Consider the following 144179-nt stretch of genomic DNA (forward strand, 5'->3'; position numbering starts at 1 on the left):
TAACCCTCCTCAGAACACTGTCCAGAAGGGTGACAGCCTCGAACGTGCCGTCCCATTGCAGGAAGCCAAACTGCATCGAAGGGAGCTCCAACACATCAGACCACCGAGACGCCAGAATTCGATGGAAAATCCTGAGGATAATTGAAGATATATTAATAGGACGAAAGTCAGAGGGGGATGACAAGTCCCCGGGGTGCTTGGGCACCAAAGTAATACGAGAGTGCTTTAGGGGGGAGGGAAGTCCTCCCAAACATAGGATGATATTAAAATAAGCCGCCAGAAACGAGGGGTCCATACGGCGAATCTGTTCCACACTGATACGATCCGGACCTGCCGCAGCTCCCGACACTCCTCCAATCGCAGTGGATACATCCGTCGGTTCAACAGGCCGCATCAGATCCCAGTTAACCGGACAAACCCTCCGTACCGGGCGGTTGTCAGAAACTCCCTCCGCCGAAAGGATTGTCGACCAGTAAGCAAACGTACCCGGCGGGAGAGCGCGTTCTTGTAAATGTGCATTCCGCCAGGTCCCTGTAATAACTGTCTGGGCGGCGTCCTTGCGGCGAGTGTGGTAAAGCCTCTGAATATGGGCGTATTGGGCGCGTCGCTCCGCCTTACGCCCCGGCTCCCCCGCCGTTCCAAGATTCACCCGACGGGGGGCTGTCGGCCTCCAACAGATCGGAAAATGGAGACGAGCATGTTCTTCTCTTGACTTAGCGAACCTGTTCCTTTTATCCCCCTGCTGGGGTATCGCCTGTCCTTCAAACTTCAAACAGTTCAGGTTCAAAGCAAACGGTCTGACAATACTCAGAACTGTTCTCCTTTTCGTTAATCTCTCTCGTCTCTCATATTAGCATTTTGAAAGTTTCCCCATTGTCTCTCTCTTATCTCTCTTATCAGCATCAATCTTCTGATAACTTGGTCTTTTGTCACACCCCTATCCTTCAAAGGATTTTTACCGGGATAAAAATTATATGCATGAATACATTATTAGATACACACTAATATACAGGGTCATCAGCTATTTGGCTAATACAGAGAACTTTAAGTTGTCAACACCTTGACAGACAGTCAGCAATCACATTTTCCGTTCCTTTTATATGTTTAATTTTTATATCAAATTTCTGTAGCACCAGGCTCCAACTGAGCAATCTTTTGTTTTTATCTTTCATAGTGGCCAAAAACACTAATGGGTTGTGATCAGTGTAAATTACCAGTGGTTTCCGTGACGGGCAAATATAAAGCTCAAAATGTTGTAATGCCAGTATGATGGCCAGTAGCTCCTTTTCCACAGTGGAATAATTTCTCTGATGGATATTAAATTGCTTAGAAAAGTAAGCGGCTGGGTGCTCAACCCCCTCTTTGTCTGTCTGCAACAGCACCGCCCCGGATGCTTCATCACTAGCATCTGTTGCTAGGGAGAAGGGTTTTGAAAAATCAGGCGCATTCAGCACAGGATGGTGACACAAAATCGCCTTCAGACTCTCGAAGGCTTGTTGACAAAGGTCATTCCACACAAACTTCGCATTCTTTGGTAAGAGCTCAGTAAGAGGGAGGGTAATATCCGCAAAGTTTTTGCAAAACTTCCTATAGTACCCCACCATCCCCAAGAACCTTCTCAGGGCTCTCTTGTCTGTCGGGGTGGGGACTTCCGAGATAGCCCGCACCTTAGCCTGCATCGGAGCCAGCTGCCCCTGTCCTACCACATACCCCAGATAAGTGACCTTCGCGTGGCCGAACTCACTTTTTGCGAGGTTCACTGTCAGGTTGGCTTCAGACAGCCGTTTAAACAGCTCCTCTACCACCACAATGTGCTCCTCCCACGTGTCACTCCAGACCACTAAATCATCAATATACGCTTCTGTGTTCCTTAATCCCTTTATCACGGAATTAATCATCCTCTGGAAGGTCCCTGGGGCATTTTTCATGCCAAAAGGTAAAACATTATACTCGTATAAACCGGGGTGACAAATGCTGAGATTTCTCCAGCCCGGTTGGTTAAAGGAACACGCCAGTCCCCTTTCAGCAAATCGATCTTTGTGATGTACTTAGCTCTCCCCACTTTATCGATGCAATCGTCTACACTTGGGATGGGGTAAGCATCAGTTTTTGTGATGGCGTTCACCTTTCTGTAATCTGTACAGAATCGGATGCTCCCATTGACTTTTGGGACAACCACACAGGGATTTGGATGGTCTAATAATACCTGTGGCTAGCATGTGTTCAATTTCTTTCTCCACTAGCTTGCCTTTCTCCAAGTTCACCCTATAGGGGTGTTGCTTAATAGGCTGATCTGATGTGACAACAACATCATGCACCGTCCCCTTGCATCGCCTCGGGACATCCGGACATACATCTGCATGCCGGTTAATTAGCTTTATCAACGGCCCACTTTGTTGAGGGGGTTAGGTGAGAGATTTTATCAGCAAAATTAGCCAAAACAATAGAGTTCTCCAATCTGGTCGACACCACATTTATCTTTTCAAGATGGGTTTTCCCCGTATCATTTGACACCCCAGTCTCATTAATTTTCGTGATAACACCAACTAGATCTGCTTTCTGATTGTGGTAAGCTTTTAACATGTTAATGTGTACCAACTGTGTGTGTTTACGCCTGTCCGGCATTTCGATAACATAATTCAAAGGGTCTATCTTTTTAATTACCTTGTACGGACCGTGGAATCTTGCCTGGATTGGTTGGTTACCACTGGAAACAGAACTAAGACCCTATTGCCCACATGAAACACTTGTTCGCGGGCACACCTATCATACCACTGTTTCATTTTAGTTTGGGAGTGTCGTAGATTTTCTTTGGCAAGGTCACAGATCCTTTTAAGCCTCTCACGAAATTTTAAAACATAATCAATCACATTAACTTGGACTGCCGGACTGGACCATTTCTCTTTCAGTAAGGTCAGGGGTCCTCTGGGCCGATGACCAAAGACGAGCTCAAATGGGCTGAACCCCAATGGCTCCTGAACCGTGTCCCTTACGGCAAATAACAGAAGAGGCAAGGCATAATCCCAGCCCCTAGCGTTCTCTTGACAGTAATTTTTAATCATAGTCTTTAATGTTGCGTGGAATTGTTCCAATGCCCCTTGGGACTCTGGGTGGTACGCGGAGGCCAAAATCTGCTTTGCTCCCACCTCATCCAACACCCGTCGGAATGTGTGAGATGTGAAGACAAACCTCTGATCTGACTGGATTTCCCTGGGGCTCACCGTAGTGAACAATTTCAGAAGTGCCTTTACCACTGCGGGAGCCTTGACATCTGCCAGGTGCACAATCTCCGGAAACCTGGTGGCGGCGCACATCATAGTCATCACATACTCTCGCCCACTTACAGTTCTGGGCAGGGGACCGACAAAATCCAAAATTATTTGGGAAAAAGTTTCCCAGAAAGTGGGTATCGGTCGAAGGGGCACTTTTGGCAGGACCTGATTTGGCTTTCCTACCACCTGACAGGAATGACACCGTCTACAACATTCAATAATACCCTTCCTCATGTTCGGCCAGTAAAACTCTTTCATAATTCTGTCGACTGTCTTCCTCACCCCAAAATGTCCACCGAGGGGTACCTTGTGGGCCAGGTTAAAAATCTCGCCCCTATAAATTTTCGGCACTACCACCTGGTGTGCAACTCCCCATTCCTCATCTGTGGGCACGGTACGTGGTCTCCATTTCCTCATTAGTACTCCCTCCTTTACATAATAGCCCACTGGCTCCCTTCTTAATTCTGCTTCAGAGAGAGCTGTCTCCGCCAAAACCATCAGCTCCTCGTCTCGCTCCTATGCCTGTACAAATTCCTTCCTCGCTAATGATAAATCTACCTTAATTTCCATTTCACTACGCTGCTCCTCACTTTCTAACCCCTTCTGATACAAGGCTGGTAAAAACGTCTCAGCCAAAGCTATATTTACTTCGGCAGCCTTTCTGGACATGCCCCGAGTCACTGCGCAAACGGGATAAACCTGTGAGTCCATGGGCGGGGCCTCAATGCTGGCAGGCTGGCTTGTCAGTCTTACTGCTGGGTACACCTCTCCGCCGGCGAGGTCATTACCGAGTAAGACCTCCACGTCTTTCATCGGTAGTTCGGGCCTCACCCCGATCGTGACCAGTCCAGAGACCAAGTCACTTTTTAGGTGTATCTGGTGCAAAGGTACTGCTTCAGTCCCTTTCCCAATGCCTTTTATGACCCTGACCTCCCCAGTCTCGGTCTCTGAACTAAAGTCTAAAACACTCTTTAATATCAATGACTGACAAGCTCCCGTGTCTCTCCAGATCCGCACTGGAACTGGGTCTAACCCCTCCTTCACCGACATCAATCCGGCCGAGATAAACCTCTCGCGCCCTTCCTGAACTGTGTCAGAGCTCTTCTCCCCTAGCGGTTTGTTTGCCAGCTCAATACAGCCAGTCGGAACCGTCGTTTTCCCTTTTCCCGTCTCCTTCTTTGGGGCAAAGCACCTGGACGCAAAGTGACCGGCTTTCCCACAATTATAACATACGACCCCAGGAGACTTCCTACCAAACTGCTCCCGGTCTACCTTATCCTTCTCACTAGTCCCCGACTTACTTTCTGACTTTTCTGGCGGACTCTCCCCACCCTCTTGACTACCCTTCTGGTAGCCTTTGCTCGGGGTAAACTTGGTTTTATGTGTCAACGCGTACTCATCCGCTAACTTAGCAGTTGTGGCTAAAGTATCAGCGTCTTTCTCATCTAGATAGGGTGTCATACCTTCAGAGACACAACCTTTAATCAGCTCAATCAGGATCAGCTGTAGCACTCTGTCATAATCCCCATTGACCCCTTTCGAGGCGTACCAACGCTCACAATATGTCTGCATCTCATGGGCAAACTCTAAATACATGTGGTCCCACCGTTTCCACACATTCCGGAACCTCTGCCGGTATGCTTCCGGGACCAACTCATAAATCCTGAGTATGGTCTCTTTCACCACCTCATACCTCTGGGCATCTTCTGCGGACAAGGCCGAGTAAGCTTGTTGGGCTTTTCCTTTAAGTACACTCTGAAGCAAAACAGCCCACTTATCCCTCGGCCAGTCCTGACTTGCAGCAACTTTTTCAAAATGGAGAAAGTACTGATCAACATCGGTCTCGTCAAATGGGGGAACCAGCCTAACCTCCTGGGTCGCCCTGAACCCTCCACCTTGGTTCGGCATGGGCCCTGCGCTGCCGTCATCTTTAACTTCTCCAGCTCAAATTCCCTATCCTCTGTTTCTTCAACTGCCTCTCTTCTCGCTCCAACTGCCTCTCTCTCTCTTGCCATTCTAATTGTTTCTCTTCTTGTTCTAGCTGCCTTACCTGGAACTCGTGCTTGAGTCTCAATTTTTCAATCTGCACCTGTACTGCGTCTCCACCAAGTTTTCCAATAGATATCACCTCCAACTCCCCTTGGGGAAACACACCTTTAGACACATAATGCTCTATGATAGCTCTGTGCACCTCAGCTCTCCTCATTGTCGAATTCCCCTTAACAAGATTCAACCATTTGGCCACAGCTGCCAATTCCGCTTTCCTGGCATCCTCTAATGCCTCCAAGGTCAGCGCCTTTCGAAATTCCTCAATCTCCATTTCTGGTGTTTGCCTTTTCTTTCTTTCGGGAATTTTAACCCAATCAATTTACCCCATCCCAAATTTAGCGTTCAAAATCCCGGACGAGAACCCCACTTATGTTACGTACCCCATAACTGGGTTGCCAAACCAGCAGAAGTGGACCACTTAGTTGGAGTCTGGATTACTGGAACTAAGAAAGTTTTATTAAAGAAATAAGTAACACTGTACTCTAATAGTAAGGATATAAATGCAACAGGTTAGCAATGGTAAAACACACATGTACACAGAACTAGGATAATAGGAATCAATCAAGCTCTATCGCAGTCTAGGGGTAAAATGATCAGTCTCAAGTGACGCAGAGTTCAGTTCAGTTTAGTATAGTTCACAGTAATCACTGTTGTGCTGTTGGGGAGAGAGCGAGAGAGCAAATGATGATATTCAAATCGGATTCAAACAGACCTTTGATATTCCTCGCAGTTAGCTTTCGGGCGAGCCCTTTGTAATGTCTTCTGAGGTCACCGACTGTGACCCCTCCGTTCCGGATACGATCGTTCTTCTGCAGTGAACCAGCACCCAGGCAAGGGGGGACACACACACCAGGTTCCCGCCGATCGTACCTTTTCACCCTGTGCGTCTATGGTTGGTCCCACGATCAGACCTCCAGAACTCCCACCAACTTGTGGGGGGGGACACCGCACTTCCAGGGTCTCGTTATCTCGTGGTGTCATGGTGTCCCTCTTGACTTAGCGAACCTGTTCCTTTTATCCCCCTGCTGGGGTATCGCCTGTCCATCAAACTTCAAACAGTTCAGGTTCAAAGCAACCGGTCTGACAATACTCGGAACTGTGTCTCTTTTCGTTAATCTCTCTCGTCTCTCATATTAGCATCTTGAATGTCTCCCCATTGTCTCTCTCTTATCTCTCTTATCAGCATCAATCTTCTGATAACTTGGTCTTTTCTCACAACTATCAATTACTCCAAACGACTGGAAGTAGAGTAAATACTGAAAGGCTTTTATTAACAGTAAATGGCCTAACATCCATGCTGGGCATCTGCCCCGGACTGAGGGAGGAGCAGTGACACAATCACCTTTATTCAGGGGTCTGTGGGAGGAGCTACAGGAGCAGTCAGCAGAGGGGCCTGTCCAGACAGGTAACCCAGTTACAACATATATACATGGTTCACCACACTCACCACCATTCAGAGCCCTAAGCAGTTCTTTTAGGTGAGGCAGCACGATCTGCAGTCTGGAAATCTACTATTTCCGGTACTCCTGATGTGGCCTCCTCTACATCGGTGAAATCCAACATAGATTGAGGTACACTGTGTCGAGCATCTTTGCTCCAATTGTAACAAGCAGGATTTCCCAGTGGCCAACCATTTTAATTCCAAAACCTATTCCCATTCCGACATGTTGGTCCATGGCCTCTTCTACTGCAACGATGGGGCTACTCTCGGGTTGGAGGAGCAACGCCTCATATTCCGTCTGGGTGGCCTTCACCTTGATGGCATGCACATTGATTTCTGTATCTTCTCTCCCCTTCCCTCTTCTTCCATTGCCCACTCTAACTGTCTCTTACCCCTTCCGTTCTTACCCGACTATCACCTCCCTCTGATACTCCTCCTTCTTCCCTTTCTCCCAAGGTTCACTCTCCTCTCCTATCAGATTTCTCCTTCTTCATGCCTTTACTTGTTCCACCTATCAGCTCCCAGCTTCTGACTTCATGCTCCCTCCACCCTCCACACTCACCTACCTTCCCCCTCATCTGGCTTTACCTATCACCATCGAGCTTGTCCTCCTTTCCCTCCTCCATATTTTTATCCTGGCTTTTCCCCCTTCCTTTCCAGTCCTGTTGAACTGTCTCAGCCAGAAACACTGACTGTTTATTCCTTTCCATAAATGCTACCTGACCTACTGAGTTCCTCCAGCATTTTGTATCTGTTACTCGAGATTTCCAGCACAATCTCTTGTGTTTTTGATTTGTGCGAGTCAAGACTCTGGAGGGGCTTTGAATTTGACCCGAGGAATGTTGTCCACTGTGCCACAATTCAAATGGAGGGGCCTCAGTAAGAAGAGATAGGTCATCCCTACTTTGTGCAGTTTCTGGTGATCTCTTTTGTATCAGGGTGTGCAGGTGTCCCCAGTCTGGATTAAGTTAACAGGGAGTAATCCTATTCTAGGTGCTCTAATTTTATGGAGCCAATTAGTATTCTTGGGCTTAGTTATTAGGCTGAATTTGGGGAGTAAGTGTTGTTTTTAGGCCTAGTTCGTAGGCTTCGTTTAGACTGTTAAAGCCCTTTTGGCCCACAGCGTTGTACTGATCCAATGAAATGGTCAATTAAGCCAGTCTCCTCTGCCGACCCAATGTCCATATCCCTCTATTTTCCTCGCAGTCAGGGGCCTATCTAAACATCTCCAAAAACATCCCAAACGTTTCTGCCTCTACCAGCACCCGAGGCAGTGCATTCCAGGGACCCACCACCCTCTATGTGGGGAAAAATAAACTTGCCCTCACATCCCCTTTGAAGCTACCCACTCTTACTTTAAGTGCATGCCCTTTGGTATTAGTCGTTTCAACCCTGGGATAATGATACTGTCTGTCTACACTCTCCATGCCTCTCATAATCTTATACATCTCTATCAGATCTCCCCCGCACCTCTGAAGTTAGTTTTCTCTAACTTCCAGTAATTTTTCCCCTCCCCCTTACCTCTTCTTCAATTCTTCACTCTGGCATCTTTTCTCCACTTCACCTGCCTATCATCTTCCCCTGGTTTCCCTCTTCCTTCTTTTTCTCCCATGGCCCTCTCGCCTCTCCTATCAGATTCCTTCTTCAGCCCTTTACCTTTCCCACCTATCACCTCCCAGCTCGTTATTTCATCCTCCGTCCCCCCCCCGCCACACACATACACACACACACACACACACACACACACACACACACCTGGCTTCACCTATCACCTTCCAGCTTGTACTCTTTCCCCTCCACACCTTCTTACCCCCCACTTTCCTTTCCAGACCTGATGAAGGGGCCTCGGCCCAAAACGTCGACTGTTCAATCCTCTCCACAGATGCTGCCTGACCTGCTGAGCTCCTCCAGGATTTTGTGTGCACTGCTCTGGATTTCCAGCGTCAGCAGGATCTCTTGTGTTAAAGTTAGTGGGGGACCGCAGCACCCGTTATAACGGGAGATTTTGCGTTCATGTGAATAGGGAGCTCAGTGTGTATTCTGTGGCTCACAACTGTTTAGGCTGACCAAATAAACCCGTCCCCATGCTCAATTGGGTGATTCATCCGGGGGAACGATGGGAGCATCTATGTTGGGAAATAAAGAGTTGCCACTTCCGGCCGAGACCCTTTGTCAGGACTGGAAAGGAAGGGAGAAGAGGCCAGGATAAGAAGGAGGGGGAGGTGGGGGGAAGGAGGACAAGCTGGGACAGATCTTCCCCGGCTGGAGAAGGAAACAGGGGCAAGAATTTCACAGAATTTGTCCCAGAAGATGGGTTGGAAGGTTGCATGATCCTCATTCGCCAAAGTTCTTGCCTCTTCTCCTGAGCCTTCACTTGGAGATGAATGCCAAGACCCCTGAGTTGGTGCGCAGGAGATTTGTTCGAGGGCTTCAGCTGCAGGGAGAGAGACTGGGGAAGCTGTTGCATTGAGCGACGGAGGAGTAAACAAGGTTATTCCATAAGATTTTACTGTAAACATCTGAAAACGTTGCCACAGTGCCAGGGAAGGGAGCCATTTCAGCGTGAGGGCTACAAAGTCTGGCCATAGTAATCTCTGCGGCATTCACTAAATGCTAGAGGAATTCAGCACGTCAGGCAGCATCTCTGCCGGCTGGTGGTGTAGTGGCATCCGCACCGGACTTCGAGCCGAGTGGCGGTTCGAGTCCGGCTGGCTCCTTGCACGCCTTCCATCCGTGCTGGGTTGAGCGTCAAGCTAGCGACTCGGCCTGGTAAAAAACAGACAGATGTGAACGAAACGGCAAGGTTACCGCCCAATCCGCCATGAGCCGCGGAGAGGAACAACTAAAACAGTCGACGTTTCGGGCCGAGGGCCTTCATCAGGACTGGAAATGAGATGAGAAGTCAGAGGTGGGGGGAGGAGAAGAAGAAGTACAAGGTGGCAGGTGAACGGTGATAGAAGGGGTGGGGGTGAAGTAAAGAGCTGGGAGGTCGATTGGTGAAAGAGATAAAGGGCTGGAGAAGGGGGAATCTGATAGGAGAGGACAGAAGGCTGTGGAAGAAAGGGAAGGGAGAGGAGCACCTGAGGGAGGTAAGGAGATGAGGTGAGAGTCAGAAATGGGGATGGGAAACGGGGAAGGGTGGTGGGGGGCGGGAAATTCGCAGAAGTTCGAGAAATCAATGTTCATTCTATCAGGTTGGAGGCTACCCAGACGGAATATAAGGTGTTGCTCCTCCAACCTGAGGGTGGCCACATCGTGGCAGTAGAGGAGGCCGTGACTGACGTGTCTGAATGGAAATGGGAAATAGAATTGAAACTGGTAGCCACCGGGAGATCCCACTTTTTCAGGCAGACGGAGTGTTTATTGCTCGGCGAAGAGGTCTCCCAGTCCACATTGGGTCTCACCGATATACAGGAGGCCACACCCGGAGCAACAGGTAGTCGACCCCAACAGACTCACAAGTGACGTGTCGCCTCACCTGGAAGGACTGTTTGGGCCCTGAATGGTAGTGATGGAGAGTGTGGGGCAAGTGTGGCACTTGTTCCGCTTGCAGGGGTAAGTGCCAGGAGGGAGATCAGTGGGGAGGGACAAATGGACAAGAGAGTCGTGTGGGATTCGATACCTACTGAAAGCGGAAAGTGGGGAGAAGGAAAAGATGTGCTTGGTGGTGGGATCCCGTTGAAGATGGCGGAAGCTGCAGAGAATTATGTGCTGGACGCGGAGGCTGGTGGGGTGGTAGGTGAGGACAAGAGGAAATCTCTCCCTGCAGGGGCGGCGTAAGGATGGGGTGAGAGCAGACATTCGTGAAATGGAAGAGAGGTGAGGGCAGCATTGATGTTGGAGGAAGAGAAGCTCCTTTCATTGAAGAAGGAGGACATCTGGAATGAAAAGCCTCATTCTGAGAGCTGATACGGCAGAGCCAGAGGAACTGAGAGAAGGGGATGTCATTTTTACAAGTGACAGGCTGGGAAGAGGTATAGTTCAGGTAGCTGTGAAAATGAGTAGGTTTATAAAAAATATCAGTAGATAAACTTTCTGCAGAGATAGAGACAGAGAGATCAAGAAAGAGAAGGGAAGTGTTGGAAATGGACCAGGTAAATTTGAGGGCAGCGTGGAAGTTGTAGGCAAAGTTGATGAAGTGGACGAGTTCAGCACTGGTGCAGGAAGCAGCACTAATGCAGTTATCGATGTAGTGTAGGAAGAGTTGGGGCATGATACCAGTGTAGGCTTGGAACATAGACTGTTCCACGTAGCCGATGGAAAAGCAGGCATAGCTGGGACCCCCGCGAGTGCTCGTGGCTTCACCTTTTAGTTTGAAGGAAGTGGGAGGAGCCAGAGGAGAATTTGTTGAGGGTGAGGAACAGTTCCGCCAGAGGGAGGAGAGTGGTGGTGGAGGGGAACAGGTTGGGTCTGGTGTCCAGAAAGAAGCAGAGAGCTTTAAGGCTGATGGGGGCTGGAGGTGTGTAGGGACTGGACATCCGTAGTGAAAATGAGACGACCAGGGCTAGGGAACTTGAAGTCATTGAAAAGATGAAGAGCGAGTGATGGGTCTACCTGGACAAGTAGGTTTGTGGATCTTGGGTAGGAGGTAGAAATGGGAGGTGCAGGTTGAGGGAACAATGAGGTTGGTGGGGGTGGGTTGGAGATCCCCAGAGTCAATATGGTTGGTGATGGTGTCGGGGACAATGGCCTGGTGCTCCTTAGTGGGGTCCTGTTCCAGGGGTAAGTAAGAGGAGGTGTCTGAGAGCTGGCGCTGGGGCTCAGCAAGGTAGAGGTCAGTTCACCAGACTACTACAGCACCTCCCTAATCTGCGGGTTTGATGGTGAGGTTAGGATTAGTGCGGAGGCAGTGCAGGGCGCAGTGTTGAGAAGGAGTGAGGTTGGAATTGGAGAGGAATGTTGAAGTCGAGACGGTTGATGTCCCATCGGCAGTTGGCAATGGAAAGGTCCAGAGCAGGCAAAAGACCAGGGTGGGGTGTCCAGGAGGAGGAGGAGGGTTAAAGATGGGAGAAGGGGTCACTGGTGTGGGGTGGGCGTCCTTGCCTAAGAAATAGGCTCGGAGACGGAGATGGCGGAGGAAGAGCTCGGCATCATGGTGGGCGCGGAACTCACTGAGGTGTGGGTGCGGGGGGACCGAGGACAGAACGGTCTGCCTCAGAGAGGGAGGTTGGAAGGAATTGTGAAGAGCCAGCACGGATGAGAGCTGGGATTGGAGTGGGGGAGGGGGTTGGTAGTGTCTGAGGAGAGGGGAGGATTGAGGTGTTCAGGGAAGGTGATAGATGGGTGAATAGGAGAGAACTTGTAGCGGGGGAGCCAAGGTGGAATATATTGTGTGTGTTGCTCTGAATTTATAGTATCTGTTGAACCTCTTGTGTTTAATCTCTGGTGTGTTTCTGGTTTCTAATTGTGAGGAGAGTTAATTTGCTCCAAAAACAATAATTCAACCTCAGGGATAGAAGAGCTTCAGGAGTCTATTCAGCAGTGGTGGGAATTGAACCCGGGTCGCCGGTACAGTAAAGCGTTGTGTGGACCGCTACGCTACCGGGCCGCCCCACGGTTCACTTGGAATCCAGCACTGTGTATGGAGTGTATGATGGACGGGATTGTGTTAAAAACAAATCCAGTGCACCCCTTGGCTGGCGGGGTGGAGATACGTCTCTACCAAAGGAGGTGTGAAGCGCTCTTTCCCTCCGCCAGCCTGCAGGTCACCCTTGGGCAAGGTGTAGTACCTGCCACCTGCCTAGCCCCCCAGTTTGGGTTATGTGAGGCTAAGGGAGCAGGTGGTGGATGGTTGTATGAGCAGCCAGTGCAGATCACAAGTCCAGGTTATGCCACCACTGAAGAGTATTGATAATGGCTGGGGGGTCAGACGTCTTGTAAAGACACTGCCCAGAAGGCGGCAGTGACAAACCACTTCTGTAGAAAACTTTGCCAAAAACAATCATGGTCATGGAAAGACTGTGATTGCCCACATCACACGACACGGTGCATAATGGTGACGTCATATGACACGGCACATAATGATGAAGCAGCTTAATTTCCAACTGACAAATGCTGGAAATCCAGAGTAACACAAGCAAAATGGAGCAACTCAGGAGATTAGAGAGCTGGATAAAGAGCCAACATTACGGGAGGTCCACAGCCTTGTTGTGGTTTGAAGGCTTGCATACCTCAACGACCCAGAGAGCTATGCTGGCTGGGGTCGGCGCTTTGTGCTTTGGCTCTTGGTAGGATCGCCCACGCCGAACAGGTCAAAGGGTAAAGGTCAAACTAACAGTGGTCCAGCAGTCCTCGGGATCTGGGGGTTCAGCTCAGAATTGTTACGTAAACAGTAATGACGATTCCTTCTACGTCTGAGTGCTGACGATACTCCTGAGTCTCCACCCGGGGCTTGCAAGGCTGACATTAGTGAAAACGGAGAGAAGCCACCGACGTGATGAAGGGAGTCCTGAAGATCGTCAGAGACGGAGGACCTTCATTGCAGAAGATAAAGTAAGTTTCAGACCGAGACCCTTCATTAGGACTCACTAATACTTTGTGATTGGTGAAACCGACCATTGTGTGTGGGACATTCTGACTCTGCCCAGCTGAAACTACATAGAGAGAAGGCATCAGATCAGTATCGGCACTTTGTGAAAGATATATCCCTGCCTCTTAAGGCCTAGTTCAGGACACTTAAACCTCTGTGTAGTTGTATATTCAGGGTGCCATGCCTCTACCCTGTAACAGAAAGGGACGTGCTACCATTGTAATTATGTGATTCTGTCAATCTGCCTGACTCTATTCAAAATGTTCACATTAAGTAGGTGATTAGTTAATCAATCATGGTGTCGACGAAGTCAAAGTCAAAGTAAAATTTATTATCAAAGTAGGTATGCGTTTCCATCTACAACCCTGAGATTCATTTTCAATAAATCTATGAAATAAAAACCTTAACAGAATCAATGAAAGACGGCGACAACTTGGGGGTCAGCCAGAGTGCAAAAGGCAACAAGCTGTGCAAATCCGAAAAGAAAGAAACAATAAACAATAAATAAGCAATAAATATCGAGAACATGAGATGAAGAGTCCTTGAAAGTGAATCCACAAGTTGTGGGAACATTTCAGTGATGGAGCAAGTGAAGTTGAGTGAAGTTAACCCCTTTGGTTCAAGAGCCTGTACCTCCTTCCTGATGGTTGAGGGGTAATAACTGTTCCTGAACCTGGTGGTGTGGGTCCTGAGGCTCCTGTACCTCCTTCCTGATGGTTGAGGGGTAATAACTGTTTCTGAACCTGGTGGTGTGAGTCCTGAGGCTCCTGTACCTCCTTCCTGATGGTTGAGGGGTAATAACCATTCCTGAACCTGGTGGTGTGGGTCCTGAAGCTCCTGTACCTTCTTCTTGATGGTTGAGGGGTAATAACCATTCTTGAACCTGGTGGTGTGAGTCCTGAGGCTCCTGTACCTTCTTCCTGATGGTTGAGGGGTAATAACTGTTCCTGAACCTGGTGGTGTGGGTCCTGAGGCTTCTCTACCTCCTTCCTGATGGTTGAGGGGTAATAACCATTCCTGAACCTGGTGGTGTGGGTCCTGAGGCTTCTATACCTCCTTCCTGTTGGCAGCAATGAGGGACGGAGTCGGATGATGGATGCTAATTTCCTGTGACAATATTTCACGTAGATGTGCTTTACCTGTGATGGACTGGGCAGCATCCACAGGTTTTTGTAGGATTTTCCGTTCAAGGGCATTGGTGTTTCCCTACCAGGCTGTGGTGCAGCCTGTCAATATACTCTCCACCACACATCTATAGAAGTTTGTCAAAGTTTTAGAGGTCACGCTGAATCTCCACAGGCTCTCAAGGAAGTAGAGGCGCTGCCATGCTTTCTACAATGGAATTTACAATAAAAACTCCACGTAAACACAGATTGCCAAACAACCAATGTGCAAAAGAATGCAAGTTGTGTATTAAAGAAAAGCAGGGAACTTGAGTTGTAAAATGTCCTTGAAATGTGAGTTTGCAGTTTGCAGGAAATCTGAAAAATAGTGTCTGGAGAGTAAGAATCTCTCGGATTCACCTGCACCCTACATGAGGATGGAAAAGGGTTCTCGGCTTGAAACGTCGACTGTGTATTCAATACCTTAGATGCTGCCTGACTTGCTGTGTTCCTCCGACAGTTTGCATGAGTTGTTCTGGGTTTCCAGCTTCTGCAGACCCTCTCGTGTTTATGAAGACCCTCCCCATTCCTTCATTTGTTGCTCCGGTGTTGCTCCATTCTCCAGTCCCCCACCTTCCTTTCTTCCTCCCTCCTGCGACGGCGGCAATCTATGGGTCTCCAGTCTACAATCACAGACTGAACTGGCATTGTTTCTTTCACAGTTCGCCGTGCAGCCGCACTCCTTGGGTTGAAAGAGGTCGGCGAAGAGGAGCAATGGATATTGTACTGGTCGGACACTTTCGTGTCACGGGATAAAGCCCTGTCGCTAAAGCGGTACCAGGTAATTGACCCACGGAAGAGCCAATGAGAAGCTCCCATTCCGCCCCCACCCCCAGAACCTGCACCATTGTGAAACTCCACTCAGCTTTTAAATTTCCTGATGTTGATGCTGTAGTTACAAGGCATCCCTTCCCTCCGCTAGCCTGCATGTCAGCCTTGGGCAAGGTGTAGCACCTGGTTAGACCCCCCCCCCACTGATCAGGGTCACGCGAAGCCATGGGGGCAGCTGCTGGATGGCCATATGAGCAACCAGTCCTGGTGATATAACCACTGACGCCAGGCAGACAATCTCTGAAGAGTATTGACGATGGTTTGGTGGGGCGGGGGGGTGGGTTAACCATAGAACATAGAATAATACAGCACAGTACAGGCCCTTCAGCCCACAATATTGTGCCGACCCTTAAACCCTGCCTCCCATATAACCCCCCACCTTAAATTCCTCCAAATACCTGTCTAGTAGTCTCTAAAATTTCACCAGTGTATCTGCCTTCACTACTGACTCAGGCAGTGCATTCCACGCACCAACCACTCTCTGAGTAAAAAACCTTCCTCTAATATCCCCCTTGAACTTCCCACCCCTTACCTTAAAACCATGTCCTCTTGTACTGAGCAGTGGTGCCCTGGGGAAGAGGTGCTGGCTATCCACTCTATCTATTCCTCTTAATATCTTGTATGCCTCTATCGTGTCTCCTGTCATCTTCCTTCTCTCCAAAGAGTAAAGCCCTATCTCCCTTAATCTCTGATCATAATCCATACTCCCTAAACCAGGCCCCATCCTGTTAAATCTCCTCTATACCCTTTCCAATGCTTCCACATCCTTCTTAAAGTGAGGCGACCAGAACTGGACACGGTACTCCAAGTGTGGCCTAACCAGAGTTTTATAGAGCTGCATCATTACCTCGCAACTCTTAAACTCTGTCCCTCGACTTATGAAAGCTAACACCCCATAAGCTTTCTTAACTACCCTATCTACCTGTGAGGCAACTCATATTGTCCCCACCTTCATCAAGTTCCCTCTCATTGGTGATTACCGAAGAGAAGTATTCATTGAGGACCTCGCTCACTTCCACAACCTCCAGGCACATCTTCCCACCTTTATCTCTAATCGGTCCTACCTTCATTCCTGTCATCATTTTGATCTTCACATAATTGAAGAATGCCTGGGTTTTCCTTAACCCTACTCGCCAAAGCCTTCTCATGTTCCCTTCTTGCTCTCCTCAGCCCCTTCTTAAGCTCCTTTCTTGCTACCCTATATTCCTCAGTAGACCCATCTGATCCTTGCTACCTAGACCATGTATGCTGCCTTCTTCCACCTGACTAGATATTCCACCTCACTTGTCACCCATGGTTCCTTCAGCCAATCATTCTTTATCTTCCTCACCGGGACAAATTTATCCCTAACATCCAGCAAGAGATCCCTAAACATCGACCACATGTCCATAATACATTTCCCTGCAAAAACATCATCCCAATTCACACCTGCAAGTTCTAGCCTTATAGCCTCATAATTTGCTCTTCCCCAATTAAAATTTTTCCTGTCCTCTCTGATTCTATCCTTTTCCATGATAATGTCAAAGGCCTGGGAGCGGTGGCCACTGTCCTCCAGATGCTCACCCACTGAGAGATCTGTGACCTGACCTGGTTCGTTACCTAATACTAGATCTAGTATGGCATTCCCCCTAGTCGGCCTGTCAACATACTGTGACAGGAATCCATGCTGGACATACCTAACAAATTCTGCCCCATCTAAACCATTGGAACTAATCAGGTGCCGATCAATATTAGGGAAGTTAAAGTCACCCATGACAACAACCCTGTTATTTTTGCACCTTTCCAAAATCTGCCTCCCAATCTGCTCCTCTGTATCTCTGCTGCTACCAGGGGGCCTATAGAATACTCCCAATAGAGTAACTACTCCCTTCCTGTTCCTGACTTCTACCCATACTGACTCAAAAGAGGATCCTGCTACATTACACACCCTTTCTGTAGCTGTAATAGTATCCCTGACCAGTAATGCCACCCCTCCTCCCCTGTCCCCCCCTCTCTATCCCTTTTAAAGCACTGAAATCCAGGAATATTGAGAATCCATCCCTACCATCGTGTAAAGACAACACCCAGAAGAAGCCGATGGCAAACCACTTCTGTAGATAACATTTGCTGAGAACAATCACGGTCAGGAGACCGTGATTGCCCACGCCATATGACATAATGGTTATGATGTGCCTAAGACTTTTGCACACAGTACAGTATTTGTCATCGTGGAGCAGAGAGCGAGTTTGTAACTCTGGCGGGAACAAAGGATTTTGGGAATGGCGAGGGTGGAGCACCCCAGGAGGGGTGTGGGACAGGTGGCAGAGAAGGAGTGGCCAGGGGTGGGGGGGTGCAGACACACCCAGCCCTGAGACACCAGGCAAGGTCACTTGATTCCAAAAATTGGTTTATTAATCATTACAGAATGTCTCTCTGGTGCCTCCCCCTCCCTTTCCCTTTTCCCAACCATGATTCATTCCCCTCCCCCTGCCCCACTTCCCACTCAGTCTGCAATAGACACCCATATCAGAATCAGGTTTATCATCACTCACACATGTCATGAAATTAGATTTTTTTTGTGGCAGCAGTACAGTGCAATACATAAAATCACTACAGTACTGTGCACCCTTGATATTTAGATGTGCTCCTAAATACCTACCTCATTATGATCTTGCATTTTGTCATTTACCTGTGCTGCATTTTCTGGGTAGCTTTTACACTTTATTCTGTACTTTGATTATTTTACCCTGTTCTGTCTCATTGTACTGATCTGTGTGAACAGTCGGCAAGACAAGCTTTTCACTGATTCTTGGTATGTGCATGAAAATCGCAGGAGGTTAGCAGTTTCTGACATACTCAAACCACCCTGTCTGTCACCGGCAATCATTCCACGGTCAAAGTCACTTAGATCACAAATTCTTCCCCCTCTATTCTGATGTTTGGTCTGAACAATGATCGAACTTCTTGACCATGTCTGCATGTTTTTATTAATTGAGTTTCTGCCACATGGTTGGCTGATGAGATATTTTATATTAAGGAGCAGGAGCACCTAGTAAAATGGTCACTGAACGTATGCCACGTCATACTGGTATACCGTCTGCATGGATTGATAATTCTTTTCCTCGCACAGAAAATGAATTACTTTCTTGGGATGAACGAAATCTGTATGAAGGATTTGCTGGTCATGAACTTAAATCGCATGCTAAGGCAATACCCAGAAGATTACAACATCTTCCCAAAAAGCTGGCGTTTACCATCTGAGTAAGTTTAAAGACCACCTCGAAATGGAGTGGGGCTCTGTTCATGCGTGTGTGTGTTTCGAACTTTCAAAGTACATTTACTATCAAAGAATGTGTAAATTATACAACCCTGAGATCTCCTTGCTTGTCAGCAGTTGCAAAGGGTGAAATCCAAAAGAACCCAATTAAAACTAAAGGCCAACACCCGATGCGCAGAGAAAGGGAAAAAGCACAAATCATGCAAACAGTAGAAGCAAGCAAAATCTGTATGGTCTCTCTGAACCATAAAGTGTGTGTGTGTGTGTGTGTGTGTATAAGTTATGAAAAGATTAAAGATTAGCCATACTTGTCACATGTACAGTACATCGAAACATACAGTGATATGTGGTCTCAGGCACAGAGCCGAGAGAGCATCGAACCAGCAGAGCCCGCGTCCCGAGAGCAAGGAACGACCTGAGATTTGGACGATTTAAGTGCCGGGCCAGATTGAAAAGGTCAGGAGGTGATGAACGGGCTGGTATTCAGCTCGCTGCTCGGCAAGGTTTACTGAGCAGTGCGCTGAACTGAGGCCGTGGCCTGCAACGAACAGGCTCCTGGACTGGCTGCAGTGACGACTGGCTTCGTGTCAGTGCACTCACTTCTGTCAACTTCAGTTCTGAAAATTATTTGCTTACTTTTATTGTTGGCACGATTTAATTTTGTTTCTGCCCATTGGTGTCTGGCAGTCTTCACTTTTTTAATGGGTTCTTTTATGTTTCGTTGTTCTGTGGCTGCCTGTAAGGAGACGATTCTCAGGATTGGATGTCGTATACCTGCTTTGATAATAAATGTACTTTGAACTGCGTCAATGACACTTAGCACCACTTTCCCATCTTTATTACATCAAAGGTTAAAGTTCAAAGTAAATCTATTATCAAGGTACGTATATGATATGACCTTGAAATTTGTTTTCTTGCAAGTACAATAGAATTTGTGGAAGACTATAAATAACAAAGACTGACAAACAACCAATGCGCAAAAGAAGACGGATTGTGCCAAGTTGCAGAGTTCTTGAAAAAGAGTCCATAGGGTTGTAGAATGAGTTGAGGGTGGAGGTGAGTGAAGGTATCCATGCTGATGGTTGAGGGGTAATTACTGTTCCTGAACCTGATGGTGTGGGACCCCAGTCTGCTTGGACCTCTTTGTCCAATGAGCAGAGAGCATGGATGTGGATGTTGGATGCTGTTTTCTTGTGGCAGTTAAGTGTACTCAATGGTGGGGAGGATTTTGCCTGGTATGGACTTTCTATAAACTCTTCCATTAATGCACATTTGTCTGAAGTTGAGATACGTTTTAAAACAAACCTCAACATACCTCATCTTAGCAATCTTTGTTGGACATACACCCAAGTTGCAAGGGTCCATTAAGTTAACATCTAATGGAAAGAGATATTAAATGACCATTACCAGTCTCTCCTCCCGTGTACCCACCCTCACCTCCTCCCACTCTCCCTGTCACTTCCTCTGTTGCTTCCTCTTCCCACTCATACCCACTCTCTCCCAATACTCCCCCCACTCCCCTGCCACTCTGCTCTTGCACTCGCCCACTCCCAATCCCCCATGCATGCCCTCCAACACACACCTCCCAATCCCCGCTTTCACTCCCCCCAACACCCCTCCCAGTCCCCCTTCTGAGTCCTCTCTCCCACTCCTCCCTCCACTGCCACCTCCCCTCCCCTCTCACATCTGTATCATACAGCTCTCCAGTGATGTGGATGCAGCATATAAGATATTGCTGACCAATCTCCCATCATTGCCCAAAGGCAAAAGTACCCAAATGATTGTTATAATGACTGCATCCCTCACCTGCTTAAAAAATTATGGTGTCAAAGGCAAGTGCTCATTCAATAGTCAACAAACTAGGAAAAGAGATGGCAAGGTGGGACTTGTGAGGCAAAGAGATGGCATGGTGGGACTTGTGAGGCAAAGAGATGGTGCGGTGGGACTTGTTAGGCAAAGAGATGGGGTGGTGGGGCTTGTGAGGCAAAGAGATGGTGTGGTGGGACTTGTTAGGCAAAGAGATGGGGTGGTGGGACTTGTTAGGAAAAAAGATGGTGTGGTGGGGCTTGTTAGGAAAAGAGATAGGGTGGTGGGACTTGTTAGGCAAAGGGATGGCATGGTGGGACTTGTTAGGCAAAGGGATGGTGTGGTAGGACTTTTTAGGCAAAGGAATTGAGCAATGAGGAAGGGTTAATTAGCAAGCTTGTCGTGAGAGGCCCCTTGGGTAAGAGTGACCATAATATGGTGGAATTCTTCATTAAGATGGAGAGTGACATAGTTAATTCAGAAACAAAGGTTCTGAACTTAAAGAAGGGTAACTTTGAAGGTATGAGACGTGAATTAGCTAAGATAGACTGGTAAATGACACTTAAATGGTTGACGATGGATATGCAATGGCAAGCATTTAAAGATCGCATGGATGAACTACAATAATTGTTCATCCCAGTTTGGCAAAAGAATAAATCAAGGAAAGTAGTGCACCCATGGCTGACAAGGGAAATTAGGGATAGTATCAATTCCAAAGAAGAAACATACAAATTAGCCAGAAAAAGTGGCTCACCTGAGGACTGGGAGAAATTCAGAGTTCAGCAGAGGAGGACAAAGGGCTTAATTAGGAAGGGGAAAAGAGATTATGAGAGAAAACTGGCAGGGAACATAAAAACTGACTGTAAAAGCTTTTATAGACATGTGAAAAGAAAAAGATTGGTTAAGACAAATGTAGGTCCCCTACAGACAGAAACAGGTGAATTGATTATGGGGAGCAAGGACATGGCAGGCCAACTGAATAATTACTTTGGTTCTGTCTTCACTAAGGAGGACATAAATAATCTTCCGGAAATAGTAGGGGACAGAGGGTCCAGTGAGATGGAGGAACTGAGTGAAATACATGTTAGTAGGGAAGTGGTGTTAGGTAAATTGAAGGGATTAAAGGCAGATAAATCCCCAGGGCCAGATGGTCTGCATCCCAGAGTGCTTAAGGAAGTAGCCCAAGAAATAGTGGATGCATTAGTGATAATTTTTCAAAACTCTTTAGATTCTGGACTAGTTCCTGAGGATTGGAGGGTGGCTAATGTAACCCCACTTTTTAAAAAAGGAGGGAGAGAGATACCGGGGAATTATAGACCGGTTAGCCTAACATCGGTGGTGGGGAAACTGCTAGAGTCAGTTATCAAAGATGTGATAACAGCACATTTGGAAAGCGGTGAAATCATTGGACAAAGTCAGCATGGATTTGTGAAAGGAAAATCATGTCTGACGAATCTCATAGAATTTTTTGAGGATGTAACTAGTAGAGTGGATAGGGGAGAACCAGTGGATGTGGTATATTTGGATTTTCAAAAGGCTTTTGACAAGGTCCCACACAGGAGATTAGTGTGCAAACTTAAAGCACACGGTATTGGGGGTAAGGTATTCATGTGGATGGAGAATTGGTTAGCAGACAGGAAGCAAAGAGTGGGAATAAACGGGACCTTTTCAGAATGGCAGGCGGTGACTAGTGGGGTACTGCAAGGCTCAGTGCTGGGACCCCAGTTGTTTACAATATATATTAATGACTTGGATGAGGGAATTAAATGCAGCATCTCCAAGTTTGCGGATGATACGAAGCTGGGCGGCAGTGTTAGCTGTGAGGAGGATGCTAAGAGGATGCAGGGTGACTTGGATAGGTTGGGTGAGTGGGCAAATTCATGGCAGATGCAATTTAATGTGGATAAATGTGAAGTTATCCACTCTGGTGGCAAAAACAGGAAAACAGATTATTATCTGAATGGTGGCGGATTAGGAAAAGGGGAGGTGCAACGAGACCTGGGTGTCATTATACACCAGTCATTGAAAGTGGGCATGCAGGTACAGCAGGCAGTGAAAAAGGCGAATGGTATGCTGGCATTCATAGCAAGAGGATTCGAGTACAGGAGCAGGAAGGTACTACTGCAGTTGTACAAGGCCTTGGTGAGACCACACCTGGAGTATTGTGTGCAGTTTTGGTCCCCTAATCTGAGGAAAGACATTCTTACCATAGAGGGAGTACAAAGAAGGTTCACTAGATTGATTCCTGGGATGGCAGGGCTTTCATATGATGAAAGACTGGATGAGCTAGGCTTATACTTGTTGAAATTTATAAGATTGCGGGGGGATCTGCTTGAAACGTATAAAATCCTAAAGGGATTAGACAGACTAGATGCAGGAAGATTGTTCCCGATGTTGGAGAAGTCCAGAACGAGGGGTCACAGTGTGAGGATAAAGGGGAAGCCTTTTAGGACCTTGATTAGGAAAAACTTCTTCACACAGAGAGTGGTGAATCTGTGGAATTCTCTGCCACAGGAAACAGTTGAGGCCAGTTCATTGGCTATATTTAAGAGGGAGTTAGATATGGCCTTTGTGGCTAAAGGGATCGGGGGTATGGAGGGAAGGCTGGTGCAGGGTTCTGAGTTGGATGATCAGCCATGATCATACTGAATGGCGGTGCAGGCTCGAAGGGCCGAATGGCCTACTCCTGCACCTATTTTCTATGTTTCTATGGAATGGCGTGGTGGGACTTGTTAGGCAAAGAGATGGCATGGTGGGACTTCTTAGGCAAAGAGATGGCGTGGTGGGACTTGTTAGGCAAAGAGATGGCGTGGTGGGACTTGTTAGGCAAAGAGATGGCGTGGTGGGACTTGTTAGGCAAAGGGATGGTGTGGTGGGACTTGTTAGGCAAAGGGATGGTGTGGTGGGACTTGTTAGGCAAAGGGAAGGGGTGGTGGGATTTGTTAGGCAAAGGGATGGCGTGGTGAGACTTGTTGGGCAAAGAGATGGCCCGGTGGGACTTGTGGCCTCCAGTTAAATTGACAGCAACAAAAGAGAGTTAATTTAAAATAAGTCTCTGCAATCAGCAGCAAATATAATTCAGCCATGTCTCCTGACTAAAAGCAGTGAGTGAAGGAGAGCTGAACAAGGTACAGAGGGAATGGATCTTTGATGTAGAAGGGAAAGCTAGGGGTCCAAGTTCATAACTCCCTGCAAATGGCCATGCAGATAGGTAGGGTGGTCAAGAGGGTGTACAGGTCTTTGCCTTCTTGGTTGTACACTCCGTACCCAAGTAAAGACGACATTTCACAGCTGTATAAAGCTTCAGTCAGCCTCCATTTGGAGGGTTGTTGCAGTCTGGTCACCCTATTGCAGGAAGGATATGGAGGCTAAGACTGCAGGAGCATAAGACACAGGTGCAGAATTAGGCCATTTGGCTCATCGAGTCCGCTCCGCATTCCATCATGGCTGATCGATTATCCCTCCCAAACCCACTCCCCAGCCTTCTCCTGAAAACCTTTGACGCTCTGACTAATCAAGAACTTATCAGCCTCCACCAGTGGTTTGTCCTCCACAGTCATCTGTGGCAATGAATTCCACATGTTCACCACCTTCTGGCTAAAGAAATTCCTCCTCATCCCTGTTCTAAGGGGACGTCCTTGTACTCTGAGGTCTTGAACTCTCCCACGATTCTCCTCTCGGGGAGAAAGTGGTCCAGGGACTGACTGACACAGGCGTGGGGACATTTGATTGGATTTTGAGGACGGGTAACTAGACCACAGACAGGGGCTTGGCCTCCACAGCTGTCTGTGGCAACAAACTCCGCTGATTCACCACTCCAGCTGTAGCTCGGGAGTTACCAACCTGTTTTATGCCATTGACCCCTACCGTTAACCAAGGGATCCGTCGACCACAGAATGGGAATCCCTACAAGACTAGCTGAGAAATTCTTTCTCGTATCCGTTGAAAATGGACGTCTCTCTATTTTGAGGCTGTGCCCTTTGGTCTGAGACTCACTTGAGAGAGGATGCAGAAAAGGTTGGCCAGGATGCTGCCTGACTGAGAGAGTATAAATCTCTTTTGTCTCTACATTGAGGTTGGGCAAGATTGGGAATTTTTTCTTGGGAGTGCAGGAGGCCGAGGGAAGTTTATAAACGTTGGACAAGACTAGATTATGAGGACACTCAGTCCACATTTATTGTCATTTAGAAATGATTCAATGTTCCTCCAGTAGAATATCACAGAAACACAGCCAAGACTAAAAGGAACACAAACCACATAATTATAACATAAAGTTACAACAGTGTAAAGGAATACCGTAATTTGACAAAGAGCAGACCATGAGCATGGTTAAAAAAAAAGTCTCAAAGTCCCAATAGCCCCAACATCTCACGCAGACGGTAGAAGGGAGAGACTCTCCCTACCATGAGCCTCCAGCGTTGCAAACTTGCCGAAGCAGCATCTTGGATGCACCCGACCACAGCCGACTCTGAGTCCATCCGAAAACTTCGAGCCTCTGACCAGCCCTCCGGCACTGAGCACCATCTCTGCCGAGCGCTTCGACCCCGCCCTGGCCGCCGAGCAACGCGCAAAGCCGAGGATTCGGGGCCTTCTCCTCCGGAGATTTCGGATCACACAGTAGCAGAGGCAGCGAAGCAGGCATTTCAGAAGTTTCACCAGATGTTCCACCGTGCTCTCACGTCTGCCTCCATCAAATCAGAATTGTGCACGGCACCCTACTTGACAGATAACAGATATTCATCACCGGAGTGGCCGCTGTGCGCTGTGTCGCGCCGTCATCTTCTCCTCTGCAATTGGGTTATTTTATCTGGAGTGCAGGAGGATGAGGAAAGTTTATAAAGGTTGGACAAGTTTGGGTTCTTAAAGGAGAGTTTAACCTGTCAAATCTCACTCAGTTTTGCCAGAATGTGTGTCGATATTTGTCCCTGCTCATCCTTTGTTTTGCCAATGCAAATGACACATCTCACTGTATGTTTTGACGTACCTGTGACGTATCCATGAATCTGAACTTTTAACAGTGAAATCAGCAAATCTGGTTGATGGAGGGTTTACAGAAACGTAAACCACAGTGGACAGTAGTGATGGCTGGAGTTGAGTAGTGTGGAAGAGAACAGGGGTGCAGCGGGCGTGCTGGAATCCGTGCTGGTCTGGGGTGGCTGGTTGCTCCTGTCGGTGCTGTCCTCCAGTGTCCACTCCATGGAATACAAGCTTGATTGCTTGCGGCGGACCCAGCACGAGACAAGCTCATTTGTCCTCGCCTGCTGAACCGGGGCAAGTTGAGGGACTGCTGCGTACTTATTCCTGACTCTAGGCCAACATCCCAAGCACCCCATCAAACTTCAGGCCTGTGCTATAATTTTTGGTGACTGTATGTCCTATCATAACTGTATGTACTATGTGTGTCTTTGTGTGCTTGTGCTTTGCAACTTTGGCCCCTTTCATTTGGCAGCATACATGTGTACGGTTGGATGAGAATTAACTTTGAGCTCAACCTCGAACTTAAAGACCTTATGACCTTCTTCTCTCAGTACTAATGAGTGCTTCTCGCTGCAGATATTTTGATTTTGCGGCCTACTATAAAGCCGGGAAACCCAAGACCTTCATCTGCAAGCCAAATCCTGACTATGACTGGCGCGGCATCTTTTTGACCCAGGACATCAGAGATATGCAGTGCGGGGAGGACGTGATCTGCCAGGTCTACATTCCGAAGGTACTTTACTGCACTCTTGACTCTCTGCCTAGAACGTAAACTCTTTATCTGCATTCTGGTTTCCCTCTGACCCCTTCTCTTCTCCTCCTCCTTCCCTCTCTCCCACGGTCCACTGTCCCCTTCTATCAGATTCCTCCTTCTTCAGCACCTTGCCTCTTCCACCTATCACCTCCCAGCTTCTTACTTCATCCCCTATCCCCACCCACCTTTCTCCTCACCTGGTCTCACCAATTGAGCTTGTGGCAGGTTCCCCTTGCACCCCTTCTCTTCTCCTCCCCTCCCTCTGGAGCCCCTTCTTCCCTTTCTTCCGTAACCAACGGGAGTTGTTATCTTGTTATTTCATCTTCTCATTATTTATTGCTATTGATTTATATTTGCATTTCCACAGTTTGTTGTCTTCTGCACTCTAGTTGACCTTTCACTGATCCTGTTATAGTTACTCTTCGATAGATTTGCTGAAAATTAATCTCAGGGTTGTACATGGTGACGTACACGTACTTTGATAATAAAATTTACTTTGAACTTTGAACATAGACCACTCTCCTCTCTTATTATATTCCTCCTTCAGCCCTTTCCATTTTGCACCTAACTCCTTTTGGCCTCTGATCATCCACACCCACCTACCTTCCCCCCGCCCCACCTCACCGGGCTTCACCTTGCACCTGCCACGTTCTCCTCCCCCTCCCAACCCACCTTCTTATTCTGGCTTCTTGCCCCCTTTCTTTCCTGTCCTGGTGAAGGGCCTCAGATCAAAACATCACCTATTTATTCCTTTCCTTCGATGCTGCCCGACCTGCTGAGTTGCTCCAGCATTGTGTGTGTGTCTGAATTTCCAGCATCTGCTGAACCTCTTGTGTTTATGATTTACTGCACTCTTTCCTGCTGAGTATAGGCTGTCATAGAGGTGGATCCTAAAATAGACTTTGCTTTATTCGTTATGTTCTGCGTCATATGACGTGGACAATAGTCATAGTCATACTTTATTGATCCCGGGGGAAATTGGTTTTCGTTACAGTTGCACCATAAATAATTAAATAGTAATATCTAAATTATGCCAGTAAATAAGTCCAGGACCAGCCTATTGGCTCAGGGTGTCTGACCCTCCAAGGGAGGAGTTGTAAAGTTTGATGGCCACAGGCAGGAATGACTTCCTGTGACGCTCTGTGTTGCATCTCGGTGGAATGAGTCTCTGGCTGAATGTACTCCTGTGTCCACCCAGTACATTATGTAGTGGATGGGAGACATTGTCCAAGATGGCATGCAACTTGGACAGCATCCTCTTTTCAGACACACCCATCAGAGAGTCCAGTTCCATCCCAACAACATCACTGGCATTATGAATGAGTTTGTTGATTCTGTTGGTGTCTGCTACCCTCAGCCTGCTGCCCCAGCACACAACAGCAAACATGATCGCACTGACCACCACAGAATCGTAGAACAGTCCTCAGCATCGTCCGGCAGATGTTAAAGGACCTCAGTCTCCTCAGAAAGTAGAGACGGCTCTGATCCTTCTTGTAGACAGCCTCAGTGTTCTTTGACCAGTCCAGTTTATTGTCAATTCGTATCCCCAGGTATTTGTAATCCTCCACCATGTCGACACTGACCCCCTGGATGGAAACAGGGGTCACCGGTACCTTAGCTCTCCTCAGGTCTACCACCAGCTCCTTAGTCTTTTTCACATTAAGCTGCAGATAATTCTGCTCACACCATGTGACAAAGTTTCCTACCGTAGCCCTGTACTCAGCCTCATCTCCCTTGCTGATGCATCCAACTATGGCAGAGTCATCCGAAAACTTCTGAAGATGACAAGACTCTGTGCAGTAGTTGAAGTCCAAGGTGTAAATGGCGAAGAGAAAGGGAGACAAGACAGTCCCTTATGGAGCCCCAGTGCTGCTGATCACTCTGTCGGACACACAGTGTTGCAAGCACACGTACTGTGGTCTGCCAGTCAGGTAATCAAGAATCCATGATACCAGGAAAGCATCCACCTGCATTGCTGTCAGCTTCTCCCCCAGCAGAGCAGGGCGGATGGTGTTGAACACACTGGAGAAGTCAAAAAACATGACCCTCACGGTGCTCGCTGGCTTGTCCAGGTGGGCGTAGACACGGTTCAGCAGGTAGACGATGGCATCCTCAACTCCTAGTCGGGGCTGGTAGGCGAACTGGAGGGGATCTAAGTGTGGCCTGGCCATAGGCAGGAGCAGCTCCAGAACAAGTCTCTCCAGGGTCTTCATGATGTGGGAGGTCAATGCCACCGGTCTGTAGTCATTGAGGCCGCTGGGGCGCGGCGTCTTCGGCACAGGGACGAGGCAGGACGTCTTCCACAGCACAGGAACCCTCTGGAGCCTCAGGCTCAGGTTGAAGACATGGCGAAGTACTCCACATAGCTGAGGGGCACAGGCTTTGAGCACCCAGGTACAGACATCATCCGGTCCTGCAGCCTTGCTTGGGTTGAGACGTTTCAGCTGTCTTCTCACCTGTTCAGCTGTGAAGCCCACCGTGGTGGTTTCGTGTGGGGAAGGGGTATAGTCATGAGAGCAGGGTAGGGGGCTATGAGGAGGGGTAGGAGGGGAGAGTGGAATATGTGTTGGTTGGGGGCCAACAACAGATGAATCATGTGGGGGGATGGGCAGGGGCCACAATGTCAAATCTGTTAAAGAACAGGTTAAGTTCATTGGCCCTGTCCACACTGCCTTCAGCTCCTCTGTTGCTAGTTTGCCGGAACCCAGTGATGGTCCTCATCCCCCTCCAGACCTCTCTTATGTTGTTCTGCTGGAGTTTCCACTCAAGCTTCCTCCTATACCTGTCTTTAGCCTCCCTGATCCTGGCTTTCAGGTCCCTCTGTATTGCCCTCAGCTCCTCCCTATATCCATCACTAAACACCCTCTTTTTAGCGTTCAGGATGTCCTTAATGTCCTTTGTCACCCATGGCTTGTTATTTGAATAACAAAGGACAGTTCTTGTCGGAACATTGCAGTCCTTCCATGACCATGATTGTTCTTGGCCAATTTTTCCACAGAAGTGGTTTGCCATCGCCCTGTTCTGGGTAGGGGTGGGTGACCCCCAGCCATTATCAATACTATTCGGAGATTGTCTGCCTGGCACCAGTGATCGCATAACCAGGACTTGTGAGCTGCACCGGCTGCTCATACGACCATCCACCCCACTGCTTCCACGGCTTCACGTGACCCTGATCCAGGAGCTAAGCAGGTGATACACCTTGCCCAAGGGTGACCTGCAGACCTTACATCTCCTTTGGTGGAGACCCATCCCACCCCATTCCTCAACCAAGATAATGGAAATTTTATTACTGCTCTGGTGGTAATTTTGTGCTTGGACTGAGTATCCACAGCATTCTGTCACTGTGAATGATAGGCTGGTGGGAATGGTGGAAATTTGGGTAAGAAGTTAATCGGGGGATTTGAAGATGTGTGGTTTGAGTGGGATAGTGGGGGGCATAATTCATGAATGGAATAAGGACTTGAGGGATAGGCTGGGCAGGAATTTCCATTAGCAAATCCCTTTTGTGATTGTCGAGCCAACTTCACATGCTAAAGTGATTACGCATTGGAAAACCATAGAAAACCATAGAAAACTACAGCACAGAAACAGGCCTTTTGACCCTTCTTGGCTATGCCGAACCATTTTCTGCCTAGTCCCACTGACCTGCACACGGACCATATCCCTCCATACACCTCCCATCCATGTATCTGTCCAATTTATTCTTAAATGTTAAAAAAGAACCCGCATTTACCACCTCATCTGGCAGCTCATTCCATACTCCCACCACTCTCTGTGTGAAGAAGCCCCCCCTAATGTTCCCTTTAAACTTTTCCCCCCTCACCCTTAACCCATGTCCTCTGGTTTCTTTCTCCCCTTGCCTCAGTGGAAAAAGCCTGCTTGCATTCACTCTATCTATACCCATCATAATTTTATATACCTCTATCAAATCTCCCCTCATTCTTCTACGCTTCAGGGAATAAAGCCCTAACCTATTCAACCTTTCTCTGTAACTGAGTTTCTCAAGTCCTGGCAACATCCTTGTAAACCTTCTCTGCACTCTTTCAACCTTATTAATATCCTTCCTGTAATTTGGTGACCAAAACTGAACACAATACTCCAGATTCGGCCTCACCAATGCCTTATACAACCTCATCATAACATTCCAGCTCTTATACTCAATACTTTGATTAATAAAGGCCAATGTACCAAAAGCTCTCTTTACGACCCTATCTACCTGTGATGCCACTTTTAGGGAATTTTGTATCTGTATTCCCAGATCCCTCTGTTCTACTGTACTCCTCAGTGCCTTACCATTAACCCTGTATGTTCTACCTTGGTTTGTCCTTCCAACGTGCAATACCTCACACTTGTCTGTATTAAACTCCATCTGCCATTTTTCAGGCCATTTTTCCAGCTGGTCCAAGTCCCGCTGCAGGCTCTGAAAACCTTCCTCACTGTCTACTCCACCTCCAATCTTTGTATCATCAGCAAATTTGCTGATCCAATTTACCACATTATCATCCAGATAACTGATATAGATGACAAATAACAATGGACCCAGCACTGATCCCTGTGGCACACCACTAGTCACAGGCCTCCACTCGGAGAAGCAATTCTCTACTACCACTCTTTGGCTTCTTCCACTGAGCCAATGTCTAATCCAATTTACCGCCTCTCCATGTATACCTAGCGACTGAATTTTCCTAACTAACCTCCCATGTGGGACCTTGTCAAAGGCCTTACTGAAGTCCATGTAGACAATATCCACTGCCTTCTCTTTATCCACTCTCCTGGTAACCTCCTCGAAAAACTCCAGTAGATTGGTTAAACATGACCTACCACGCACAAAGTCATGTTGACTCTCCCTAATAAGTCCCTGTCTATCCAAATGCTTGTAGATTCTGTCTTTTAGTACTTTCTCCAATAACTTACCTACTACCGACGTTAAACTTACCGGCCTGTAATTTCCCGGATTACTTTTCGATCCTTTTTTAAACAACGGAACAACATGAGCCACTCTCCAATCCTCCGGCACCTCACCCGTAGACAGTGACATTTTAAATATTTCTGCCAGGGCCCCCGCAATTTCAACACTAGTCTCCTTCAAGGTCCGCGGGAACACCCTGTCAGGTCCCGGGGATTTATCCACTTTAATTTTCCTCAAGACAGCAAGCACCTCCTCCCTTTCAATCTGTACAGTTTCCATGATCTCAGTACTTGATTCCCTTAGTTCCATAGACTTTATGCCAGTTTCCTTAGTAATACAGACGCAAAAAACCTATTTAAGATCTCCCCCATTTCCTTTTGCTCCGCATGTAGCTGACCACTCTGATCTTCAAGAGGACCAATTTTATCCCTTACAATCCTTTTGCTCTTAATATACCTGTAAAAGCTCTTTGGATTATCCTTCACTTTGACTGCCAAGGCAACCTCATGTCTTCTTTTAGCCCTCCTGATTACTTTCTTAAGTATTTTCTTGCACTTCTTATACTCCTCAAGCACCTGATTTACTCCCTGTTTCCTATACATTTCATACAACTCCCTCTTCTTCTTTATCAGAGTTGCAATATCCCTTGAGAACCAAGGTTCCTTAGTCCTATTCACTTTGCCTTTAATCCTGACAGGAACATACAAATTCTGCAATCTCAAAATTTCTCCTTTGAAGGCCTCCCACCTACCGATCACATCTTTACCAGAGAACAACCGGTCCCAATCCATGCTTTTTAGATCCCTTCTCATTTCTTCAAATTTGGCCTTCTTCCAGTTCAGAACCTCAACCCTAGGACCAGATCTATCCTTGTCCATGATCAAATTGAAACTAGTGGTGTTATGATCACTGGAACCAAAGTGCTCCCCTACACAGACTTCCGTCACTTGTCCTAACTCGTTTCCTAACAGGAGATCCAATATTGCATCCCCTCTAGTTGGTCTCTCTATATATTGATTTAGAAAACTTTCCTGAACACATTTTAAACCATCTAAACCATCTAGACCCCTAACAGTATGGGTGTCCCAATCAATAAATGGAACATTAAAATCCCCTACCACCACAACTTTATGTTTCCTGCAGTTGCCTGCTATCCCTCTGCAGATTTGCTCTTCCAAGTCTCGTTGACTATTTGGTGGTCTGAGTGGGATTGATCAGAGAGAATTTTGAGCGTTTTTGCGTCGAGGGCTGGAGTAGGGGTAAGTCCAAAGGAAAGAACCAGGTGCAGAGAAACACAAGAGTTTCTGCAGGTGCTGAAAATGCAGAGTAACATATCCAAAATGCTGGGGGAAGTTAGCAGGTCAGGCAGCATCTGTGCAGAGGAAAAAAGAGTCGACGTTTCAGCCCAAGACACCTTCATCTGGAATGCAGACACACATTTCAAAAATTAGTTACCGATGCGGATGGCGACCGAGGGTTCAGCACCAGATGCCTGCGTTCTGATCACTGATGGGATCCCTCTGCCTCCAGGGAAGGAGCCTGTGGCAGCCTGTCGCTGTGTGGCGGCTCAGGTGGCCAGAGGGTCGGCCTCTACAGTGTCTCTTTCTCTCTTGACAATGGATTTTATATTCTGGGTTTTTCCCCATTCTTTCCTGTTTTTTATTTGAGTGGGCAGAAGGTGGGGGGATTTGGGGGTTGATGTTCTGTGTTTTGTGCAGGGGAAGGGGAATTTGGGGGGGTTGATGATTGTGTTGCTGTTCTTTTTTCTATGTGGGGGGTGGGTGCATGGGTTTGATGTTTCTCTCAACGACCTCCATATTTTTTCCTTTGTTCGGTGGCTATCTGGAGAAAATGAATCTCAGAGTTGTACACTGCATACATACTTTGATAATAAGTGACAACTTTGAACCTCACAGTGTGTTAACTCTTCCTCTACTTGTGCAGCCCTTCACTTTGGATGGTTTCAAGTTTAACCTCAGGCTCTACGTCTTGGTTACTTCCTGTGACCCTCTGCGGATATACCTCTACAATGAGGGCCTGGTCTGCTTTGCCACTAAAAAGTATTCCGAACCGACCGAAAATAATTTAGTAAGTGACACATTGACTTATCTTTAAGACATACAGTTAATTCTCTGAAAGTACGATCCTACTCTGATAAGAGGTTAATTCTTGCCTAGCTCACTGTTGTATGGAAGTAATCGACTCGGGTGGGATCTTGCTGTTACGTTCCCAACCCCAGCCAAAAGCTGACTACTGTCTGGGGGGGCGGGGAGTGGGAGGTTGGTGTGGTTACAGAAGCATCTCCTAACGAGTCTAGTTCGCAAAGTTTACAAGACAAGGTCAGGAAAAGCCCTCCCCACCATTGAGCACATCTACAATGAGCGCTGCCATAACAAAGCAGCAACTATCATCAGGGAGACCCACCATCCAGACCATGCTCTCTTCTCATCAGGAAGAAGGCACAAGAGCCGTAGATCTGTCACCATACGTTTCAGGAACAGTTATCACCCTACAACCATCAGGCTCCTGAACCAGTGTGGATAACTTCACTCAGTTCAACACTGAACTGGTTCCACAACCTATGGACTAACTTTCAAGGGCTCTACAACTCATGTCCTCAATGATTCTGTCTGTCTTTATGTATTTGTGCAGTTGGTCTTCTCTTGTACGTCGGTTATTTGGCCGTGTCTGTGTGTTGTTTTTCATCAGTTCTATTGTATAAGACCATATGAGATAGGAGCAGAATGGGCCATTCAGCTCATCGAGTCTGTCACCATATCATCATGGCTGATCCACTTTCCCTCTCAACCCCAATCTCCTGCCTTCTCCTGGTAACCTTTCACACCCTGAGTAATGAACAATCTGTCACCTCTGCCTTCAGTATACCCAATGACCTGGCCTCCACAGCCCTCCATCTGCATAATTAATTCCACAGATTCACAACTCTCTGGATAAAGAAATTCTCTTCATCTCCATTCTAAATGAACGTCCTTCTATTCTAAGGCTGTGCCCTCTGGTGCTGGAGTCCCCCACCATAGGAAACATCCTCCTCACATCCAATCTGCCTACGCCTTTCAGCATTCAATAGGTTTCAATGAGATCGCCTCTTAGTCTTCTAAATTCTCATGCGTACAGGTCCAGAACCATCAAGCGCTCCTCCTGTAGTCATTCTGGTGAACCGCCTCTGAACCCTCTCCAATGTCCGCTCATCCTTTCTTAGATAAGGGCTGACGATACTCCAAGTGAGGCCTCACCACTCAACATTAACTCCTTGTTTTGATATTCTAGTCCTCTCGAGATGAATGCAACATTGCATTTGCCATCATCACCACAGACTCAACCTGCAAATTAACCTTTAGGGAATCCTGCATGAAGGCTCTCTCGTCCCTTGCACCTCAGATTTTTGGATTTTCCGCCTGCTTAGAAAATAGTCTACCCTTTTGTTCCTTCTGCCAAAGTGTATGACCATAAACTTCCTGACACTGTAACTGTTATACTCTGCTCTGCGTCTGCCACTTTGCGTATTCTCCTTATCTGTCCAAGTCCTTCTGCAGGCTCCCTGCTTCCTCAACACTACCTGCCCCTCCACCTAGCTTCATATCATCCGCCAGTCGGCCACAAAACCAACAATTCTGTCTTCATAGACAATACAGAAAGTAGCAGTTACTCCCCGTCCCCAACACTGATTCCTGTGGGACGCCTGTGGGTGCTGTGAACGCCTGCACGAAAATGAATCTCAGGCTAGTATATGGTGATATAGTCGTACTTCGATAATCAATTTACTTTGAAATTTGAACTTTGAAGATTTTATAAGATAAGTTTGTCACATGTACATCGAAACATCAAAACTGGGCTGAGAAGTGGCAGATGTAGTTCAACCCAGATAAGTGTGAGGTGGTTCATTTTGGTAGGTCAAATATGATGGCAGAATATAGCTAATGGTAAGACTCTTGGCAGTGTGGAGGACCAGCGGGATCTTGGGGTCCAAAGCCATAGGACGCTCAAAGCAACTGCGCAGGTGACTCTGTGGTTGAGAAGGCATACAGCGTATTGGCCTTCATCAATCGTGGAATTGAATTTAGGAGCCGAGAGGTAATGTTGCAGCTATATAAGACCCTGGTCAGACCCCACTTGGAGTACTGTGCTCAGTTCTGATCGCCTCACTACAGGAAAGATGTGGAAACCATAGAAAGGGTGCAGAGGAGATTTACAATGATGTTGCCTGGATTGAGGAGCATGCCTGATGAAAACAGGTTGAGTGAACTCGTCCTTTTCTCCTTGGAGCAACGGAAGATGAGAGGTGCCCTGATAGAGGTGTATAAGATGATGATCGTGTGGATAGTCAGAGACGTTTTCCTAGTGCTGAAATGGTTGCCACAAGGGGACACAGGTTTAAAGTGCTGGGGAGTAGGTACAGAGGAGATGTCAGGGGTAAGTTTTTTACTCAAAGTGGTGAGTCCGTGGAATGGGCTGCCAGAAACAGTGGTGGAGGCGGATAGGATAGTGTCTTTTAAGAGACTTTTGGATAGGTACATGGAGCTTAGAAAAACAGAGGGCTATGGGGAAGTCTAGTAATTTCTAAGGTAGGGACATGTTCAGCACAACTTTGTGGGCCGAGGAGCCTGTGTTGCGCTGTAGGTTTCCTTTGTTTCTATCCATGTGGCAATCTAAGAGTTTCTTAAATGCCTCTCATGTATCTGCCTCTACCAGTGCCACTGGCAGTGCATTCCACGCACCCATCGCTCTCTGTGTAAAAAGATTACCTCTGACCTCCCCCTCCCCCATACTTTCCTCCGATCCCCTCTTGCTTTAGCATTTCCCTGGCTATCCACTCCATCTATGCCTCTGATCAGTTTCTACACCTCTATCGAGTCACCTCTCATCCTCCTTCACTCCAGGGAGAAAAACCATAGCTTTCTCAACCTATCTCAACTCTGTGGTTAAGAAGGCATACGGTGCATTGGCCTTCACCAATCGTGGGATTGAGTTTAAGAGCCAGAGGTAATGTTACAGCTATATTGGACCCTGGTCAGACCCCACTTGGAGTACTGTGCTCAATTCTGGTCGCCTCACTACAGGAAGGATGTCGAAACCATAGAAAGGGTGCAGAGGAGATCTACAAGGATGTTGGGGAGCATGCCTTATGAGAATAGGTGAACTCGGCCTTTTCTCCTTGGAGCGACGGAGGATGAGAGGTGACCTTATAGAGGTCTTTAAGATGATGAGTGGCATTGATTGTGTGGACAGTCAGAGGCTTTTTCCCAGGGCTGAAATGGCTAGCACGAGAGGGCATAGCTTTAATGTGCTTGGAAGTAGGTACAGAGGAGATGTCAGGGGTAATTTATTTACTCAGAGAGTGGTGAGTGAGTGGAATGGGCTGCCAGCGGTGGTGGTGGAGGCGGAAATGACAGGGGTCCCCACCTTTTTTGCACCGCGGACCGGTTTAAGATTGACAATATTCTTGCAGACCGGCCAATGGTGGGGGGCTGGGGGGACGTGTTCAAGTTCGACAGTGTGTGACGGGGAATGAGGAAAGGTGCAGCTGACTCATATCGTTTCATATCGCCAAATCATATCGTTTCCTCGTGGCCCAGTAGCACATGCTTTGCGGCCTGGTACCTTTCCGCGGCCCGGTGGTTGGGGACCACTGTTTTAAGAGACTCCTGGATGGATACATGGAGCTTGGAAAAATACAGGGCTATGGATAAGCCTAGGTAATTCTAAGGTAAGGACATGTTTGGCACAGCTTTGTGGGCCGGAGGCCTGTGTTGTGCTGTAGGTTTTCTGTGTTTCTATCCTCATAATCCAATCCAGGCAGCATCCTGGTAATCCTCCTAAATATTGAGGAAAATTGATGATTCCATCGTAAGACAGATTGAAAATGAGAAGTTGTGTGATATAACATTCAAGGATATATCTAGCCAGGGTTATTGGCCCTGCATCTTGCCCGGAGTTAATCTGCCTTGATTTCAAGAAAAAGTGATAGAATCATAGAAAAGTACAACACAGAAACAGGCTTTTTGGCCCGTCTAGTTGGTGCCAAACCATTTAATCTGCCAAATCCCATCATCCTGCACCCAGACCATAGCTCTCCATACCCCTCCCATCCAAACTTCTCTTAACTCTTGATATCAAAATCATATTCACATGAGGTTACGCATTGTATCGGAGGGATAGGAAGGTAGGCAGAGGGGGTGGTGTAGCTCTGCTGGTAAAGAATAGCATCAATTCAGCAGAAGGGTGTGGCCTAGAATCAGAAGATGTTGAATCCTTGTGAGTTCAGATAAGAAACTGCAAGGGTAATGGCAGTTGTATACAGGCCTCCCAACAGTAGCTGATACATGGAGCACAGATTACAACAGGAAATGGAAAAAGGTGTTTCAAAAGGGTAACGTTATGGTAGTCATGGGAGATTTTATCATGCAGCTCGATTGGGAAAATTAGCTTGGTAATGGATTTCAAGAGAGTGAGTTTGTTGAATGCCTAAGAGATGGCTTTTTAGAGCAGTTTGTCATTGAGCCTGCTAGGGGATCACCTACACTGGATTGGGTGTTTTGTAATGAACTGGAGGCGATTAGGAAACTTAAGGTAAAGGAACCCTTAGGAGTCAGTGAAGACAATATGATTCAGATAGGGAGAAAGTAGAGTCTGATGTAGCGATATTTCAGTGGAGAAAAGGAAATTTGAAAGGAAAGTAAAGGTATGAGAGAGGAGTTGGGCAAAGTAAGTTGGGAGGAGATGCTGGCAGGGAAGACAGCAGAGCAGCGATGGCACAAGTTTCTGGGAAAATATGGGGAAGGTGTAGGATGAATGTATTCCAAAAACAAAGAAATACTTGAATGGCAAAATGCTACAACCGTAGCTGACAAGGGAAGTCAAAACTAATGTAAAAGCAAAAGACAGGGTATACAGCAGAGCAAAAATTAGTGGGAAGATAGAAGGTTGGGAAGCTTTTAAAACCCCAGAGAGAGCAACTAAAAAAATCATTAGGAGGGAAAAGATGAAATATGAAAGCAAGCTAGCAAATAATATCAAAGTTGATAGAAAAAGCATTTTCAAGTATATAAAAAATAAAGGAGAAATGAGAGTGGATATAGGACCGCTAGAAACTGAGGCCAGAGAAATAATAATGGGGGACAAGAGGTGGCAAATGAACTAAATGAGTATTTTGCACCAGTCCTCACTGTTGAAGACACTAGCAGTGTGCCAGGTTTGAAGAGTGTGAGGGAAGAGAAGTGAGTGCAGTTTATATTCCAAGGTTGAAGGTGCTCAAAAAGCTGAAAGACCAAAAGGTACTTTTTTCACCTGGACCAGATGAACTGCAAACTGGGGTTTTGAAAGAGGTAGTGGTAGAGAGTGTTGAAGCATTTGTAATGATCTTTCAAAAATCATTGGACTCTGGCATGAAAATTCCAAATGTCACTTCACTCTTTAAGAAAGGAGGGAGGCAGCAGAAAGGAAATTATAGACCGGTCAGCCTGACCTCAGTGGTTGGGAATATGTGGGAGTTGATTGTTAAGGATGAGGCTATAGAGTACTTGGTGACACAGGACAAGATAGGACAAAGTCAACATGGTTTTCTTAAGGGAAAATACTGTCTGACGGACCTGTTGGAATTCTTTGAGGAGATTACAAGTAGGATAGATAAAGGGGACGCAGTGGAGGTTGTATATTTGGGCTTTCAGAAGGTGCCACACATGAGGCTGCTTACCAAGTTAAGAGCCCATGGTATTACTGGGAAGTTATTAACATGGTTAGAGCATTGGCTAATTAGTCGGAGGCAGCGAGTGGGAATAAAAGGATCCCTTTCTGGATGGCTGCCAGTGAGTAGTGGTGTTCCACAGGGGTCGGTGTTGGACCACTTCTTTTTATGCTGTATATAAATGACTTAGATGGTGAAATAGATGGCAAGTTTGCAGATGATACGGAGATTGGTGGAGGGGCAGGTAGTGTGGAAGAAGCAGGTAGGATGCAGAAGGACAGATAGATTAGGAGAATGGGCAAGAAAGTGGCAAATGAAATACAATGTTGGAAAATGCATAGTTATGCATTTTGGTAGTAGAGATAAATGTTCAGATTATTTTCTAAATGGGAAGAAAAATTCAAAAATTTGTGATGCAAAGGGACTTGGGAGTCCTTGTACAGAACACCCTAAAGGGTAACTTGCAGGTTGAGTCAGTGGTGAGGAAGGCAAATGCAATGTTAGCATTCATTTCAAGAGGTCTAGAATACAAGAGCAGGGACACGATGCTGAGGCTTTATAAGGCACTGCTGAGGCCTCACCTTAAGCACTGTGAACTATTTTGGGCTCCTTATCTAAGAAAAGATGTGCTGGCATTGGAGAGGGTTGAGAGGAGTTACACAAGGATGAGTCTGGGAATGAAAGGGTTATCATATGAGGAACATCTGATGTATCTGGGCCTGTACTCGCTGGAATTTAGAAGGATGAGAGGGGATCTGATTGAAACCTTTCGAATATTGAAAGTCCGAGGCAGAGTAGACGTGGAAAGGATGTTTCCCATGGTGGGGGAGTCTAGGACAAGAGGGCAGAACCTCAAGGTAGAGGGGCATCCGCTTAAAACAGAGATGTGGAGAAAGTTCTTCAGTCAAAGGGTGGTGAATTTGTGGAATTTGTTACCACAGGCAGCTGTAGAGGACAGGTCGTTGGGTGTATTTAAGGCAGAAATTGATTAGTTCTTCAATGGCCGTGACAGCAAAGGTTACGGGGAGGAGGCTGGGCGGTGGGGTTGAGGAGGGGAGGAAAAGGATCAGCCATGATTGAATGGCGGAGCTGACGATGAGCCAAATGGCTCCTGTGACTTATGGTTTTATGGTAGTGCAGAGAATTTAACGCCGTGAACGTTAGGACTGAGAAATGCGTTCAAACAGAGGGATCCGTAACTTCTTGAAAAAGAACTCACAGGTAGGTAGGGTCGTAGAGAGAGCTTTTGGCACACTGGATTTCATAAGTCAGGGTATTGAGTACAGAAGTTGGGATGTTATGTTGGAGCCACTTCTTTTTACAATATATATGAAGGATTTCGATGATGGAATTGATGGCTTCGAGGCTAAGTTAGCGAACGATCGGAAGATCGGTGGGGGTGGGGGGGCAGGTAGTATCGAGGAAGCAGAGAGGTGCAGAAGGATTTAGACAGTGTAGGAGAATATGCAAAGAGGTGGCAGACGGAAAACAGTGTTGCACTTTGATAGAAAACTTAAAAGCATAGACAATTGTATGACTGGAGGGAAAACTCAAAAATCGGAGGTGCAAAGGGACTTGGGAGTCTTCAAGCAGGATTCCATAAAGGTTAATTTGTTGGTTAAGTCAGTGATAAGGAAGGTGTTAGCATTCATTTTGAGAGGAATAGAACATAAAAACAAGGATATAATGTTTTATATGGAACACTCACAGAATGCTGGAAGAACTCAGCAGGCCCAGGAGCATCTCTGGAGTATTTGGGGCCCTGAATGGAAGTGAGAGAGGAGGTGTAGGGTAAGCGGGTGGAACAAGCATTGCACCTGACACTACACCTCATCCCTCACTGCCATTCAGGAGGCAACACTTCACCTGTGAGTCTGTTGGGATATCTGATGCTCTTGGTGTGACCTCCTGTATGTCAGTGAGACCCGACGCAGATTGGGAGACCGCCTTGCAGAGCACCTACACTCCGTCTGCCGGAAAAACCCATTTCAAGTCTGCTTCCCATTCCCATTCTGACATGTTAGTCCTCGACTGCCACGATGAGGCCACACTCAGGTTGGAGGAGCAGCATCTTGTATTCTGTCTGGGTAGCCTCCAACCTGATGGCATGAATGTCGATTTCTCTAACCTCTGGTAATTGCCCCCAACTTTACCATTCCCATTCCCGTTTCCCTCTGTCACCTCATCTCCTTACCTGCCAATCACCTCCTACTGGTGCTCCCTCCCCTTCCCTTTCTTCCAAAGTCTTCTGTCCTCTCCTCTCAGATTCCTCCTTCTCCAGCCCTTTATCTCTTTCACCAATTGACTTCCCAGTTCTTTACTTCACCCCCCTACCCCCTCCCAGTTTCACCCATCACCTACCACCTTGTACTCCTTCCTCCCCTCCCCCCCACCTTCTTGCTCTAACTTCTCATCTGTCCTGAAGAAGGGTCTTGGTCTGAAACGTCAACCTTTTGCTCTTTCCCATAGATGCTGCCTGGCCTGCTGAGTTCCTCCAGTATTTTGTGTGTGTGTTGCTCAGATTTCCAGCATCTGCAGGGTTTCTCCTCCTTGAGGCTTTGGAAGGCATTGGCGAGGCCTCCCTCCCTTGGGGTGTTGTGAGCTGTTCCGGGCCCCAGAAAGGATATGGTGACACTGGAGAGGGTTGAAAGGAGGTTGACAAAAATGATTCTGGGATTGAAAGGCTTATTAAATGAGGAGCATTTGATGGCTCTGGGCCTTAACTGACTGGAATTTAAAAGAATGAGGTGAAATCTCATCAAAGCCTATCAAATGTTGAAAAGCATTGACAGAGTGGATGTGGAGAGGATGTTTCCTATAGTGGGGGAGGCCAAGACCAGAGGACACAGCCTCAGAGTAGAGGGACGTCGATTTAGAACAGAGATGAGGAGGAATTTCTTTAATTTGTAGAATTCGTTACTACATGCTGTGAAGGCCAAGTCGTCGGGGATACTTAAGGCAGAGCTTGTTAGGTTCTTGATTAGTCAGGGCATAAATGGATACGGAGATTGGGGCTGAGAGGAAAATAGATCAGCCATGATGAAATGTCAGACAAGACTCGATGGGTCAAATGGCCCAATCCTGCTCCTACAACTTACAATCTTATGGCGTGGACTACTCCGGAAAGAAAAACACAGCCCATATTTCATAAGCAGAATTGGAATCAGAATCAAGTTTACTGTCATTGTCATTTGCCATGAAATGTGAGGTTAGCGGCAGCAGTACATTGCAGTACGTAGTAATGAAAGTTATAAATCACAAAAAGAAATAAATTTTAAAAATTAAATAAGTTGTGCAAAACAAGACCAAGAGACAAATGTTATTGCGGTACTGTACATGGGTTCGTTGTTCATTCTGAAATCTAATGGCGGAGGGGAGCAATCTGTTCCTGAATTGTTGAGTGTGTGTCTTGTTACGTACCCCATAACTGGGTTGCCAAACCAGCAGAAATGGATCACTCAGTTGGAGTCTGGAGTACTAGAACTAAGAAAGTTTTATTAAAGAAACGAGCAACACAGTAATCGAAAGGATAATAAATGCAACAATTCAACAATGATAACCACACATGTGCACAGAATTAAGATAACAGCATCAATCAAGCTCTATCGTTGACTAGGGGTAAATGACCAATTTCAAAATGACTCAAAGTTCAGTCCAGTTAGTAGTTCAGTTCACAGTAATCGTTGCCATGGCGATGGACAAGGTGGGGGAAGAGAGACAGAGAGAACAGGAACAACTGATCATTCAGAACGGCTTCACTCACAGACCAGCGAGATGGCTCACAAACAGCTTTTGGGCGGGTCCTTGGTGATGTCACCTGAGGTCACCGACTGTGACCCCTCCTCCAGATGCGGTCGATCTTCTGCAGTGAACCCGGCACCCAGGCAAGGGCGGACACACACCGGGTTCCCGCTGATCGTACCTTTCCACCCTTGTCGTTGTCTGGTACTTCTCACCCACTCGTGAGAAGCGTACCGCTTCCAGGGTCTCGTTACCTCGGGTGGCGTGTGTCCCTGTCTTAGTGAACCTGTCCCTTTTTATCCCCCTGCTGGGGTATCGCCTGTCCATCACTTCAAACAGTTCAGGGTTCAAAGGGGGGGAGCCGCTCCAGACAGCTCTCTCTCCCACATCCCTTCATTACACATCTCCAGACGCTGCTCCATTGTTCCTTATCTCTCCTTCCCCTGAGGGCAGGTGGCAGACCAACTGCTGATGCCACTGATGCTAGCCCAGGCCAGCAAACATCTTACTTTTATGTGTATTCTCGTAACAGTCTCAGGCTCCTGTATCTCCTCCCTGACGGTAGGTATGAAAAGAGGCTTTACCTGGGTGGCAAGGGTCCCTCAAGATGGATGTTGCCTTTTGAAGACGTCTCGAAAGTGGGGAGGATTGTGCTCAGGATGGCTGATTTATTATCCCTCTCGACTGTTTTCTCCTGCCTTCTCCTGTTAACCTTTGATGCCCTGACTAAACAAGAACCTATCAACCTCTGCTTTAAATACACTCAATGACTTGTCCTCCACAGCGGTCCGTGGCAACAAATTTCACAGGTTCACCACCCTCTGGCTAAAGAAATTCCTCACCTCTGCCCTAAAGGGAAGTTCTATTCTGAGGCTTTGCCCTCTGCTCTTAGAGACAGCCGTCCCCTCTCCCACTACAGGAAACATCCTGTCCACGTTGATTTTCAATATTTGATGGTTTTCATTGAGATCCCCCATCATCCTTTTAAACTTCAGCGAGTACAAGCCCAGAGGGAGGAATGCTCCTCAAATGACAACCCTTTCATTCTCGTGAACCTCCCCCAGACCCTCTCCAATGCCAGCTCACCAATTCTTAGATAAGGGGCTCAGAACTGCTCTCAATACTCCAAAGTTCGGTCTGCGTTATAAAGCCTCAGCCTCGCATCCTTGCTCTGACTGACAGCACCCATCCTTATGCACTGCGCTTCAGATGAGCGATCCTTTGACTTGGCGATGTTTTGGGGCTGCAAAAACTGCTTTAAGATGCAAGGCTTCCTTCAGTTTCACCTTCTTGCCACCTGCCGACTGCTCTTCATCACCGCAGGAAAAGTGAAGCCGAGAGGAATGAGGAAAATAGCATTTGAGCAGCTTCTGGCTGGGATAGTGTTAGTGTGACGCGATAACTGAGGGCAATGTCCCTGACTGAGAAACCAACGTTTTTATCTCTCACAGGATGACGTCTGCATGCACCTCACCAATTACGCCATCAACAAGCGTATGAAGAACTTTGTCCCGGATGAAAAGAAAGGCAGTAAAAGGTGAGACCATATGCAGCAGGGTGCACCCTTCACCACGAGCAGGCACATTATAGAAGGTCAGTGTTGGAGTGATTTTTGGGGTTAGGACATAGACATTTAGCAATTGAATTTGGCTACCAGTCTTCATATCTGAATATGTGTTGTGGATTTTATTTGGAGTGCAGATCTGAACTTTATATGTAGGCATCCGTTAAACTTGTGAGACCATGGAAGGTTCTCCTTGGAAGTTTACACCTTGGAAGCTTTCCAGGGTGCAGGCCTGGGCAAGGTTGTATGGAAGACCAGCAGTTGCCCATGCTGCATGTCTCCCCTCTCCACGCCACCGATGTTGTCCGAGGGAAGGGCTATAGGACCCATACAGCTTGGCACAGGTGTTAACGCAGAGCAATGTGTGGTTAAGTACCTTGCTCAAGGACACAACACGCTGCCTCGGCCAAGGCTCGAGCTAGCGACCTTCAGATCACTAGAGGGACGCTTTAACCACTTGGCCACATGCCAACACGTGACCAAGTCTGAACATGTGGCCAGCTCTGAACAATGGGTTCCTAAAAGCCATGAATCCCAGCTGACAATGGTGATTAAAATTCATTTGGGTGTGTGTGGTGTGGCTGTGAATCAGGAGGCGTGAAGGTCGAATGTAGTTTCAAAGAAAGCATTGTCCATGCATTGTAAGTATGGAGTTGCCCTTTGCCGTTTGGCAGATAAAATATTGAGCCCCACGTCAGGCCGGCCAGACCTTTCGACCAGAAGTGTCTCCATAAAATGCCTTCTCTACCTTGCTTTGTCGAATAAAGAAGCTGCTTTGTATCTACCAGTAATTTTCTCCGCTGGCTTCATTCACGCAACAACCTTAGCGAGCAGGCACATTGTAGAAGGAAGGGGAGCACACAGCAGCAGCTTAGTGAAGCCCTTGACTCTGTTGCCACTACTTCAGGTTGTCATAACTGGCAGAATGCTCCCAATGGCATGCTATAAGACCATCAGATATAGGGGCAGAAGTGGGCCATTTGGCCCACTGAGTCTGCTCTGCCATTTAATCATGGGCTGATCCAATTCTTTCAGTCATCCCCACTCCCCTGCTTTCACTCCATACTCTGGCTAATCAAGAACCTATCTATCTCTGCCTTAAATGAACTCAATGACTTGGCCCCCACAGCCGCTCATGGCAACAAATTCCACAGATTTACCACCCTCTGACTAAAGTAATTTCCCTGCATCTCAGTTCTAAATGGACGTCCTTCAATCCTGAAGTCATGCCCTCTTGTCCTAGAATCCTGTACCATGCCCTCCAATAACTTCTGACAACCAAGTCTAGCTCCTGGCCTTCACATGTGGCTTAGCCACTAAGCTGGGCGGAATCATTTCTACTGACAGGAGAAGGGGCAAAGGTGGGTTAATGGCATCTTAAATCCAGTCACTTCAGGCAGATGGGACTCATCAACCATGGCTGGCCCCTCATCTAGGAGAAGGAAAACTCTGATCTCAAACCTCCCATTGCCCTGCGACTACACCCACTCATAGGGAAGGCTTCAGGAGTAAACCCTGAGGGAAAACATCTGCGGCAGTCCCACATTGAGTTCAACACTGACTGGCAACTCCTGCGATGCTGCTGGTGTCAGGCTGTGTTGCTCTCTGCCGTTCTTTAGGGTTCATCAACTGCGTGGAGATGGGGAGCTTGCTACATGGGCAACAGCTTGCTCTCCATATCCGGGCTTAGTAGCTAAGCCACCGTGAAGGCCAGGAGCTGTGACTTGGTTGTCAGAGGCAATATTGAGGCACACGCCATTGGGAGCATTTAATAGGCAGCGGGAGCTCGTCCCCATTACCACCCCATGGCTATAACGACCTTAAGGAACGGAGTGAAGCTGAAATTGTTGCAATGGACGACTGGAAGAGAAACCCAAGTGCAGAACACCGACACGGAGGTAGCATTAACAGAAGTGTGTTTATTAATAGTTGCGAGGAAGGCCGGAGAGTGAGGATTAGATGCTTACATGGCCAACAAACCGGAGTAGCCCGGACCCAGAGCTTGGTTATGGAGCTTGGACACGGAGCCTGGACTCGGACTCGGACATGGAGCCCGAACTGGGACACGGAGCCCGGACTGGGACTCGGACTCGTACTGGGACACGGAGCCCGGACTTGGACTTGGACTGAGACACGGAGCCCAGACTGGGACACGGAGCCCGGACTGGGACACGGCGCCCGGACTTGGACTCGGACTCGGATACGGAGCCCGGACTTGGACTCGGAGCCTGGACTTGGACACAGAACAACAAAACCAAACAATGACAGACAATTTGTATCTTGATTTGGAGTAGCAGTAAACGGCCAGCAATACTCAGCAGGACACGAAACTACAAAACCAAACAACGACAGTCTGTTCGTATCTTGACTCGAAATAGCGGCAAACGGCCGGCAATACTCAGCTGGACACGAGACGACAGAATTCCCAAAGCAACCCCAGGCACCGAGGCAACTTAGAGTCCACTATTCTCAACGGCCCGGAACGTGCTTTGCTGCACTGGCTGAGGTGACGGTCCAGTCCCAAGTAGATGTAAGCTGGAGTTATTATGTTTCCAGTTCGGATGAGAATCAGGTGCCTTAGTCAAGGAGCCAGGTAAAACACGGGGAAAAGGAAATGAACAGAAATGAGGAATCAACTGACTGGACCGTGACTGAAATAACAGATAAAAGTGAGTGGAAAGACAATGCTAAACACTCTCTCATTCAAATCTGCAGACAGGAGTCATTATTAATGATCAATAAATAATGACAATAATGAGCAGGAGTCAATTATACGTCCCTTGCCACGGGGAATGTACCTGGACTGGATTATCTCTCAGGATGTCCCGCTGGTTGGGATCATCCCAATCTGGTATTTCGTGTCCAGCAAGAACCATGGATCTAGAACAAAGAAATGTGAGCTAAATCCCATGAAGGCAGACAAATTTACATCAGTGATGGGATAAATCTGGAATAAAGGTCTGTAAGGCACGGCAACTGTTGAGCTGCTGTTAAAAAGCTCTTTAGTGAGGGAAATCTCCCATTTCCTCTTCATATTTGAGGCCTACAACACTGCTGTGGCCTTACCATTGCTTGCAATGGGCCGTAAGTTCATGGACCCTATGCAGATTACAGAGAAGGAGGTGCTTGCTGTCCTGAGGAAAATCAGGGTGGGTAAATCCCCAGGGCCTGACAAGGTGTTCCCTCAGACCCTGGGAGAGGCTAGTGCAGAAACTGCAGGGGCCCTAGCAGAGATATTTAAATAATTCTTAGTGACAAGAAAGGTTCTAAACGTAAACCAGGAAATTACAGACTGCTCAGTCTGACATCAGTAGTGGGATAGTTATTGGAAAGTATTCTAAGGGACTGTATATATGAGTATTTGGATAGACGTGGGACTGATTCAGGATAGTCAGCATGGCTTTGTGCATGGTAAGTCACGTCTAACCAATCCTGGAGAGTGTTTTGAGCGAGTTACCAGGAAAGCGGATGAAGGAAAAGCAGTGGATGTTGTCTATGTGGACTTTAGCAAGGCATTTGACAAGGTCCCGTATGTGAGGTTGGTCAAGAGGGTTCAGTCGCTCGGCATTCAGCGTAGGTTGTAAATTGGATTAGACATTGGCTTTGTGGGAGAAACCAGAGAGTGGTAGTAGAGGTTTGCCTCTCTGACTGGAGCCTTTGCCTGTGACCAGCGGTGTGCTGCAGGGACCAGTGCTGGGCCCATTGTTGTCTGTCATCTCTATCAGTGTTCTGGATGATAATGTAGTTAACTGGATCAGTAAATTTGCAGATGACACCATGTTTGAGGATATAGTGGACAGTGAGGAAGGCGGTCATGGCTTGCAGAGGGATCTGGATCAGCTGGAAAAATGGGTTGAAAAATGGCAGCTGGAAGTCAATGCAGACAAGTGCGAGGTGTTACATTTAGGTAGGACCAGCCGGGGAAGGTCTTACACAGTGAATGGTAGGGCACTGAGGAGTGTGGTAGAACAAAGGGATCTGGGAATAGAGGTCCAAAATTTGTTGAAAGTAGTATCACAGGTAGAAAGAAAGCTGTTGTCACATCGGCTTTCATAAATCAATGTATTGAGTACAAGAGATGGGATGTTATGTTGAAGTTGTATAAGACATTGGTGAGGCCTAATTTGGAGTATCGTATGCAGTTTTGGTCACTTATCTACAGGAAAGATGTATAGTAAATAAGGTTGAAAGAGTAGAGGAAAAATTTACAAAAATGTAGCTGGGTCTGGAGGATCTGAGTTATAAGGAAAGATTGAATAGGTTAGGACTTTCTTCCTTAGAATGTAGAAGGTTGAGAGGAGATTTGACAGAAATATTCAGGATTATGAGGGGTACAGATAGGGTAAATGCAAGCAGGCTTTTTCCACTGAGGTTGAGTGTGACCACAACCAGGGATCATGGGTTAGGGTGAAAGGTGAAAGATGAGGAGAAACGTCTTCACTCAGATGGTGGTGACCAGTGTGGAATGAGCTGCCAACACAAGTGCTGCATACGTGCTCGGTTTCAACGTTTCAGCGAAGTTTGGATAGGATGGAGGACTATGATCCTGGTGCAGGTCAGTGGGTGTCGGCAGTTTAGCAGGTTTTGGCATGGACTAGATGGGCCAAGAGGCCTGTTCCTGTGCTGTACTTTTCTATGACAATGACTCTAGAAACACTGATTCATTACGTCAGGCTTGTTACACGGAGCTTGGGAGGGTGAGACTAGAACGAGAGCTGGTGGGTTAAGGGTGAAAGGTGAGAAGTTTAAGGGGAACATGAAGGGAAACTTCTTCACTCGGAGGGTAGTGAGAGGATGGAGCAAGCTGCCAGCAGAAGAGATAGATGGAGGTGCGATTTCAACATTTAAGATAAATTTGTACATGGATGGTAGGGCTACAGACTGGGTGCCGGTCAATGGGACCAGACAGATTAATGATTCAGCATGGACTAGATGGGCCAAAGGGCCTGTTTGTTTACTGTAGTGCTTTCTGACTGTGAATGTAAACCACCAGGCAACTTCACAAGATGGAATATTGTGGGTTCAGGGTGCAGTCAACCTTTTCAAAGGCAACTATGAATCGGCAAGAAATCACTTCCAATAAATCCTGTCAAAAAGGGGGGAATTAATCAAGAGAGCTGATATTTCCTTCAATGGATACACAGTCTATCTTGTGGCTTGCAGTGCTATTGACCTCTCACACAATAACACAAATGGTGGGGCAGAGTACTTGATCAGTGAAGTCACTGGGCAATGCCATCCGATGGATGAACGGTGGCCTGCGATAGATTAGAACTGACGGCTCTGTAAAATGTTGTTTCTTGCAGAAAGCTGTCTTTCTTTAACCAGTACATGGAGGGCAATGCCTATGACCTGGAGGTGCTGTGGAGCAGTATTGAGGACGTGATCATCAAAACCATTCTGTCTGTGTATCCGGCCCTGAGGAACACCTACTGCACCTGCTTCCGAAATCACGTGTCTGGGAGTGCTTGCTTTCAGCTCCTCGGCTTTGACATCCTGCTGGACCACAGCTTGAAACCCTGGCTGATGAAGGTACGCGCGCCTCTGGGATACATAAAGATTAAGCGGATAATTCAGGTGACTGCATAAAACATGCAAATGTAACATCATGATGGGATGGCCAGTAATATCGTGAAGGATCCCACCAACCCTGCTCACTGTTTGTCCCCACTCCCATCAGAGAGGAGGCTCTGTAGCATTCACACCAGGACCACCAGACTCAAAACCTGTTACTTTCCCCAAGCAGTCCTCCAAGAGGACCACAACTGTGTTGTAGGGTTTGGAGGCTTGTGTGCCTCAATGACCCGGAGAGGTCTGCACGCTGGAGCCGGGGCTTTAGGCTTTGGCTCTTGGTAGGGTCACCCATGACAAACAGGTCAAAGGGTAGAGGCCAGACTGAGAGCGGTGTACCGGTCCTCCAGGTTCGAGGGCTCAACTCAGCACTAACAGCACTGACCACTAAAACAAAACTGTTACGCAAACAGCAATGAAGAATCCTCCTACATCTGAGTGTGGCGGTGTTCCTGAGTCTCCACCTGGGACTTACATGTCCGACAGTAGTGAAAACCGAGAGGAAGCTACGGGCATGATCAAGGAATCTCTGAACACCACCACAGATGGAGGACCTTCACTGTTGTCCTAAACACCAGCGCTGTAATGGGCAGTCAGTAAGTCCCCAAGTACTGAGGCTGATCAACACCCCCACCCGCTAACCCACCCCTCCACACACCCGCAACCACCACTACTTTATCATTTCCTGTCAGAGTCACCTTATGTACAGAAGCTCCTGTGCCCAGCGTCACTTTATGGACATACAATCAATCTATGCATATAAGCTATCTAATGTATTTATATTTACTGTGTTTTTCCCATTATTATTGTGTTTTTTTCCACTTTTCCATTATTATTGTTATCGAAAAGGTGTTATATTTGGATGTGTGCAGTGTACAGAATAAGGTCGATGAACTTGTGGCACAGTTGCAAATTGGCATATATGATCAGAATTAGAATCAGGTTTATTATCACCGGTATGTGTCATGAAATTTGTTAACTTAGCAGCAGCAGTTCAATAGAACTGTTCAGGAACAGTTATTACCCCACTCAACCATCAGGAAGAAGGTACAGGGTCTTGAACCAAAGGGGATATCTTCACTTAACTTCACTCACCTCAGCATTGAACTGCTCCCACAGCCTATGGACTCACTTTGAAGGACTCTTCATCTCATATTCTTGATATTTATTGTTTGTTTGTTTATTTATTTATTCTGGATGTTTTGTTTGATTCCTTTTAAATACTGTGAATGTCCTCAGGTAAGTGAATCTCAGTGAATCAACATATGCCTGTGGTCATATGTACTTTGATAATAAATTTACTTTGAACTTGACTTTGAGTAGAAGAGCAGAACACAGTGCAGAAGCAGTTTGACAATGACAGCCTTAAGGTAAAAAAAAGTTAAACCAACTTTCTGACCGTTATCCCAAAATCTGCTCCCTGTCAAAACAGATAGATGGGTTCATGAAGAGAGATTTTGGCACATTGGTCTTCATTAATCAAATTGTTGAGTACAGAAGCTGAGTTGTTAGATTGAAGCTCTTGAAGATATTGGTGAGGCCTACTTTGGAGTATTCTGGTCACCTAACTACAGGAAAGATATCAATGATTTGAAAGATAGCAGAGAATATTCACAAGGATGTTGCTGGGTCTGGAGGGAAAGTTATTCTCTAGAGCACAAGGGAATCAAGGAAGATTTGATAAAAGTGTACGAAACCATGAGGAACGTAGAGTAAATGGAAGCATGCTCTTGCCGATGAGGATGGGTGAGACTAGAACTAGAGGTCATGGGTTAATTGAGAAAGGTGAAATGTTTAAGGGGAACATGAAAGGGATCTTCTTCACTCAGAGAGTGGTGAAAGTGTGCCAGCGGAAGTGGCGGATGCGACATTTAAGAAAAGTTTAGATAAGTATGTGGATGGGAGGGGTATTGAGGTCTATGGTACAGGTGCAGATTGATAGGAATTGGCAAAATAATATTTTGGCATGGACTAGATGGGCCAAATGGCCTACTTCTGTCTTTTAGTGCTCTTAGGCTATGACACAATGGAAGATGTGCATCTGTAAATGGGTGGAGGACCATGGTCGTTTATGATAGTTCCCATAGACAAAGACCTGGCATTTGTCCATAGTTAAATCCACATTAAAATGGTTCCAGAGAGGAAGACACCAGAGGGTGATTAAAGACAAGAGAAAATCTGCAGAGGCTGGCAATCCAAAGCAACACACAGACACACACAAAGACACACACACACAGACAGAAAGACATACAAGGTTGTTGGTGATGGGTGAAACCAGGAGATGGGGAGTGGGGAGGTAAAGATCTGAGAAATTGGTGAACGAGATAAAGGGCTGGGGAAGGGGGAATCTGATAGGAGAGGACAGAAGGCCATGGAAGAAAGGGAAAGGGAAAGAGCACCAGAGGGAGGTGATGGGCAGGTAAGGAGATAACTTGAGGGAGCAAAATAGGAATGGGGAATGGTGAAGTGGGGGGGGTCATTACCGGAAGCAGGAGAAATTGTGTCATCAGGTTGGAGGCTACGCAGACGGAATAAGGAGTTGTTCCTCCAACCCGAGTGTGGCCTCATCGCAGCAGTAGAGGTGGCCATGGACTGACATGTTGGAATGGGAATAGGAAATAGAATTAAAATTGGTGGCCACCAGGAGAAATGCCACACCTGCACTTGGATCTCCTCCCTCACTACCATTTGGGGCCCAAACGGTCCTTCCAGGTGAGGCGACATTTCACCTGTGAGTCTGTTGGGGTCATCTGTTGTATCCGGTGCTCCTGGTGTGGCTTCCTATATATCGCAGAGACCCGGCCCAGTTTGGGAGACCGCTTCAATGAGCACCTACAGTCCATCCACCAGAGAAAAACAGGACCTCCCCGTGGCCACCAATTGACCTGGATGAGGAAGTGGAGGGATGGGTTAGTAAATCTGCTGATGACACAAAGGTTGGATAGTGTGGAGGGCTGTCAGAGGTTACAGCGGGACATTGATAGGATGCAAAACTGGGCTGGGAAGTGGCACCCTACCTGGATCACCTTCTTAATAGCTCTGGTCCAGGGATCCAGCCAGCATTGTTCAATGGTCTTTGCCCCTAGATCCGTGCCTTTGTTTTTTTCAACTCGGCCTGGTTCAAACCAGTTAAGGTAGCTGACCCAGGCACTGAGCCTAATGAGGTTGTAGATTTCTTCTCCAAGTCTGCCACTTTACATTATAAATAGCTGCTTGTCTGAGAGTGGTCCCGGGTTAGTCGGTTGTTAGCTGAAACTCTTTGCGTCCACATTCAATTGCTCTGATTAGATAATCCCAGAGCTAGAATCGAAGAGTTCACAAAATGGAGGGTGTGCAAGGACAGTCTCACAAAATGGCCACCTCCACCTCCTTTCAGCATGTGGCAAGAACAAAGACAGTTTGTTTGCCTACTTGCACTGCCCTTGATTCATTTGAATTCACTGATTTGTGGACTGTTGTTCTTTTTGGCCAACACTATTAATTTTTAATTATTAACGTTGCAGGTTAAGCATTCACTGAGCTCTGTGATGGACTCCAAGCTTGATCAAGAGGTGAAGGAGGATCTTCTTTATGATACACTCTGCATGATTAACCTCGCAGCTTGTGGCCGGCAGAAAGACATGGCGGAAGAGAGGCCGCGAAAGAAGGAACAGCTGCCTAAGATCTGGTGGTCGCGGGAGTACAGGTGACTGAAAGACTGAAGTGTGCCACGTTGGGCAACGATAATTAATGAATATTCCTGCTCTCAAATTCAGCTGCACACACAAAGTGCTGGAGGAACTCAGCAGGCCAGGCAGCACCCATTTAGAACGGAGATGACGAGAAGTTTCTTTCGCCAGAGGGTGGTGAATCTGTGGAATTCATTGCCACAGATGGGAGTGGAGGCCAAGTCATCGGGTATATTTAAGGCAGAGGGTGATAGATCCTTGATTAGTCAGGGCATGAGGGGTTATGGGGAGAAGGCAGGAGTTTGAGGCTGAGATGGGAAGGGATCAGTCGTGATCAAATGGCAAAGCAGCTCCGATGGGCCAAATGGCCTAATTCTGCTCCTCTTACGGAAATGAACAAACAGTCGCCATTTTGGGCCGAGACCCTTCTTCAGGACTGGAAGGAATAAAAAGGTGTGGGGAGGGAGGGGAAGGAGGATAGCTAGAAGGTGATAGGTAAAGCCAGGTGGGTGGGAAAGGTGAAGGGTTGGAGAGGAAGGAATCTGATAGGAGAGGAGAGTGGACCGTGGGAGAAAGGGAAGGAGGAGGAGTGCAAACAAGAGACCTCATGCCATCTCAAAAGATTTTTTCCCCTCAGGCAGTTCATCTGATCAACCATCCTAGTTACTCCCCCCCCCGACCCCTAACCCCCTCTAACTCAGTTACCCTGTCACTGCACTGAACTGTAAAAACTATAAACCACATTTTGATACGCTGTCTACCTTGTAAATCCATACTGGTATTTATATATTCCATATCCAAACTTTAACCTCTGGCTTACCTTTGTCTACTTCCTTATTCTTTAATGGAGGGTCTCGGTCAGAAACATTGACTGTTTATTCCTTTCCGTAGACATGGCCTGACCTGCTGAGTTCCTCCAGCATTTTGTGTCTGTTACTTTGGATTTCCAGCACCTGCGGAATCTCTTTTCTTTATTCTGTATAATTGTTGTACATTGTTGGATTTTGTCGCCTGTCATGCCCTGACCAACACCACGCAGTGAATTCCAAATATGTGCAAACTTATCTGGTGCATAAAGTTGATCCTCGATCTTAATGTTGGCCTCTCCTATCCTTCTATAAAAGCTTCCCCTCCAAAGTATCGCTGCTATTCCCTGCACATTTTGAAGTTCCACATTTTCCCACTGCTCAGGCATAGCCGCCGAGCGCCTCTGGGCCATCCGCCACCAGCGTGACATTCTGCTGGCCAAAGATATTAATTCTGATTCCCATTCCCACGTGTCGGTCCACAGCCTCCTCGTGCCAAGGTGAGTCCACCCTCAGGGTGGAGGAGTAACACCTTATATTGTGTCTGGGTAGCCTCCAATGTGACAGTATGAATATCAATTTCTCCTTCTGGAAAACAAATTTCAACCCGCGCCCCCCCAAATCTTCACTGTTCCTTCCTCCAATCTTTTCTTCTCACGTGTTTATTACATCCTTCTGTGTCCCCTGCTCCTTCCCTTTCTCCTGTTGTCCACTCTGCTCTCCTATCAGATTCTTTCCTCTCCTGCCCTTGACCTTTCCCACCCACCTGGCTTCACCTATCACCTCCCAGCGATCCTCCTTCTCCCCCCCTCATCTTCTTATTCAGGCATCTTCCCCTTCCTTTCCGGTCCGGATGAATGGTCTCAGCCCGAAATGTCGACTGTCTATTCCCTTCCACAGATGCTGCCTGACCTGCTGAGTTCCTCCAGCATTTTGGATTTCCAGCAACTGCAGACTTTCTTGTGTCAGAAGTTCCTGCTGCTGCTTAGAGCTGCAACAAGGGGGAAAGGAGGTGGATTCAGCAGGCAGGCAGAGGTGGAGTGAGGACTGTGGGCTGGACTGCGCTCGAGAGGACAAGAACATATCACCAAGGAAGTAATGCTGAGGCTTTATAAGGCACTGGTCAGACCGCACTTGGAGTATTGTGAGCAGTTCTGGGTGACGGGGTGGAGATATGTTTCTACCAAAGGAGGTGTAAGGTGCCCCTTCCCCCCTCTAGCCTGCAGGTCACCCTTGGACAAGATGTAGCAGCTGGTTAGCCCCCGATCAGGGAGTAGGTGGTGGATAGTCGTATGAGCAGCCGGTGCAGATCGCAAGTCCTGGGTATGTGAGCACTGACGCCAGGCAGACAATCTCTGAAGAGTATTGATAATGACTGGGGTCACCCATCTTTTAAAGACACTGGCCCAGAAGAAGACAATGGCAGACCACTGCTGTAGATAACTTTGCCAAGAACAATCAATAGACAATAGACAATAGGTGCAGGAGTAGGCCATTCAGCCCTTCGAGCCAGCACCACCATTCACTGTGATCATGGCTGATCATTCACAATCAGTACCCTGTTCCTGCCTTCTCCCCATATCCCTTGACTCCGCTATCATTAAGAGCTCTATCTAGCTCTTTCTTGAAAGCATCCAGGGAATTAGCCTCCACTGCCTTCTGAGGCAGAGCATTCCACAGATCCACAACTCTCTGGGTGAAAAAGTTTATCCTCAACTCCATTCTACATGGCCTACCCCTTATTGTCAAATTGTGGCCTCTGGTTCAGGACTCCCCCAACATCGGGAACATGTTTTCTGCCTCTAGCGTGTCCAATCCCTTAATAATCTTGTATGTTTCAATCAGATCCCCTCTCATCCTTCTAAATTTCAGTGTATACAAGCCCAGTTGCTCCAGTCTTTCACCATATGACAGTCCCGCCATCCCGGGAATTAACCGCGTGAACCTCGACTGCACTCCCTCAATAGCAAGAATGTCCTTCCTCAAATTTGGAGACCAAAACTGTATACAATACTTCAGTTGTGGTCTCACCAGGGCCCTGTACAACTGCAGAAGGACCTCTTTGCTCCTATATTCAACTCAACTCCCCTTGTTACACCATTAGCTTTCTTCACTGCCTGCTGTACCTGCATGCTTCCTGTCAGTGACTGATGAACAAGGACACCAAGATCTTGTTGTACTTCCCCTTTCCTAACTTGACACCACTCAAATAGTAATCTGCCTTCCTGTTCTTGCCACCAAAATGGATAACCTCACATTTATCCACAATAAACTGCATCTGCCCACACACCCAACCTGTCCAAGTCATCCTGCATTATCTCAACATCCTCCGCACACTTCACACTGCCACCCAGCTTTGTGTCATCTGCAAATTTGCTAATGTTACTTTTAATCCCTTCATCTAAATCATTAATGTATATTGTAAATAGCTGCGGTCCCAGCACCGAGCCTTGTGGTACCCCACTAGTCACCGCCTGCCATTCTGAAAGGGACCCATTAATCCCTACTCTTTGTTTCCTGTCTGCCAACCAATTTTCTATCCCTGTCAGTACCCTACCCCCAATACCATGTGCTCTAATTTTGCCCACTAATCTCCTATGTGGGACCTTATCAAAGGCTTTCTGAAAGTCCAGGTACACTGGCTCTCCCTTGTCCATTTTCATAGTTGCATCCTCAAAAAATTCCAGAAGATTAGTCAAGCATGATTTCCCCTTCGTAAATCCATGCTGACTTGGACCGATCCTGTTACTGCTACCCAAATGTGCCGCTATTTCATCCTTTATAATTGACTCCAGCATCTTCTCCAGCACTGATGTCAGGCTAACTGGTCTATAATTCCCTGTTTTCTCTCTCCCTCCTTTCTTAAAGAGCGGAATAACATTAGCTACCCTCCAGTCCTCAGGAACTGATCCTGAATCTATAGAACATTGGAAAATAATTACCAATGCATTCAAGATTTCTAGAGCCACCTCAAGTACCCTGGGGTACAGACCATCAGGCCCTGGGGATTTACCATCCTTTAGTCCCATCAGTCTATCCAATACCATTTTCTGCCTAATGTGAATCTCCTTCAGTTCCTCCATTACCCTAGGTCCTCCGGCCACTATTACATCTGGGAGATTGTTTGTGTCTTCCTCAGTGAAGACATATCCAAAGTACCTGTTCAACTCGTCTGCCATTTCCTTGTTCCCCATAATAAATTCACCCATTTCTGTCTTCAAGGGCCCAACTTTGGTCTTAACTAATTTTTTCCTCTTCACATACGTAAAGAAGCTTTTATTATCCTCCTTTCTATTCTTGGCTAGCTTGCCTTCGTATCTCATCTTTTTTCCCCATATTGCCTTTTACGTTATCCTCTGTTGCTCTTTAAAAGTCTCCCAATCCTCTGGCTTCCAGCTCATCTTTGCTATGTTATACTACTTCTCTTTTATTTTTATACTGTGCTTGACTTCCCTTGTCATTCATGGTCGTCCCTTACTCCCCTTAGAATCTTTCTTCCTCTTTGGAATGAACTGATCCTGCACCTTCCCAGAAGTACCTGCCATTGTTGTTCCACTGTCATCCCTGCTAGGGGATCTTTCCAGTCAACTTTGGCCAGCTCCTCCCTCATGGCTCCATAGTCCCCTTTGTTCAACTGCAATACTGACACTTCCGATTTTCCCTTCTCCCTCTCAAATTGTATTTGAAAACTTATCATATTATGGTCACTACCTCCTAATGGCTTCTTTACCTCAAGTTCCCTTATCAAATCCGGTTCATTACACAACACTAAATCCAGAATTGCCTTCTCCCTGGTAGGTTCCAGTACAAGCTACTCTCAGGATCCATCTCAGAGGCACTCCACAAACTCCCTTTCTTGGGGTCTGGACCAACCTGATTTTCCCAGTCTACCTGCATGTTAAAATCCCCCATAACAACCGTATCATTACCTTTGCGACATGCCAATTTTAACTCTTGATTCAACTTGCACCCTATATCCAGGCTACTGTTTGGGGCCCTGTAGATAACTCCCATTAAGGTCTTTTTGCCCTTACAATTTCTCAGTTCTATCCATACCAACTCTACATCTCCTGATTCTGTGTCGCCCCTTGCAAGGTACTGAATTTCATTCCTCACCAACAGAGCCACCCCACCCCCTCTGCCCACCTGTCTGTTCTTTTGATAGGACGTATACCCTTGAATATTTATTTCCCAGCCCTGGTCCTTTTGCAGCCATGTCTCTGTTATTCCTACAACATCATACTTGCCAATTTCCAACTGAGCCTCAAGCTCATCCACTTTATTTCTTATACTCCGTGCATTGATATATAATACTTTTAATGCATTACAGTACTCCCCTCACCTTTCACATTGATTCCTATTGCACTTGGCCATACTCTCCGATCTCTTCCTGAGCTTTCTGCCCTGTTAATTCTGTTGTCTTTCTTAACTTTCCTTATTCTCTCTTTCCCTTTAACTCCATCCTTATATTTCCTCTCCTCCCCCCCACTATTTAGTTTAAACACACCAGTGTAGCAGGGGCAAACCTGCCTGCCAGAATGCTGGTCCCCCGCGTGTTAAGGTGCAACCCGTCCCTTTTGTACAATTCATCCTTGCCCCAAAACAGATCCCAGTGGTCTAAGAATCTAAATCCCTGCTTCCCATGGGGCCATGGCCCAATCATGGCCGTGGGACCAAGATCGCCCATGTCATACAACACGGCACATAATGATGATGTCATATGACCCAGCACATAATGATAGAAACATAGAAACGTACAGCTCAATACAGGCCCTTTGGCTCACAGAGCTGTGCCGAACATGTCCTTACTTTAAACATTACCTCGGGTTACCCATAGCCCTCCATTTTTCTAAGCTCCATGTACCTATCCAAGAGTCTTTTAAAAGACCCTATCATATCCACCTCCACCACCATTGCCGGCAGCCCATTCCACGCACTCACCACCCTCTGTGTGAAAAAAACTTACCCCGACATCTCCTCTGTATCTGCTTCCAAGCACCTTAAAACTGTGCCCTCTCGTGCTAACCATTTCAGCCCTTTAACATCAAAAAAAGATGGGCTGGCATTGGAGAAAGTCCAGAGGAGGTTCAAAAGAATGATCCTGGGAATGAAAGGGTTAAGTTTTGAGGAGCGTTTGATGGCCCTGGGCCTGTACTTGCTGGAGTTTAGAAAAATGTGGGAGGATCACATTGAAATCTATCAAATATTGAAAGGCCTAGGCAGAGTGGATGTAGAAAGGCCGTTTCTTTCTGTACGGGAATCTAAAAGCAGAGGACACAGCCTGAGAATACAAGAATGTCCTTTTCGAACAGAGACAAGGAGGGATTTCTACAGCCGGGGTGGTGAATCTGTGGAAATAATTGCAGAATATGGCTGTGGAGGCCAAGTCATTGGGTAAGAGGAGGTTGATAGGTTCTTGTTTAGTAAGGGGGGAGTCAAAGGTTATGGAGAGAAGGCTGGAGAAGGAAAATATCTCAGCCGTGATGGAATTCTGGAGCAGGCTCGATGGGCTGAATGGCCTCATTTTGCTCCTGTGTTTTCTGGTCTTATGGCAAGAGATCGATTTTCAAAGGAATAACTGACACCTCCTCTTTGCTTTCCTATTAGAGCTGACGAGACACGAAACAACCAGCCTACCTGGGTGGAACAGGTGGAAAAGTACGAAGACGAAAACATGGGGAACTTCAAAAGGATCTACCCGAGCTCCACTTCAGAGAAATACAAGAAGTTCTTGGAAACGGTTGACTCCAAGGCTCGGGAAGAATATGTCAGGCAGGTTTACACTGCCCCTCCCAGTCCTGCCCCCTCCCTCTCCAGTGTCCCACAGCCACCCAGTGTCCCATCACCTGTCAAACGGTGAAAGGCCTCGAAAGAGTGGATGTGAGAGATGCTTCCTATGGAGGGAGAGTCTGGGACCAGGGAACACAGCCTCAGAACAGAGGCGGAGGAGTGTCCTCTTAGAAAGGAGGAGAGGAGGAATTTCTTTAGCCAGGGAGTGGTGAATCCGTGGAATTTGCTCCACAGGTGGCTGTGGAGGCCAAGTCATTGGGTATATTTAAAGCAGATGCTGATAGATTCTTAATTGGTCAGGGCATGAAGCGATAAGGGGAGAAGGGAGGAGATTGCGGCTGAGAGGGAAAATGGATCAGCCATGTTGAAATGGTAGAGCAGACTTGATGGGCCAAATGGCCTAATTCTGATCGGCATCTTATGGTGTTAACCACATTCTCTACCACTCCTTTATAATCCCTCCCCAATCTTATCGCCCTCTTTCTAATCCCACACCACTTCCCCACTACCCACAACACAATTGTTCGCGTTCTGGTTGCCTCATGATTGGAAAGGTGCAGAGGAGGTTTACCAGGATGCTGCCCAGATCAGAGAGCATGGCTTTATGGAATGGGTGAACGAGTTAGGGCTTTTCTCTTTGGAGTGAAGGAGGGTGAGAGGTGACTTGATGAAGGAGATGAAAAAGGCATAGATCAAATGGGCAGTCAGAGACTTTTTCCCAGGTTGGAAGTGGCTAATGGGGAAGGGGGGCATCATTTTAAGGTAATTGGAGGAAAGTATAGGGGGGATGTCAGAGGTAAATTCTTCACACAGAGAGTAATGAGTGCATGGAACACCCTGCCAGGGGTGGTGGTAGAGGCAGATACATTAGGGACATTAAAGAGACTCTTAGATGGGCACATGGATGATAGAAGAATGGAGGGCTCTGTGGAAGGGAAAGGTTAAATTGACCTTAAAGTAGGTTAAAGATTAGCACCACATCGTGGGGTGAAGGGCCTGTACTGTGCTGTCAGGTTCTATGTTCTCTCCCTCCACAGCTATATATTCTTACCATCATTAAGGACCCCCACCACCCAGGACATGCCCTCTTCTCATTGCTACCATCAGGGAGGAGGTACAGGAGCCTGAAGACCCACAGTCAACGATTCAGGAACAGCTTCTTCCCCTGTGCCACCAGATTTCAGAATGGACATTGAGCCCAGGAACACCACCTCACTGTTTCTTGCAGTCTTTTTGCACTACTCATTCAGTTTAATTTTTAGTATGTTTCCTATTGCAACTTACAGTGTTTTTATGTCGCAAGTTTCACAACAACTTTCCCAATATATGTCAATGATGTGAAACCTGATTCTGATCAAGTGTGGTGATTCATCACTGGTGATACGGAACAGAATCAGAATTTGGTTCATATCACTGGGGTACGTGGTGAAACTTGTTGTTACGTGGTAGCAGTACAATGTAATACATAATAATCAAAACTGTGAATTACTGTATATATATATATATATAAAACAGTTAAATTAATTAAGTAATGCAAAAAGAGGGGGAGGAAAGTCGTGAGCTCGTGTCCATTCAGAAACCTGATGGCTGAGGGGAAAGAGCTGTTCCTGAATTGTTGCGTTTGTGCCTTCAGGCTCCTGTACCTCCCCCCTGATGGTTGCAGTGAGAAGAGGGCATGCCCTGGGCGATGGGGGTCCTTGATGGTGGAGGCCGTCTTTTTGAGGCATCGCTCCTTGAAGATGCCCTGGATGCTGGGGAGGTTAGTGCTCATGGTGGAGCTGACTGAGTTCACAACGTTCTGTAGCTCCTTTCGGTCCTGTGCAGTGCCCACTCCCCCACCATACCAGATGGTGATGCAGCCGATTAGACTGCTCTCCATGGTATATCTGTAGAGATTTGCAAGTGTCTTTGCAGACCTACTAAATCACCTCAGCCTCCTCATGATATATAGCCGATGTTGTGCCTTCTTTGTAACTGCATCGATATCCTCAGAGATGCTGACACCCAGGAACATGAAATTGCTCACTCTCTCCACTTCTGATCCCTCTGTGAGGACTGATGTGTGTTCCCTCGTCTTACCCTTTGAGGTCTGCAATCAGTTCTTTGGTCTGACTGACGTTGAGTGCAAGGTCAGGTACACTTCCCATTCCTATGTCAAAGAGCACCCCACCCCCCTCACTGTTAGACTGACGGGTGATTCTTGCCCCCGGTACTGCTCCGTCTGGAACAGCCGAGCGTGCTGTCCCTACTGGGCAGACGGTTGGAACATTGAAGGGGTGGGAGAGGGCATTGTTATTATTGGTACGATGGCTTGGTATTGAAAATCTCGCTATCTCTCCAGGCAGATACGCAGGGAAATTCAGCAGAGTCAGGAGCAGAAGGAAATGCTCCTCAAAGAACTGGGGTTCCCTGAAGAGAACCTGCAAGAAGAGTCCCAGTTGCAGAAGAATCCCACCCTGTTGATCTTGGTAAAGCCAAAGTCACCAGAAGGACTGCAGACGTCATCATCCTCCACTCCTGTAAGAGTTTCTCTTGGTTGACGTGCTAAGTCGCCTTAGGTGGGACTAATGATTTAATCTATGAGATGTAGATGATTTCAGCTGAGCTGACATCTTGTAGATGATTTACAGCTCAGCTCAAAGCAACCTCTCAGCTAAGTCAAGATTGGGAATTAAATATCCAAGGATATCAGGTTATACGGTTTGATAGGCAGAAAGGCAAGGGAGGTGGGGTAGCGCTCTAAGGATGAGATCAGTGCGACAGTGAGAGACGATATAAGATCTAAGGAGCAGAATGTTGAGTCCACCTAGGTAGAGATTAGGAACAGTAAGGGAAAAAAAAAAATCATTGGTGGGAGTTGTCGATCAGCCACCAAATAATAACATTACAGTGGCACAGGCAATAAACAGAAATATCTCAGGCATGTAAGAATGGAACAGCAGTTATCATGGGAGACTAACTTGCACATAGATTGGGTGAATCAAGTTGGTCGAGACAGTCTTGTGGAGGACTTCATAGAACGCATAAATGATGGCTTTCTTGAACAGCGTGTTACTTAACCTACAAGAGAATGTGTTATCTTAGATCTGGTCCTGTGCAATGAGAAAGGTAAAATTAGTGATCTTGTAGTTAGGAATCCTCTTGGAAAGAGTGATCACAGTATGACTGAGTTTCCCATACAAATGGAGGGTGCAAAAGTAGTCTGGGAACACAGGCTATATGGTGGGACTATTGAGGAGCAGTGGAAGACTTTCAAAGAGATTTGTCACGGTGCTCAACAAAAGTATATTCCAGTTAAAATCAAGGACAGTAAGGGTGGGGAGAGCCAGTCTTGGATAACTAAGGAAATTAAAGAAGGTGTCAAACTAAAAGCGTGTGAATAGAAAGCCTCCAAGAGTAGTGGGAAACTGGAAGACTGGAAAAATTTCAAAAAGCAACAAAGACCCATCAAGCAACTAATAAAGAAAGGGAATAAGGAAAGAAAATAAACTAAAATTCTCTGGATTGTGGGCAGGTTCTGATGGATTAGAAGACAGCGAATGTCACGCCACTGTTCAAAAAATGATGTAGGCAAAAGCAGGTAACTACAGGTCAGTTAGTTTAACATCTGTAGTTGGGAAAATGCTTGAAGCTATCATTAAAGAAGAGATAGCGAGACATCTGGCAAGAAATGGATCCATCAGGCAGATGCAGCATGGATTCAGCAAAGGCAGATCCTGTTTGACAAACTTACTGGAGTTCTTTGAGGATATAACAAGTGCAGTGGATAGAGGGGAATAGATGGACATTATTTACTTGGATTTCTGGAAGGTGTTTGATAAGGTGCTGCATAAAAGACTTATCCATAAGATAAGGATGCAAAGAGTTGGGGTGATGTATTAGCATGGATACAGGATTGGTTAACTGAAAGAGAGCAGAGTTGGGATACATGGGTGTTACTCTGGTTGGCAATCAGTGTGAGCGGTGGTGCCATATGGGTAGGTGCTGGGCCTGCAACTGTTCGCGATATATATTAACGATCTCGAAGAGGGAATCGAGTGTAGTGCATCGCTTAAGTTTGCTGATGATACCAAATTGAGTGGAAAAGTAAATTGTGCAGAAGATACAGAGAGATATGTATAGATAGGTTAAGTGAGTGGGCAAGGGTCTGGCAGATGGAGCACAATGTTGGTAAATGCGAGGTCATCCACTTTGGAAGGAAAAATGGAAGAGCAGATTATTATTTAAACGGTAAAAATTTCCAGCATACTGCTGTGCTGAGGGACTTGGGAGTACTTGTGCATGAATCACAAAAGGTTGGTTTGCAGGTGCAGCAGGCTATCATGAAAGCAAATGGAATACAGTATTGGCCTTCATTACGAGAGGGACTGAATTGAAGAGCAGGGAAGTTAAGCTGTAACTGTACAGGGTACTGGTGAGGCTGCACCTGGAGTACTACATGCAGTTCTGGTCTCCATACTTGAGGAAGGATTTACTGGCTTTGGAGGCAGTTTGATGGTCAGGTTGGGATTGGTGCGGGGAGAGTAGAGGGCAGTGCATTCAGTGGAGGAGTGATGAAGTCGATGTCCCGTCGGCAATTCGAGGTGGGAAGATCCAGAGCAGGCAGAGAACCAGAGCGGGGAGTCCAAGGAGAGGAGGAGGTGAGTGAGGGTAATTTCAGAGATGTGAGAGCGGATCTTTGACACAGAGAGTGGTGGGTGCCTGCGGTGGTGGCCGAGATAGATACATTAGAGATTTTTAAGAGACGTTTAGATAGGCACTTGAATTTGAGGAAGGTGGGAGGATACGGACATTGTGTAGACAGGAGAGATGAGCTTAGTTAGCTATTTGATTACTAATTTAATTGGTCTGGCACAACATTGAGGGCTGAAGGGCCTGTTCCTGTACTATACTGTTGTATGTTCTATTAAAGGACTCCTGTCCTCAGCTGCAGGGATATCTTTGAATGAACGTCTGAGGGTCATGCCAGTGGGTCTTTTCACTGCTTTAGCCTTCAGCCGAAGCGGGGCTTTGGTTCGGAGGTTGGGAACGGGAGCTGGCTTTCAAGTTAGCAACCAAACCTGTTGGCAGATGTTTGCCCTGGCCAGACAGCTTGGTGTCAGCGTGAGCGAGAGAGAGAGAGAGGATTCCAGTCTTTCTGTATGTAAGGATGTAATGCTGAGGCTTTATAAGGCAGTAGTGAGGCCTCACCTGGAGTCTTGTGTGCATTTTTGGGCCCCTTATCTCAGAAAGGATGGACTGATATTGGATGTTTGAATAGGCAGTTCAGGCAATACATCACCAAGTGATTAGATAGGGCGTGAAAGGTTAAAGGGAAAATGGGTTTGAGAGGGAAATGGATCAGCCATGATGAAACAGCGGAGCAGACTCGATAGGCTGAAAGGCCTAACTCTGCTCCAATGTCTTAAGTTCTTCCGGTCTTTCATATGGAGACAGTCCTCCAGTCCGCTGAAGGAGTCTGTTAGTGAGCTGGACCTGGAGGTTCTGCATTGGTCGGAATGGACCATGGATGTTGTGTCCTAGCTGTCTACATGATGTGCAAGCCAGGGAAGTACAACACAGAGAGCAAGTTGTTGCCCACACAGCAGGCTAGCTCTCTCCATGCAGCTGATGAATGCAAAGGAATGGCAGAGATCGACAGTTTGGCATCAGCCCAAAGCGACTGGTTTTAAGGTGTCAGTAACCCCCCTAGGTGCCTTCTCCTGTCAGTAGAAACGGTTCCGCCAGTCTTAGTAGCTCAGCCAGACGTGAAGGCCAGGAGCTGGACTTGGTTGTCAGAAGCCTGCCCTGCCGTGCAATGTGATCATGTCTGCTCTATGCTGACTACAATTCTTGTTTTCCTGTACTGGTTTACGTATTAATAAACAGCCAGTAGGTGGAGATTGTGTCTCTCTCAGCCTTTGGCAGTCCATCAGGGTCAAGCATATTTTGCTTCCAACCCACGACACACACACCAAGTGCTGGAGGAACTCAGCAGGTCAGGCAGCAACTCCGGTGAGGAATACAGTCGATGTTTCAAACCGAGACCCCCTCATCAGGACTGGAAAGGAACTGGGAAGAAGCCAGAATGAGACTGGGAGGTGGTGGGAGCGTGGAGGGAAGGAGTACAAGCTGGCAGGTGATAGGTGAGACCAGGTAAGGGGGAAGATGGATAAAGTAAGAAGCTGGAAGGGTTTAGGTCAAGGGTTCCCAATATCATAATACCACAAGATATGGGAGCAGAATTAGGCCATTAGTCTGCTCTGCATTTCATCATGGCTGATCCACTTTCCCTCTCAGCCCCAATCTCCTGCCTTCTCCCTTTATCCCTTCATGCCCTGACCGACCTCTGCCTTAAATATACAAAAATACTCGGCCTTCACAGCTGACTGTGGCAATAAATACCACAGATTCACCACTTTCTTCTCATCTTCCTATTCATCTCTAAAAGGATACCTCGCTATTATGAGTTTGTCCTCTGGTCTTAGACTCCCTACCATAAGAAACATCCTCTCCACATTCACTCTGAGACCCCTTGCTTAATTGTACTGGTCCATGGCAAGTAAAAGGTTGGGAACCCCCTGGTAGAGGTGGAAGAGTTAAAGGGCTGAAGGAGGAGGAATCTGATGGGAGAGGAGAGTGGACCATGGGAGAAAGGGAATTAGTTAGGGAAGAGGGTGAAGATGGGAAGGTCTTCATTGAGTTCACAACATCCAATCTGCTCTGGTACCACATTTTTATGTGGGCTGTCCTGCTGAGACTCTGGACAATGTTGGCCCCTCCAGGACATTGATAGTTGGGTCTTAAACAACTGTTGGGTCATTGAATATCAGGGGTAAGCAGTTAGGTGCCCTCTTGCTGGAGATATCATTACCTGGTGTACTGGTGGCATGATAACTTGGCTTCCTGGTGTCTGGCTATAACACTGAAGAGTCCCAAGCCTACCGTCTCCCCTGTACCACTGGGACCTTTCTTACCTGTCTGCTGTAGTAGTGAAATCTGCCCCAAAACCTTGTAAATTATAATTCTTTGAGGACAAAGAAATCTGGCTGTGGGAAACAAGCTTCGATTGTGTAAAGCTTTTCATTGATGGCACGAACTTCTATTTTTCCAACTACCGGTAATTTTTTCCCTCCTGCTTCCAATTCCCCATTCTGGCCTCTTTTCCACATCTCCGTATCACCTCCCCTGGTACCCCTCCTCCTTCCCTTTCTCCTGTGGTCCACTGTCCTCTGATCAGATTCCCCCTTCTCCAGCCCTTTTACCTTTTCCACCTACCAGCTTCTTACTTCATCCCGCTCCCCCACCCACCTAGCTGCACACATAATCTTCCAGCCTGTCCTCCTTCCCTTCTCCCCACCTTTTTTATTCTGGCTTCTTCCCCCTTCCCTTTCCAGTCCTGATACTCTTGGCCCGGAAACGTCAACTGTTTATTCATTTCCATAGATGCTGACTGACTTGCTGAGTTCCTCCAGTATTTTGTGTGTAGAATTCCATTTGCCTTTGCCAGTATCTACATTACTCACAGCTAACGTTCTGTGACCGCCCCCCCAGCTCTCCCTGTACAGTAACATTCTGTGATGTCTCTCTCTCTCTCTCTCTGTTTAAAGGATATTTTACTTTCTTACTCCTTTCACCATCATCTTTATGTGTCATGCCGTATGATGTGGGCAATCATGGTCTTTGGCACTGTGGGCAATGGCAAACCTCTTCTGGGCCAGTGTCTTTACAAGACGGGTGACCCTAGCCATTATCAATACTCTTCAGAGACTGTCTGCCTGGCATCAGTGGTCGTATAACCAGGACTTGTGATATGCACCGGCTGTTCGTACAACCAACCACCACCTGCTTCCGTGGTTTCATGTGACGCTGATCGGGAGGGCTAAGCAGGTGCTATTCCTTGCCCAAGGGTGACCTGCAGACTAGTGGAGGGAAGGATCACCTTACACCTCCTTTGGTAGAGATGTATCCCCACCCCACCACCCAGCTACACCTTTAACCACACATTATAGTCCAGCTCCCCTGTGGCATTTACCCTTCAGGGAAATATCTAAAATAACTCACACAAAATGCTGGAGGAACTCAGTAGGCCAGGCTACAGTGAATTCTAAATGACAACTGTCTATGTTAAAAAGAAATTACTTCATTGCCCCTCTGACCCAGGCCTAGGCTGATTCCAGACTGAACAAGAGGCCTGAGCGGAAATCCAGGAACTGGAATCTCAGTAGCCAAAGTGAAGAGATTTATGGCAACTTAAGAATTATCCTCAATCTCTTTCCTCCAGTTATTGACCCTCCTGCCGCTGAAAGCAGTTTCTCTTGACCCACCCTCCATTATTTGATTGCCTCTAATAAATCTGCCTTTATCACCTGTCTCAAAGGGCAGTAGCACTGGGGCTTCTCACATCTCACCACATTAAATGGTCCCCTCTCCCTGGGCCAGCTGCTCACTGACCTGTTCCGGTATCAGGAATGGCATTATTAGTGTCATGTTATTCTATAATATCATGGAAATAACTCTTTGACTACATCGTGTTCTTGTCACTGGTGCCATTGTCAAGGATTCTTCTGCACGCCTCTCTGAGTCTGAGGCGAAACTGAGTGGTATTCTGAGCGTCACAAGTTCAGGAAGTTCATCTGACACTGGCTGCCAAGATTGTTTTTTACTGAGTGTTTTAAAATGCCAGCTGTTGTCAAAGTTTTTTTCTTCTGTATTCTTCAGACCAGCCAAGTGCTAGGAATTGTCTCCAGCCCAAGCCAGCGAGCAGGCAGCTGGGAGGAGAAGAACGTGGGCCACAGCTGTGAATTGTCTCCAGGCAGAGCAGATGTTGAGCCAGAGCTGGTTTCTGAACAGAAGGCCGATGGCACAGAACACTGCTCGCTGCTCCAGATCCAATCCCAAGCAGAGCAGAAAGAACCAGGCCAGAAGCAGGAGCAGACAGAGGTTCCATCGGAGATCCCTGCTGAAGCACAAGAGGGAAATGCTGTGAGTGAGGCAGTGAACCAACCGGAGGCCGATGGTCCGAAGTTCCAACAGCAGGCCCAAGTCCTGGATAAACAAGAGGCCGAAGACGGGGATCAGCAGCAGCTTCAAGATCTGGTCCCACTGGAGCCCCAAGCTCTGAAAGAGGCCAAAGACCTGGCGCAGCAGGAGGCGGGAGATGAATACCCACCTCTACTGGTAATGTTGCAGCTCTAACAAAACCCTAGTTAGACTACGCTTGGGAGTATTCTGTTCAGTTCCAGTCACCTCATTACAGGAAGGATGTGGAAGCTTTAGGTAAGGTGCAGAGGAGATTTACCAGGATGCTGCCTGAACTGGAGGGCATGTCTCGTGAAGATAGGTTTAGCCAGCTGAGGCTTTTCTCTTTGGAGCAAAGAAGGATGAGGGGTGACTTGATGGAAGTGTATAAGACAGATCAATTGGACAGCCAGAGTTTTCTTCCCAGGCAGAAATGGCAAATGCCAGGAAGCATAATTTCAAGGCGATAGGAGGGAAATATAGAGGGGATGATAGAGGCAGAGAGTAGTGGGTGCATGGAACACCCTGTCACAGGTGGTGCTAAAGGCAGATACATTAGGGGCATTTAGGAAATGCTTAGATGGGCACATGATGATGGAAAAATAGAGGGTTAAGTAGGAGAGAAGGGTTAGATTGACCTTAAAGTAGGTTAAAAGTTGATAGAACATCGTGGGTGAAAGGACTGCACTGTGCTGTGGTGTTCGATGATCTATGTTCTCAATCACACATAGGCAAGTTGAGAATTTGAATTGACCAAGGCCTGTGTCAACAGAAAGCCCAAGTCATAGTCACAGAGCTATCGGTCCCTTTGCCCTAATGCCAACCACGATTACAGGGACTTGAGGACCTGAGTTATAGGAAAAGGCTGAACTGTTTGGGACTTCATTCCCCGGGGCGTAGGAGGTGGAGGGGAGACTTGATTGAGGTATACAAAATGATGAGAAGTATCCATAGTGTAAAGGCAGGCAGGCTTTTCCCACTGAGGTTGGGTGGCACTGACTGGAGGTCGTAGGTTAAGGGTGAAAGGTGAGTGTTCAGGGGGAACCTGAGGGGAATCTTCTTCACTCAGAGTGTGGAATGAGCTGCCAGCGGAAGTGGTAAATTGTGGTTAGATTGCAATATTGAAGAGAAGTTTGGATGGGTCCATAGATGGGAGGGTAGGGATGGCTATAGTCCAGGTGCTGGACGACAGGACTCGACAGATTAATAAATTGGCACGGCCTGAATGTGCTGAAAGGCCTATTTATGAATTAAATGACTCTTTGGCTGCTAATCTGTACTCAAATACTCTACCATTGAGCTTATAAAATTCATTTCAAAATGACAAAATTTTAGAAAATACTAGAAACTGGAGCAGACTTCATGCATTTTTTGGCCTCTGTAAAACCATAAGACATAGGAGCAGAATTAGGCCATTTGGCCCATTGAGTCTGCTCTGCCATTCCATCGTGGCTGATGTACTATCTCTCTCAACCCTGTTCTCCTGCCTTCTCCCCATATCATTTGACGCCCTGACTAATCAAGAACCTGCCAACCTTCGGTTTAAATATACCCAATGACCTGGCCTCCGCAGCCGTCTTGTGGCAACAAATTTCACAGATTCACCACCCAATGACTGGATGCATTATGACCCTTATAGGATCCCATGCATTGACAGGCTCTCTCAGGGTTAAGACAGGGTTCAGTTCCTGAGAACGGTCTGTAAGATGGAAATGAACAGAAATAGTGCACGCGACAGGGTCACGGGAAAAACTACGACAGGGGAGCGAACAGGTGTGGAAAGAGCAGCTGCCAGCCCGTCTCACTGACCCAGTGAGAGGAGGAATTGAATTTGATTGAATTGAATATTATTTCTTACATCCTTCACATACACGAGGAGTAAAAATCTTTATGTTACATCTCCGTCTGAATGTGCAATGTGTAAATTGTAGTAATTTGTAATAAATAGTATGTCCAGTAAGTTATACAACAGTACAGTCAATACAGTTGTGTCAGCGTGAATTAATCAGTCTGATGGCCTGCTGGAAGAAGCTGTCCTGGAGCCTGTTGGTCCTGGCTTTAATGCTGCGGTACCATTTCCCGGATGGTAGCAACTGGAACAGTTTGTGGTTGGGGTGACTTGGGTCCCCAATGATCCTGCAGGCCCTTTGTACACACCTGTCCTTGTAAATGTCCTCAATCATGGGAAGTTCACAACTACAGATGTGCTGGGCTGTCCACACCACTCTCTGCAGAGTCTTGCGATTGAGGGAGGTACAGTTCCCATACCAGGCACTGATGCAGCCAGTCAGGATGCTCTCAGTTGTGCCCCTGTAGAAAGTTCTTAGGATCTGGGGACTCATGCCGAATTTCTTCAGCCGTCTGAGGTGAAAGGGGCGCTGCTGTGCTTTTTTCACCACACAGCTGATATGTACAGACCACGTGAGATCCTCGGTGACGTGTATACCGAGGAACTTGAAGCTGTTCACCCTCTCAACCCCAGATCCATTGATGTCAATTGATGTCTCCATTCCTCCTGTAGTCCACAACCAGCTCCTTTGTTTTTGCGACATTGAGGGAGAGGTTGTTTTCTTGACACCACTGTGTCAGGGTGATGACCACTTCTGTGTGGGCTGCCTTGTTATTATTTGAGATCAGGCCAGTCAGTGTATAGAGAGTCTGTTCAGTGGTCCCATCACTGCTCGGCCTGAACCGGCCCCCTGATTGTAGTGACTTGGCTGGATCGAGAATGCAGTGTGGGGAGCGAACACCAACTTACAGAACCACTAACGCCATCTGGGGCACAGGCCTTTGACAGCAGCTCGCCAGAGTCCTCCATCCTGGGAGTCTTTCAACCTGTTCCCAGGTGTGGCCCATCTTCTTGGCAGATCCTTCCTCTCCCAGGGATGGAGCTTCTGTTGGGGTTTCTGCAGCTCTGGGTTTTTAACCCCATGCCCAGGTGGGGGGGTGGTGGGAGTAAAAGCAGTTGGGAAAGCTCCATTCCCACAAGGTAGAAGATTCCTGCGGCGTCGGAGAGTCATAGAAAAATACGGCAGAGAAACAGGCCCTTCAGCCCATCTAGTCCAGGCCGAGCCATTTTAAACCGGCTATTCCCATCGACCTGCACCGGGACCATTGCCATCCATATCCCCTACCATCCATGTACCTATCCAAACTTCTCTTAAACGTGGAAACCGAGCTCGCACGCACCACTTATGCTGGCAGCTTGTTCCAAACTCTCCCCACCCTCTGAGTGAAAAAGTTTCCCCTTATGTTTCCAGGTGGCAAATGCAGTTACTGCTTTGCCCATCCTGAAAGAAACTGTCCGAGTTTTGAACAGATACTAATGGGTTATTTCCCAAAAACATTAAACTGATCCAACACCGTGCCTTTTCTTTAAAATATCTCAGTCAGGTTAGACTGAAATGTCTAGACAGAGCAGACGTGGAGAGGATGTTTTTGAAAGTGGGAGAGTGGAGTACCAGACAGTGCAGCCTCAGAAATTAGGTTCGTCACTTTAGAATAGAGATGGGGAAGAATTTCTTCAGCCAGAGGGTGGTGAATCTGGAATTCATCGCCACAGGCGGCTGTGGAGGCCAAGTCATTGGGGATATTTAAAACCAGAGTTTGATAGGCTCTTGATTAGTCAGGGCATCAAAGGTTATGGCGAGAAGGCAGGAGAATGTGGTTGAGGTTATAAATCAGCCATGATGGAAGAAGGACATCCCTTTAGAACGGAGATGAGGAGGAATTTCTTTAGCCAGAGGGTGCTGAATCTGTGGAATTCATTGCCACAGACGGCTGTGGAGGCCAAGTCATTGGGTGTACTTAAAATGAAGGTTAAGAGGCTCTTGATTAGTAAGGGTGTCAGAGGTTACGGGGAGAAGGCAGAAGGCTGGGGTTGAGATGGACAATAAATCAGCCATAAAGGAATGGTGGAGCAGACTCGGAGGGCCAAGTGGCCTAATTCTGTTGCTAAGATTTATTACGAATAAGTTATGAGGTCAGCACAACATTGTGGGCTGAATGGCCTGCAACATTCTGTGTTCTAAACCTTTCATCTATATTTCTGTTTTCTTCAGAATACCCAGTCGGAGATCTTCGAGGAGCTTGACCAGAAGAGCACAGTTGTTGGGGAGGAAACCGAACCAGCGGACGCGTGCAGCACGCTGCCGGCCGAAAGCACAGAGCAGAATGGGAGCTCGAGGCAATTCCTCCCTGAGGTCCAGAGTCAGCCCAGGAGCCAAGGTGGCCTCGAGGCCCAGGCGTTCCCCCAGGGAGGGCAAAAGGCCGCTAGAGAGACGCTGAGCGCAACGGGCAACCCGCGTGCCGCCTCGAAGGCCATCAAGAAGTTGTCTAAGGTCCTGAAACGCAACCGCAGCCAAGTGGGCCTGGCAAGCAATGTGAATTGTTCCGGACAGACTGATGCTGCAGGGCACGTTAGTGTCACTGAGGAGATTTCAAATGCACCTCGGGATCAGCGTGATTCCTGTTGCAACTGCTGGGGTTACAGTAAGTGGAATACAACCTTTTAGCCTTCTAAACTCGAAATCTGGGTTTCCTCACTTGCAGGGACTCCACAGTTTGTGTTCTCAGTATTACTTGTTTAGTCTTTGTATTTGCACAGTTCGTCTTCTCTTGCCCGTTGGTTGCTTGTCAGCAATTGTGTGTACAATGCCTCTAAAAAAGCATTCGTTCCCTTTGGAGGTTTTCATGTTTTGTTGTTTTACAACACTGAATCATAGTGGATTTAATTTGGCTGTTTTGACACCGATCAACAGAGAAGACCGCTTTTGTGACCAAGTGAAAACAGATCTCTACAAAGTGCTCTAAATTAATTACAATTATTAAACACAAAACAATTGACTACCTAAGTATTTTTCCCCTTCAAGTCACTATTTAATAGATGCATCTTTGGCAGCAATTATAGCCTTGAGTCTGTGTGGACAGGTCTCCATCAGCTTTGCACATCTGGACACTGCAATTTTTCCCCTTCTCCTTCCTTATTTACAAAACTGTTCAAACTCTGCTGGATTTGCATGAGGATTCCGTGGGGCAACACCGTAGCGTAGTGGTTAGCGCAATACTTTACAGTACTGGCGACCCCAGTTCAATTTCAGCCGTTGCCTGTAGAGAATTTGTATGTTCTCCCCATGACCGCGAGGGTTTCCTCCGGGTGCTCTGGTTTCCTCCCACAGCCCAAAGACCTACCAGTTGGTAGGTTGATTGGTGGTTGTAAAACTGTCCTGTGATTGGGCTGGGATTAAATCAGGGGATTGCTGGGTGGCACAGCGGAAGGGTTTACTCCACACTGTATGTTAATAACATCAAATAAATTAATTAATTAACTCAAAACATGAGGTTCCTCACTTTCAGGGACTCTGCAGTTGGTGTTCTTGGTACTATTTATTTATTTGTCTGTTTTTTTTTGCACGTTGGTTGCTTGTCAGTCTTTGTGTGTGGATTTTCATTGATTCTGCTGCAGTTCGTTGTCCTACTGTGAATGCCCGCAAGAAAGTTCATCTCAGGGTAGTATATGGTGGCGTATATGTACTTCATAAATAGACTTACTTTGAACTTTGAACCTCGAAGTAAGGGAAACATAACCTTCAGATCACATTCAGAGTATTGTCAGCTGTGGAAGCTCCTGCCAAAATTCGGTTGCCCCCCCATGCCTAACCAACATCATCCGTCAGTTCCCCAAAGGCATGGAAGGCCGCATCAACATGTGTGGTGAGTTGTCAAACCCATTTTCCATCAGCAACGGCGTAAAACAGGGTTGTGTTCCGGCTCCTACTCTGTTTGGACCATTCTTCGCTGCTGTTCTTTAGGATGCCACATCAGACCTGAAGTCAGGGGTCTTCCTACAAACGAGTGCTGATGGCGGGCTCCTCAACCTCGCAAGATTGAGAGCAAAATCAAAAGGCAGGGACATGGTGGCACATGAGCTACAGTTTGCTAATGACTGTGCACTGGTTGCCCCCTCTCTCGAAGACTTACAGGAGATCACCAGTGCAGCCAAAAGCTTCGGACTGACAATCAGCCTGAAAACGGAAGTTTTGTACCAACCAGCTCCTGGCTGAAGCTACAAAGAACCAACTGAACTCCTTGATGACACTTGTCTCAATGCTGTCAACAAGTTTTGCTACCTGGGCAGCATAATCACATCCTCAGCTTCTCTGGATGTAGAGACTGAGTCAAGAACCAGAAAAGCCTGCTTTGTCTTCGGTCAGCTGAAAGATCGAGTTTGGTCACAAAACATCAGGTTGGCCACCAAGTGCAAGGTACACAGGGCCGTTGCCATATCAACCTTGTTATACGGATGTGAGACGTGGTGCCCATGTCAGAGACACTTTCGCCAGCTTGACCAACTGCAGCAGCGTCACCTACGTTCTCTGATGAAGATCACCCGGCGAGACAAGGTCTCCAATACCGAGGTCCTCTCTCGAGCCGGAATGCCAGCAGTTTCAACCTTGGTGATGTCAGCCCAACTGCACTGGGCAGGACATGTTGTCAGAATGCCTGACGGAAGACTGCCCAAGGACATCTTGTACGGCCAACTGTCCAGTAGTACCCAAAAACGAGGAGGCCAGCGACTACGGTACAAGGAAGTTCTGCACAGGAGCCTCAAGAAAGCTGACATTGGCCCATCAACATGGGAGGATCTGGCTCAAGATCGCTCACAGTGGAGGGACGCCATCAGGAAAGGTGTGGACGCTGCTGAGAACAAGCTCAACGAGGCTACAGAGGAAAGGCACAGGAAGCAGCACAACAGAGCTCCTGCCCCTGCTGCCCCTCCAGGCCTCACCTGCCAAGTATGTGGCAAGCAGTGCCCGTCAAGGATCGGCCTGTACAGTCACTCCAGGATGCACATATCAAACCCCACTAACTGACTGAAAGGAACCGTCATCATCCTACGGGATGGATAGCCAGAGAGATTGTCAGCTGTTCTCAAGGTTCAAGATTCAAGTTCATTTATACGTGTGCAGTACAGTGCAAAAGTCTATATATATATATCGAGAGAGAGAGAGAGAGAGAGAGAGAGAGCGCGCGCAAGCTAGGGTGCCTAAGACTCTGGCCATTCTCCTCTGACCTCTCTCATTAACAAAGTGTTTTCACCCACAGAACTGCTGCTCACGGGATGTTTTTCAGTTTTTCACAACATTCTCTATAAACTCTAGAGACTGTTGTGCTTGAAAATCCCCAGGAGATCAGCAGTTTCTGAAATACTCAAACCACCCCGTATGGCACCAACCATCATTCCACGGTCAAAGTCACTTAGATCACGTTTCTTCCCCCATTCTGATGCTTGGACTGAGCAACAACTGAACCTCTTGACCATGTCTGCATGCTTTCATGCACTGAGCTGCTGCCACATGATTGGCTGGTTCGATATTTGCATTTACGAGCCGGTGTACCGAATAAAGTGGCTAATAAACCCTGTGTAGGAACATTTTTTTAAAATTCTGAATGTGTGCTAGATTTTATTACAGCCTTGTGGGCTGAGTAAAACTGAATTATTAGTTGTTGAATTAAGTGTTTCAGGAAACAATTAAGTGCCCAACGCGTCACCAGCACCAGACTGCCAGCCATCAAGGATGTATTCCAAGTACAGTAATTATCAAAGTATGCTTACCGTGCACAGCCTCGAGGCTCATCTTCTTGCAGGCAGCCACAAAACAAAGAAATGTCAGAGAACCCACTTAAAGAAAGCAACCCACGAAACAAGACCATCAGACGTGCAAAGTCACGCCAACAACAGAAATAACAAACGAGTAACGCTCAGAACATCGAACATCAGAACACAGGATCCCCAGAAGTGGGTCCACACCCACGAGCCACCGGGGGGTGAGTGAAGCCGGTCCAGGAGCTTACCCACCATCAAGGGCCAGTAATGTCAGGGAGGATCCCACCCACCCTGCTCACGGACTGTTTGTCCCCCTCCCATCGGGGAGGAGGCCGCATAGCGTCCACGCCTGGACCAGCAGACTCAGAAACAGTGACTAACCCACACCCCCAACCACCACTACCTGATCATTTCCTGTCAGAGTCACCTTCTGTACAGACACTCAGTGATTCAGGAACAGCCTCTCCCCCGTCATCAGATTTCTGAATGGACATTGAACCTCTGAACACTAACTCACTATTTTTGTCTTTTTGCACGACTTACTTAATTGTTTAATTTTTTATATATTTACTGTAATTCACAGTTTTTATTTTCTATTGCAAGGTACTGCTGCCACACAACGACAAATTTCATGGGATATACTGATGGTATTAAAGATGATTGTGATTTTGAGACACTCCTGTGCCTAGAGTCACTTTATGCACGTACAATCAATCCGTGTATATAAGCTATCTTATGTATTTATATTTATTGTGTTTTTATTATTATTATTATTGTGTTCTTTATCTTATGGAGTTTATCTTAGTAGTGAGTTAAGCATCGATTTGTCGAACTTCTAGTTTTCTTCTTCACCATTCCCCATTCTCATTTCTCTCTCTCACCTCATCTCCTTACCTGCCCATCACCTCCCTCAGGTGCTCCTCTCCCTTCCCTTTCTTCCACGGCCTTCTGTCCTCTCCTATCAGATTCCCCCTTCCCCAGCCCTTCATCACTTCCACTAATCGACCTCCCAGCTCTTTACTTCACCCCACCCCCTCTTCCGGTCTCACCTATCACCTACCACCTCGTACTTCTTCCTCTCCTCCCCCACCCTCAACGTCTCCTCCCTTCCTTTCCAGTCCTGATGAAGGGTCTCAGCCTAAAGCGTCGACTGTTTACACTTTTCCGTAAATGCTGCCTGACCTGCTGAGTTTTTCTGGCACTTTCTGTGTGTTGCCTTGGATTTCCAGCATCTGCAGATTTTCTTCTGTTTGGCTTGGTGTGTTTTATTTATCTCCTGCATCCCATCCAGAGTTACGATTATTTCGTTCTCCTTGACACTTGGGTACTGAAAATGACACTAAACAACCTTGAATGTTTTCCGATAGCTAAAGTATTCAGTTCATACCCCAGACAGGATCTGCTGCATGAGCTGGTTACGGGACAGTGCCGTGGAACGCGACTGCAGGAACCCGCCCGAGCACCAGCAGAATCGAGTTGCCGAGAGGTTTCCCAACGCGTCTGCCTATCCCGAGAGGGTGACCGAGGACAGGAGCAGAGGGAAGCTGTGCGTGTCCTCCGAGCCCCCAGCTTCGCACCTCGGTGGCTCTACCTGTTCCACAAAACACAGGATTAGACAAAGGGACCTCAACAGTCATGGCAGGTAAAAACAACGGTGAACGCCAGGAGTTTTCTCTGGGGTTTCCTCTGGGCGCTCCGGTTTCCTCCCACCATCCAAAGACGTACCGGTCAGTAGTTTAATTGGTCATTGTAAATTGCCCCGTGATTAGGCTGGGGTTAAATCGGGAGATTGCTGGGGGGTGAGGCTCGAAGGGCCGGAAGGGTCAATTCTGTGCCGTCTCTCAATCAATGAATCAATCAACCTAACCCTCCCCTCCCGCACAGCCTGCCATTTTCCATCATCCGTCAGCCTATCCAAGTGTCTGTAAAGCACCGCAGTCAGCGTAATGCCTTCAGTGCCACCAGGGTCAGGAACAGTTATTACCCCTCAACCATCAGGTTGAAGGTACAGGAGCCTCAGGACTCACACCACCGGGTTCAGGAACAGTTATTACCCCTCAACCATCAGGAAGGAGGTACAGGAGCCTCAGGACCCACACCACCAGGGTCAGGAACAGTTATTACCCCTCAACCATCAGGAAGGAGGTACAGGAGCCTCAGGACCCACACCACCAGGGTCAGGAACAGTTATTACCCCTCAACCATCAGGAAGGAGGTACGGGAGCCTCAGGTCCCACACCACCAGGGTCAGGAACAGTTATTACCCCTCAACCATCAGGGTGAAGGTACAGGAGCCTCAGGACCCACACCACCAGGGTCAGGAACAGTTATTACCCCTCAACCATCAGGTAGAAGGTACAGGAGCCTCAGGACTCACACCACCAGGGTCAGGAACAGTTATTACCCCTCAACCTTCAGGGTGAAGGTACGGGAGCCTCAGGACTCACACCACCAGGGTCAGGAACAGTTATTACCCCTCAACCATCAGGGTGAAGGTACAGGAGCCTCAGGACCCACACCACCAGGTTCAGGAACAGTTATTACCCCTCAACCATCAGGAAGGAGGTACAGGAGCCTCAGGTCCCACACCACCAGGGTCAGGAACAGTTATTACCCCTCAACCTTCAGGGTGAAGGTACGGGAGCCTCAGGACTCACACCACCAGGGTCAGGAACAGTTATTACCCCTCAACCATCAGGGTGAAGGTACAGGAGCCTCAGGACCCACACCACCAGGTTCAGGAACAGTTATTACCCCTCAACCATCAGGAAGGAGGTACAGGAGCCTCAGGACCCACACCACTGGGTTCAGGAACAGTTATTACCCCTCAACCATCAGGGTGAAGGTACAGGAGCCTCAGGACCCACACCACCAGGGTCAGGAACAGTTATTACCCCTCAACCATCAGGGTGAAGGTACAGGAGCCTCAGGACTCACACCACCAGGGTCAGGAACAGTTATTACCCCTCAACCATCAGGAAGGAGGTACAGGAGCCTCAGGACCCACACCACCAGGGTCAGGAACAGTTATTACCCCTCAACCATCAGGAAGGAGGTACAGGAGCCTCAGGACCCACACCACCAGGGTCAGGAACAGTTATTACCCCTCAACCATCAGGAAGGAGGTACAGGAGCCTCAGGACCCACACCACCAGGGTCAGGAACAGTTATTACCCCTCAGCCAGGGGTGCACTGCTGCCGGATCTCACCAGAGTGCCACTCCGGCACCTCTGTAAAAAATGTCAAAATATACAAGCGGGGAATTTAACAGCGGCCGCTATAGTTGATTGGAAAGAGGCTCTTTTTATCTTTGTGTTGATAGGAAAAAGAGTAGTGAGCAATGAACGAGACGAAGTGCATTTCCAAACCTCCCAAATGGTTGCTGTTCTCCCCGTTAACATTTCTCACTTACAAAATGCAATATTTTCTATTCGTACAGATACAATTATAATTTCTGTAAAGATTCAAGCTTCTTTCACTTTTTATATACTTAAAGACTAAACAGGATCTGTATTGGTCTAACCATGCAATACCCGATGTGTGAGGATATTGTGAGTATCCACACACACAGGTACACTTCCTGTCCAACCATTTCTGTGAGAGAAACGGTACCAGGCAGAGTTGCCAACCTACCGCTTTTGATACCAATATTCACCAATATTCGTGGCTTTACCAATCGTTCATCAGACGTTCTTGTTTCATACGTGATTACTTGGTTCCAATTTGGGTGGCTGAAAGTGTAAAAAACTTATTTGCTTTGTTTCTGTTATTTTGATACCTGCTTAGGAACACTGCTCAGCACTGCGGGCCCTGCTGTCTGCTCTGACTGAGCCGTAGAAGGAAGGCTACATCTGTGCTGCTCACCAATACAAAGGTAAATTTTTCTCACTAACAACCCTATGGCTTCCAAGCAAACAACGTTACTTTACTTGATTGATAATTATATTTTATGGTAATTAGTGAGTACAATCATGCAATACTTTGTCATATTATTAAATTAAGTATGATATGCTTTATTGTACCAGTTATACACTGAAGTGTAGTGATAGGCTATAATCTTGTTCATGTCGTAACTATCACTATATTTCTGTGGAGCTGGGGAATTCATGTATTTCTTTCATCTTGGTTCAGTGCCTGACATTATAAGAAGCCCTGTTCACATATATATGTCACACCCAATTTGTGTACCTGCTCAAGGCGAGTGAAGAGGACGGACGAGTGCGGGAGCGGTCGGCGGTTCCGGGACGGCGGATACCGGAATTCGACGGTTCGAAGGTTGTTGGAGGTTCGGAGGTCGTTGGTGGACGGATCGGGGAGGTGTGAGCTCCAACGACTTAATTTGGTGCACAAAACTGACAAATTTACTGAGTGGCACCTTTGTTTTTTTTTTGTGTCCACTAACCACACCACCAAAAAGAGTTATAAAGTGTAACTTAACTGTACATTGTGTATTGTCTGATATTTTACAGTGTGGGCTTATATCGGGGTGCATTACGTAGCGTCTACGCAAACGTGAGTACACAGTTTGGTAGGGCCTACGGCAGTTCCCCGAGACGGACGTGAGTTGATCGAGCCGAGCGTTACATATCTATCTAGCTAGGGTGCCTGAGACTTTTGCACACAGCGCTGTATTTGTCAACATGGAGTGGAGAGCGAGCTTGTAAATCTGGCAGGAGCAAAAAATGTTGGGAATGGCGAGGGTGGAGCACCGCGGGAGGGGTGTGGGACAGGTGGCAGGGGAGGAGTGCCAATGCACTTGTATAGCGTGGTTGCAGACACACCCAGCCCTGAGACACCAGGCAAGGCCATTTGATTCCAAACAACTGGTTTATTGATCATTACAGATGTCTCTCTGGTGCTTCCCACTCACTGCCTCTCCCTTCCCCTATTCCCAACCATGATCCCCCCTCTCCCAGTCCACAATAGAGACCCACATCAGAATCAGGTTGATCATCACTCACATACATAATGAAATTTGTATTTTTTTTGCAGCAGTACAGTGTAATCCATAAAATCACTACAGCACTGTGCAAAAGTCTTTGGCACACTATTTCTATATATGGTTGTGTGTGTGTGTCTGTCCCTAAGAATTTGGCACAGTACTGTACATACTTTGATAGAAAATTTTTCAAAGTTCCAAGTTGAAAGTAAACTTTCACTTTTCATCTTGCAGGCGGTAACAGTCCACGTTGGCAATGATCTGCAGAAAAACCGCTTCAGCCGTTTCTAGGCGATTCAACGCCTCTACAGTGCACTGATGCCCCTGTCCACTTACGCTCCAGCCTCTTCCGTCTTGGACATGATACGATGCCGCTTAGATTTTAGAAGAAATCACTTTATAACTTACTAATCTACTGAGTGGAAATTTTAGTCCTTAACTTCCTACTTTTTGTAAATGTATCTCTTTCCAAAACGTATTAAATATATTTAAAACTTGCATACTACTGTAATGATGCATCAGTTCTTTTGCCTCCCCAGTAGATAACGTGTTGATGATATTTTACCTGTATGGTTGAGGGAGGGAGAGATAGCGGTGGGAACATTGACACATAGAAACAAAGAAAATCTATAGCACGATACAGGCCCTTTGGCCCACAAAGCTGTGCCGAACATGTCCCTACCTTAGAAATTACCTCGGGTTAACCATAGCCCTCTATTTTTCTAAGCTCCATGTTCCTACCCAGGAGTCTCTTAAGAGACCGTTTTGTTTCCGCCTCCACCACCACCGCCAGCAGCCCATTCCATGCACTCACCACTCTCTGCATGGAAAAACTTACCCCTGACATCTCCTCTGTACCTACTTCCAAGCACCTTAAAACTATGCCCTCTCATGCTAGCCAGTTCAGCCCTGGGGAAAAGCCTCTGACTATGCACACAATCAATGCCTTCTGATTATCTTGTACACCTCTATCAGCCACCTCTCATCCTCTGTCGCTCCAAGGAGATAGGGCTGAATTCACTCAATCTATTCTCACAAGGCATGCCCTCCAATCCAGGCAACATCCTTGTAAATCTCCTCTGCACCCTTTCTACAGTTTCCACATCCTTCTATAGTGAGGCGACCAGAATTGAGCGCAGTACTCCAAGTGGGGTCTGACCAGGGTCCTAAGGAGCTGCAGCATTACCTCTCGGCTCTTAAATTCAATCCCACGATTGACGAAGGCCAATGCACTGTATGCCTTCTTAACCACAGAGTCAACCTGCGTAGCAGCTTTGAGTGTCCTATGGACTCAGACCCCAAGACCCCTCTGATCCTCCACACCACCAAGAGTCATCATTAATACTATATTCTGCCAACATATTTGACCCACCAAAATGAACCACCTCACACTTAGCTGGGTTGAACGCCATCTGCCGTTTCTCAGCCCAGTTTTGCATCCTATCAATGTCCCACTTTAACCTCTGACAGCCGTCCACACTGTCCACAACACACCCAACCTTTGTGTCATCAGCAAATTTACTAACCCACCCCTCCACTTCCTCATCCAGGTCATTTATAAAAATCACAAAGAGTAGGGGTCCCAGAACAGATCCCTGAGGCACACCACTGGTCGCCGGCCTTCATGCAGAATATGACCCATCTACAACCAGTCTTTGCCTTCTGTGGGCAAGCCAGTTCTAGATCCACAAAGCAACGTCCCCTTGGATCCCATGTCTCCTTACTTTCTCAATAAGCCTTGCATGGGATATCTTATCAAATGGCTTGCTAAAATCCATGTACACTACATCTACTGCTCCACCTTCTTCAATGTGCTTAGTCACATCCTCAAAAAATTCAGTCAGTATGTAGGGCACGCCTGCCTTTGACAAAGCCGTGCTGACTATTTCTAATCATATTATGCCTCTCCAAATGTTCACAAATCCTGCCTCTCAGGATCTTCTCCATCAACTTACCAACCACTGAAGTAAGACTCACTGACCTATAATTTCCTGGGCTATCTCTACTCCCTTTCTTGAATAAGGGAACAACATCCGCTACTCTCCAATCCTCCGGAGCCTCTCCTGTCCCCATTGATGATGCAAAGATAATTGCCAGAGGGTCAGCAATCTCCTCACTTGCTTCCCACAGTAGCCTGGGGTCCATCCCGTCTGGTCCCGGTGACTTATTCAACTTGATGCTTTCCTAAAGCTCCAGCACATCCTCTTTCTTAATACCTACATGCTCAAGCTTTTCAGTCCACTACAAGTCATCCCTACAATCGCCAAGATCCTTTTCCGCCAAGACTATATGGTCAGTAAAGAAACGAAAAAAAATCAAGGGCCCAATCTTATTAAACAAAGTTGGAACTCACCGACAAGTCGATCGTTCAACTGCGACTTCCCCCGATCGTCGCTGCCCTTCGGACTCTCGCTCCACGTCCGGCGGTCTCCCAACATGTGTAGATGTAATCTAAGGGAGGGGGGTGTTGTCCCTGATGATGGAGACTGGTTCCCTGTCACATCGCTCTGTGTAGTTTTTTCTGGATATCCGTTCTGACACGTGATGTCCGGCGCCGAGAGGAAAACTTCCAGGAGCTAACCTGGCAGGGGAGAGACGGTGATGAAGAGCGAAGATCAAGCGTTCTTTACCGGAACGCTCTGATCGCCGGTGGGCATTTCAGCACACAGAGAGCATTAGCGGGGGAGCGGCCTCGGGCTGACACGGGGTGGAGTGTGGAGGGCATTGGCTCCGAAATCTGGCCCTTTCCCCCTGTGCAGCGGCGATGGAGGGAAGGATGGCTGGAGAGACGAACGCATCAGAGAAGAGGAAGGCCGGAGAGACCAGCGCTTCGATTCGTGGGGCTGGGGTCAAGAAGACGGTCAGACTGACCGTTCGAGATGTGAAAGAAGGCAACGGTTTCGGTAGGGAGACCTTCATTCGCAAGGTGCTACCGGATTGCCGTGGCTTCAAGGTGGACGGTCTTTACAGCGTCCAGGATTTCGCCGGTTACTACGACGTCACCTTCGGGCATGCCCCAGGGTGGCAGAAGTTACGTGACTGCTTCAGTGAGAAGGGGAGCGAGGCGCCGCTGTCGCTACTAAAAGCGCAGCCCCTCTACACCGACGTAACGCAGCAAGAGAGAACGGTTCTGCTACAAATGTTCAACCCCTATGTACCGGTCGTTGGCATCCTCACATTCCCAGCGCGATATGTGGAGAGCGTGGGCAAGTGTGAGAACGCCAACGACAGTCTGGGAGTATGGACAAGTAAAAGGCAGGTCAGGGTGAAGCTGAGGGTGGGCACCAGCGGCTGTGTCATCCATCCATCCTCAGTGTTCGCAATAGGAGGGAACCGGGGCTTCCTGGTTTATGCCGGGCACCCAAGGTGTGCCGGAACTGCGGTAAGGCGGGGCACATCGCAGCCCAGTGTAAGGCTGTGGTGTGCAGAAACTGCAAGGTGCAGGGACACGGAGGCCAAGTCCTGCCACCTCTGCGGGCAGGCGGAGCGCCTGTACAGGGCCTGACCGAAACGGCCGGGCTCCTACGCACAGGTGGCCGGGAGAGATGATAACATCGGAAAGGCCCGGGATGAGGAAGAGGCACAAAGATCTTTCTTTCTTTTTAAGTCTTTTTATTGAATTAGTACATAAAGAGTAAAACATATAGCAACCAATACATTGTTAAGATATAAATATAAAAGTAATATTAATACAAAAGCAAACAATACAAACAACGTATGTTAATTATAGAATAACAAGGTAATATAATTGCATACTAATTTTTCATATATACCAATAGAACAAAAAAACCCAGAAAACCTACCTTGCAACTAACCTAACAAAGCAAAGCAACAGGCTAACTAGGTATATACTGGACTTTAAACAATTAAACAATCGCGTCCACAAACCCGACAGATAAAATCCACGAAGGGAATGTATACATGGTCAGAGAGAAAAATATAGTTACATTAAATGAAAATATTGAATAAATGATCTCCAGGTCTGTTCAAATTTAACTGAAGTATCATAACGATTACTTCTGATTTTTTTCCAAATTTAGACAGAGTATCATTTGAGAGAACCAAAAAAAAACGTAGTTGGGGCATTAATCTCCTTCCAATGTTGTAGAATACATCTTTTCGCCATTAAAGTAAGAAATACAATCATTGTACGCGCTGAGGGAGGTAAATTATTAGAAGTTTTAGGTAATCCAAAGATAGCAGTAATAGGATGGGGAGAAATATCACTATTCAGAACCTTTGAGATAATATTAAAAATGTCTTTCCAAAAAGTTTCCAGAGTAGGACAAGACCAAAACATGTGGGTCAAGGAGGCTATCTCCCCATGACATCTGTCGCAAAGAGGGTTAATATGAGGGTAATAACAAGCTGATTTATCTTTAGAGATATGTGCTCTATGGACAACTTTAAATTTAATTAAAGAGTGTTTGGAACAGATAGAGGAAGTATTAACAAGTTGTAAAATATAGGTCCAATCCTCAGCCGGGATAGTAAGACCCAATTCCCTTTCCCAGTCAGTCCTAATCTTGTTGAATGGAGCTTTCCTAAATTTCATGATAGTATTATAAATAGTAACCGTTACACCTTTCTGAAACGGGTTAAGGTTGATGATAGCGTCTAAAATATTTATGGGAGGTGGGGGTAAGGCCGGAAAGGAAGAGAGTATGGCATTTAGAAAATTTCTAACTTGCAAATATCTAAAAAATGTGTTCTTGGTAAATTGTATTTATTAGATAACTGTTCAAAAGATATAAGGGAGCCATCTGAAAATGTCAGAAAACCGTGATATACCATTAGTCTTCCAAATTTGAAAGGCACGGTCCGTAGAGGAGGGGAGAAAAATATATTGCCAATAATAGGAATCGCTAGCACAAATTGATTAAGGTCAAAAATTTTTCGGAATTGAAGCCAGATACGTAAGGTATGTTTAACTATCGGGTTGCAAACCTGCTTATACCGTTTCAAATCGGAGGGAAGAGAAGATCCTAATACAGAGCCAAGTGCATAGCCTTGAACAGAATGTAATTCCAATACTACCCATTTAAGAATGGATAGTGTATCTTGGTCAAGTAACCAAAATTTCATGTGTCGAATATTAATTGCCCAGTAATAAAATCTAAGGTTAGGTAATGCCAAGCCTCCATCTCTCTTAGCTTTCTGTAGATGTATTCTACCCAACCTCGGGTTTTTATTTTGCCAAATAAATGAAGATTTTATCTGTCCCCCACTTTTCCTTCGCTACATCAACGACTGCATTGGCGCTGCTTCCTGCACGCATGCAGAACTCGTTGACTTTATTAACTTTGCCTCCAACTTTCACCCTGCCCTCAAGTTTACCTGGTCCATTTCCGACACCTCCCTCCCCTTTCTAGATCTTTCTGTCTCTGTCTCTGGAGACAGCTTATCCACTGAAGTCTACTATAAGCCTACTGACTCTCACAGCTATCTGGACTATTCCTCTTCTCACCCTGTCTCTTGCAAAAACGCCATCCCCTTCTCGCAATTCCTCCGTCTCCGCCGCATCTGCTCTCAGGATGAGGCTTTTCATTCTAGGACAAGGGAGATGTCTTCATTTTTTAAAGAAAGGGGCTTCCCTTCCTCCACTATCAACTCTGCTCTTAAACGCATCTCCCCCATTTCACGTACATCTGCTCTCACTCCAACCTCCCACCACCCCACTAGGAATAGGGTTCCCCTGGTCCTCACCTACCACCCCACCAGCCTCCGGGTCCAACATATTATTCTCCGTAACTTCCGCCACCTCCAACGGGATCCCACCACTAAGCACATCTTTCCCTCCCCCCCTCTCTCTGCATTCCGCAGGGATCGCTTCCTACACAACTCCCTTGTCCATTCGTCCCCCCCATCCCTCCCCACTGATCTCCCTCCTGGCACTTATCCGTGTAAGCGGAACAAGTGCTACACATGCCCTTACACTTCCTCCCTTACCACCATTCAGGGCCCCAAACAGTCCTTCCAGGTGAGGCGTCACTTCACCTGTGGGTCGACTGGGGTGATATACTGCATCCGGTGCTCCCGATGTGGCCTTTTATATATTAGTGAGACCCGACGCAGACTGGGAGACCGCTTTGCTGAACATCTGCGCTCTGTCCGCCAGGGAGGGCGGGATCTCCCAGTGGCCACACGTTTTCGTTCTGCATCCCATTCCCATACTGACATGTCTATCCACGGCCTCCTCTGCTGTGGGGATGAGACCACACTCGGGTTGGAGGAGCAGCACCTTGTATTCCGTCTGGGTAGCCTCCAACCTGATGGCATGAACATCGACTTCTCCAGCTTCTGCTAGGGCCGCACCTCCCCCTCGTACCCCATCTGTTACTCATTTTTATGCACACATTCTTTCTCTCACTCTCCTTTTTCTCCCTCTGTCCCTCTGAATATACCTCTTGCCCATCCTCTGGGTCACCCCACCCCCGTCTTTCTTCCCGGACCTCCTGTCCCATGATCCTCTCGTATCCCCTTTTGCCTATCACCTGTCCAGCTCTCGCCTCTATCCCTCCCCCTCCTGTCTTCTCCTATCATTTTGGATCTCCCCCTCCCCATCCAGCTTTCAAATCCCTTACTCACTCTTCCTTCAGTTAGTCCTGACGAAGGGTCTCGGCCTGAAACGTCGCCTGCGCCTCTTCCTATAGATGCTGCTTGGCCTGCTGCGTTCACCAGCAACTTTGATGTATGTTGGTTGAAGAGATTTTAGAGTCTACTTTATCAAAAAAGGATTTTGGAACAAAAATTGGTAATGCCTGAAATATACATAAACATTTTGGCAGAATAAACATCTTAACAGCATTAATGCGACCAGTCAAAGTTAAATAAAGTAGAGACCATTTAACGGAAAGTTGTGTGATATTGTCAATTGAGGGTAAATAATTAGCCTTAAATAAAGCCTTATGTTTACAGGTAATTTTAATCCCAAGATATGAAAAATGATTATTAAGCAATCTAAACAGCAGGTTCTGATATAAGGGAACTTGCTTATTAATAGGGAAAAATTCACTCTTATTAAGATTTAATTTGTATCCTGAAAAAAGACTAAATTGGGCTAATAAATCTAGAGCTGCTGGGATAGATTTTTGAGGATTGGAAATATATCATCAGCGTAAAGTGATACTTTATGAGACTTTAACCCACGAGTTATATCAATAATGTTAGGAGATTCTCGAATAGCAATTGCTAGTGGTTCTAATGCTATATCAGATACAAAGGGCTAAGAGGACACCCTTGTCTGGTACCTCAAAATAGAGGGAAAAAAGGTGAGTTTTCAGTATTATTATGAACTGACGCCATAGCTGTGTACATACATCTATTGATGCTTCTGGACACATCCTCAGTGATGTTCCTGGAATCATCGGGAGTTTCGGGTCTTTCAACATCATACAACCTCCTCCAGGTGACCCAGCCGGGGCTGATCAGACCCCAGCCTGTGTCCAGATGGCTAGCTACTTATGACTCCATGGCTCCCCTCTTTTGAGCCACAGCCATCCTGAGGCCCTCTCTGCCACATCGGTGGTACTGCGGATGGCTCTCCTCTTCCTCTTTTCCCCCCAACAATATCGCAGCCACCACCCTGCAACCTGACATTGTCCTAGTGTCTGAGTGGACTAAGCAAGTGCTGCTGCTGGAGCTGCAGGGAACATAAAAACTGACTGTAAAAGCTTTTAAAGATATGTAAAAAGGAAAAGACTGGTAAAGACAAATGTAGGTCCCCTACAGACAGAAACAGGTGAATTGATCATGGGGAACAAGGACATAGCAGACCAATGGAATAATTACTTTGGTTCTGTCTTCACTAAGGAGGACATAAATAATCTTCCAGAAATAGTAGGGAACAGAGGGTCCAGTGAGATGGAGGAACTGAGTGAAATACATGTTAGTAGGGAAGTGGTGTTAGGTAAATTGAAGGGATTGAAGGCAGATAAATCCCTAGGGCCAGATGGTCTGCATCCTAGAGTGCTTAAGGAAGTAGCCCAAGAAATAGTGGATGCATTTGTGATAATTTTTCAAAACTCGTTAAATTCTGGACTAGTTCCTGAGGATTGGAGGGTGGCTAATGTAACCCCACTTTTTAAAAAAGGAGGGAGAGAGAAACCGGGGAATTATAGACCGGTTAGCCTAACGTCGGTGGTGGGGAAACTGCTGGAGTCAGTTATCAAAGATGTGATAACAGCACATTTGGAAAGCGGTGAAATCATTGGACAAAGTCAGCATGGATTTGTGAAAGGAAAATCATGTCTGACGAATCTCATAGAATTTTTTGAGGATGTAACTAGTAGAGTGGATAGGGGAGAACCAGTGGATGTGGTATATTTGGATTTTCAAAAGGCTTTTGACAAGGTCCCACACAGGAGATTAGTGTGCTAACTTAAAGCACACGGTATTGGGGGTAAGGTATTGATGTGGATGGAGAATTGGTTAGCAGACAGGAAGCAAAGAGTGGGAATAAACGGGACCTTTTCAGAATGGCAGGCGGTGACTAGTGGGGTACCGCAAGGCTCAGTGCTGGGACCCCAGTTGTTTACAATATATATTAATGACTTGGATGAGGGAATTAAATGCAGCATCTCCAAGTTTGCGGATGACACGAAGCTGGGTGGCAGTGTTAGCTGTGAGGAGGATGCCAAGAGGATGCAGAGTGACTTGGATAGGTTGGGTGAGTGGGCAAATTCATGGGAGATGCAATTTAATGTGGATAAATGTGAAGTTATCCACTTTGGTGGCAGAAATAGGAAAACAGATTATTATCTGAATGGTGGCCGATTAGGAAAAGGGGAGGTGCAACGAGACCTGGGTGTCATTATACACCAGTCATTGAAAGTGGGCATGCAGGTACAGCAGGTGGTGAAAAAGGCAAATGGTATGCTGGCATTTATAGCGAGAGGATTCGAGTACAGGAGCAGGGAGGTACTACTGCAGTTGTACAAGGCCTTGGTGAGACCACACCTGGAGTATTGTGTGCAGTTTTGGTCCCCTAATCTGAGGAAAGACATCCTTGCCATAGAGGGAGTACAAAGAAGGTTCACCAGATTGATTCCTGGGATGGCAGGCCTTTCATATGAAGAAAGACTGGATGAACTGAGCTTGTACTTGTTGGAATTTAGAAGATTGAGGGGCGATCTGATTGAAACGTATAAAATCCTAAAGGGATTGGGCAGGCTAGATGCAGGAAGATTGTTCCCGATGTTGGGGAAGTCCAGAACGAGGGGTCACAGTTTGAGGATAAAGGGGAAGCCTTTTAGAAACATAGAAACATAGAAACATAGAAAATAGGTGCAGGAGTAGGCCATTCGGCCCTTCGAGCCTGCACCGCCATTTATTATGATCATGGCTGATCATCCAACTCAGAACCCCGCCCCAGCCTTCCCTCCATACCCCCTGACCCCTGTAGCCACAAGGGCCATATCTAACTCCCTCTTAAACATAGCCAATGAACTGGCCTCAACAGTTTCCTGTGGCAGAGAATTCCACAGATTCACCACTCTCTGTGTGAAGAAGTTTTTCCTAATCTCGGTCCTAAATGGCTTCCCCTCTATCCTCAAACTGTGACCCCTCGTTCTGGACTTCCCCAACATCGGGAACAATCTTCCTGCATCTAGCCTGTCCAATCCCTTTAGGATCTTATACGTTTCAATCAGATCCCCCCTCAATCTTCTAAATTCCAACGAGTACAAGCCCAGTTCATCCAGTCTTTCTTCATATGAAAGTCCTGCCATCCCAGGAATCAATCTGGTGAACCTTCTTTGTACTCCCTCTCTGACAAAGATGTCTTTCCTCAGATTAGGGGACCAAAACTGCACACAATACTCCAGGTGTGGTCTCACCAAGGCCTTGTACAACTGCAGTAGTACCTCCCTGCTCCTGTACTCGAATCCTCTCACTATAAATGCCAGCATACCATTCGCCTTTTTCACCGCCTGCTGTACCTGCATGCCCACTTTCAATGACTGGTGTATAATGATACCCAGGTCTTGTTGCACCTCCCCTTTTCCTAATCAGCCACCATTCAGATAATAATCTGTTTTCCTATTTTTGCCACCAAAGTGGATAACTTCACATTTATCCACATTAAATTGCATCTGCCATGAGTTTGCCCACTCACCCAACCTATCCAAGTCACTCTGCATCCTCTTAGCATCCTCCTCACTGCTAACACTGCCACCCAGCTTCGTGTCATCCGCAAACTTGGAGATGCTGCATTTAATTCCCTCATCCAAGTCATTAATATATATTGTAAACAACTGGAGTCCCAGCACTGAGCCTTGCGGTACCCCACTAGTCACCGCAGGACCGAGATTAGGAAAAACTTCTTCACACAGAGAGTGGTGAATCTGTGGAATTCTCTGCCACAGGAAACAGTTGAGGCCAGTTCATTGGCTATATTTAAGAGGGAGTTAGATATGGCCCTTGTGGCTACGGGGATCAGGGGGTATGGAGGGAAGGCTGGGGCGGGGTTCTGAGTTGGATGATCAGCCATGATCATAATAAATGGCGGTGCAGGCTCGAAGGGCCGAATGGCCTACTCCTGCACCTATTTTCTATGTTTCTATGTTTCTATGTTTCCTCTCTCCCTCGATGCCCAAAATGCTGAAGGCTGTAACTAAAGAATGGGCTGCGAATCCCCTACAACCAACCTCCACTGGGAGACACCTCGCTCTCCATCCAGCCTGCTGACAGTTGCTGACCAGTCCCTCGTACTTGGAGAGCTTCCTTTCAAAGGCCTATCTAAGCTATCTTCCCATGGGACTGTCAGCTCCAGCAGCACCACTTGCTTAGTCGACTCAGACACTAGGACAATGTCAGGTCGCAGGGTGGTGGCTGCGATATTGTTGGGGAACTTCAGCTGCCCTTCGAGGTCCACCAACAGCTGCCAGTCCCTAGCAGAGGTCAGAATGCCTGCAGATGGAGAATGGTATAACAATTTAATCCAGGTTATACATTTCGGGCTGAAATTAAACATTTCAAGCACCTTAAATAAGTAGGGCCATTCAGCCCTGTCAAAGGCTTTTTCAGCGTCTAGGGAAATGACGCATTCAGGATCGGTTTGTGACGGGGTATAGACAATATTTAGAAGTGTACGAATATTATAAAAAGAATAGCGATTCTTAATAAAACCCGTTTGATCTTCCGAAATAATATAAAGAAGTGCTTTTTTCTAGTCTATTTGCTAATAATTTAGAAAAAGTCTTGGAGTCAACATTTAACAAGGATATTGGTCTATAAGACGCGCATTGAGCGGGGTCTTTATCCTTCTCTAATATTAAAGAGATCAATGCTCTATAAAAGGATTCTGGTAGTTTACCAACTTTTAATGAGGCCTCCAGAACCCTGGATAACCAGGGGACTAATGAGGGTGCAAAAGATTTAAAACATTCTACGGTAAACCCGTCAAGGCCAGGAGGTATCTCCGAGTTCATATAGAAAATAGCATTCTTAATCTCATCAGTAGTGAAGGAAGTTTCTAACTTAGAACATATATCGTGTGATATCTTAGGGAAGTCTAGGTTATCTAAAAAGTCACACATATGTTTAGAATCTCGTGGAGATTCTGCTTAATATAAAGAGGAATAAAAATCAAAGAAGGATTGATTAATCTCAGCTTGATCAAACGTCAGTTGATCTTTTTGATTATAAATCTGATTAACTTGAAGTTTAATAGAGTTACTCTTCAACTGATTAGCCAACAGTTTACCAACTTTGTCACTATGTATATAAAATTCACTTCTTGTCTTCGTGAATTGGTTTGCAATAGAGGACGAAAGTAATAAACTGTGTTCCATTTGAAGTTCAGTTCTTTGTTTATACAGCTTCTCAGAAGGAGCTGTAGCATATTTCTTATCTATTTCCTTAATCTTGTCCACAAGAGCAAGCTCTTCCTTCTTCAACCTTTTCCTCAAAGCAGCAGCGTACGAAATAATCTGGCCACGAATATAAACTTTGAAGGAATCCCAAAGGGTGTTCATGGTGTTCATCCTCTGTACTGTTAATTGTGAAAAAAAGATCAATTTGTTCATTCATGAAGTTAACAAAATCCAAGTCCTGAAGCAACAGCGAATTAAAACACCATTGTCTATTGTTATGAGCATTGGCCAATAATTTAATAGGAAGCTCAAGTGGAGCATGGTCCAAAATGGTTATAGAGTCATATTCACATTTAACTACTGAAGAAATAAGACGAGAGTCAATAAAAATAATCAATTCTTGAGTAAAAGTGATGAAGAGGCACAAAGATCAGCTGCTTCACCACCATTCAGGCTAGATCCCAGCTGGAACATTACCTTCCTCTTCTCAGGACTCCAAACACATTCTGGCCAACCATTGCCCAATGGATCTCTGCTCAAAGGGGCCCCTACTCAGGACTTTCTCCACCTGGAACGAGAGGACAGGGCTGCACTCCACCGTAGCAGAACATTCAGATAGAGCATCAAAGTCAGAGTCCAGTCCACTGTCTCACACACACAAGTACATGTATGAACACAGGTGCAATGAAACGCTTGCTGCAGCATCACAGACACGTGGCATCAGATGAGCTGTATTCACCAGAAAAACATCAATCATACAGTTTTTTTCACAAGGAAGCACAACTAGAATAAAATAAAGCTCAGACTGAGAGCAAAGTGCTCATAGTGATTAGGGTTTTAACCAGTTGGGTCGATAACTGAATATTTTAAGGAAAGTAGTTGTTCTTGAACCTGGTGGTGGGGGGTTTAGGACCTAAGAGGGAAGATGACTAAAGTATATAAAACTGTGGGACATAGAGATAGGGTGGTGTTGGTATTGGCATTAACTTCTGCAAAGGTAGATGTCAAGTCTTCACTCAGAACAGCAGTTCCCAACCTGGGGTCCACGGACCTCTCAATGGGAAGCCTCCATAGCATAAGAAAGGTTGGGAGCCCCTGACTTAGAACAGTACACATCTCCTGTCTCCACAGAATGGCAATGTCTTCAGTTTCTCGTTGGACCAATTCTTCCCCCTGTGGAGCTCTCAGTATTTGTTGTAAGCCACCCTCTCTTCGGTTCAGCCTACTCTGTATGCTCCTCTACCTCCCTGGATTTTGATTTGGGAATTGCTTCTTTTCTTGGTTTATACTCGTTGTCGCTGCTCCTTCAATCACTCGCACGCCTTCAAGAAACTCCCTGGCCTTTAGCATTATCATGGAAAAGCATAGAATCAGACAGCACAGGAACATTTTTAATTGGGGAAGGGCAAATTATGAGGCTATAAGACTAGAACTTGCAGGTGTGAATTGGGATGATGTTTTTGCAGGGAAATGTACTATGGACATGTGGTCGATGTTTAGAGATATCTTGCAGGATGTTAGGGATAAATTTGTCCCGGTGAGGAAGATAAAGAATGGTAGGGTGAAGGAACCATGGGTGACAAGTGAGGTGGAAAATCTAGTCAGGTGCAAGAAGGCAGCATACATGAGGTTTAGGAAGCAAGAATCAGATGGGTCTATTGAGGAATATAGGGAAGCAAGAAAGGAGCTTAAGAAGGGTCTGAGAAGAGCAAGAAGGGGGCATGAGAGGGTCTTGGTGAGTAGGGTACAGGAAACCCCCAAGGCATTCTTCAATTATGTGAATAAAAAAAGGATGACAGGAGTGAAGGTAGGACCGATTAGAGATAAAGGTGGGAAGATGTGCCTGCAGGCTGTGGAAGCGAGTGAGGTCCTCAATGAATACTTCTCTTCGGTATTCACCAATGAGAGGGAACTTGATGATGGTGAAGACAATATGAGTGAGGTTGATGTTCTGGAGCATGTTGATATTAAGGGAGAGGAGGTGTTAGAGTTGTTAAAATACATTAGGATGGATAAGTCCCCGGGGACGGAATATTCCCCAGGCTGCTCCACGAGGCGAGGGAGGAGATTGCTGAGCCTCTGGCTAGGATCTTTATGTCCTCGTTGTCCACGGGAATGGTACCGGAGGATTGGAGGGAAGCGAATGCTGTTCCCTTGTTCAAAAAAGGTAGTACGGATAGTCCGGGTAATTATAGACCAGTGAGCCTTACGTTTATGGTGGGAAAGCTGTTGGAAAAGATTCTTAAAGAGAGCATATATGGGCATTTAGAGAATCATGGTCTGATCGGGGGCAGTCAGCATGGCTTTGTGAAGGGCAGATCGTGTCTAACAAGCCTGATAGAGTTCTTTGAGGAGGTGACCAGGCATATAGATGAGGGTAGTAAAGTGGATGTGATCTATATGGATTTTAGTAAGGCATTTGACAAGGTTCCACAGGGTAGGCTTATTCAGAAAGTCAGAAGGCATGGGATCGAGGGAAATTTGGCCAGGTGGATTCAGAATTGGCTTGCCTGCAGAAGGCAGAGGGTGATGGTGGAGATAGTACATTCATATTGGAGGATTGTGACTAGTGGTGTCCCACAAGGACCTGTTCTGGGACCTCTACTTTTCGTGATTTTTATTAACGACCTGGATGTGGGGGTAGAAGGGTGGGTTGGCAAGTTTGCAGATGGCACAAAGGTTGGTGGTGTTGTAGATAGTGTAGAGGATTGTCGAAGATTTCAGAGAGACATTGATAGGATGCAGAAGTGGGCTGAGAAGTGGCAAATGGAGTTCAACCCGGAGAAGTGTGAGGTGGTACACTTTGGAAGGACAAACTCCAAGGCAGAGTACAAAGTAAATGGCAGGATACTTGGTAGTGTGGAGGAGCAGAGGGATCTTGGGGTACATGGACATGGAGCAAGGACACTGAAAACCTGTGCCACCCAACCGACCGGTTCTATAGGGAATGAATCCCATTGGCACTGAAAACCTGTGCCACCCAACCGACCGGTTCTATAGGGAATGAATCCCATTGGCACTGAAAACCTGTGCCACCCAACCGACCGGTTCTATAGGGAATGAATCCCATTGGCACTGAAAACCTGTGCCACCCAACCGACCGGTTCTATAGGGAATGAATCTCATTGGCACTGAAAACCTGTGCCACCCAACCGACCGGTTCCATAGGGAATGAATCTCATTGGCACTGAAAACCTGTGCCACCCAACCGACCGGTTCCATAGGGAATGAATCTCATTGGCACTGAAATCCTGTGCCACCCAACCGACCGGTTCTATAGGGAATGAATCTCATTGGCACTGAAAACCTGTGCCACCCAACCGACCGGTTCTATAGGGAATGAATCCCATTGGCACTGAAAACCGGTGCCACTCAACCGACCGGTTCTATAGGGAATGAATCCCATTGGCACTGAAAACCTGTGCCACCCAACCGACCGGTTCTATAGGGAATGAATCCCATTGGCACTGAAAACCTGTGCCACCCAACCGACCGGTTCTATAGGGAATGAATCTCATTGGCACTGTAAACCTGATCAACAACAATGCCTTCATCAGCTGACCCGTTTATTGATTATAACTCAGTGATCAACATCACTGTAAGGGACAGAGGGTCCAGTGAGATGGAGGAACTGAGCGAAATACATGTTAGTCGGGAAGTGGTGTTAGGTAAATTGAAGGGATTGAAGGCAGATAAATCCCCAGGGCCAGATGGTCTGCATCCTAGAGTGCTTAACGAAGTAGCCCAAGAAATAGTGGATGCATTAGTGATAATTTTTCAAAACTCGTTAGATTCTGGACTAGTTCCTGAGGATTGGAGGGTGGCTAATGTAACCCCACTTTTTAAAAAAGGAGGGAGAGAGAAACCGGGGAATTATAGACCGGTTAGCCTAACGTCGGTGGTGGGGAAACTGCTGGAGTCAGTTATCAACGATGTGATAACAGCACATTTGGAAAGCGGTGAAATCATCGGACAAAGTCAGCATGGATTTGTGAAAGGAAAATCATGTCTGACGAATCTCATAGAATTTTTTGAGGATGTAACTAGTAGAGTGGATAGGGGAGAACCAGTGGATGTGGTATATTTGGATTTTCAAAAGGCTTTTGACAAGGTCCCACACAGGAGATTAGTGTGCAAACTTAAAGCACACGGTATTGGGGGTAAGGTATTGGTGTGGGTGGAGAATTGGTTAGCAGACAGGAAGCAAAGAGTGGGAATAAACGGGACCTTTTCAGAATGGCAGGCGGTGACTAGTGGGGTACCGCAAGGCTCAGTGCTGGGACCCCAGTTGTTTACAATATATATTAATGACTTGGATGAGGGAATTAAATGTAGCATCTCCAAGTTTGCGGATGACACGAAGCTGGGTGGCAGAGTTAGCAGTCAGGAGGATGCTAAGAGGATGCAGGGTGACTTGGATAGGTTGGGTGAGTGGGCAAACTCATGGCAGATGCAATTTAATGTGGATAAATGTGAAGTTATCCACTTTGGTGGCAAAAATAGGAAAACAGATTATTATCTGAATGGTGGCCGATTAGGAAAAGGGGAGGTGCAACAAGACCTGGGTATCATTATACACCAGTCATTGAAAGTGGGCATGCAGGTACAGCAGGCGGTGAAAAAGGCGAACGGTATGCTGGCATTTATAGCGAGAGGATTCGAGTACAGGAGCAGCGAGGTACTACTGCAGTTGTACAAGGCCTTGGTGAGACCACACCTGGAGTATTGTGTGCAGTTTTGGTCCCCTGATCTGAGGAAAGACATCCTTGCCATAGAGGGAGTACAAAGAAGGTTCACCAGATTGATTCCTGGGATGGCAGGACTTTCATATGAAGAAAGACTGGATGAACTGGGCTTGTATTCGTTGGAATTTAGAAGATTGAGGGGGGATCTGATTGAAACGTATAAGATCCTAAAGGGATTGGATAGGCTAGATGCGGGAAGATTGTTCCCGATGTTGGGGAGGTCCAGAACGAGGGGTCACAGTTTGAGGATAGAGGGGAAGCCTTTTAGGACCGAGATTAGGAAAAACTTCTTCACACAGAGAGTGGTGAATGTGTGGAATTCTCTGCCACAGCAAACTGTTGAGGCCAGTTCATTGGCTATGTTTAAGAGAGAGTTAGATATGGCCCTTGTGGCTACAGGGGTCAGGGGGTATGGAGGGAAGTCTGGGGCGGGGTTCTGAGTTGGATGATCAGCCATGATCATAATAAATGGCGGTGCAGGCTCGAAGGGCCGAATGGCCTACTCCTGCACCTATTTTCTATGTTTCTATGTTTCTATGTCCACAGATCCCTGAAAGTTGTCTCACAGGGGGAGGGGGAGAGCCAAAATGATAGGAGAAGACAGGAGGGGGATGGATGAAGCCAAGAGCTGGACAGTCGATTGGCAAAAGGGATATGAGAGGATCATGGGACAGGAGGCCCAGGGAGAAGGAAAGGTGGGGGGACCCAGAGGATGGGCAAGGAGTATAGTCAGAGGGACAGAGGGAGAAAAAGGATAGAGAGAGAAAGAATGTGTGTATATAAATAAATAACGGATGGGGTACGAGGTGGAGGTGGGGCATTAGCGGAAGTTTGAGAAGTTAATGTTCATGCCATCAGGTTGGAGGCTACCCAGACGGAATATCAGGTGTTGTTCCTCCAACCGGAGTGTGGCTTCATCTTTACAGTAGAGGAGGCCGTGGATAGACATATCAGAATGGGAATGGGATGTGGAATTAAAATGTGTGGCCACTGGGAGATCCTGCTTTCTCTGGCGGAAAGAGCGTAGGTACTCCCTCCACACTGTGCTGTACCGGGCAGGAAGTTCTCGGACAGCCTCGCACTGCTGAGAGACACCATTGTCTACGTGCAGGACAGCGGGGTGAACGCCAGTCTGATCAGCTTGGACCACGAGAAAACCTTCGACAGGACATCGCACACGTACATGGCGGACGTGCTCTCCAAAATGGGATTTGGGGAGGGAATCTGGAAGTGGATCAGACTACTCTACACAGACATCCGTAGTGCAGTCGAGGTCAACGGGCGGGAAACAGACAGCTTCCCCATCAGGGCTGTCCCCTCTCCCCTGTCTTGTTCATGTGCTGCATAGAACCCTTTGCGGAAGCCATCAGGAGGGATGAGGGCATAAGAGGGGTGACGCTGCCAGGCAGTGGAGGGACCCAAGTGAAAACTTCCCTGTACATGGACGACGAAACCGTCTTCTGCTCTGATCCGAGGTCAGTTCGCAGGTTGATTGGCATCTGCGAACAGTTCGAGCAAGCGTCAGGGGCCAGGGTCAACCGCACGAAGAGCGAAGCCATGCTCTTCGGCAACTGGCCCGACCGATCTAGTGTCCCCTTCATCATCAGGTCTGATCATGTGAAGGTGTTGGGGATCTGGCTCGGAGGGGCCGAGGCGTACAACAAGAACCGGCAGGAGCGGACTGCCAAGGTGAAACAGAAACTGGGACTATGGGGAGGGCGCTCCCTGTCGATAACGGGCAAGAACCTGGTCATTAGGGCTGCTGTACTTGTCGCAGGTGGGGCCCGTCCCCTGCTCCTACAGCTCGGAAATCACCCGAGCCGTCTTCAGATTCGTCTGGGGATCCAGGATGGAGCGAGTTAGACGGACCGTCATCCACAAGTCCCTGGACAATGGGGAGGGAGGGGGGGAAACGTCCTCAATGTCGCCCTCACCCTGATGGCCAGCTTCGCGAGTGGCTGCATCAGGCTGTGCGTGGATCCCAGATACGTGGGCACTAAGTACCACAACCTGTTGCCCTGGCTACGAAGGATGTGCCCGGCCCCGCTCCCGCGCAACACCCCTGTCGGCTGCTCGTTACCTCCATACCTGTCCTTCATAGAAAAATTCTTCAAGGCCAACGCATTTGTCCACAAGGCAAAAAATTAGACACTGGTCGGCACGTACTGTCCTGCAGGAACTGCAGGAGAAGGACGTGACGGACACAGTCAGGTGGTTCCCTCAGCAGACTGTCCAGTATATTTGGCAAATTGCCTCATCGCCACACCTCACCAACAGGCACAAAGACCTCGCCTGGCTGCCGGTGAGAGGGGCCCTCCCAGTCAGATCGCTCCTGTACGCCCGGAACGGCGCCTCCACACCCCGTTCCCCACGGGAGGACTGTGATGGGCTGCAGTCGCTGGCTCACCTTGTGGGTTCGCGAAGAAGGTGTGCTGGAGAATGGAAGGGACGGACGGTGTTAACATTCATGCCCAGCAGCTGCGTTACCGAGGACACCGTCATCTACGGGCTGTTCCCGGGGACACACACGGAGACAAACATCCGGTGCTGCTGGCAGGTCGTCAATTCGGTGAAAGACGCTCTTTGGTCGGCCCGAAACTTGCTGGTCTACCAGCACATGGAGATGTCGGTGACGGAAGGCTGCCGACTGGCTCACTCTCGCCTGCAGGAGTACGTGCCGAGGGACGCACTCAAGCTTGGTGCGGCCACCGCGAAGGCCCGGTGGGGAAGGAGCACAGTTTAAGGTTCGTCACCCGCGGGAGTGGGAGTGGGAGGGAGAATACCCCTCATCAGCGGTGTGGATAGATGAACCAACATGGTGCCCCAGGAGTGACTGGAATTGTAACTTTGGAAAAGGAATTAGACCCAACGCCTGTTTTTACTGTTAATAATTTTATTGTAAATATTCATAATTCTTGACTAAGGTTTGAGAGTAAACGAACAATTTATTGTAAACATCTTTCATTTGAAAATGGACTGAGAGTCAACGCATAATTTTATTGTAAATAACTATTTATTGAATAAGGACTCAGAGTCAACGAATGTTTTTCTAGTAAATAACTTTATTTTGTAATATTTCTGAATGAAGTATTTTTGGGGAAAAAAGCGCCGTGGAAGCGGAAGCGCTCGCACGTTCGGACAGGCGCTCCGCTGCTGGACTGCCGGCAGATGGTGATTCATTGTCTCCTACCGCTTCAGTTCCTGAGGCTTGGCTCCCTCCGTTCTTCGTAATCACTGTTCGGGTTCTCTTCTTCGGCCCGGCCATCGCGTGTCAGAACGGACACCCAGACCAGGCGAGAAACAAATCAAACCTGGCAGTGGCGGGACCGTGATCGGGAGCTCTGATCAAGGCATAAGAGGGGTGACGGATCCACTGTCTCCGTCACCGTGAGGGGTTGAAGGTGTTGGGGATCTGGTTCAGAGGGGCCGAGGCGTGCGGGAACAACTGGCTGGAGCTGACTGCACTGCCAAGGTGAAATGGAAACTGCGACTGTGGGGAGGGCTCACGGCTCGCCCCGCTGCTGCTGACGTCCCAGCCGGAGACAGCAACTGCGCCATTGATGCGGCTGGACGGTACCCCCAGACTCCTGATGGGAACGGTGAAGACAGCCCAGCTGCGAGACGCCTTTGGCACCCCCACAGGTGGAACACAGCCACAAAGCCACCTGGACACGATCGGACGGCTCAGCCCACTCCCGGATCGACTTCCCCTTCCTCTCAGAGTCCCTCACGGTCAGGTCCACCGACGTCAAGCCGCTGTTCCTCTCTGACCACGGTCTTCTGCGAGCCACCTGTCACTTAGGAAGGCAGGAAGCTGAACGTTAAGTTGCTGAGCAGAGAGAATATTAGGGAACTCGACAAGGAGAACCTGGAAAGCCTTCTTTGATTCCTCGGTTCTCTGGTGGGAAGCCACCAAGGAGAACATCGAGAGATTCTTCATTCGCAAGGGTATCAAGAAAGCGAGGCAGGAGCAGAGGGAACTCCGTTGCAGTAACTTCTCCTTCTGCAGTCCAACGGGGTGTGGTGGATGTCAGGGAAGATTTGCGAGAGGTGAAGGGCCGATAAGCCCGATACTTCGCCGCCGAATCCTCCAAGATCATCTTCCGATCCAGGGTCCAAACCGTGGAGCAGGACGAGACGTGCTGACGCTTCTTCTTCCAGGAGGTGCACAGGGGGAGCTCTATGATCCACAGCCTTAAGGAAGAGGACGGCTCAGACGCGTCCTCGCAGCCGGACATATTGAGGATCTGCACGTCCTTCTATGCCGGTCTGTACGACGACAAGGCCACAGCTTCCTGCAACTTCCAGTCGTCTATCACGCAGGTCTTAGACGACGGCAAGCGGGAGAGTTTGGATCAGCCTCTGACCCTGGACGAGCTGACTGGCTCCATACGTTCTTTTGGGTCGAATAGGACTCCCGGAGGCGACGGCCACCAATGGGTAGGGCTAACTTAAGCAACCCCTAGTGGTCGACACCGCCGAGTATACTTAGCAACGTCTGCGTGGTCCCTGAAGCAGGCGATCGACCGTGGACTGACTTGGGTGGAGGTCCTTCGCGCCGGTGCCTGAACCTCTGACACAGGGGAGTTGTATGGAGGGGGAGCCGGTCGTCCCAATGCGGCCGTCATCATTAAATCGGCTGTTTCACTATTGGGTGCCGATGGGGCACTGGCCGGTATGGGGGTTCGGGGATAAAGTCCTGGCGCAGCTTTCGTTTCAGCCCCAGCCTTCTCTGTTTCAGGCTGCTTACTCTCCTGTTTCTTTGGAGGTTGGCGTCTTTTAGCCACCTCCTTCCATCGTTTAAAACATTTTAACATGTAATCAACATCCCAATTGGGGTCGTCGTCCCCATTTCGGGTGGCGTCCTCCCAGTGTTGGATTTGACTCAAATGAAAACTTCCCGCATACGGCCGATCCCCACGTGACCGCTCATACAAATCACTACTGAATGTTACCGCATAACCATCACCCCCGGTCTCTCTAATTCCCGTATCGGCCGGGGTCCAGGCGGAACCAAGGGGTCTCCGAACTGCTGGCGGTGCCGTTTTACCCCTTTAGTAGTTTTGGCGGTCTTTTTCCTACCGGCAGTTGAGTATTGAGAGCCCTCGTTTCACCTCCGGCCCTCTTCGGTTTACTGGCAGGATCCGCACTAGCGGGTGACCGACTGCCGGCAGTCCCCATTTTTCCTGTTTAGGATTTTAATTTCAGTTAAAACAGCACAAAGTCTCTTTATACGCACCATGAACACAATGAGCGCTCACTGAATCTCCATCTACGAACCTGGAAATCTCCCCACCCCCTTCGGCTCGGGCAGGCCCTTATTTTAATGCGGACGCCACTCCCCCACCCCAGCCCTTCAGCTAAATCAGTCCCTTATTTTCATTCGTTTTAAGAGTTTATGATCATGATACCGTGGAGAGTCTCCACCGCCACCAGAACTCTGATTTTTAGGTTATACTTAGATCATATTTATACTGCAAGACAAACAACTTGTACAAGGCCTTGGTGAGACCACACTTGGAGTATTGTGTGCAGTTTTGGTCCCCTAATCTGAGGAAAGACATCCTTGCCATAGAGGGAGTAGAAAGAAGGTTCACCAGATTGATTCCTGGGATGGCAGGACTTTCATATGAAGAAAGACTGGATGAACTGGGCTTGTACTCGTTGGAATTTAGAAGATTGAGGGGGGATCTGATTGAAATATATAAAATCCTAAAGGGATTGGACAGGCTAGATGCAGCAAGATTGTTCCCGATGTTGGGGAAGTCCAGAACGAGGGGTCACAGTTTGAGGATAAGGGGGAAGCCTTTTAGGACTCAGATTAGGAAAAACTTCTTCACACAGAGAGTGGTGAATCTGTGGAATTCTCTGCCACAGGAAACAGTTGAGGCCAGTTCATTGGCTATATTTAAGAGGGAGTTAGATATGGCCCTTGTGGCTACGGGGATCGGGGGTATGGAGGGAAGGCTGGTGCAGGGTTCTGAGTTGGATGATCAGCCATGATCATAATAAATGGCGGTGCAGGCTCGAAGGGCCGAATGGCCTACTCCTGCACCTATTTTCTATGTTCTATGTTTAAACTTCACATAACTTTGTTAAGCGTCCCACAGTCAGCACATGATCAATCGTTAAAAGACACGTCAATTATCTCTCAGCGCGAGTCGAACAGTCCTCTTTGTTCCCTGTTATCAGGGCTCATGATTTACTTCTGAGAGTGAATCTCTGTTTTCCTGTCATCAGAACTCATAATTTACCTCCGGACGCATCCTCCCTCCTGGTTCCAGGGGATTAATATGCTGTTGATTTTAATTCCTGGCGCTGCGCTAACCATCCAAGGTTGTTCTCGACTCGCAACGACAGTCTTAAGTCCAGCTGCTCCAGAATGGTCAAGTATCCCAGCATGCACCAGCTTTAACCATTTCCACCACATAAAATAACCCTTTCATTCCCGGAATCATTCTTGTGAACCTCTTCCAATCCCTCTCCAATATCAGCGCATCCTTTCTTAGATAAGCGACCCAAACTGTTCGCAATACTCCAGGTGAGGCCTCACCAGCACCTAATAAAGCCTTAACATTACATCCGTGTTTTTACATTCTAGTGCTGTCGAAATGAATGACAAGATTGCAGTTCCCTTCCTCACCACTCAAATCAACCTGCAAGTTAACCTTAGAGAATCCTGTAGAAGGACTGGCAAGTGCCTTTAGAACATAGAATAGTACAGCACAGTACAGGCCCTTCTGCCCGCAATGTTGTGCCGACCCCCAAGCCCCGCCTCCCATATAACCCGCCCCCCCCTTAAGGACTGCCAAGTGCCATTGCATCTGAGATTTTGAACTTTCTGTCCTTTTAGAAAATAGTCTATGCTTTTGTTCTTTCCACAAAAGTGAATGACCAAACACTTCCCTACACGATACTCCATCTGCCACTTCTTTGCCCATACTCCAAATCTGTCTCAGTTCTTCTGTCGACTCCCTGCTTCCTCAACACTAGCTGCTTCTCCACCTATCTTTGTATCATTCACAAACTTGTCCACAAAGCCACCAATTCCATCATCCAAATCATTGACATAAAACTAAAAAGAAGTGCTCCCAACACCAACCCCTGCAGAACACCGGGAGTCACCAGCAAAGTAAGGAGATATGGGATCCAAGGGGACATTGCTTTGCGGATCCAGAACTGGCTTGCCCACAGAAGGCAAAGAGTGGTTGTAGATGGGTCATATTCTGCATGGCGGTCGGTGACCAGTGGTGTGCCTCAGGATTCTGTTCTGGGACCCCGACTCTTCGTGATTGTTATAAATGACCTGGATGAGGAAGTGGAGGGATGGGTTAGTAAATTTACTGATGACACAAAGGTTGGGGGTGTTGTAGATGGTGTGGAGGGCTGTCAGAGGTTACACCGGGACATTGATAGGATGCAAAACAGGGCTGAGAAGTGGCAGATGGAATTCAACCCAGATAAGTGTGAGGTGGTTCATTTTGGTAGGTCAAATATGACGGCAGAATATAGTATTAACGGTAAGACCTCTTGGCAGTGTGGAGGATCAGAAGGATCTTGGGGTCCGAGTCCATAGGACACTCAAAGCTGCTACACAGGTTGACTGAACTCCCTGCCACCACCCAGCTCTCATCACATACGCAGCCCCAGTAGCGTTATACGGTTAACTTTTTTACTTGTGTCGTAAATGCACCTTGTTATTCGCTAATTTATTTCTGGTAATGTTACTTTCTGTGTTGTGTGTGAGTTATATACACCGCATTGTGCACTTTGGCCCAGAGGAATGCCGTTCCGTTTGGCAGTATACATATCCACGTTTGAATGGCAAAAAAAAACTGGAACTTGTCACAGGTAACCAGCGTGGTGAAGGCGTTCAGCACATCAGCCTTCATCGGAATCAGGTTTAACACCACCGGCACGTGTCGTGAAAGCTGTTAACTTTGCAGCGGCGGTACAATGGTAGTGTAGAAACAGAATGGTGAATTACAATGAATAGTTAAATTAAATAAGTAGTACAAAAACAAATTTAAAAATCAGGGCACTGAATAGAGGAGCTGGGACGGTTGTAGTTGTTGGTCAGGCTGCACTTGGAGAATTTGGTACAGTTTTGGTCACCGTGTCTGGGAGAGATGTGATTAAACTAGAAAGAGCACAGAAAACATTGAGGAGACTGTTGCCAGGACGAGAGGGCCTGACGGATCGGTCGTTATTCCTCGGAACGTAGAATGAGGGGCGACCTTATAGAAAAGCTTAAAATTCTAAGGGGGCGCGGTAAGGTGGGCAGTAACAGGCAGGGAGTCCAAAGCTAGCGGGCAGAGACTTAGGTGGAGAGAGTCCAGAGGAGGTGAGCGAGGATGATTCCGGGAATGAAGGGGTTAACATACGAGGCGCGTTCTTTGGGCCCGTACTCCACTGGAGTTTAGAAGAATGCAGGGGTGGGGGGATATCATTGACACGTACCGGATGATGAAAGGACTGGACAGGGTGGATATGGAGAGTCTGTTTCCTATGGTAGAGGTATCCAGAACCAGAGGGAACAGCCTCAAAATTGAGGGTCTGTCTTTCAGAACAGAGGGAAGGGGGACTTTGTTTAGTCAGAGAGGAGCGAATCTGTGGAATGCTCTGCCACAGACTGCGGTGGAGGCCAAGTCCAGGCGTGTATTTAAAGCGGAAGTTGGTCCGTTTCCTGAACGATCAGGGCATCAGATGTCCTAATTCTGCTCCTATGTCTTATGGTCTTTATGGACAGGAGAATGATTTAAAAAGGACCCGATGGAACTTGGACAAGCAGAGGGTGATCAGTCTACCAGAAGTGGTTGAGGCAGGTACAAACATATAATTAAACAGCACTTGGACAGATTCGTAGAGGGCAGGGCTTTGAGGATACGGGCTGAAATTGGGACGATCTGTGTCAGCATGGAATTGCTGGGCTGAAGGGCCTTTATCAGTTATATTGCTCAATGAACCTATCTCAGCAATCCCCTTCCTCCAGCCCTGTCACAGCAGTTTCCCCACTGACATTAACCCCATTCCCTCTCACCGTCCCTCAGAGACTCCAATCTCCCCTAGTGGCCTGTCACAGACCGTATCCCCATTGACCTTAACCCTGCACCCCTCACTGTCCCTCAGTGACCCCTCTCCCCCAGCGCCCTGTGTCACTGACTGTATCCCCACTGACGATAACCTAGCTCCCTCACACCGTCCCTCTGTGACCCTTCTCCCCCAGCGCCCTGTGTCACTGACAATAACCCATCTCCCTCACACGGTCACTGAGAGACCCCTCTCCTCCATCGCCCTGTATCACTGATTGTATCCCCACCGACTATAACCCCGTGATGCAATGAATGAGGCGAACCCAAACGCAGGACACAGGCACGGAGATTGAGTTAGGATGCTGACGCGGGCGTGAGCGTTGAACAGCAAACAGGAGGGATCTTGACACGGAGAGACGGAGTTTCACAGGAAAACCCCGGAACTTGAGCAAAACTTAGAACACGCGGAGAGCCCACAGTAAGCGGCTGGGAAACGTTAATTACCACACAGGCAAAACCAAGGATCTGGCAACTCGTGGTTGTAATGCCGGGGTTCTTATGCTGCAGGTCCTGATGGCAACCGGGTGTGCCGTCATCAAAGAGAATTAGGAGCAAATGGGAAATTAACGGTCGGAACCACGGCAGGATCAAAGGAAATTAGGTGAAAATAGGGAATTAACGATCGGGACCATGAAAGGAAACCGCCCCCCCCCCGCCTCAACCTGAGCCTCCAGGCGAACCACCAGGCTTGGCCGGATTGTCTCGATGGAAATCATGGATGAGGGAAGGGTCCAGGATGAAGGAGCGGATAAGCACATCTCTCCCTTCATTCTTAAGAGGGATGTCTGTTGACGAGAGCCAAACTTTCTGCCCAAGCCGATAACTGGGTGCAGGAATTCGATGGCGATCGGCAATCCTCCGGTTGCGGTCGGCTGAGCGGAGCAGGGCCGCGCATGCATCCTCCCAGACCTTGAGGCACCGGCGGAGATGGGCCTGAACTGAAGGCACAGCAACGTGCTGGAAACAGAGGGAGCATTCGAAGGGCGACATTCCGGTGGCGGTACTGCCCAGGGAGTTGTGGGCGTACTCTACCCAAGAGAGATGGGTGATCCAGGATGAAGGATTGCTGGCGGTTATGCAGAGCAATGCTGCTTCCAAATCCTGGATTGCTCGTTCTGTTTGACCGTTAGTCTGCGGATGGAAGCCGGAAGACAGACTTACTGAGGCTCCAAGGGATTGAGAAAAGGATCTCCAGAATTGAGAGATGAATTGGGGGCCATGGTCAGAGGGAATTTCAGGAAGGTGGAAGATGTGACGAACAAGGAGGTCGGCTGTTACGCGGGCTGTAGGGAGTTTGGGAAGGGCTACGAAGAGCGCGGCTTTGGGGAAGCGGTCCACCACGGTGAGCACAGCAGTGTTCCCGTGTGTAGGGAGTAGTCTAGTAACGAAATCCGGCGCAATGTGAAACCAGGGGCGGCTAGGCACAGGTAAGGGACGAAGCAGCCCAGCGAGTGGTCGGTGGGAGGCTTTTCCGCCGGCACATACAGAACAAGCAGAGACGAAGGAACGAGTATCGGCATCTATGGAGGGCCACCAGAAATGTCGCTTCAGAAGGGACAGAGTTCGATCGATCCCGGGATGGTGGGCGAAACGAGAAGTATGCCCCCACTGGAGAAGGTGAGACCGAGCAGAGTCCGGCACGAAGAGCCGCTTGGAGGGTCCATTGCCTGGGTCAGGTCAGCTTTAGTCCGTTGGGCCTCTTTGACTCTGGATTCGATCTCCCAGGAGAGGGCAGCCACAACACAGGATGGTCTCGGCGTTGGGAAGACCCTCCTCGGAGACGTATTGACGAGACAGAACATCGGGCTTCCCATTCTTGGACCCCGGACGATAGGTGAGGGTGAACCTGAAATGGCCAAAAAATAATGCCCAACGGGCTTGCTGGGAATTCAGGCGTTTGGCGGTTTGGATGTGTGTGAGTTTCTTGTCGTCTGTCCAGCCGATGAATGGATGTTCCGCTCCCTCCAGCCAGTGCCTCCATTCCTCCAAAGCGAGTTTGACGGCCAGTAACTCCCGGTTCCCTACGTCGTAGTTCCGTTTGGCGGGGGACCGCCGGCGAGAAAAGAAGGCGCAGGGATGGAGTTTTTGGTCTGGGCCGGAGCGTTGCGAGAGGACCGCTCCCACCCCAGAGTCACAGGCGTCGACTTCCACAATGGGTTGGCGAGAGGGGTCTGCTTGGACCGGGATGGGAGCGGAGGCGAAACACCTCAGCTCCGAGAAGGCTGAGTCCGCTTCGGGGGCCCAGTGAAAAGGGGTCGCAGGAGAGGTGAGTCGAGTGAGGGCGCTGCCACCCGGCTGTCATCCCTGATGAAGCGATGGGAGAAGTTTGCCAACCCCAGAAATCGCTGGAGTTGTTTGAGTGGCGTGGGTTTTGGCCACTCCGCCCCCGCCCGGATCTTTTCGGGATCCGCCCTCATTTGCCCGCTCTCGATGTACCCCAAGAACCTGACAGAAGGGACATGCACTTCTCTGCCTTAACGAATAGTTTGTTCCCCCAGAGCCTGTGCAGAACCTGACGGACATGGTGGGTGTGCTCCTGAAGACTGCGGGAGAAGATTAAAATGTCCCAATAAACGAAAACGAAACGGTTAATAAAGTCCCTAAGGACATGGTTTGCCAGGGCTTGGAAGACGGCAGGAGCATTGGTGAGACCGAATGGCACGACCAGGTATTCGAAGTGACCAAGAGGGGTGTTAAAAGCTGTTTTCCACTCATCTCCCTCCCTTACCCTGACCAGGTGGTAGGCACTCCGTAGGTCCAACTTAGAGAAAATGGTGGCTCCGAGAAGGGGTTGGAAAGCAGAGTTGATAAGGGGCATTGGATACTTATTCTTTATGGTGATGCTATTCAGGCCACGGTAGTCAATGCAGGCCGCAGTGAGTCGCCTCTCTTCCCCACAAGGAAGAAACCCGCGCCTACAGGGAAGATGAGAGTCGGATAATGCCAGCCGCGAGAGAGTCATTCAGATAAGCCTCCATTGCTTCCCTTTCTGCCCGGGACAGGTTATACAGCCGGCTGGTGGGTCGAGGGGCTCCGGGGAGAAGGTCAATGGCGCAATCGTCAGGGCGGTGTGGAGGCAGGGAAAGGGCCCGTTGTTTACTAAACACTTCTCGCAGGTGGTGCTACTCTGCTGGAAGCTTGGATAAGTCGGGGGTTTCAGAGGCAGACGAGGTCACGGTGACTCTCTCAGGGGAAAGGGCCGACTGTAGACAAATGGGGTGAAACACCGGACTCCAGCTGGCTATCTTCCCAGCGGACCAGTCAATGTGGGGATTATGGCCGCTTAACCAGGGGTACACAAAAACTATAGGAGCTTGGATCTGCATCCGGGTTCGGGGGACAGAAGGGAATGGAGTCTGACTCACCAGGGTTCCCCGCTCTACTGGTGAGCCCTCCCTTTTGGCCGAAGGGAACAAGTAGCACGGAAGTGGCCGGACTGGCCGCAACAGAGACATTTCCCTGCTCTCAATCTCCGGAGTCGCTCTGTGGGAGAAAGGCGGTTCCGTCCCAGCTGCATGGGTTCCTCTCCTGGGGTGGTGGAAACGGCTGGACTGGGAGCTATTCTAGGAGCGGGAGGGGAAGAGCGGCTGGGGCTGGTGGGAGACGGTAAAGAGTGTCGTGGAGTGGCCAAAGGTAGTGGACGACCAGTTCTCTCCCTATGGCCTTCTCGAAGACGATTGTCCAACCTGGTGGCTAGGGAGATCAAACAATCCAGGCTGTGGTGTCATCCCTTGCCGCCCTCTCGTCCTTCACCAGGTCGCTGAGGCCTTTTCCAAATACCCCTTGGAGTGCCTCATCACCGCACCCCGAGTCGGCCACTAACATCCGGAACTCCACGGAATATTCGGCAACACTGTGTCAGCCCTGACGGAGAGTGAGCAGTCGCTTAGCGGCATCTTGACCATGGACGGGGCGGTCAAAGATCTTTCTCATTTCTGTGATAAAGGTGGGGAATGAAGAGCAGATAGCCGGTTGATTATCCCAGACAGTTGTAGCCCACGCTAAGGCACTTCCCCGCAACAACCCCGTGATATAACCTATCTTCGACTTGTCTGTGGAGTACGTGGATGACTGCTGTTCGAACACCAAGGAGCATTGCAGAAGGAGGGCCCGGCACTTCCCGAAATCCCCAGCGTAGTGTTCTCCAGTGACACCATAACCAGGTCTATTAATACTGTCTCATATGACAGGAAATTAGCTGCTTTGCAGCAACTGTAAAGTGCAAAGTTGCAAAAGTACAGCCCAAAGACAGTAAATTGCTTCAAATTTCAAAATAAATAGTGCTTAAAATGCATAATGATGCATTGTTCGTGGACCTTCATTATAAAATCAGAATCAAGTTTATTATCAGTGTTATATGTTGTGAAATTTGTTGTTTGTGGCTGCAATACAGAAAACAAAATAACTAAGTTACAGTAAGTCCTTGATGATTGTCTTGGAGGAGGAGATGTTATTTTTGATCTCCTGATCTGGAAGTCAATGATCGAGTTACAGAGGGAGGTACAGGAGCTCAGGTTTTGAAGCTCGTTGATCAGTAATGAAGGAACGATGATAGAAACATAGAAACATAGAAAATAGGTGCAGGAGTAGGGCACTCGGCCCTTCGAGCCTGCACCGCCATTTATTATGATCATGGCTGATCATCCAACTCAGAACCCCGCCCCAGCCTTCCCTCCATACCCCTGACCCCCGTAGCCACAAGGGCCATATCTAACTCCCTCTTAAATATAGCCAATGAACTGGCCTCAACTGTTTCCTGTGGCAGAGAATTCCACAGATTCACCACTCTCTGTGTGAAGAAGTTTTTCCTAATCTCGGTCCTAAAAGGCTTCCCCTCTGTCCTCAAACTGTGACCCCTCGTTCTGGACTTCCCCAACATCGGGAACAATCTTCCTGCATCCAGCCTGTCCAATCCCTTTAGGATCTTATACGTTTCAATCAGATCCCCCCTCAATCTTCTAAATTCCAACGAGTACAAGCCCAGTTCATCCAGTCTTTCTTCATATGAAAGTCCTGCCATCCCAGGAATCAATCTGGTGAACCTTCTTTGTACTCCCTCTATGGCAAAGATGTCTTTCCTCAGATTAGGGGACCAAAACTGCACACAATACTCCAGGTGTGGTCTCACCAAGGCCTTGTACAACTGCAGTAGTACCTCCCTGCTCCTGTACTCGAATCCTCTCACTATAAATGCCAGCATACCATTCGCCTTTTTCACCGCCTGCTGTACCTGCATGCCCACTTTCAATGACTGGTGTATAATGATACCCAGGTGGTACAAGGGTGAGTGCAGTGCCAATGAGATTCATTCCCTATAGAACCGGTCGGTTGGGTGGCACAGGTTTTCAGTGCCAATGAGATTCATTCCCTATAGAACCGGTTGGTTGGGTGGCACAGGTTTTCAGTGCCAATGAGATTCATTCCCTATAGAACCGGTCGGTTGGTGGTACAGGTTTTCAGTGCCAATGAGATTCATTCCCTATAGAACCGGTCGGTTGGGTGGCACAGGTTTTCAGTGCCAATGAGATTCATTCCCTATAGAACCGGTTGGTTGGGTGGCACAGGTTTTCAGTGCCAATGAGATTCATTCCCTATAGAACCGGTTGGTTGGGTGGCACAGGTTCTCAGTGCCAATGAGATTCATTCCCTATAGAACCGGTTGGCTGGATGACACTGGTTTTCAGTGCCAATGAGATTCATTCCCTATAGAACTGGTTGGTTGGGTGGCACAGGTTCTCAGTGCCAATGAGATTCATTCCCTATAGAACCGGTTGGTTGGGTGGCACAGGTTTTCAGTGCCAATGAGATTCATTCCCTATAGAACTGGTTGGTTGGGTGGCACAGGTTTTCAGTGCCAATGAGATTCATTCCCTATAGAACTGGTTGGTTGGGTGGCACCGGTTTTCAGTGCCAATGAGATTCATTCCCTATAGAACCGGTTGGCTGGGTGGCACCGGTTTTCAGTGCCAATGAGATTCATTCCCTATAGAACCGGTCGGTTGGGTGGCACGGGTTTTCAGTGTCAATGAGATTCATTCCCTATAGAACCGGTTGGTTGGGTGGCACAGGTTCTCAGTGCCAATGAGATTCATTCCCTATAGAACCGGTTGGCTGGATGACACTGGTTTTCAGTGCCAATGAGATTCATTCCCTATAGAACTGGTTGGTTGGGTGGCACAGGTTTTCAGTGCCAATGAGATTCATTCCCTATAGAACCGGTTGGCTGGGTGGCACAGGTTTTCAGTGCCAATGAGATTCATTCCCTATAGAACTGGTTGGTTGGGTGGCACAGGTTTTCAGTGCCAATGAGATTCATTCCCTATAGAACCGGTTGGTTGGGTGGCACAGGTTTTCAGTGCCAATGAGATTCATTCCCTATAGAACCGGTTGGTTGGGTGGCACAGGTTCTCAGTGCCAATGAGATTCATTCCCTATAGAACCGGTTGGCTGGATGACACTGGTTTTCAGTGCCAATGAGATTCATTCCCTATAGAAACGGTTGGTTGGGTGGCACAGGTTCTCAGTGCCAATGAGATTCATTCCCTATAGAACCGGTTGGTTGGGTGGCACAGGTTTTCAGTGCCAATGAGATTCATTCCCTATAGAACCGGTCGGTTGGGTGGCACAGGTTTTCAGTGCCAATGAGATTCATTCCCTATAGAACCGGTCGGTTGGGTGGCACAGGTTTTCAGTGCCAATGAGATTCATTCCCTATAGAACCGGTCGGTTGGGTGGCACAGGTTTTCAGTGCCAATGAGATTCATTCCCTATAGAACTGGTCGGTTGGGTGGCACAGGTTTTCAGTGCCAATGAGATTCATTCCCCTTAGAACCGGTTGGTTGGGTGGCAGAAGTATTCAGTGCCAATCAGATTCGTTCCCTATAGAAACGGTCAGTTGGGTGGCACGGGTTTTCAGTGCCAATGAGATTCATTCCCTATAGAACTGGTCGGTTGGGTGGCAGGTTTTCAGTGCCAATGAGATTCATTCCCTATAGAACCGGTCAGTTGGGTGGCACAGGTTTTCAGTGCCAATGAGATTCATTCCCTATAGAACCGGTCGGTTGGGTGGCACAGGTTTTCAGTGCCAATGAGATTCATTCCCTATAGAACTGGTTGGTTGGGTGGCACCGGTTTTCAGTGCCATTGAGATTCATTCCCTATAGAACCGGTTGGTTGGGTGGCACAGGTTTTCAGTGCCAATGAGATTCATTCCCTATAGAACCGGTTGGTTGGGTGGCACAGGTTTTCAGTGCCAATGAGATTCATTCCCTATAGAACCGGTTGGTTGGGTGGCACAGGTTTTCAGTGCCTTGCCAGGTACTCCATTGGGCCTGAAGCTTTGTCAGGGTTCACCCTCTTGAAAGCTGTTTAGATGTCGGCCTTGAGACAGATATAAGATGCTGCAGGGAATTACACATGTATAATTTTATTCTGCCTTTCAAAGTGTACATAAAAGGCATTCATCTTAATTCACCCATTTATGATGTTAGGTTTCACCTTGTAGGAAGTAATAGCATGCAAACTCTGCCAAAGCTAAGGTGTGTCCGATTCTGTCTCTAGCTTCCCTTGGAACTGTTTTTTCATATTAAGATAGCCTTCCATAGGTCATAGAGTCATAGAAAAGTACAACACAGGAACAGGCCCCAGGCTGATCTATTTCATAGAAAGCCACTTAAGCTGCCTATCCCAGCAACCTGCACTGGGTCTATAGTCCTCCACACCACTGCCATCCATGCACCCATCCCAACTTCTCTTAAATGTTGAAATTGAGCTCACATGCACAGACATCCCACCTCTCCCGGAAGTTGCAGGAGTCACCTGCACATTGATAGTGGCTCCCTGATGGCCACAAATTATACACAATATCCTGGAAATGGATTTTTTTCACAGAGAGAGAGAGAGAGAGAGAGAGAAAGAGAGATGGGTGAGGGGGAGGGGGGAGAGGGAGAGGGAGGGGGAGAGAGAGAGAGAGAGAGAGAGAGAGAGAGACAGGGAGGGGAAGAGGGAGAGAGGGGAAGGGAGAGAGGGGAGAGGGAGAGGGAGGGAGAGAGGATGGATGGATGGTAGAGTGTTCCAAAAAAAGAAGATATAAAATGTACTTCACCCCAGATTACACTAAAGTGTACCCCTGCCTAACAGGGGTCAAAAATAATGACAATGTTGCTCGCTGCACTGTTTGCAACAGTGACTTTTCTATTGCCCATGGTGGGTGAAGGCTGTAAAAGACATGTTGAGGTGGATTTAACAGGTGTCATTCATTCATTAACATACCTAACGTTATTTAAACTAGCTGGATAGCTGCTAAGGGCTACTCTATTGCAGCTATCCCACCTCTCCCGGAAGTTCCAGGAGTCGCTCGCAAGTTGATGGTGCTACTGCCCTGAAATGAGATTTTGCAGGGTGGGATGTCTGCATGCACCACTTGCATTTGCAGCTCATTCCACACTCTCGTGACCCTCTGAGTTTCCCCTCATGTTCCCCTTTAAGCTTTTCACCTTTCACCCTTAACCCACAACCTCTAGTTGTAGTCCCACCCAACCTCAGTGGAAAAAGCCTGCTTGCATTTCCCCATCTATACTCCTTCTGTGACCCGACTGGTGGTGTAGTGGCATCAGAGTCGGGCTTGGAGACGAAAGGTCCCCGGTTCGAATCCAGCCGGCTCCCCTGCACGCTGCTCCATGCCGGGTCACATACCTCTTCTTCCAGTCCTTATTCAGTGTGTTTCCACTTCTCTTCAACAGCACTCTCTGCAAGAAAACACATCAATGAAGACCAGGATTCAGTCAGGTTACCCTGCTGCTCTCAACTTGAGTGACCTTGAAACCGGAATATTTCTTGTTGGAACAGCACAGGTCACACTAACACAGGAGCTTGGCAGGTCAAGCACCATCTCTGGAGAGGAATGAACAGAGCCCTCATCAGGACAGACTGGAAAGGAAGGGGACAGAAGCCAGAATAAGGTGGTGCGGGGAGAGGAAGGAGTACAAGCTGGAAGGTGATAGGCGAGACCAGGTGAGGGGGGATGTGAGAGGCTGGGAGGTGACAGGTGGAAGAAGTAAAGGGCTGGAGAAGAGGGAATCTGACAGGAGACCATGGAAGAAAGGGAAGGAGGAGGGAAGAAGAGAAGGGTAAGAGGGGAGCCAGCATGAGGGCTGGAAGCAGAGAGAAGGAGGGAGTGGAGAAAGATTACTGGAAGCTGGAGAACTCGATGTTTGTGCCATTAGGCTGGAGGCTACCAAGATGGAATACGAGATGTTGCTCCACCAATCTGAGTGTGGCCTCTTTGAGCAGTAGAGGAGACAACCAACACGCCAAAATGGGAGTAGGAAGTTGAATTGAAATGGATAGCCACTGGGAGAGCCTGCCTTTTGTGGCAGATAGAGTGAAGGTGCTCGACTGTATGATACCCCAATCTACGCTGAATCTCACCAATGCAGAGGAGGCTGCACCAAGTTACAGCAGGTGACCCAGGCAGACCTGCTGGTGAAGTATCGCCTCACACGGAAGGACCGTTTCAGGGTCTGAATAGTGGTGAGGGAGGTGGTCTAGGGGCAGTTCACAGGGATAAGTGGAGGAGGGAGATCAGTGGGGAGGGATGAGTGGACAAGCAGAAAGCGAGAGTGGGGGGGGTAGGGAGAAGATGTGTTTAGTGGTAGGATCCCGTTGTAGATGGCAGAAGTTTTGGAGAGTGATGTGCTGGATACAGAGGCTCGTGGGCTGGTAGGTAAGGACAAAGGGAACCCAGTGTGCTGCAATGACAGTGTTTTTACAAATGTTGCAAAGATGGACCAGTAGTAGTCATGGGATCCACTGCAAAGGCCCATGGATACAGCAGTAAATGCAAAAAACTTCAAACAAAAGACTGGAGATGCTGGAGAAGCCATGGAATTAATTTTCACAGTTCACAGTTACAGCAGAAAGACTGGACCGGTGCATGATGGAAACAAGTCTAAAGACATATAGGAGCTGATTGGGTAAATATGATCAGTACTATTTTCTTGTATGGGGTGGGGGGCAAAACACTGAGACAGATTAGTTGAGCCAATTGGACTGTTTTCGAATTAAACTCCTATATAATACTATGGTACCAAAGACATTTCCACATCAACAAGTGCTAATAAGAACAATCTGTGCACTCAGGAGAGAGACAGGTGAATACTTGCCACAAAGAAACAGCCAATCGAACCCAGATGCAAGACATCATCTGACTGACTTGGCCTCCCCTCGTCCCTTCTCCACCCGCCCCACCCTTAAGGCTGATTTATGCTCCTGTGTCTGCTCTAACCTGTAGCCGATGCCGTAGCCTACGCAAGTGGCCTATGCCCTTGTGAGCATTTATACGTGTGCACTGGTGTGTCCGCGTCGCTCTGCAATTCACCGCCAAAACGCTCGTTGGCGGTGGGGTTTCTATGCCACTGTGTTGAGTTTCTTCGTGTACTTCAAACAGTGGCGACTGAAACTGAGCGCATCATGTTGCAGTTGGACCTAATAAATGTTGAACAAGAGTTACTTTTATTGAAATTACTGCAGCGCAGAAAGGAGGGAAGACGTGGGAGGAGATGGTGTGAATGGATTGAGGCAGAAGGAAGGTGAATTTTCTGTGCTTGTCCGGCCACTGAGAGACAAGAAGCAACCAGAAATGAGTAGCAGGAAATGCGATGCTACCAAGCCAACCAATCAGTTGTTGCTGTCTGCGTCACCGCAACGCGTGGTTACATTTTTGGGGAGGTGCATGTCAGGCTACGGTGTAGGGTACGCGGCTATGCCGTACTACGGTGTAGATTCAACGCAGAAGTATAAATTGGCCTTAACTCCTTTCCCATGGCCTAAGGAACATTTAAGTGACACCCACCTGATATGGGAACACAAAAGAGGAAACTGACCAAAATAATTAAGAACCAGCAGGTAAAGATGGTAATATGCCTGAAGTCGTTTTCAGATACGTTTTATAAAAACACAATTGGTGTTTATAATGTAATGAAACAATCTTTCACAAAGGTACAGTCGAATTTGGAGCATTGTGTGCAGTTCTGTTTACCTACTTACAGAAAAGATATCAGTAAGATTGAAAGAGCACACAGAAAATTTACAAGGATGTTGCCAGGACTTGAGGAACTGAGCTATAGGGAAAGGTTGAAAAGGTTAGGACTTTATTCCCTGGTGTGTAGGGGAATGAGGGGAGATTTTGTAGAGGTATCCAGAATTATGAGGGATGTAGATAGGATAAATGCAAGCAGGCTTTTCCCATGGTGGTAGGGTGAGACTAGAACTAGAGGTCATAGGATAAAGGTGAAATATCTAAGGGTGAACCTTCACTCAGAGGGTGATGCAAATGTGGAATCAGCTGCCAGAGGAAGTGGTGGATAAGTACGAGTGATTGATTTCAACATTTGAGAGAAATTTGAATAAGTACATGGATAAGAGGGGTACGGAGGGCGAGGTTCAGGTGCAGGCAGCTGGGACTAAGCGGAGTAATAGTTTGGTATGGACTGGACAGGACTAAGGACCTGATTCTGTGCTGTAGTGGCCTATGAGCCTAAGGGTGAATTATGACGGAACTGGAACTGACAGCTACACAGAAAAAGGTCCTGACACTCTCATAGCAGCAGCATCAAACACTATTCGAGACCAGGCCATGAAAGGAGATATTAGAACAGGTGACCAGAGTTTGGTCAATGGGAAGTTTCCTAGGAGCATCACAGAGGTGGGGAGAGAGGCAGAAACGTTTTGGGAAGGGATTCCAGAGCCTGAGACACAGACAGCTGAAGGCACAGTCATCAATAGCAGAGTGCTTAAAATCATGGTTGAACAAGATGCTGGAATTGGGGATGAGGCGATTTGTAGGAGTGGGAGAGGATGCAGAAACAGGAGACGGGATTGAAAACAGGAGTCTTAAGATTGAAATGTTATTTAATCAGGAGTTTGGGTTGTTTGGTGAGGATGGAAGAGATGGATGAAAGGTCTTGGCGCGTGTTAGAACAAGGCAGCAGTGTTTTGGGCGATTAAAAACTGTTACTTGTTAAACAGGAGATTGGGCAGGTGGTTTGACATTTTTTGGAAGGTGGTGCAGAGATAACAATGCAAGGTGGGAGTCTCAGAGTGTGAGGACATCTGGAGAATTAGAATCCAGAGCTGGAACAGGAGAAGACAAGATTTGGGATACTTGGCCGGGAAAGGCTAAGTGGGCTAGGTGGGGTGAAGCCATGGAAGGATTTGTAAATAAGGACATGAATTTTGATATCAATCCCCTGTTTGCCAAATCAATGGAAGTCAGTGGGAGTAACTAAGGAGTATGGCGTAGAAGCATTTGCAGCTCCTCAGTATGGCCATTTGCAAGGGTACTACCGGACCTCTTCCTTAAAGCTGTGGATCAGAGAGCTCCCCCTCGACCTTTTGGAAGAGGTAATGTGAGTACATCTCATCCCACTTCATGGAATGGATTCTGAGTCGGAAGATGATCTTGGAGGGTTCTGAGACAAAGACCGAGGCCTGCTGGCTCTCCACTTCTCGGAGTTCCTCCCTAACATCCACACCCTTGACTGCAACAGGAGAAGATTGTGCAGGCATGTCAGAAGTTGACACAAGTCCTGCTGACCCTGTCTTGGTTTCTGAATACCTTTTCATATGAAGGATCTCTTGATGATTTCCTTAATTGCTTCCTACTAGTGATTTGGGAGTCAAAGAGGGACTTCATCATTCTCCGACCTGGCTAAGTCCTTCTTTAGCTCCTCGATAATCTCTGTGGTCAGCAGCTTGACATTCAGCTTCCAACTCCTACTGCCTGCCTTCTGGTCTTTCTGTAGGTACGACTCAGCCTGAAAGAGGTCGTGGTCAGTTTAATGTCCAGTTCCATGACCACCAGATGCTTCAGTTGTCCCTGGGCTGTGCACTTACCAAGTCAGCCCCAGCAGTTGCCTTTGTGTGAAAGTGGCTGTAGCTGAGTTGTGGCGCAGCTATAAGGAGACTCATTCGGTATGGTTCAGTGCACCCTGCACAGAGTTGGCTCAAACCCACCTGCTTAACTGGGATGGCACGGCCACTTCCGATGTTATCTGCCTTACTGTCCAGACTCCTCCTTTCCGTATCGCTTCCCCGACGAGCCTGTGGAGGGAGCGAGAACACAGTATTGTAGGCAATGCTACAGGGGCAGCTCTTAACAAAAGCTGTATCCTAGGAGTCGCACAGTAACAGAACGAAACAGCCCTGAGTGGGTTAATCCCGTCTCAATCGTTAGAATAGCACTGGAAGAGGGCCAGACGTACGTAACCTTAAGCTGCTCCCAGCCTTGCAATGAGGATAATATTTTTGTGCAGCTGACTGTTTCAGAGGTCAGTTAAGAGTCCATCACACTCTTGAGACAGAAGTCATGCACAGGCCAGACACAATAAGGCTGGCAGAGTTCCTTCCCTGAAGGACATCAGTGATCCAAGAGAGTTTCTCTGACAATTCAATGGTTTCCCGCTCACCATCACTGATGCTACTTTTACTTTGTCCCCAAATTCCAGATGAAAATCGGTAAAATTGGTTTATTATTGTCACATGTGCAGAAGTACAGTGAAAAACATGTTTAGCACGCCACTGGTACAGATCATTTCATTACAGTGGCACATTGAAGTAGTATAAAAGAGTGCAGAATGAAGTGTAACAGCTACAGAGAAAGTGCAGTCCCAGTAAACAGTAACGTGCAAGGACCATGATGAAGTAGACTGGGAGATCACAAGCCGGTCTTAGGGGACTGTTTATTTGATTCACTGAATCTAACTATTTAATCACTTGACTAACTGAATTTCAATTGTCACTGCCACAATTTAACCACTCCTGCTGTAACTATGCTACCTCCCGTCAGCCAACTCCATACAAAAGGGTATCGCAGTTATAACACTGCATGACCACAGCTGCTTCCCAGACACCCTTCCTGCCCTCCCCGGTATTGATCACACCACCACATGCTTCCTGTCCTGCAGCAGGTCTCATTCCTCTATCACCACCTTAGCATTGACCAATGCTGCCTTCCTACAGCCTCAGCCCACCTCTTCTCTCAACATGTCCCCTCCAGGAGGATCGACATCAACAAACCTTTGCCCTGCTTTGGTGGTGGAGATTTCACTCAACCTGATTCGGCCTCTGGGACATCCTCCCAAAAGCTACTGCTCCTTCTCTTTTGAAAAATAATTCTCAAATCTCCATTTATTTCTGTCCCAGTGGCCCTTTCTCCCCCTAACACTGATTTATGAAACAATGACAGACATTTCAATATACTAAAGGTGCTGTAAGGACTGGGCGTTATTGATGCTTTCTGTCGTACTAACAGCGAGCTGGTGAGGCTGTATGTACTGAGGGCAAGGTTGGAATTGAGGACAACATGGGTGGGGATTGGTTATCAGTGCTGTGGGATACTGCAGGGATCAGTGCTTCACTCTTGCCCCTCATCATCTAGCAACAAATTAGCTCAGGGCACCAAATGTCAGCATTCCAAGTTTGCTAACAATAGTGTCACAGGGTGAAACTGCACAGAAATAGGCCCTTTGGTCCAGCTTGTCCGTGCCAGTTGTGTTGTCCAGCTAGCTAGTTTCATCTGCCCATTTCTGACCCTTGGCCCTATAGGGGGAAGGGCAGAGGGTGAGAAAGGAGGGAGAGAGGGAGATAGATGAGGCAGAGATTAAATGAGAGGTAAGCAGAGAAAGAGGCAAACAGACTGAGAGAGCAAGACAGAGAGACTGGGGAGAGAAATATGTAAAGAGGGAGAGGGAGGCAGGGGCAAGGAGACAGAGAAGTGAAGGGGAAGAGCAGGGGGAGACAGAGAGACAGCAACAGTGAGAAAGGCAGTGGAGAGAGAGCAGCACATTCTCGAATTATAAATATTCCTCTTTGTGAACTGTTTCCTTCTGACAGAAATTATGACGTGGATGGCAGTACTGCAGAAAGATCTAAGAATTGTCTGTAACAGTCCACGGGTTGTGGAAGTTCTGACTCACACACTATCTGAGTCAAAGGATAACATTTCTTGGCTTGGTGGTTAAAGCACTTGTCAGGTCAGGACTGAAGGGCTGATGTACTTTGATATTTTGGCATCGTAATACAGTTAAAAGCTTTAAACCTCCTATGGAGAGCAAACTGCTGGCATTATACAGAGCAACTAACAACAGGTCCACTGTCCTCACTGCCAGTATGACGTCCTGTATAAGAATCTAGGAAGCAAATAAATAAAGCCTTCGTCCTTGCTTTGATAATAAGGTATGTAATGGGTTCCCCTCAGCTCCACTGGATAGGGTCAATTCAATTCAAACAGGACAGACACAAAGATGGTGTTTCACTTGGCTGGAACCAGGAACTGCAGACGCTGAGCGAGGAGGATGGCCATTCAGACGAGAAGATTTTTTTCCATGTAGGGGGAGCCAGGGTACTTCCTGGCTTAAAGTCAAAAACGGCCTGGAGAGCTGTCGTCAGAATGGGAATCCAAAGCCACTGTTGCACTGAAGGTTCAATCCTCAAACGGGCAGTACTGAGTTACAGTACAGAAACAGGCCCTTTAATCCACCATGTTGTATCACGTACATTAATCCCATTTACCCACATTACATCCATAGCCTGTATCACAACAAATCTTGTTGACTTGTTGAGATGCTTCTTAAATGTTGTGAGAGTCTCTGCCTTCAGCACCCTCTCAGATAGATTCCCGTCACCCCCTCTGCCTCCCCCGGAGAAAAAATTCGTCCCTCATATCCCCTCGAAATCTCTCATCTTAATGGTGACGCCGTAGCATCTGTCATGCCAATAACACAACAGTGGTGGGGCTCATCAACGACGATGAGATGGCCTGCAAAAAGCAGGCGGAAGAACTGGAGACCCAGTGCCATGTAAATAACCATGTAAATCGATGTCAATAAGACAAAGGAGATGCTGATTACCTCCAGGGGAACTGGCACCACTCAGCACAGCACTGGAAACTGTCAGCAGTTTCACACTCCTGCGAGTGCACATCTCACACAACCTCTCATGGTCCCAGAACACATACTGCACAATGAGGAAAGCTCTCCAACACCTCTACTTTCTGAGGAGGCTGAAGAAAGCAGGATTATGTACATCTGCTGTATACTCATGTCACTCTACAGGTACGCAGTGGAGATAATCCTAACACGCTGTGTCACTGCTCGGTACAGACACTGCTCTGCGTCAGACAGGAAGTCTCTACAACGGGCAGTCAAAGCTACCCAACACGTCACCGGTACCAGCCTACCCACCATCAAGGACACACAGTATATACAGAAAGGTGCCAGGAAAGGGCCAGTGACATCGTGAAGGATCCCACCCACCCTGCTCATGGACTGTTTGTCCCACTCCCATCAAGGAGGCTGAGTAGTCTGATCGCCAGGATCATCAGACTCAAACACAGTTACTTTCCCCAAGCAGTAAGGCTGATCAACATGTCCACCCACTAACCCACCCCTCCACACTCCCAACCACCATTCTTTATCATTTCCTATCAAGTCACCTTGTGTACAGACACTCCTGTGCCCAGCGTCACTTTATGGACATACAATCAATCTATGGACATAAACTATTTCTATTTATTATATTTTGTTATTATTGTGTGCTTTATCCTATTGTGTTTTTTTGTGCTACATTGGATCTGGAGTAACAATTATTTTGTTCTTTACACTTGTGTACTAGAAATGACATTAAACAATTTTAAATCTTGAATCTTAAACCTGCACTCTCTTGTTTTAGACACCCCCACCAAGGCAAAAAGATTTGTATTGGTTCCAGCTCTATCAGGTCATCCCTCAGCCTCTTCCACTCCAGGGAAAACAAACCCAGCCTTCCCAATCTCTCCTTATAGCTCTAATGCTCCAACTCAGGGAATATGCCGGCAATTTCCTCTGCACTCTCTCCAGTGCAATAACATCCTTCCAGGAATGTACAGGCTACACCACCTCTGATTTGTAAAGTTGTCAAAGCTCTTGTACTCTGTGCGATGACTGCTGAAGGCAGGCATCCCATGTGCCTTCTCCACCACCTTATAACCACTGAGCCCTCAAACCCCAGGTTGTCACCGTCTCGCTATATAACGGCTTGGTACGGCAACTGCTCTGCCCACGACCGCACCAAACTGCAGAGGGTTGTGGACACATCTCAGGACTACACTCTCCTCTGTGGACTTTGACTACATTTCTCACTGCCTCAGTAAAGCAGCCAGCACTATCAAAGAGCCCACCTACCCAGGACATTGGCTCTTCTCCCCCTCTCCCATCGGGCAGGAGATACAAGAGCCTGAAAGCCTGTCCCAAAAGGTTCAAAGACAGCTTCCATTCCACTCTCAAACAGACGATAAGGTGGACTCTTGGCCTCACAATCCACCACATTATGATCTTCTACTTCATTGTTTACCTGCACTGCATTTTTTTGGCAGCTTTATTCTGCATTGCTATAGTTCCTGGTTCAGTGCAATGTGTAATGATCTGATCTGTATGGACACCGTGCAAGATAAGTTTTTGACTGTATCTCGGCATATGTGACAAGAATAAACCAATTCCAGTACCAGTACCGTCAGAAGCAATCCCAATCATTGCTCACAGTTACAACAGTGCGTGGTGTCAAATCCCAGGGTGGCACCTGAACCAAGTTACACATCGAGACAGCATGTTCAGATGAGTGTTGAAGGGGATCTGTAGAAACTGCTTGTGATCTGATCTGCTTCCTGATAACCTCTTACTAGGCAAGTACTTACTGTGAAAAGGCTGAGGCGTCACTTCAAGTGCTTGTGGACAGAAACGGGGTCCCGGAGACTTGAGAGATGTCGGCTGCCAGTTCCTGGTGACTTATGTTTGAAGTGGAAGGAAAGGATAGAACATAGAACGTGGAATAGTACAGCACAGTACAGGCCCTTCAGCCCACAATGTTGTGCCGACCCTCAAGCCCTGCCTCCCATATAAGCCCCCACCTTAAATTCCTCCATATACCTGTCTAGTAGTATCTTAAACTTCACTAGTGTATCTGCCTCCACCACTGACTCAGGCAGTGCATTCCACACACCAACCACTCTCTGAGTAAAAAACCTCCCTCTAATATCCCCCTTGAACTTCCCACCCCTTACCTTAAAGCCATGTCCTCTTGTATTGAGCAGTGGTGCCCTGGGGAAGAGGCACTGGCTATCCACTCTACCTATTCCTCTTATTATCTTGTACACCTCTATCATGTCCCCTCTCATCCTCCTTCTCTCCAAAGAGTAAAGCCCTAGCTCCCTTGATCTCTGATCATAATGCATACTCTCTAAACCAGGCAGCATCCTGGTAAATCTGCTCTGTACCATTTCCAATGCTTCCACATCCTTCCTATAGTGAGGTGACCAGAACTGGACACAATACTCCAAGTGTGGCCTAACCAGAGTTTTATAGAGCTGCATCATTACATCGCGACTCTTAAACTCTATCCCTCGACTTATGAAAGCTAACACCCCATAAGCTTTCTTAACTACCCTAACCACCTGTGAGGCAACTTTCAGGGATCTGTGGACATGTACCCCCAGATCCCTCTGCTCCTCCACACTACCAAGTATCCTGCCATTTACTTTGTACTCTACTTGGAGTTTGTCCTTCCAAAGTGTACCACCTCACACTTCTCCAGGTTGAACTCCATCTGCCACTTCTCAGCCCACTTCTGCATCCTATCAATGTCTCTCTGCAATCTTTGACAATCCTCTACACTATCTACAACACCACCAACCTTTGTGTCATCTGCAATCTTGCCAACCCACCCTTCTACCCCCCCCCCCCCACATCCAGGTCGTTAATAAAAATCACAAAAAGTAGAGGACCTAGAACAGAGTCTTGTGGGACACCATCAGTCACAATCCTCCAATCTGAATATACTCCCTCCACCACCACCCTCTCAGCGAGCACTGTGAGGATCATGTTTTTTGACTTCTCCAGTGCATTCAACACCATCCGCCTTGCTCTGCTCTGCTGACAGCGATGCAGGTGGATGCTTCCCTGGTATCATGGATTCTTGATTACCTGACTGGCAGACCACTGTACGTGTGCTTGCAACACTGTGTGTCTGACAGAGTGATCAGCAGCACTGGGGCTCCACAGGGGACTGTCTTGTCTCCCTTTCTCTTCACCATTTACACCTTGGACTTTAACTACTGCACAGAGTCTTGTCATCTTCAGAAGTTTTCGGATGACTCTGCCATAGTTGGATGCATCAGCAAGGGAGATGAGGCTGAGTACAGGGCTACAGTAGGAAACTTTGTCACACAGTGTGAGCAGAATTATCTGCAGCTTAATGTGAAAAAGACTAAGGAGCTGGTGGTAGACCTGAGGAGAGCTAAGGTACCGGTGACCCCTGTTTCCATCCAGGAGGTCAGTGTGGACATGGTGGAGGATTACAAATACCTGGGGATACGAATTGACAATAAACTGGACTGGTCAAGGAACACTGAGGCTGTCTACAAGAAGGGTCTCTATTTCCTGAGGAGACTGAGGTCCTTTAACATCTGCTGAATGATGCTGAGGATGTTCTACGAGTCTGTGATGGCCAGTGCGATCATGTTTGCTGTTGTGTGCTGGGGCAGCAGGCTAAGGGTAGCAGACACCAACAGAATCAACAAACTCATTCGTAAGGCCAGTGATGGAACTGGACTCTCACGGTGGTGTCTGAAAAGAGTATGCTGTCTAAGTTGCATGTCATCTTGGACAATGTCTCCCATCCACTACATAATGTACTGGTTGGGCACAGGAGTACATTCAGCCAGAGACTCATTCCACCGAGATGCAACACAGAGCGTCACAGGAAGTCATTCCTGCCTGTGGCCATCAAACTTTACAACTCCTCCCTTGGAGGGTCAGACACCCTGAGCTAATAGGCTGGTCCTGGACTTATTTCATAATTTACTGGCATAATTTACATATCACTATTTAACTATTTATGGTTCTATTACTATTTATTATTTATGATGCAACTGTAACAAAAAAGTATAATCAATAAAGTATGACTATGACTACGATGACGATGGCGATGACTTCTGCAGGCAAGCCAATTCTGAATCCACCTGGCCAAACTTCCTTGGATCCCATGCCTTCTGACTTTCTGAATAAGCCTACCGTGTGGAGCTTTGTCAAATGCCTTACTAAAATCCATATAGATCACATCTACTGCACTACCCTCATCTATATGCCTGGTCACCTCCTCAATGAACTCTATCAGGCTTGTTAGGCACAATCTGCCCTTCACAAAGCTATGCTGACTGTCCCTGATCAGACCATGATTCTCTAAATACCTATATATCCTATCTCTAAGAATCTTTTCCAACAGTTTTCCCACCACAGATGTAAGGCTCACTGGTCTATAATTACACTGACTATCCCTACTACCATTTTTGAACAAGGGGACAACATTCGGCTCCCTCCAATCCTCTGGTACCATTCGTGTGGACAATGAGGACATAAAGTTCCTCGCCAGAGGCTCAGCAATCTCTTCCTTCGCCTCGTGGAGCAGCCTGGGGAATATTCCGTCAGGGCCCGGGGACCTATCCGTCCTAATATATTTTAACAACTCCAACATCTCCTCTCCCTTAATGTCAACATGCTCCAGAATATTAACCTCACTCATATTGTCCTCACCATCATCAAGTTCCCTCTCATTGGTGAATACCGAAGAGAAGTATTCATTGAGGACCTCGCTCACTTCCACATCCTCCAGGCACATCTTCCCACCTTTATCTCTAATTGGTCCTACCTTCACTCCTGTCATAGAAACATAGAAACATAGAAAATAGGTGCAGGAGTAGGCCATTTGGCCCTTCGAGCCTGCACCGCCATTTATTATGATCATGGCTGATCATCCAACTAAGAACCCCGCCCCAGCCTTCCCTCCATACCCCCTGACCCCCGTAGCCACAAGGGCCATATCTAACTCCCTCTTAAATATAGCCAATGAACTGGCCTCAACTGTTTCTTGTGGCAGAGAATTCCACAGATTCACCACTCTCTGTGTGAAGAAGATTTTCCTAATCTCGGTCCTAAAAGGCCTCCCCTTTATCCTCAAACTGTGGCCCCTTGTTCTGGACTTCCCCAACATCGGGAACAATCTTCCTGCATCTAGCCTGTCCAATCCCTTTAGGATTTTATACGTTTCAATCAGATCCCCCCTCAATCTTCTAAATTCCAACGAGTACAAGCCCAGTTCATCCAGTCTTTCTTCATATGAAAGTCCTGCCATCCCAGGAATCAATCTGGTGAACCTTTTTTGTACTCCCTCTATGGCAAGGATGTCTTTCCTCAGATTAGGGGACCAAAACTGCACACAATACTCCAGGTGTGGTCTCACCAAGGCCTTGTACAACTGCAGTAGTACCTCCCTGCTCCTGTACTCGAATCCTCTCACTATAAATGCCAGCATACCATTTGCCTTTTTCACTGCCTGCTGTACCTGCATGCCCACTTTCAATGACTGGTGTATAATGACACCCAGGTCTCGTTGCACCTCCCCTTTTCCTAATCGGCCACCATTCAGATAATAATCTATTTTCCTATTTTTGCCACCAAAGTGGATAACTTCACATTTATCCACATTAAATTGCATCTGCCATGAATTTGCCCACTCACCCAACCTATCCAAGTCACCCTGCATCCTCTTAGCATCCTCCTCACAGCTAACGCTGCCACCCAGCTTCGTGTCATCCGCAAACTTGGAGATGCTGCATTTAATTCCCTCATCCAAGTCATTAATATATATTGTAAACAACTGGGGTCCCAGCACTGAGCCTTGCGGTACCCCACTAGTCACTGCCTGCCATTCTGAAAAGGTCCCGTTTATTCCCACTCTTTGCTTCCTGTCTGCTAACCAATTCTCCATCCATATCAATACCTTACCCCCAATACTGTGTGCTTTAAGTTTGCACACTAATCTCCTGTGTGGGACCTTGTCAAAAGCCTTTTGAAAATCCAAATATACCACATCCACTGGTTCTCCCCTATCCACTCTACTAGTTACATCCTCAAAAAATTCTATGAGATTCGTCAGACATGATTTTCCTTTAACAAATCCATGCTGACTTTGTCCGATGATTTCACCGCTTTCCAAATGTGCTGTTATCACATCTTTGATAACTGACTCCAGCAGTTTCCCCACCACTGACGTTAGGCTAACCAGTCTATAATTCCCCGGTTTCTCTCTCCCTCCTTTTTTAAAAAGTGGGGTTACATTAGCCACCCTCCAATCCTCAGGAACTGGTCCAGAATCTAACGAGTTTCGAAAAATTATCACTAATGCATCCACTATTTCTTGGGCTACTTCCTTAAGCACTCTAGGATGCAGACCATCTGGCCCTGGGGATTTATCTGCCTTCAATCCCTTCAATTTACTTAACACCACTTCCCTACTAACATCTATTTCGCTCAGTTCCTCCATCTCACTGGACCCTCTGTTCCCTACTATTTCTGGAAGATTATTTATGTCCTCCTTAGTGAAGACAGAGCCAAAGTAATTATTCAATTGGTCTTTCATGTCCTTGCTCCCCGTAATCAATTCACCTGTTTCTGTCTGTAGGGGACCTACATTTGCCTTTACCAGTCTTTTCCTTTTTACATATCTATAAAAGATTTTACAGTCAGTTTTTATGTTCCCTGCCAGTTTACTCTCATAATCTTTTTTCCCCTTCCTAATTAAGCCCTTTGTCCTCCTCTGCTGAACTCTGAATTTCTCCCAGTCCTCAGGTGAGCCACTTTCTCTGGCTAATTTGTATGCTTCTTGTTTGGAATTGATACTATCCCTAATTTCTCTTGTCAGCCACGGGTGCACTACCTTCCTTGACTTATTCTTTTGCCACACTGGGATGAACAATTGTTGTAGTTCATCCATGCAATCTTTAAATGCTTGCCATTGCATATCCACCGTCAATCCTTTAAGTGTCATTTGCCAGTCTATCTTAGCTAATTCATGTCTCATACCTTCAAAGTTACCCCTCTTTAAGTTCAGAACCTTTGTTTCTGAATTAACTATGTCACTCTCCATCTTAATGAAGAATTCCACCATATTATGGTCACTCTTACCCAAGGGGCCTCTCACGACAAAATTGCTAATTAACCCTTCCTCATTGCTCAAAACCCAGTCCAGAATAGCCTGCTCGCTAGTTCGTTCCTCGATATGTTGGTTCAAAAAACCATCCCGCATACATTCCAAGAAATCCTCTTCCTCAGCACCTTTACCAATTTGGTTCACCCAATCTACATGTAGATTGAAGTCACCCATTATAACTGCTGTTCCTTTATTGCACACATTTCTAATTTCCTGTTTAATATCATCTCCGACCTCACTACTACTGTTAGGTGGCCTGTACACAACTCCCACCAGCATCTTCTGCCCCTTAGTGTTACGCAGCTCTACCCATATCGATTCCACAGCTTCCCGGCTTATGTCCTTCCTTTCTATTGCGTTAATCTCATCTTTAACCAGCAACGCCACCCCACCTCCCCTTCCTTCATGTCTATCCCTCCTGAATATTGAATATCCCTGAACGTTGAGCTCCCATCCTTGGTCACCCTGGAGCCATGTCTCTGTGATCCCAACTATATCATAATCATTAATAACAATCTGCACCTTCAATTCATCCACCTTATTACGAATGCTCCTTGCATTGACACACAAAGCCTTCAGGCGCTCTTTTACAACTCTCTTAGCCCTTATACAATTATGTTGAAAAGTGGCCCTTTTTAATGCTTGCCCTGGATTTGTCAGCCTGCCACTTTTACTTTTCTCCTTTGTACTTTTTGCTTCTACCCTCACTTTACACCCCTCTGTCTCTCTGCACTGGTTCCCATCCCCCTATTGCGAACTAACCTCCTCACGCCTAGCCTCTTTAATTTGATTCCCACCCCCCAACCACCCTTTTTATCTTCACATAATTGAAGAATACCTTGGGGTTTTCCTTTACCCTACTTGCCAAGGCCTTCTCATGTCCCCTTCTTGTTCTCTTCAGCCCCTTCTTAAGCTCTTTTCTTGCTTCCCTTCCTAAACCTCATGTATGCTGCCTTCTTCCACCTGACTAGATTTTCCATCTTACTTGTCACCCATGGTTCCTTCACCCTAACATTCTTTATCTTCCTCACCGGGACCTAACATCCTGCAAGAGATCTCTAAACATCAACCATATGTCCATAGTACATTTCCCTGCAAAAACATCATCCCAATTCACACCCGCAAGTTCTAGCCTTATAGCCTCATAATTTGCCCTCCCCCAGTTAAAAATTTTCCTGTCTTCTCTGATTCTATCCTTTTCCATGATAATGCTAAAGGCCAGGGAGCGGTGGTCACTGTCCCCCAGATGCTCACCCACTGAGAGATCTGTGACCTGACCTGGTTCATTACCTAGTACTAGATCTAGTATGGCATTCCCCCTGGTCGGCCTGTCCACATACTGTGACAGGAATCCCTCCTGGACACACTTAACAAACTCTGCCCCATCTAAACCCTTGGAACGAATCAATATTAGGGAAGTTAAAGTCACCCATAATAACAACCCTGTTATTTTTGCACCTTTCCAAAATCTGCCTCCCAATCTGCTCCTCTGTATCTCTGCTGCTACCAGGGGGCCTATAGAATACCCCCAATAGAGTAACTGCTCCCTTCATGTTCCTGACTTCCACCCATACTGACTCAAAAGAGGGTCCTGCTATATTACCCACCCTTTGTGTAGCTGTAATAGTATCCCTGACCAGTAATGCCACCCCTCCTCCCATTTTTCTGCCCTCTCTATCCCTTTTAAAGCACTGAAATCCAGGAATATTGAGAATCCATTCCTGCCCTGGTGCCAGCCAAGTCTCTGTAATGGCCACTACATCATAATTCCATGTATGTATCCAAGCTCTCAGTTCATCACCTTTGTTCCTGATGCTTCTTGCATTGAGGTACACACATTTCAGCCCTCCTACCTTACTGTCTTTACACCGTTTATTCTGCTTCTCTTTCCTCAAAGCCTCTCTATATGTTAGATCTGGCTTTACTCCATGCACTTCTTTCACTGCTCTATCGCTCTGGGTCCCATCCCCCTTGCAAATTAGTTTAAACCCTCCCGAACCATGCTAGCAAACCTACCTGCAAGGATATTGCTCCCCCTCGAGTTCAGGTGCAACCCATCCAATCTGTACAGGTCCCACCTTCCCCAGAAGAGATCTCAATGATCCAAAAATCTAAAACCCTGCTCCCTGCACCAACTCCTCAGCCACGCATTCAACTGCCATCTCCTCCAATTCTTACCATCACTGTCACGTAGCACTGGCAGCAATCCTGAGAACGCCACCCTTGAGGGCCTGTTCTTCAGCCTTCTGCCTAATTCCCGAAACTCACACTTCAGGACCTCATCCCTCTTCCTGCCTATGTCGTTGGTCCCAACATGTATCACGACTTCTGATTGCTTTCCCTCTCGTACCAGGATGTCGTGCACCCGGTCAGAGACATCCCGGACCCTGGCATCGGGAGGCAACAAACCATGTGGGTGTCCTTCTCACGTCCACAAAATCTCCTGTCTGCTCCCCTGACTATAGAGTCTCCGATGACGACAGCTCTCCTCTTCTCCGTCCCACCCTTCTGCACCACAGGGTCAGACACAGTGCCGGAGGCTCTGCCACCGTGGCTCACATCTGGTCGGTCGTCCCCGCCAACAGTATCCAGGACGGTAAACTTATTATTCAGGGGAATGGCTACAGGGGTGCTCTGCACTACCCGTCTGCCCACCTTAGCATTCCCCCCTCTGACTGTCACCCAACGACCTGCTTCCGACAGCCTAGGTGTGACTACCTCCCTGTAGCTCTCATCTATGACTGCCTCATTCTCCCTTATGAGTCGAAGGTCATCCAGCTGCTGCTCCAGATTCCTTACATGGTAAGGGAATGAGGATGAGGAATTCTCACCCATGTTGCCTGTGAAAGATACTGTAGCAGGAAACAGAGGAAAAGATGAACACAGAATCAGCTTTACAATCAGAAAGATTAAGCACTCTTTCTCCAAGAAACACTGGAACTGAAGATAGTTAAACACACATACCAATGGATCACAGCATGACATTGTATGCACCATGACTACAGGTGCCGAGCACTCCCTCTTTGTACCTGCCCACGGGTTTGCTCATTGAGCCCACAGAAAACTAATAAAGAAATCATCATCTTTGTCCCATGTCCTTCATTTCTGGTGGTTAAGAAGGAGTATGGTGTTTTGGCAGTTTTTAGTCGGGGGATTACCGTGAGGTCATGTTGCAGCTCTATAACACTCTGGCTTGACCACTCCTGGAGTATTGTGTTCAGTTCTAGTTGTCTCATTGTGGGAGGGATGTGGAAGCTTCGGAGAGGGTGCAGAGGAGATTTACAATAATGGTGCGGTAGCAAAGTGGTGACACAATTGCTTTACAGTGCCAACAGTCCCGGTTCAATTCCCACCACTCCCTGTAAAGAGTTTGTATGTTCTCCCCGTGGCTACATGGGTTCCCTCCCATACAAGACGTACAGGTTAGGATCAGTAAGTTGTGGGCATGCCAGAAGCATTGAGACACTTGCAGGCTGCCTCCAGCATTTCCACAAACTGTTAGTCTTTAATGCAGATGATGCACTTCATTCAACACACATCAAGGTTGCTGGTGAACGCAGCAGGCCAGGCAGCATCTCTAGGATGAGGTACAGTCGACGTTTCGGGCCGAGACCCTTCGTCAGGACTAACTGAAGGAAGAGCTAGTAAGAGATTTGAAAGTGGGAGGGGGAGGGGGAGATCCAAAATGATAGGAGAAGACAGGAGGGGGAGAGATGGAGCCAAGAGCTGGACAGGTGATTGGCAAAAGGGATATGAGAGGATCATGGGACAGGAGGCCCAGGGAGAAAGAAAAGGGGGAGGGGGAGAAACCCAGAGGATGGGCAAGGGGTATAGTGAGAGGGACAGAGGGAGAAAAAGGAGAGAGAGAGGACGAATGTGTATATGTATGTATGCGTGTGTGTGTGTGTATATATATATATATAATATAAATAAGTAACAGATGGCGTACGAGGGGGAGGTGGGGCCTAGCGGAAGTTAGAGAAGTCAATGTTCATGCCATCAGGTTGGAGGCTACCCAGACGGAATATAAGGTGTTGTTCCTCCAACCTGAGTGTGGCTTCATCTTTACAGTAGAGGAGGCCGTGGATAGACATAACAGAATGGGAATGGGATGTGGAATTAAAATGTGTGGCCACTGGGAGATACTGCTTTCTCTGGCAGACGGAGAATAGGTGTTCAGCGAAATGATCTCCCAGTCTGTGTCGGGTCTCGCCAATATATAGAAGATCCTCTCTCTAGAGATGCTGCCTGACCTGCTGCGTTCACCAATAACTTCTATGTTTGCAACACGCTTGAAATTCCAGCATCTGCAGATTTCTTTGTGGTTGCACTTCATGGTATGTTTTGATATTCAGGTGACAAATAAAGCTAATCTTTAAAAGTGAGTGGAAAGCACTGGTAGAGGCAGTTATGTTAGGGACATTTAAAAGACTGTTAGATAGGCACATGGATGCAAGAAAAATGGAGGGCTATGAGGAAGCGAAGGGTCAGATTGCTCTTGGAATAGGTTAAAAGATCAGAACATTGTGGGCCAGAGGACCTGTACTATGCTGCATTGTTCCACGTTAATGTATTGTGAGAAGCCAGGGGCTTGTAGCCATGTATACCCATTTGATTTGTTCTGGAGGAACTGAGCAAGTTCTCAGTCCAAAATATTGAGCAACCCTCGCCCTCCACATATGCTGCCTGACCGCTGAGTTCCTCCAGTGATTTGTTGGCTCCACATTACCGCATCTGAAGTCCCTTTTGTCTCCAGATCTAGTTAAACCTCATACATGGGGTGTGGCATCAAGGGGGCTGACACTATTCCAGCTGCCCACTCGCCATCACAGAGCACACAAGCAAACTCTGGAGATGGGCAAAGCCAGCTGCTACCAGGTGTAACCAGAGATCGAAGAGGAGAATCCACAGTTCTGTATGTGGGGATCACTGATACCAGTGTGATGGGGCACAGAGGAAGAACAATTCATTCACTTGCTGGATTCTCCATGACTTCTCAGCAACTTTAAAAAAATATTATTTGCCCACAGGATGTGCGGTAGGCATTTATTGCACATCCTTAGCTACTCCTGAGCAGTGGCTTGCTGGGCCAATTCAGAGAGCAATTGACAGCTAACATACTGCTGAGATTCTGGTGTTTACAGGCCTTGCTGAACCAGGTGAACTTGGACATCAATCCAGTGCTTTACAAACACAAATAATGACACTAATTTTTAATATTTGAAATTGTTTTAATGATTCAGATTTAAATTTCCCAGCTGCTATGGTGAGATATGAACTCGTTTTGATGGATTTAAGAGTGCAGTTCTCTGGGAGCAAGTCTAGCAACTTAGCCACTGTGCTACTATATGTACTAATCACACCCATTAACAATCAACTGGTTGCAGCCGCCCACAGAGACCTCTTCAAGGTCAGGATATCTGCGGGATGACCCACTTGGTATTGGAAGTTAAGAATGAGTTAACCTTCTGTGGAAAAACCCGTCCAGTGTTTGTCCATACTCCTTGAATGTCCAGTTGGCCTGGTAGACTTCTGTCTGAGGGAAACAACTCTTCCCACTAAGATGATGGTAATGCTGCACAACACCTCAGTGCTGAGCTCCCCCAGCATTTTGTGTGTGTTGTTTGGATTTCCAGCATTGCAGACATGTGGTTGGATTATAGCAGCTCAAGAGATGAGCTAGTGACTTGATACCACTGACACTCTCAGTGCAGTACCGAGGGAATGCTGTACAGTCAGAGGTACCATCATTTGCCTGAGATGTTAAACCAAGACCCTTTGTAAACAGATTTAAGATATCTTACAGCATCACTGATTTGGAGAAGGGAAGTTTCTCACAGTGTCCTGGGGCAGATATTTACCCCTCAAACAAGCGGCTGGTATAGCAGTTCGCATAACGCCATTACAGTGCCAGCAACCTGGGTTCAATTGCCACCACTGTCTATAAGGAGTTATAGGTTGTTCACTCTGTGACTGTGTGGGTTTCCTCCGGGTGCTCTGGTTTCCTCGGACTTTGCAAAGACATCTGGGCTAGTAGGTTCATTGGTCACGTGCACACAAGAGATTTTGCAGATGCTGGAAATCCAGAGGGACGCACACAGAATGCTGGAAGAACTCAGCACGTCAGGCAGCATCTATGGAGGGGAATAAACAGTCCATGTTTCAGGCACAGAGCCTTCTTCAGGGCTGGAGAGGAACGGGGAAGACGCCAGAATAAAAAGTGGGGGCGGGGAGGGAGTATAGTTGGAAGGTGACAGGTGAAGCCAGGTGGGTGGGAAGGGTAAACGGCTGCAGAAGGTGGAAGTTAATAAGAGAGGAGAGTGGGCCGTGGGAGAGTGGGAGGAAGGAGGGGCACCGGGGTGGGGGAGGTGACAGGCAGGTGAGGAGATGAGGCAAGAGGCCAGAATGGGGAATCGCAGCAGAGGGAGGGAACTGGAAAATAAAATCTGTCATGGCATCGGCTTGAGAACACCCAGGCAGAATATGTTGCTCCTCCACCATGAGAGTGGCCTCATTGTGGCAAAAGAGGAGGCCATTATCTGGTATGCCTGAATGGGAATGGGAATGGGTACTTACTTGAGAAATTAACCTTAGCTCTCTATTTTTCTAAGCTCCATATACCTGCCTAGGAGTCTCTTAAAAGAGCCTATCACATCTGCCTCCACCACTGTTGCTGGCAGCCCATTCCACGCACTCTGTGTAAAAAACTTACCCTTGACTTACCTCTGTGTGGCGCAAGGCCAAGTGGTTAGGGCGTTGGACTAGCGATCTGAAGGTCATGGGTTTGAGCCTCTGCCGAGGCAGCGTGTGTGTGCTTGAGCAAGGCACGTAACCACACAATGCTCCAGTCTACCCAGCTGAGAATGGGTATCGGCAAAAAAATGCTGGGGGTTAACCTCGCGATAAACTGGCGTCCTATCCGGGGCGGGTAGGGGGTTAGTCTCGTACTCTCAGTCGCTCTCTGCCACAAGGCTTGTGACAGACTTTAATCTAATCTCCTTCCATATAACCACATAACAATTACGGAACAGAAACAGGCCATCTCGGCCCTTCTAGTCCATGCCAAACTCATACTCTCACCTAGTCCCACCGACCTGCATTCAGTCCATAACCCACCATTCCTTTCCTGTCCATATCCCTCCATTCCTTTCCTGTCCATATATCTATCCAATTTAACTTTAAATGATAATATCAAACCTGCCTCAACCACTTCTGCTGGAAGCTCATTCCACACAGCTACCACTCTCTGAGTAAAGAAGTTCCCCCTCATGTTACCCCTAAACTTTTGCCCTTTAACTCTCAACTCATGTCCTCTTGTTTCAATCTCCCCCATTCTCAATGGAAAAAGACTATCCACGTCAACTCTATCAATCCCCCTCATAATTTTAAACACCTCTATCAAGTCTCCCCTCAACCTTCTACGCTCCAAAGAATAAAGACCTAACTTGTTCAACCTTTCTCCGTAACGTAGGAGATGAAACCCAGGCAACACTTCAGTAAACCTCCTCTGTACTCTCTCAATTTTATTGACATCTTCTCTATAATTTGGTGACCAGAACTGTACACAATACTCCAAATTTGGCTTTACCAATGCCTTATACAATTTCAACATTACATCCCAACTCTTATACTCAATGCTCTGATTAATAAAGGCCAGCATACCAAAAGCTTTCTTCACCACCCTATCCACATGAGATTCCATCCCTCAGTTCTACAGCATTCTTCGATGCGCTACCATTTACCATGTATGTCCTATTTTGATTAGTCCTACCAAAATGTAGCACCTCACATTTTTCAGCATTAAACTCCATCTGCCATCTTTCAGCCCACTCTTCAAACTGGCCTAAATCTCTCTGCAAGCTTTGAAAACCTACTTCATCATCCACAACACCACCTATCTTAGTATCATCTGCATACTTACTAATCCAATTTACCACCCCATCATCCAGATCATTAATATATATGACAAACAACACTGGACCCAGTACAGATCCCTGAGGTACACCGCTACACACCATCCTCCAGTCTGACACACAGTTATCCACCACTACTCTCTGGCGTCTCCCATCCTGCCACTGCTGAATCCATTTTACAACTTCGATATTAATGCCTGACCATTGAAACTTCCTAACTAACATTCCGTGTGGAACCTTGTCAAAGGCTTCACTGAAGTCCGTATAGACAACATCCACCGCTTTACCCTTGTCAACTTTCTTAGTAACCTCTTCAAAAAATTCAATAAGATTTTTCAAACCTGACCTCGCACGCACAAATCCATGTTGACTGTTCCTAATCAGACCCTGTCTATCCAGATAATTATATATATCATCTCTGACAATACTTTCCATCAATTTACCCACCACTGACGTCAAACTCACAGGCTGATAATTGCTAGGTTTACTCTTAGAACCCTTTTTAAACAATGGAACCACATGCGCCAATCCTCCGGCACCATTCCAAGCACCTTAAAACTGTGCCCTCTTGTCTTAGCCATTTCAGCCCTGGGAAAAAGCCTCTGACTATCCACAAGATCAATGCCTCTCATCATCTTATACACCTCTATCAGGTCACCTCTCATTCTCCACCACTCCAAGGAGAAAAGACCGAGTTCACTCAGCATGATCCCAAATCCAAGCAACATCCTTGTAAATCTCCTCTGCACCCTTTCTATGGTTTCCACATCCTTCCTATAGCGAGGTGAGCAGAACTGAGCAGAGTACTCCAAGTGGGGTCTGACCAGGGTCCGATACAGCTGCAACATTACCACCCCCACCCCCCCCCCGGCTCTAAACTCAATCCCACAATTGATGAAGGTCAATAAACTGTATGCTTTCTTAACCACAGAGCCAACCTGTGCAACCATTTCTATATTTTAAAGATTCTTTGCTTCCTGCAAGGGAGGAGGTGTGAGGTTATTTGACTAACCATTGGTGGTAAGGTAATTTAGATTAGGAATCAATTAAAGCCAATTGTATGGCCAACTGTCAACTTTCCCCCTTTTTTTGCCTTGGAGAACAATTTAGAGTGATTTCTTTTTTTTAATCTTAACTTGCCCAAAGAGGTGAATATTAATGTACTGGGATCATGAATGTCATTCTGTGTCGTTGTTCTTTACTGTGTACATTGGAACAAAAAGTCTGTCATGCATAACTGTTTCATTAAATAAATCACAAGACCCACCCCAACTGAAATTTGTGGCCACTGATTATAATCAATGATGGGAAGGTTCAAATATTGAAATGCTTCAAATATTTGGGATAGCTTCATTTTATCAGATTGAATGTTTTAATTAGATTTAATCAGTGGCTGATGTCATCACAGTGGCTGATGACATCACAGTGGCTGGTGACATCACAGTGGCTGGTGACATCACAATGGCTGATGACATCACAGTTGCTTTAAATCAGAAACCATGAGAAATATTTTGGTATTGATATCAGATAAGAAGCACAAACTGTTGTGTCTCAGTCTTCAGCTAGGAAATACTGGAGAGCTAAAGAGGTGATAACTCCCGAACAAATGGTGTTGGGATGGAGCAGATGCTTGCTCAGGCAGGATGAAGAGGAAAGATCTCAGGTAATTCCGAACTTGTCAGCAAGTGCTCAGTGTACAGGTGGCCCCCGTTTTTCGAACGTTCACTTTACGACACCTCGCTGTTACAAAAGACCTGCATTAGTTACCTGTTTTCGCTGACAAGAAAGTGTTTTCACTGTTACAAAAAAATACAGCGCGCACCCCGAGCTGCGAGAGTGGCAAAAATAGCATTAAGCGTTTGTTGTGAAGCGAGCCGTTATAGAGGCATCGCGCACCCTGAGCCGCGAAAAGCGAAATAGCGTTCAGTGTTTGTTGTGAAGTGATTCGAGAGATTGGTTTTGGCACACATCAACCACAGCCTACCGGTCAACCTTGACGCTTTGCAATTCGCCGACCCGAGCAACAGGACAACGGCAGATGCCATCTCTCTGGTCCTACATTCCTCCTTAGAACACCTGGAGACTAAAGACGCATATGTAAGGCTCCTTTTCATTGACAACAGCTCTGCCTTTAATACCATCGTTCCAAATAAACCGATTCCTGGAACCTGGGCCTTAGCACTCAGATCTGCAGCTGGATCTTCAACTTCCTCACAGACAGGACCCAGGCTGTAAAAATAGGGGACAAGCTCTCCTCTACAATCACTCTGAGCACCGGTGCCCCACAGGGCTGTGTACTCAGCCCCCTGCTGTACTCACTGTACACCCATGATTGTGTAACCAGGTTTCCATCAAACTCAATATATAAGTTTGCTGATGACACAATTGTAGGCCGTATCTCGGGTAATGATGAGTTTAAGTACAGAGAGGAAATTAAGAACCTGGTGGCATGTTGCAAAGACAATAACCTATCCCTCAACGTCAGCAAGACGAAGGAATTGGTTGTTGACTTCAGAAGGAGCAACAATCTTGCGCACGACCCAATTTACATCGGTGGTGCGCAAGTGGAACAGGTCAAAAGCTTTAAGTTCCTCGGGGTCAATATCACAAATGACCTGACTTGGTCCAACCAAGCAGAGTTCACTGCCAAGAAGCCCCACAAGCACTTTTACTTCCTGAGAAAACTAAAGAAATTTGGCCTGTCCCCTAAAACACTCACTAATTTTTATAGATGCACTGTAGAAAGCATTCTTCTAGGGTGCATCACAACCTGGTATGGAAGTTGTCCTGTCCAAGACCAAAAGAAGCAGCAGAAGATCGTGAACATGGCGCAGCACATCACACAAACCAATCTTCCGTCCTTGGACTCACTTTACACCGCACGCTGTTGGAGCAGTGCTGCCAGGATAATCAAGGACACGACCCACCCAGCCAACAGCCTTTTCATCCCTCTTCCCTCTGGAAGAAGGTGCAAGAGCTTGAAGAGTCATATGGCCAGATTTGGGAACAGCTTCTTTCCAACTGTGATAAGATTGCTGAACGGATCCTGACCCGGATCTGGGCCGTACCCTCCAAATATCCGGACCTGCCTCTTGGTTTTTTTGCACTACCTTACTTTCCATTTTTCTATTTTCTATTTATGATTTAAAATTTAAATTTTTAATATTTACTATTTTTAACTATTTTTAATATCTTTAATATTTAATATTTGTAATCAGGGAGTGTGAAGCGCAAAATCAAATATCGCTGTGATGATTGTACGTTCTGGTACCAATTGTTTAGCGACAATAAAATATAAAGTTTAAGGTATAAAGGTAAACTTGAGGGCAGGGTGAAAGTTGGAGGCAAGGTTAATGAAGTCAACGACCTTAGCATGCATGCAGGAAGCAGTGCCAATGCAGCGAGCTCATCATTAACAGCTTGTTTATTTCAGCTTTTTTAAAACAATGTGCTGGGTGTGTCCTGGCTACTGCTGCACCACTGCATGCTTCGCGGATCTCATTCTCCGCCGCTCCAAGGAGGAAAGACCGAGTTCACTCGGCATGATCCCTAATCCAGGCAACAGCCTTGTAAATCTCCTCTGCACCCTTTCTATAGTCTCCACATCCTTCCTCCAGTGAGGTGACCAGAACTGAGCAGACTACTCCAAGTCGGGTCTGACCAGGGTCCTATATAGCTGTAACATTACCTCTCGGCTCTTCAACAGAGTTTACCAGTAATCAAGCCTGATCTGGCTTGATACCCGAATGTGCGGACAGTTCTGGATCAGTGTGTGCACACACTTGGCTGGTGGACGGTGTCTGCAGCACAGCCTTCCTCTTCTAAGCTGTTTGGTTTCCCTGCTTTCTCTCAGGCTTCAGATTTCCTGTCATGGCCACAGAACTAACCAGCGTTCAGCAACAGTCTGCACTCTGCAGACCGCTGAAGACCGGAATCTGCCAACAGAGTTCCTCAGTTCGAGGAACCAGAAGTAAAAGCTGAAGCTGCATGTGTTCATTTGGGTGCCCGGGTTACAGATGGTCCCAATCTGGCTCAACAGTGAATTCACCCTCCCTGAGAAATAGAAATTTCCACATCTTAGCTAGCCCTACAATGATTATAATTCAATAAAAACTACAACTTCCATTTAGACAGAGCCTGCATTGCCCCAAGAGAGCCTGTAAAAAGTGTGAGACCCAGTCACATCAAGCACCATTAAGACGATCAAAGGTAGGGGTTCTGAGGAGGGTTTTAATGGAGGTGGAGAGGCTGAGAGGTGTGAGGAAGAGCATCTCACCTGCCAGTGGCCGAGTGAGAGGAATCATGAGATGGGAAACGGAAGAGATCAGAGGTGTCAGCTAACTTTCCGATCCTGGAAAGGGACAGCACAGGAAAGGATGAGAAGGGATGAGAATTTTAAAACCGAGGTACTGCTAGGCTGGTAGGACAGCAGACCGGTGTGACAGGGCTCCGTGCAAGTTAGGGGACATCAGCGTTATTGAAAAGTGGCGTGTTGGCTGTGAAACGCTCTCACAATTCCCAAGGCTATGAAACTCATGCGAGCAAAGTGCTAAATAAATAACGCTGCAGTTGCTGGAATGTGAAACGAAACAAGAGGTCCTGGAACAACTCATCCAGCAAGCAAGTTCTTCCAGTATTTCTGTTTCTTTCCTTTCATCCCCCCTCATTTTGGGAAGGTGCAAGAGGTCGGCCCATTCAAACAACACTTACTGTAATATTCAACTGCTGTCAATCATCTTCGTGAAGTTCGGGTTTTACAAAGCATCCCGTCTCATTTTGTACACTTACAGACTGAACGCTTTGCCCTGGTGTGGGATTCCCCTTTACATCCTTTGTGAGCAGAGACTATGTTCAGTAAGAATTAAATAGGAGGCTGTCACTGGTCACAGATACTGCTCTGTTTTCACCAGAGTGAGGTAAGACATCACTCCAATAGAACCAACCTGCCTCCAAAGCATTGTGCAAAGTAGGCAGATTAGAAGGAAAAGCACTGATTACAAGCCCCACAGACAGCAAAGAGTCCCAGATGTTATAACTGGTCAGTGCCAATACAATCAGCAAAAGGAATACTGTGACTGCAGAAAACATCTATTCCTGGTCATTACCCACTGACCATTATGGGGCTGAAATTCAATCAGGGATGAATGTAACACCATTCACAGCCAAACAATGTCATAAATTCACAGTGAAGTATTACCACTAGTAGAATCACCTGCAACATGAACAGAAACTATTTAGTTCACTGAGCCTGTAGTGGTCTTACTGAGGCCCCTCCATTTGAATCGTGGCACAGTGGACAACATTCCTCGGGTCAAATTCAAAGCTCCTCCAGAGTCCTGACTTGCACAAATCAAAAACACAAGAAATTGTGCTGGAAATCTCGAATAACAGATACAAAATGCTGGAGGAACTCAGGTCAGGTAGCATTCATGGAAAGGAATAAACAGTCAGTGTTTCTGGCTGAGACACTTCAACAGGACTGGAAAGGAAGGGGGAAAAGCCAGGATAAAAATATGGGGGAGGAAAAGGAGGACAAGCTCGACGGTGATAGGTAAAGCCAGATGAGGGGGAAGGTAGGTGGGTGTGGAGGGTGGAGGGGGCATGAAGTCAGAAGCTGGGAGCTGATAAGTGGAACAAGTAAAGGCACGAAGAAGGAGAAATCTGATAGGAGAGGAGAGTGAACGTTGGGAGAAAGGGAAGAAGGAGGAGTATCAGAGGGAGGTGATAGTCGGGTAAGAACGGAAGGGGTAAGAGACAGTTAGAGTGGGCAATGGAAGAAGAGGGAAGGGGAGAGAAGATACAGAAATCAATGTGCATGCCATCAAGGTGAAGGCCACCCAGACGGAATATGAGGCGTTGCTCCTCCAACCCGAGAGTAGCCCCATCGTTGCAGTAGAAGAGGCCATGGACCAACATGTCGGAATGGGAATAGGTTTTGGAATTAAAATGGTTGGCCACTGCGAAATTCTGCTTGTTACAAATGGAGCAAAGATGCTCGACACAGTGTACCTCAATCTACGTTGGATTTCACCAATGTAGAGGAGGCCACATCAGGAGTACCGGAAATAGTAGATATCCAGACTTCAGCTAGTGCTGCCTCACCTAAAAGAACTGCTTAGGGCTCTGAATGGTGGTGAGTGTGGTGAACCATGTATATATGTTGTAA

At 47.3% G+C, this 144179-nt stretch overlaps 1 protein-coding gene across 1 annotated transcript; it reads left to right on the forward strand.

Annotated features, from left to right (window-relative positions):
* The first annotated feature begins 11830 nt into the window (after positions 1 to 11830).
* On the forward strand, positions 11831 to 81843 carry LOC134342106 (tubulin polyglutamylase ttll6-like). The gene is made up of 14 exons (XM_063040041.1): positions 11831 to 11909; positions 15117 to 15235; positions 18395 to 18525; positions 25901 to 26057; positions 32932 to 33075; positions 43882 to 43967; positions 49301 to 49526; positions 53069 to 53250; positions 59647 to 59815; positions 62175 to 62348; positions 68530 to 68988; positions 72891 to 73320; positions 77828 to 78077; positions 80222 to 81843. The coding sequence occupies exons 1-14, from the start codon at positions 11831 to 11833 to the stop codon at positions 80259 to 80261; spliced, it is 2646 nt and encodes an 881-aa protein (XP_062896111.1). The 3' UTR covers positions 80262 to 81843.
* Positions 81844 to 144179: the final 62336 nt, after the last annotated feature.

The sequence above is a fragment of the Mobula hypostoma genome, unplaced genomic scaffold, assembly GCF_963921235.1.
Source record: "Mobula hypostoma unplaced genomic scaffold, sMobHyp1.1 scaffold_144, whole genome shotgun sequence".
Classification (NCBI taxonomy): domain Eukaryota; kingdom Metazoa; phylum Chordata; class Chondrichthyes; order Myliobatiformes; family Myliobatidae; genus Mobula; species Mobula hypostoma.

What these genes read in the sequence shown, in the direction of transcription:
- LOC134342106 (XM_063040041.1), top strand. Translation starts at nt 11,831, where the DNA reads ATGGCGGAGGAAGAGCTCGGCATCATGGTGGGCGCGGAACTCACTGAG. An exon ending in CGTCATCATCCTCCACTCCT is followed by an intron (nt 62,349 to 68,529) that starts GTAAGAGTTTCT and finishes TGTATTCTTCAG; the next exon opens with ACCAGCCAAGTGCTAGGAAT. An exon ending in TTGCAACTGCTGGGGTTACA is followed by an intron (nt 73,321 to 77,827) that starts GTAAGTGGAATA and finishes TTCATACCCCAG; the next exon opens with ACAGGATCTGCTGCATGAGC.